The 119669-nt window shown below is 42.0% G+C and overlaps 1 protein-coding gene across 1 annotated transcript; it reads right to left on the bottom strand.

The window, feature by feature from the left end:
- Positions 1-8206: 8206 nt before the first annotated feature.
- On the bottom strand, positions 8207-96499 carry insrb (insulin receptor b). The gene is made up of 24 exons (XM_083970492.1): positions 95662-96499; positions 95071-95525; positions 71753-72301; positions 33372-33580; positions 33111-33244; positions 27041-27180; positions 26644-26788; positions 26330-26544; positions 25616-25742; positions 25135-25385; positions 24087-24254; positions 23766-23964; positions 22027-22165; positions 21477-21630; positions 21077-21225; positions 19862-20018; positions 19426-19522; positions 19091-19158; positions 18690-18919; positions 17993-18103; positions 17707-17869; positions 17430-17559; positions 17098-17232; positions 8207-16635 (listed from the first exon to the last, which is right to left on the bottom strand). The coding sequence occupies exons 2-24, from the start codon at positions 95162-95164 to the stop codon at positions 16281-16283; spliced, it is 4119 nt and encodes a 1372-aa protein (XP_083826618.1). The 5' UTR covers positions 95165-95525; positions 95662-96499; the 3' UTR covers positions 8207-16280.
- Positions 96500-119669: the final 23170 nt, after the last annotated feature.

The following is a 119669-nucleotide window of genomic DNA, read 5'->3' as shown; positions in this document are numbered from 1 at the left end:
TAAGCTGAGTGACCACAAAGCTGTGAAGAGGTTCCTCTGCAGGCTGTTTAAAGTAGGGTGGTGATGGTGCAATGACCTGCGGGGGGAGTAAAGTCAGAGAAGTCCTTAGAGGATGGTTGATGGCAGCGATGTCTGTGTTTAGAGACACCTGTTGGTCAGCTGTCAGGGTTTCGCTCTCTGGGACTGTGGTTACTGTGGACGCAGTAGACTGTGAAGCCAGTATCCCTCCCTCCAAGTCTTTAAAGTATTCAGAGGCTTTGAGCGAGGAGCTGAAGCCCAGCAGGTCCTCCTCGCTGCTGCCCACCTCCACACCGGGGCAGTCGTAGTCACTGACTACTGAACACGCATCCTGCAAGTCAGACAAAGGGAGCCATGGAAAATGGATGATAGATATGGAGAAGAGAGAGGAGAGAGACAAACAAGATAGACACAATTGGAAATTCAAATGATCCAGCACTTGTAATACTAATATAATGACAATAAGCAGGCATTATGCTTACTACGATATGCTGTTTGATAATTACCGCTAAACAGAAAGACCTGATGTTGGCGCTATTTGGAAAATCAGGGGATCAAAGTTATTACACATCATTTTTGTGTCTTAAATGACTTTACTGACTGTCGTGGCAACACCTTGTAGTTGTCAAGGTTTTCAATAAAATTCAAAAGGGTCAACGTCATGGTGGCAAAAGGGCAAAGGTCAATTTATTCACAGGGGAACTTTGAATAATTGCTGTAAATTTAATGGCAATCAATCCCATAGTTTTCAAGCTATTCCACCTATCTGGACATGGGAGGAAAATTAGATAATAAAGATGATCCCACAGCTTCACCTGGTCGTCATTTGTTGCTGTGTCATCAAAGAAGACATCCTCGGTGATAGAGGCAGGTGATAAAGAGGAGGAAGATCCTTGCCCTGTGGGAGCAGGAGGCTGGGCGCTGAGCTGGGCACTGGGAGAGCCACAGGACTGACTACATGGCTTGCACTCAGATGCTGAAAGATAATGGATGTGATGTTTGTGAGTTGAAAATACAATAAATTCAACAGCACCATTAAGAGAAAAGCAGCACTAAGACAGGCTGCTGCAACACCTGCGTTTTCAATTCAAGCGTTTTTTTTTTTTTGTGCATGACGGAAGAAAAAGCCCCTGATCCAGCCTCTCACTGAAAGCTCCTTTACATTTCCACTGCATAAACAGATTCCTTGATTCACATGATGCCACAAACCACCGTCACCACTGGCAACTGCTCAGTGAGCCAGCATTAGTCTCCATGTCGGTTGTGGAGAGCTGGAGATTATTCCTTCGCTGAGTTTTTAGTGGCCTGAGAAGCAGCTTGCTTGCGGTAAAGAACATAATATATATAATAGTATGTACATGCTTTATGAAGGAGCTGTACAGTGTGACAAAGTGTGTGTTGTAGCACATATTTGAGGTGAAAATGTTCATTATCGAAAGATTAGTTTCTGTATGAAAATAGATCTGATAGTGTCTGGTGGTGTCCAGAGGCGTGTGTGTATGTCATGTTCAGTGTTAGAGTTTCAGACACATCATGCCCATCTGAGGAGGGGAGAGGGCCACAGTTAACGACAAGTTACATACAGTAATCCTCATTTCATAAGGGACGCCTCCTGTGAACCTGAGCCTCAGCCTAAGACAGCCTGGCTTCACAGGGGCCTGAATCCTGTTCTCCTTCAACACTTTCACCCTGTTTCTTGTCTGGTGATTGATTTCCTCAACAACAGGTACACTCACTGCAAAACAGCTGCGGCTAATGCTATACAATATTCTACTATGCCATTGCCATTTCAGATAGGAAAGGAGGCATGAATGGAGACTGAAAGCAATGACACACTGCAGGGTGGATGGCCTCTGGGACACATTACTGTAACATGTTAGGATGTGGGGCACGAAATGTTTCTCAGGTCAAATGTATTTTTCACCACAAAATACACAAATATCCGCATTCATTTGGAATTGTGTTTCTGTCCATCTGACATGTTTAAGTCCAGTATTCACACTTCATTTAACTCCAGTTTGGTCTCAAAAATGCTTAAATGTAAATTCTTCCAAATTATTTTTAATATGAGAATTAGTAAGAGATGTTTTAAAAACTGAAAAAAAAGAGTTGCATTGTGTCATTATGGACATGTGTATGATGCTTACATTGCTGCCACTAAACCACCTGCTGTTATCTCACCTATCTGATCAGCAGCATATACAGAGGAGCTGCGTTTTCATGCATGAGAACATTTTGTTTGTTTTGTTTGTTGCCAGGGTATTTAACATGTTGAGCTGAGTTCAGAGCTTATGTGTGAACATGATATGGCAGGTCCAACTATCTTAGAAACTTCCTCTTACTAACTTCAAACCAGTGTAAATAACAACACAACTGGTCAGAGATATTCACCCCATTCTTTGGGTTGTGCAAATTTTATTGTTTTGTACTAATGTAATTTGTTCTCTGTAGCCAAAGATAATAAATAAAGCTTTACTAACTGAATAACACAGACTCTAGCCATCACAACAAGCAAGTTTGAAATAAAATATATATATATTTAAATTCTCAGTCTCAAACTAAATACATTGTATCTGTATTTTTTATTACATTATTCTCAGTGAGAGGTCTCAGGTACTGTTGTGCAGACAGGCCACACTCTGAGTCCTGGACCATGTCCCGCTATAAACCAACAGCATCCACTCCCCTTCTCAGCACGACAGCCAGAGATGCTCTCAAATAAACACAGAGACAGACACACTGTAGATCTATTTTCTATATTACTAAATCACTGGCCGAGGCTGCGGGTAAGGCAGTGTCCCTGCTGGAGGGAGAATTTGTTTGCGTCCAAATCCCACTTGTGTTAAGTGTAAACTTAGACACTCAGTACAGACACTGCAGCGGCTGCTTGATGCTGTCTTGGAGAGCCACTGTAGCCTTTTATGGTTGGCCTCTCATATCTGCTAATACATCACACAGGGATGAAACATAAGTGAGTCTTTCTTTGTGCATGTGTGTACAAGAGAGTGTGTGTCTGCTCAGGTGCGTGTGTATGCATGTGTGTGTGTTTGTGTGTGTGTCATAACTGTTTTTGCACTGTCATGGTCAGCTGTTTTCCCCACAGTCTGGCTCCACATAACAAAGGGTGGTCTGCTGCTAAAATTAATGACTATTATCATGTAAGAAAGCACCAAATGACTCAGACACCTTGTCTAAAACTCTTTAAATGAATTACTCACTATTATGCTTTATATTATAACTCTTATTTTTCATTTACATCGTAAATTCCACCACTGTAATGGCTGTCTACGTTAATATCCAATGGTCTTAAGATAGACGTTGTCATACAATATGTTGAATCAGGGCTATACTGAATGAGTAAATTTTTTATCTGTTACTCTGGTGGCACAGGAATTATTATCAATATTATTATTTGAATACTAAGCTAAATTATTTTGTATTATATTAGAAGTAAAGGAAAACAGCAGTTTGCCACACAGGAAACACAACTTTAAATCCATATTAAAGCAGAAGTAAGCGATCCGGTCGTTTTGGCTAACTTCTTGTCAGCCAATGGAGTTAGCAGCCCCCGCCCTCGTCATGGATCTATTGGTCCTCGTCCCTACGTCACCACATTCACGCGCATCCCTTGGCTGCACACACAGCCCTTTATGCCGTTCTCTCTCCTCATTGAATAAAGGTTGTAGGATACAAGGAAAGTTTTCTCCTCGGCTTACAGCAGAGCAGAGTGACTGACAGACCCGTGTTTCGGACCAAACACTCTATATAAGTGATTGCTGTCAGAAGATATAACTATATTACTATTATATTATTATGACTTATATTAACACAAATATTCCGCTTACTTCTGCTTTAATATTCTCTATTCTAAACAATAAGCACTTATAAAACAGTACATAACAAATGTATTTTGTTTGTGTTTTGTGGGTCATGTGAAAAGGCCAAACTGACCAAATGTGACAAAAAGGAAAGGATGGCATGTGTTTGCTGTGAAGATTACTGTGCATAAGTAATGTTTGCAAAGCTAAGAGACAGTCACAAGAGGAACTTGGGCATCATATGATGAGGTCAGTTGATTATTTACAACATACATGTGGATGATATTACAATGGACACAGATTTAGACAAGGCATGTGTCCACGGCACGCTACGGAAACCACAGATGACAAGATAAAAGTCATTGTGTTATGCATCTAAAATAGATTCATTATTCAGCACTCAATATATCATACTTTATGACAACTTTGGCTCTGCAACAAACAGTGTTTGGATTTAGGTCTCAGTGACCATTCACCGCCTTGGTGTGTGTGTGTGTGTGTGTGTGTGTGTGTGTGTGTGTGTGTGTGTGTGTGTGTGTGTGTGTGTGTGTGTGTGTGTGTGTGTGTGTGTGTGTGTGTGTGTGTGCATGACAGATGCTGTGTGTAGGTGAAAACAGAACACAGAAGCTGTTAGATCTGAGGTTGAGTCGCAGATCAAAACAACTGTCATCTCGCAGATCCTCTTTGATCAGAAATTTGTCTGACTACAGTTTCAAAGCTCCAAGCTACACAGGCACTACGACTGAAGCAAAATGGAGGCTTCCTACTCGGCTTCTTTATGTCTAAAATGTCACATTTCTCTGATGATAACAGCATGGGGACAGAGGGCATGAAATAACTTAAGTTATGTGTGTAATACAGCTGGATATGAGAGAATAATTAACATCTGTTGTGTGTATGAAACTCCACTTGTCAGTGTTTATGTCAGAAAACTGGAAAAATCACATCAACACTACACCAAACCTCATTACTGTAAGTACATTTACTGCAACAGGTTACAACAGCATAACTAGAGACACAAAATGATGCTTATCACATAAAGAATCAGAGGCTTCGAGTGGTGACATTTGTGCATTATCAATCTCATCTCAAACAATGCACCAGGGGTAGAAATGACTCGCTATACCTTGCACCAAACTGCCATGTGAAAGGCTGCAACCATCATCCACCACAAACCTCAAGCAGGTCAAAATGGTAAACAACTATATCACAAACAAAATGAATGAAAGATGATGGGAAGAAAAGCAAAGCAAAGACACCCACATCACGACATCCTAAGGTCACATCCAATCCACGACCTCTGCTGAATGACAGCTCTCCTCCCAGTTAAGTTTTTCCAACAAACCAAAAAAAAACTGGGGAATCTAAAGACATGAGTTCTCTCATACCTCTCTTGAAAGACCATCGCTTCATCCAGAGTTTGGAGAAAGACGGCCAGGAGTTGTTAAGAGGAGAGTCCGCCATAGGAGCAGCGCAGTGGGGAGGCCAGCTGGGAACTGGAGCTCGCACACACTGGAGCTCTGGCACCCAGCGAGGGGAAGGTTTGTGGGGGGAGGGGGGTTGGTAGGGAGGGAGGGGAGTCCAGAAAAGAGAGAGAGGGAGAGAGAGAAAGTCCAAGGCTGGGTTCAGGGAACTGTTGGTTGGGGATTACCTCTCTTTAAGACTCCAGAGGAGTGAGAAAAGAACAGGAGAGTAAAAAAAAAAAAAGGAAAAAAGAAGACAGTTGGAACAGAGAGAAAAAAAGGTGTTAAAAATAGAAAGAGCTTGGTTTCAGACATGCTAACCATTTTCATTTTTTTTCTGATAAATGATGTCTCCAAAACAAATGGTAGAAACTTATTTGCATTTTTACGATGTAAGTTTTATCAGGAAGTGGTGACGACAACACAGAACACATGCAGGTCACTGTCCTGTTATTTTGGAGAAACTCTACTTTTCTTAAATATCTATGGAACTCCAAGTTTATGGTGGAAACAGATCTTCTCTGCAGACATTTTGTAAGCCGAGTGAAATGACAACCAGAAAAGCTTGTGTTAGGAAATGACACAGGGGTGAAAAGTGGAGTAAGAGAATGAGTAATGAGTCAGAAAACACTCAGATTAGTACAGTGCCTTCCAAGAGTAATGTGTCAGTGGCTGCTTCAGAAAATCAGAAGGAAGTATATGCAATGAAAGTTCGAGAAACTTAAATGTTTCTTTTGTCACAGATAGAAGAAGCAACGTAAAGTAGTTTGAGAGTAAAATCCTGCACACACATCTCACCGCTGCAGCTGCTCTGCCTTAGGTAACAACTGTTACAACCACCGTACTTCTTAATTTTGCACAAATGTAATCACAGATGACTGTCAAGTTGAGCTCAGTGCATGTGAAGTGGAAAAGTCTCCCAACTTTCCCAGAGACCGGGGAGTGAGGAGGGAACACGCTGATGCAGGGATGGTAAGTGGAAATGTATCAGACAGAGAAAACCAGTGCAGAAAACACCTCAGACAAAACAAAAGTGTGGATTGAAATGGGCCCTGGTGCAGAGAGAAGTGCCTGAAAGCAACAAAAGTTCATGACATTGCTCAGAAAAACAACAGATATTCAACTTACATTTGATGATAGAGAACAGATGGTGGATTTAAATCCTTTCTGAGCAGCAGAATGAAGCCACAGAGGAGGAGAAAGGGCAGGTTAAAGATCCTTTAAGTGTGGCTATACGCTGTGTGAGAACTTCAGTTTCGTCCTCACTCAAGCACAGAGAGCCAGCAGTCAGCCACAGCCTCTCAACCTCGCTTCCTCTTTTTCTCAGTCTGAGAGGAAGAGGCGCAGCTGATTGGCCAGAACAAGCAGTTTCACACATCACTGCTGCTTGCAAACATGTTATGGCAATTCACACTCTTGACACCAGCACAGCACTGTAGCACAAATGCAACTACAGTAAGGAAGCAAAGTCTCCTGTTGACAATGAGCAACCAGGTTTGTTAGTTGTGACCTCACAGGCCGGAAGAAGAAGAAGAAGAAGAAGAAGAGGAGATGATGATGATGATTCAGGATTGGATGCGAGTTGGTGTGATGTACTGTAGCTGCTGCAGCTGCACGCCCAATGCACAGGCCTGAGAAACAGTGTTACGAATGGTTTCAGAACTACACCCCAACGCAGCAATGTTGACTGCTCACCAACCACCTTCTACTTTGAGGTCTGAGTGTGTGAATGAACACTGAGGTGCACATGTTCAAAATGGCACAGGAAATATAGTTCAGTGAGCGTGAGTAAGAGACATTTCACTGTAGAGGCAGCATGTACTGTAGCCTATCTTCAGTTCTGTGGCGATTCTGCAAAAAAAAGTTGATTAAAAGTTGTATATATAAATATATACAGTTATATATAGAATAGCATGCAAAAGTTTGGGCACCCCTGGTCAAAATGTATAGTGAACAGTTAAGCAAGTGGAAGATTAAATGATCTTCAAAAGGCATCAAGTTAAATATGAAACATTCTTTTGCAATATTTTAAGACATATCAGTGAATTATTTTTGTTATAAGTGAAATAAAGCAGCACCCTGCAAAAGAACAGGAAACCCAGGAGACGTGAGCTCTCAGATAACTTTGACCAAGGTGTCAGACAAGATATTTACAATTTACATGCTGTGATAGTTTCCGAAGGAGGGGCTAGGTACTAACTATATGCAGGGTGCCCAAACCTTTGCTGCGGGTTTGTTTCCTTTTCTGTCATTTTGAAAATGAAAAAGATGAAAATATATATTATACACATACTGTATATAGTTTAAAAAGGGAATGCATCATCTTTAACTTTATGCCTTTTGGAGATCATTTCAATTTCCACTTGCTTAACTGTGCCAAAACTTTTGCATGCCATTGTACATTACATTTGCTTTTCTTTGGTTTGTTTCTTTCCTCCCTTTACATTTGCATCAGATCTGATGTGATAAAAGCAAGCTGACCACTGAAAACAAAACAGAAAATCACTAACCTTCTCTACTACCTGAAGGGAAGTACCTAATATTTGTGATCTTATTATTTTAGTAGGCATACCAAAGAACCAAAAAATACCTTTATACTAAAAGTAAAGCCCCTAAAAATCCGGTAATTTGTGTTCATTTTAGGGCTCTTTTGTCTCCTGAGCTCTGGGAACTGTATCTCAGTCTTATTTCATAGTTAAGAAGCGCGAGTAGACAATATTCTCCAATAATTTTATTCATAATTTTAATATAAACAGTTAATTGTTGAATAATTTACACACAGCAAGATTTTTTATTATCATATCATTGCAACATTTTCTGTACATGTCACTACTTGACTCTCCTTTGAAAACATAGAAAAAATAAATTGTCAAGCGTTCATTTAGTCATGGCACATTTTTGATCCTGTACAATATGTATGTATTTCTGTGTGCGTGTGTGTGTGCGTTTGTGTGTGTATGTGTTCAAATATGTTGATATATGTGATACATAAAGATAATGGCACATTTGGATCCAGTGTGAGGGATGAAGCGATCTTCTGTGGGTTGCGGGGGTTTGAGGGTTTGGACTGTACATACACACATATAGACCTGCTGTCTGCATACGCACCGATGTCTCAACATAATGTATACACAACATATCCCAAAATTAATACATCAGCATATCAGTCGGCAAATAACATGACATAATAAAAGAGGTATCCTGCAAGACTACACACAGCATTCTGGGAAGGGAGGGATGGGGGCACCTATGTGTGCAACCGAGGAGAGGAAAGAGACTCGAAGGACGCAGAGAGGAAGAGGAGCAGCAAGACAAAGAAAGCCATGGTGAAGACTTCAACTGAGGACAACACAAGACACAACTCCACTGATTTTTAAACAACGTACAGCACAGGGAACAAGACAGAGACAGATAGAAGGTATTGGTGTGTAAACTGGAGCAGACCACTGGACCGACAGGTGACTTACGAGTTAAGAAGAGGCTGCTTTTCCTCCGCTTTTTGTCTTCACCCCCACCCCCCCTCTGTCTGTCTGACGGACAGCAGCGTCTCTCTCCCTCATCAATAAAACAAACATGGACACTTCATCATCGCACGACTACTGACACATAGTACTTGGTTCATTTACAGCTGAAGGCGTTTACACTCAGCCTCCTCGAGGGAACAGCCTGATATTTTGGGGAAAAGAAGCCTGCTCACGGTCTGACAGGGATTCAAAGAGTGACGCCACTCTCTGCCCTTTAAACAGAAGAAACAGTTTATCCTAGGTTAGCGTATCTTAACATAATGACTTAAAAAAGCTACCCAAAAATCTCACTGACTAAAGTGTTATGTTCTGTTTCTTTTGTCAAATGACAAAATTTATATTTTTCGTCTACTTCTTTTGTACAGATTTAACAAACAAGATACAGAACTACTGCTTGGTGGATTTTGATTCCACTGGTTTGCCGTTTTGCTAACCTAAATTAAGCTAAGAGGCTGTGAGCTGTGGATTAATGTTCAGCAGAGATGCATGAGAGAGATAGGGACCTAGAAAGCAAAAAGAGTGTATATTTCCCAACGTGTCAAACTCAGGTTTAACAGCTCCAGCTTTACAGTCGAAACTTAAAGATGTATGGTTGTTGAACCATCAGTAAATGTTTCTTTTCTTCTTTTTTTTAGCTTATTCAGGATTTTATCACTCATGTTTCCTCTTCTTTCAAAAGGATGTACAGTGGTCTTTTCCAGTTTTTCACATACACAAAAAAAAAGAAAAAAAAAAAGAACATATACACATTTGCAAACTTAACAAACCTCTCCCGTCAGAAACAATTCCAGACAACATCATCTGTGATCGGTGATGTATTTGTGATACAAGAAAAAGGCTTTATGGGTGACATGTTGCTGTGGCTGGGCGGGGTGGTTCAGATGTCTGACCTCTTGTTGGGCCAACATTCAGAACATGCATTGGATTAAGAGCAGGGTTCACTGCGAAACGTTTCAGGCCACATACTGTTGATGTCTCGTTACACAGGGTTAAGCCCTCAGACTGGAGTTGTGCTGCTCCTGTTTAAAATTCATTGACAGACTTGACTCTGCTGTTGTCTGTCTAGTGGGTTGTGTCATGAACAAAAACAAAAAACAAACAAAAAAAAATCTATATTTTTAAATTTAGAAAAAAAGTTATGTACACATTGATAACAATGTTAAATTCATAATGTACAAGAGTAGTAAAAGTTTACAGTCAGAAAAGGTAATTGTATTTGCCCTCCCTACTTTGGCTAAAAGAAATAGAAATCAACATCTCTAAAATGTAATACTTTTTTCTTTCCTTTAAAACAAAACAATAATACATACAATACTTTGTTCTCACCCTGCGCTGCATTACTAGCACGCTCTGTCCAACCACTTTTTTTTAGGTCAGAATTCAACAAAACAAACTTAAAACTTCCCTAAAATCAAGTGCTTTCGTTTTTCAGGAGCCAAGGTGATCTGCTGCTATTTACAGTTAAGAGCTTATTAATCGGTTCTTTCTTCTTTTTTTTTCTTTCGTTTTTTGAAAATCATGTAACAACTGAATGCATTTCAAATGGAAATCCCCAGTTGTAATGCAAACGACTGTTGCTAGTCATGGGGTTTTTTTTTTGCATGTGCTTTGGGGGCATCACTGTCAAAACAGACTGATGAGAAGCGAAATCAGTAAACATCAAATTATCAAGCTATCCACTGGTATAGACAATTCATTAACCCATGCACAAAGCAAGCTAGAGCTTAGCAGAGTAGAGACAAGTTCAACATTTTCCTTTTCTTTTTTTGGTAAAAATCATCAAGTCATATCATCCCAAATTACAGTATTTTATCACCAGGCAGTTACAAGCTTTTTCACTGCAGTTACAGCTAAAGAAAAAAGAGCGCATAACAACATGATTCATGTGTTTTCATTGATGTTTTGGGAAGTAGGGGAAATCCTCTTTAGTGATTGGTGGAGACACGCCAGTCAGTGGCGGTTCTGCTCAGGGACGGGGGGGTATGGTAGGGGTGGACTGGGTGGGAGGGGTCAGGCGGGCCGTTAGTCTGAGCAAGGCACTATGGGTCGGGGCCCTGTTAGCTTTGCCACCCCTGACCTGCAACGCTCCCATCCAATCGCTAGAGGGCAGCCCAAACCACATCACATCCGACAGAGAGGATTCCTGATTATCTTCAAATGGGGGGAGGGGGGAGGAAATATTTCAAATTTGATTGAAGGGTGTTTGGTTTTTGTTGTTGTTGAGTATTTGTCCTTGGGCTTATCATCTCCATTCTGCTTTTTGTTTTTGTTGTTGTTGTGGTTGTTGCTGCTGCAAGGATGCTGAGAACTTGCGCTTTAGTCAGCGTAGATAAAAGGTAGGTAGGTAGCTCTCCTTCCTCCTCATCCTCTTTATCCTCGGACCACAAAGCATCAGGCCGCCTCCCTGAGACGAAAAGTTACAATCTAGATTTCATGTCTGTTAATAGTTCTTATGGCACACAGGATTGTCCCAGTCCAGCTTTTTTTTTTTTTTTCCTTTGCAGAGGGGGGAGAGGGGGTCCTCCTCTTTAAAACTTTTAATCCAGCCCAGATGTCCGTGTCCTGATCAGCCACAACAGACCCAATCCATGGCATTGACAGAAAATAAAGGTTATCTCTCGATATTCACAGTAGAAAAAATATACATACAAAATAAAACAAATCTGAACAGAGAAACAGACAAATTAATCAACAACGATTTGGAGGACATGTGGGATTTGAACGCTGACTGTTTTGACCACAAAGAGACAGACTGACAGAGTAAGGAAGAAGAAGAAGAAGAGTAGGGCCTTCTGCTGAACAACAGGATTAGTCTAGACGTGATTCTTTTTTTTTTTCTTTAAAAAAAGCATGAGGATCCATGGTTGAGCCCGGTAAGCCTTGGCTGCATGTAGGTGATCACAGATATGCATCGAGTCACAGGACATTTTTTGTTGTCACTCATGCTAATTTCACATCCCCAGAAACCAGTAGAGCCGCTACTCCATACAGTCCAGAGGATTGGTGCACATGGAAAAGGGGAATGCACACAACAAAGCTACATTACTTCTTCCAGCGCCCGGGGGAATGGGGGTGGGGGGGCCTCTTGTGAGTACTTTCATTAACTGTAGTAAGAGTCATAAGGACAGACTGTCCCTAAAGCCAATTTACTATCTGATGTTCCACATTTAATAAGTGCTAGAGGGAATAATACTTGAAAATCATGAGTGTTTGTTCTTTAAAATGCTACACCAACATCTAAAAAACAAACAAACCAGGGCCAAAATATGTCGGGGCTGCGCTCCCGACAATATCCACATCCTGCAGGCGTCTATGAAAACCTTCCCCTGGGCACAAGAAGAAGATGGAAGTGAGGAAAACTAGAAGGCAGAGGGACTCAACACAACACGGGGGAAAGGAATTCATCAGCAGTGTTGGTAATGTATGTTAAAAGTCATAATATTTGAAATGATGGGATACTGAGTGACAGACGGGGTTGATATAGGCTCTTTAGACTGATTCCTCCATATGCACTGAGGTAGACTCTGGCCAAACACAAAGACGACAACAATTACTAACTAACTACCTAACTACCTAACTAACTAACTAGCACTCCTGCCGCTCACCACCAGCTGCTCCTCCTGTACAATAACAAACTAGGCTTTTACATCGCTCCACTCTCAAACACCTTAAAAATGCTCGACTAAAAAGCTAACTGTGTTCTTCTTATACAATGACAATGATCATAATAAAATAAATATCTGGTATTTCAAAGATATGGGCACCATCTTAATTGAAAATTGCATATGCGTGTGAACACCACCACAAGATAAGCAACCTAGGTCAAGGTGGAGACAAGAGCTATGTCCCACTTCCAAACTAAATACTAACTCCATCTTTGTCTGTGAGTATGTAGTGTGTTTGTACTGGAATATTAAGTTCACTCAAAGATGTAAAGCATAAATGCCAGAGGACTTTACTGTTAAGATCAGAAGTGCGGGAAAAGTACATAGTGTGGAACTGACACATGCTAAGGTCCACCATTTTTCTGTCTGTTGTGTCACAACACAACTGACGGGCATCAGATTTCATTTTTATATAAATCTCTCTACTCTGCTTTTATTTTCCAAACTATGTCACAGATTATTTACAAAGTAAAAAAAAGAGCCAAAGATTGTAACTCCTAAGAATAATTTGCTAAAATCTACATCATAACCTCAGGTGCCTCTGACTCTGGCCAATCCGCAGTGTCACCGCTAAAGCACTGGGTGAACTTTAGTGTTCAAACCTTACGCCGGCAACAAGCAACAAGCTGACACGCACAAAGAGATTTTTTTTTAAAAAGAAGAAAAACTAAAAGCCCTAAAAGACCTCTACTTTTTTTTTTCCAGCAAGGAACAAAGCCTCCAAACACAAATGCAGATGAGCTTTGATTTCTATGCCTCCTGCCTCGTCAAAAGAGATACAGAGAGAGCACAGACGCTTGTGTGTGTGTCTGTGTGTGTGTGTGTCTGTGTGTTGTACTAGCCAAAATACAACTAGCCTGGACGTGGCTCTGGGTTTGAGAAGGCACTGGTAAAGTTATGGAGGCAGCTTCTCTGACTCCAATTCTGTGGGTTTTTTTTGTTGTTGGCAGAAAGCTGCCAACACTTTGGCTATACTATAAGTGCTGAATGCTGTTCTGCTAGATTGGCAACCACAATAACCCCCCCCCCCCCCCCCCCCCCCACCCACCCACCCAATAATAACCCAAGTTCATCATCTCTACTAGTCTCCTATCGCCTCTCACATCATGGAGTGACGTGGTTAGAGAATGAGAGTAGAGCGTTTACAGAGGTTCTGCTGTGACCTTTGGGTTCTGAAAAAAGAGTGATCTACGGAGAATAAGGGGTCAGCAACAAGGGCCGATAACCTTTTTCTGTAGCTTTGTGTAAAAGTACAGTTGAAGGGAATGTTTTTGATTCCCAACAGGAGGAACAAGACAGAAGAATGTAACAAATTCCTCTTTGAGTTAATGTTAAGTAAGCCACTGTGTCTCTAGCAGTTGATTATTAAGAAGGAAAAAAAAAATCATCATCATGTGTCACTGATGGGGTTTGGTGATGGTATCAGCTATGCCAGCAGGCGGGCAAAACAGAGGAAGGGGGTGGGGGTTGGGGCGCGAGGGAACGAGCAGTTCCAACTAAATCCTGGAATGTCAGACCTGAGTGAAATAGCTGCTGCACACTGTGTCCTGACTGCCTAACTGCATGTGATAGCAGAGAGAATAATAGGATTAACAATCACTCACACTCCCTCTCTCTCAGACACACTGAAAGATAAGAGAGACAGAGACCCCCCACCCCCCACCCCCTCCTCCTCCTCCTCCTCCTCTCTCTCTGCTACCTGCTGTGGACTCTGAATACACTTGGAACTTTCCATATTTCTCTCCAGCCCTTGACCATAAAACGTGGAAATTTCCACCAGCCTGATTTTGAGCAGCAAGTTCAGCAGCCAATGGGAGGCCTCAGAAAGACTGAGGTGGCGGGGGGGGGGGAGTGAGTGCAGGAGGTGTGTGTGTGTGTGTGTGTGTGTGTGTGTGTGTGTGTGTGTGTGTGTGTGTGTGTGTGTGTGTGTGTGTGTGTGTGTGTGTGTGTGGTGCATAGCAAACCTAACAGAACGACTGTAATGAGTGAATTTGATTTTTTTAAAAAAGGCTTCCATCTTAAACAAAGGTCCTGACCCGTGGCAGATCTCAGGTCAGATAGGAAGGGAACGCCACTGCTCTCCAGTTCAAAGAGTAAAAGTGTTGATTCCTCACCTTGTTCTGACTCAAGCAGCACAGACACAACTAAAAAGCCATCACTGTTATGCCAACATAAGGAAGCACAATCACTAAGCCGGGACAAGCTCTTGACACACTCTCTAACCTCACTGACGGTTAACACTGACGACCAGCACAATCACATGAAAGACATAATAAACCTGTGATAACAAACACGTACAGACTTTGACTCCAGCGTGATCTGACCAGAGAAAGACAGCAGACACGGACACAAACACGCATCAGGTGCACTTGAACCTAGAAAGACCTCATTCCCCTTGTATATAAAGCTTTTTTGGTTATTCCATTGGTTTTCTGTATTTGTTTTGTAAAGTTGCCTCCAAATATTGACAGCTCTCAGTGGGAACAAGGTTTATAAAAAAAAAAAAAAAATACAGTGAGTTGACAATATTTTGGGGCTTTCCCCCCTTTCCCATCCTGACAGGGTGAGAACTTGGGGGAGGAAGGGGCTGGAGGCATAAGACACAGAGAGCACTGATGGTATATTGGTGTGATTTCTGGGGCTATAAAAAATAGGAAAATTGAAAGAAAAAGAAAAACCCAGAAAGAAAAAAACTGGCAAAACAAAATACTAGCAAAGCTTCTGATGACAAATCTTACAAATATGAACTATTTACAAAAACATCAGTATGTCATATAATATATATTTATATATATATATATACTGTATATATAATATTGGTACAGAAATACCAATATAATATATATGTATATATTGATATAGTTCTATACCCACTAAAATATATCAAAGCAGCAGCTATTGGTCAGTCTGAGGAACTCTTTTGTCCAATTCTTAACTGTTTAAATATCCTTCAGCCATATAGTGAGGACACAGAAATAAAACTGAAAGAGAGAGAGAAGAGAAAATAACAGTAAAAGAAAATAAATTAAAACTATTCACCAAACACCTGATGAATCTGTGTGTAGTTTGGAATTCTGCAGAACCAAAATGAAAGACAAAAAAATAAAAATGAAACAAAAAGAAAACATTCCTCTAGGAATAGATGTTTTGTTCTAGGATCAAGTCTTTACAAGTCATCCCACCGTTCCAAACTGATTAAGTCATTGTTCAAATGGAAATTAGTATAAGCACTGATAGACACTTCTCTTTGTTTATAGGCCACATATAAAAAGGCCACTATCTGAGTAAAAAGATTTCACTTGGAGAAAACAACAAAGCACAGAAAAGTGGAAATGCAGATTTGGTGGGGAAGAAAAGGAGGGACGAGTCTTGAGGAGGTTGAGCATAAGCAGCCTTCTTGGTTGTCTAAGGTTTGTTGTGTTCACAGTTTGTTTTTTTCTCTCTCCCGTTTCCATCACGATGAGTCCTGGAAACGTGGACAATAGTGAAAAACAATAGATAGGTAATTTGGTAGTACGTAGATAGTCCGATGTGTTGTGGAGAAAGTTTAAAAAATTGTTACACCATGTTTGCATCCCTTGCTTGCCTATGTTTGGCAGCCATGAGGAAGAAAATAAAAAGTCCTGAGATCTGTGTCTTTTTTTTTTTTGAAGGGCTTCTCCAAGAATAAGAAAATCATTAGAAAATGATGAGAGGAACATGAAGGATACAGAAAAATGGACTGGAAGAGAAAGAAGGATGGGGAAAGGGAGTGGGGGGGGTTAAACAAGTTCATTTAGGAAACAGGAAATGTTAGGAAGGGCTGGATCTGGGCAACGATAAGATTCGTCCGTTTTTCTTGCCACCGTTCATATGTGTGTAGGGCACATGCTCCTCATAGTTCCCCCTGAGGGCCACCGAGGGCCCGCTGTCCCTGCTTAAGCTCTCCTCTCTCTGTGAGTATGAAGACGGGTCCAGAGGGATGCTTTCCATGTTGTCCAGGTCCAGGTCAAACTCCTCTGTCTCAGGGACTTTGTTCTCCTCGCTGTAGAAGAAGGAGACATCCTGGAAAGACGGGTGCAGGTCCTCCCGCAGCATCTCGATGATCTCGTGGAACATCGGCCGCATCTTGGGGTTGTACTGCCAGGCCATCTGCATTAGGTTGTGCCTGGGAAGAAGAGTCAGATATGAAAAAAAAATGTAATAGGAAAAAAATATTTAAACAAGAATGAGAAATAGCCACATAATAGGTAGTGGACCATGTTGAAACAGATGGCAAAGACATTCACAAATGAAGGGTTAGATGAATTAGCTTAATTTCCCTCAGATTAACCAAAACATGAGACAGCATGTACACTTTGATGCACCATAAAGTTGAAACTTCTACCATTCAGCCTCAGACAAAAACAGAGTAGCACTCGGCTATGCAGCTGTAAGTAATAAACAATGACTATTTGACAGGGTAATATATTTTGGAAATGTCAGTTATTTGAAAAACAACCTTTAAAACTTTGGAATGATAAAATTTCCACCTGTCAGTGTGGAGCAATACAGAAAAGATCATAAATCATTATACATTTTTTTCAACTTCCACACACGTAAGGGTAAAAAAGCGCTGGTGTTTACTCACATTCTCTCAGGGCAGTTGTCTGGTCGGTCCAGGTATCCTCCATCCATGACAAACTTTAGAACCTGTTCGTTGGATAAACCCTGGTACGGCTGCTCCGCTAGCGTGCTGATCTCCCACAGCACGACGCCAAATGACCTGCGGTGACACATGCAGCAAATGTGATCACATATATCAAGAATGTAACTGAGATTGCAGAGGCTGCACATGTGAGGGTCTAAGGGCAGAGGATGTTGTTATGATTCCATGTAAAGCCCTTTGAGACAAACTGTAAAAACGGGCTATACAAATAAAATTGCCTTGCCTTGCACAGCAGCAGCTACTGTGTGACTTACCAACAGTCAGAGTGGGCAGTGAAGACTCCGTCCTTCAGAGACTCCGGCGCCATCCACCTGACGGGAAGCAGACCCTTTCCTCCTTTACGGTAGTAGTCGGTCTCATAGATGTCTCGTGTCATACCGAAGTCTGATACAAAGAGAGAGAGCTTGATACACATCGACTTTAAGAGGACAATATAACATCTCCCCGTCGACAATTACACTTTGTGACAACTGATTCGATTCCACTGTAAAACAGAGCAAAACAACAAGGAAAACAAACAAGATACAGTACCTCCAATCTTGACGGTGTAGTCCTCTGCCACCATGCAGTTCCTGGCCGCCAGGTCTCTGTGGACAAACTTCTTGGCGTTGAGGTAGGCCATGCCGTCTGCAATTTCTGCAGCCATCTGGATCATCAACTTCAGTGTGGGTGGAGGACGGCCTGACGGGTTGTTCTACAAAACAAATAAAAAAAATACAGTCTGTCAGTAAAGAGCAGGCTTATCAGAACTGTGTTGTAATGATTACTGCATCATTACTTCACCATAGGTTAGGTGGCCCTATAGAGTGAAACTCACCTCAGAGTCCGGCCTGAGGCTCCGCAGGTAGCTCTTCAGGTCCCCGTGGGTCATCAGCTCCATTACTACTAGAGTGGGCTGAGCTTTGGAAACCACGCCTAACAGACGCACCTACAGGAAAAACATAAGTGTTCGTGTCACACACGCAATACTGAAAAATGTGATGTTTCCAATCACACCAGCTGACTAGAAGGAAACACAAAGAGTTAATGTTAAATTGTCCAAAGAGTTGTGATGAATGGAATTTGGGCTTTTACACACTGTTACTCCCACACTGTTCATCAGAAGAGGAATGTTTTTTTTTAACTTAACCTCATCATCGCTGTTTCATTTCACAACTATGAGTACACAATGTCAATTCTCTCTTAATCAGTGGGAAAATATCTCAATGTGATCTTTCTGGCTGACAGCACCACATATGGCGTGTTAATTGGTGCTTAGCATGTTGTTTAATGAAACAGTAACAGTAGGCACAATTGCTTACCAAGTGTAAACATTTGTTTTGGGAGTCAAACTGTGTGTCAATATGACAGCATCAACACAAGTGAATCATGGTTCTGTGAGTCACACATGTTCATGCTGGTTTTATACTAAATGACAGAAAACTGTAATATGCTGTAATTCACAAGGGTATTGATAGCTGCTCCAGTGTCCCTATTAGTCAGTGATAAGCTGTCAGAGGAAAAGTGTGCCGTACCACATGGTGACAACTGAAGGCCTTCATGACCGAGGCTTCGTTGAGGAACTCGATCCTCTCCCGCAGGCTGGCCGACTCGTTGACCGTCTTGACGGCTACACGCGTGTCCGGGTCTCCTTTGATTATGTCCTTAGCGATTCCCTCGTAGACCATGCCGAAGGAGCCCTGACCCAGCTCTCTGAGCACCGTGATCTTCTCCCGGGGCACCTCCCACTCATCAGGAACATACACTACACAGAAGGGACCATTTCCATTATTACTACATGAACCTGTCACAGATTACCATGAAGCTATTATATATCTCTGTGAATCCAGTTACGATTGCACAGATTTCAAGATATGCAAAGAAAACACATTTTGTGCTTCTTCCGTTAGTAATCTTCTTATGATGCTCTTCTTACCATCGTTAGCACTGATGTACTCGGGGTTTGAGGAGGCGATGAGAGGTCCTGTCGGGCCTTCTGTTTGCCTGTCACACAGCCACAGAATGCATCTTAGATACTGAAAACTGTAATCCAACATTAACTTTTTTCCTGTTTGTTCTGATCCTCTTACTTCCTACATAATATCTCATGTTTATTTGTAGTTACTGGACTAGTGTTCATACAGCTGGCAGAGTTTGTTTTCTTTTAAACAAAACAAGCACCAGTCATTCTCTGATGTCTGTGTGTGATCTGCACAGTTCATATCCAACAGGCTGGATCACTCTGATAACACTGCCAGATAAAGATCTTACCTCTTCTTGAAGACCCAAAAGACTCCACCTCCTACAAACATCAGCAGGATGAAGCAGATGACTGGACCAATCACGATCCAGATTAAACCTGGATCCGCTATAATAAACACAGTAGACAGGAGTCACTTCATGCAGTAAAGAATTATAATGTGTCAGACAATAACAAAAGAGCTGAAATAGACTTTGGTTATTAAACATTTGATCATTTCGCAGTAAATTTTCTACTTTTTGTCAAATTAAATTAGAAATAAAAAAACATCTGGACATATGTTTACAGTTTGGAAGTAAATAGCTTGTCGGACCTTGCAAACTCAGACCAGCGCCAAGTCAATGCCAACAACATAAGCAGTAAATGTAACTTCTAGGTGCATGTGAGTGATTCATGACTGTTATACATGTGAGTTCAGTTACGTCAGAGATAACTGTCCTGTCTTACGGTTGGGCATGAAGAAGTGAGTGGTTTCTGTAAAGGAGCCATTTCCTGCCAGGGAGGTGGCGCGAACCATCACGCTGTAGTTTCCAGGCTGCACAAGCGAAAGCTTAGTGCCACCCGCCTTGATGTAGGCTGGCCGTGACACACAGGCTGTGTGAATCTGGAAGACAAAAAACACATACATCCACTTTACACACTTCATCCAGTTGTAAATAAAATCCTGGTGCATTCTGGGAAGTAAACTACCTTTCCAGTGTGCTTCTGAACTACCTGATATAATTTCTTGTATCATGTCAATTTTATACCAAATGTTCCAAATGTACAGTCTTCGGTTTTGTAAATAGTAGATACTAGATACCAATGAAGGACAATTAGAAAGGCAGTCAGTCAGAGGTCTGCTTGGGATACATATTCAAATTTGCCATGATCATGCATATTTACTCTCATGATATGCCACCACTGGGCTACAAAACTATCAATAAACCTGAGCCTTTGACATGCTGAATACATATTTTTAAAAATAAATCCTGATCGGTTTATTGCCACTGCACTATGTTGGTGTTTGCTGTGTTTTTCAGTGCAACTTAAAGCACTGGAGATGTCGTCTGAGATCAGTCCATCCCTGCCACTGCATTCTAGTCTTCCTTCCTGCCTCTGTCACTATGGTAACAGAGCTGCTACTGGTTCCTAGGGTCAGGCAGTGCAGCAATGAATAGCAATGAGAGATGAATTCACACATTTACAGCAAGTAAACAACAACAACAATAACAACAGGCACACACACTCACACTCACAGACAAGCACTTATGCACACACACACACAGACATAATAATATGCAAACGCACGCAGCAAACGGCATTGGGAGGGAGTTTGTCAACAAATATTTTCCTTTGTGCCTCTCTCCATATCCATCTCATCCATATAAGGAACAGGCAGAATTTGAGTTGATACAGCAAATCCCCTCGTTCCTACCTGCATCTACTCCCAGGAGTCTACCCACATCACTCTATCTCTCACCTTTATATTTTTATACGCATCAGTTCCTTTATTCAGTAAAGTATAAGTATATCAGGATCGTTTTTGCAGGCTCTTTCCCACCCTCACCTCTGCCTCCTTCAGCTAATGAAAGAAGAACCATGATCCCTCCTCCTTCCTCCCCTTTGACTTTTTTTTCTGCATCCTAACACTCTAAAAGCTGCGTGATGTTTGATACTGACCTCCGTGTCTCCAACCTTCTTGTAGAACACCTCGTACAGGATGATGAGACCGTTCGGGGACCGGGGTGCGTTCCATTTGATCAACACGTAGGGGGGCTCAGCTGTCACTATCTCATGTGTCACAGGGCCTGGGATGTCATCTGCTTTCTCTGCAGGCACCAGACATAAAGAAAAAAAAAACATTTCACACATGTACAGTATAGCACTGCGTTTCCATGTTGTTTGAGTGCACATATGGACTGCATATATTTGAGTTTTTTAAATATCTCAGGTCAATCTGATCATTTAACAGCTAATGTTGACTGTACAAATGTGGGATTTGTTGCAGGGCTGATGTATTTCAGGTTATGTTATAAAGCGGGTGAGAGCATAAACTGTCGAGGTTCATATTTGTTCTTACCCTCAGGCATGGTTCGGGCGCTGACATAAGTAGCCATGCTGCAGCGTTTGAGGTCTGTCGGATGGTTGCAGGCCATGATCTCGATCTTATAACTGGTAAAGTGGTGCAGGTTGGAGATGACTGTTGATTCCTTTGAGAACACCTTGAGCTCCACCTGAGCAGAACAGATGAGAAATCTAATTACTCCACCGACATCAATTATTTATTGCTGCAGCCAAAGTCCCTTGCACTGCGAACATGTGAAATTATTTAAGCCCAGTATAAGCAATATTTCATTATCCTGCTGTACCATTCTGAGGCTATACCATGCTGGCATATGCTGTGCAATGCATTGCATTTTCCTGGTAGTGATTTCAGACAAAACTAATATTTTCTATGCTTTTCTTAAAGATACAGTTTGTAAATTAGAGATTGACACATTTCAAACTGACTTCAATTAGCTTATCATGACACAGGAAAAGTCAATCACAAATGATGAGCAAAAACAACTACACAAGAATGATGTACAGGCATTAATTTGTATGATGGACAAAACGTAAGCGTTCAAGACCTTCGATCCCTCTTCATCCTCGTCGTCGTCCTCTGGGCTCGCTGTGGTGGAGCCAAACGGCAGGCTCGGGACCGTGGTGAGGAAGTGAGGGACTTGGGTGGCGTTGGCGACTCCCACCGAACGTCGTCTTCGAGAGGGTCTGGAAAAACAGAGCGCCGGGTAAATCACTTTGCAAACGCTAGGCAAAAATGCAAACTGGAGAAAATATGTTCTTGCCTTGGTTATTTTTTTTGGATTCAAGTATACATGAGTCTCAGAAAAGCTAAGATAAATGATTAGCACAAAAGTCAGAAACATTTCATGTGCTTGACTCAGCAAATAGCAGATGGAGCAGCAGTGTGGAGGAGGCCGGTGAGGACCTCTGCTCACATTAACCTTTACAGTGTGTGGTAAGTTTGACTGCATGACATTTATCCACAAATACCACCTACTGCCTACTGAAGAGAGCTACCAACTCTATCCACTGGGTGGTGCCAACGAGCACAAGTCAACTTGACTCTCAGGGGCTGTCGGTGGAAGTCAACCACATAGGCCATGAAATCAAACCAAATTAAGAGACAGAAATCCTGTAGTGCACCTTTGTGTATGCTCAAGCTGAAACGCTGTTTATGAATGAGAGAACGAGCTTCCTTCAGAAATGACAACCATCAAAGTGTCCTTGAGTCATGCACGAGCTGCTGCAGTGGAGCTTTTCGTTCACTGTGCAGTGCAGTAAAGGACTGAATTAATGTTGAAAAAAAAAAGAAGCCTCTCTCTCATCCCCCCTTTGCGTGACGGAAAAAGACAGCACAGTGGGTATGTACTCTGTTCAGAGGGTTCAAAACACAGCTAAGGTGTGTGTGAGTTTGGGTGTTTGCGTGTGTCCAAAAGACAGTCTGCATGACTGAACCCCTGACTGGCATGAATGATAATGGGCACAGTAATCACTCCCCTAGGGAAGTGAAGGGAGAGACTGTGAGTGTGTGTGTGTGTGTGTCAGGGGAGAGAGTAGGGGCACCGGGGCCCAGACAATCAACACGCCCCCCTCCACTCTAAGCCCCCCCACTGCAGTATCCAGTACAAAAACAAGGGTCTGGACAATACCCCCCCGCCCTCGCACACTCACATACACACACATGGCGAGACAAAGCTGGCACAGACTTGTTTTGAGGCACACATCATGTTGGTTGAGACAAAAGAGGAGTGATACAGTGTGGCTGGACAGAGGCCCTCCAGTGTTTCTGCTGCAGGGCCACAAACAGGAAACAACAACAACAACAACAACTCAAGAAGCTCCTCTTGTTGCCACGGGAACACTGAATGTAACGAACTCCGACTGTACCCAGGCTGTTCAGCCGAGCCCAAATTCATGATAAGTTGTGACCAGAACTGTAGGTGGCATTATTGTGGCAACTGTAACAAGAAAGACACTTAACGGTCTCCTGTACTTATTTGGACTTTCCAGTACATAAATACAGCCTAACTAGAGTAATTACTCACTGGTTATTTCAGCCTCATTTAGTGGTGGTGATTTGGCATCTTTTGACATCTTAAACTTACAGATTCTCTTTATAGAAGTTTTCGGGGAAAACCAAAGTGATTTAAGTCAGATGTGATCTAAGGCAGGGCTGGTCATAGCTACAATAACAAAATGACTGTCAGTAAAAAGTTAAATAAACTGTGTTACTGTTGATCTTAAACATTACTGTCTCTCTATTATCTATTCTATCTATTACAATTCGACAACCGATGATGTATACCTGCTCTCGAAGACTTCATTGTGGAGGTAGTTCTCAAAGGTCTTGCGGTACTCTATTTCCTCCAGCTCCTTCTTCAGCTGGTTGTCCGTCTTAGGGCAGGCGCAGCACCTGCCCCCTGAGGTGGGCTCGTCTGTGTGGTTCCACTTCTGCTCATCCTCACTGTCCAGGTGAGTCGGGGTACGGGACGGCAGCTTCATTCCTGGGTGGGAGAAGCAGGTATTAGGGAAAAACCAGAGAAACAAATGTGAAATGGGCAGCAGTTCGTTTGTTTGCAGATATCCCCCCAGGCGGACTTAAGCAGGGCAACCTGTGGATACCGACCTTGTAGGCAGTAGTCAAACTTGTAGAGGTCACTGTCCTCGGCCTGCTTGCGACAGATGACCCTGTAATGGGTGATGTTGCCATTGGGACTGGTTGGTTGTTTCCACTTTAGGATGATCTGGGAGGAGGAGTTGGAGGAGGAGATGGGGTCCAGAGGCACTGAGGGCTCTGAGAAGGACAGAGGAAGAAGAGTGAGACAAAAGTCAGGGCACCAACATTAACCATGGCTCATTCTTTTTGTGACAACATAAGCAATCATCATCAGACAAGGCTCAATGGGGGTTGAGGAATAAGGTTTACCTCAACTGTTAGAGTTTGTACTTGAATTTTCCAAAATACTGATCTCCAAGTTTAATCACAATGATAACATAATTTTACACTTCACAAAACGGCCTCACACAAAACATGATCCAAACTCGAATAAATGAATGATTTGATCAGTTCATTAGTACTCATCAGTGACTGGAGGTTGCCTATGAAGTAAGGGTTGTTGACTGCCTGGGGCACTAGTGCATGGGGCAATGATTTGCTTGTTTTTTTGTTTGTTTGTTTCCTTATTTGCACATTTACATGCATGCGTGAAGAGGTGACACTGTTCACATTCCTCCCAGGGTTTTTTCTCTGTTCTTATGATTGACAGTTTGTAGCGATAACAAGCCAGGAAACATAGTGATGCTCAGGAAAAAGGTGGGAGGGTAGAAGAATTGCTACCAAGCAAACATAGATGTAAACAATGCAGGCTGAAAATATGGAAAACATGTTGCAAATTATTTATGAAGAAGGAAATGCATTCAGCATGTTTGTTATGCCTCAAAGACACAACACAGTGTGTTTTGGTGAGTGACACTGAATGTAAACAGAGCTGTATTATTTCCAGAGTAAACACCACAGGGTAGCTTTAGGTCAGGGAAGTCAAGTCGAAGCAAAAGTGAGTCTGTATATAATTTCTTTAAAATCCATTTGTAAAGTTATATCTCCATTGAATCCAATATCCAGTACAAAGTCTATAAAACACAGAGATGTTTTTTTTTAATGTGGTAAAACTCACTGGAGGCGTTGGTGCGGACATAGATGATCTCGCTCTTGGCTCCATGAACCTGGTGCTCATCTGATGCAGACAGTTGGGTTTTAACCATGATGGCATACTGAGTCCAGGGCTTCAATGGCCGGATTAAGTGCCCTGGGTCCTCCACTTTTTTACCGTCCGTGGGACGTGACGGAGGATCAACATCAGCGATTGCCCAGCTGTTAGAGCCACACGCGTCCTGGCCATCAAACTCTGTCACGTTCTTATATGGCCTGAAGCAGATGGAAAGAAAGCAGTCAGATGAAACTGCCTGACAGCTCAGAGGCAGAGAGAAATCCTCTAACTTGTGGTATACTTTTCAGAGAGGGTAAGCGAGGCCAGTCAAATCGACCATAGCTGTAGCTCAGTGAGACTAATGACTGTTACTTACTGTATGTGTTATGACATGGTACAAAAGATATCATTTTTAATATATATAATATTATTATTATATAATACTTACGCCTCTTTGTAGAGAACCATAAATCCCAGCAGGTCTCTGAAATCTAAGGGCCAAAAGGGCTCCCACCGCAGCATAATCATATTTGATGTTGTTTTGATTGTAGTGAACTTCAGCAGCTTGGTCTCACCTAAGGGGCAAAACAGACAGTGTTCAAGACATTGCAATCAGGACATGTTTAAACCCAAAGAAAAAAGCAGGATAACTATACAAACTAATCCTACCTGCATTTTTATGATGTATTAATTCATAAAGCACATATACTTCTAAAAAGCTCATTACATACAGTGAAGCTTTTATGATTAAGGTGTTTTTTGTGTCTGCCAATATATAGCCCAATCTGATTTCACTTATGTAATCTGAGAATTAGATATAAAGCCTGAATAAGAGCTACATCAATACTAAAATGAATAATTCTCTAATATGTCTATTATTATGTCTTGAGATCTGTTTCTAAATGTTGTGACATGTTAAATAAAAAGTGCAACAATATAACTGCATTGAGAAATCAGTGGCAGAGCCCAGTTGTAAATAAACAAACCACTGTACATATTCCTGACAACTGAAATGGTCTGCTGCATAAAACATGCAGTTGCACTATTTAAAAAAAAGATACAAAAGGACTTAAATATTAATATTTAAAACAGGAATAATCAGAAATGTAGTAAAACATTTTTTTTTTTTTTTTTTACAAAAACACATAAACAGTTATCTTACAGGAGGCTTGGTCCCCGTTGTTTCGTACAGCAATGTCATTCTTTTGGTTGCGGTCCTTGGTTCCCGTTAACTCCTCCATTTTTCTGATTTCTGACATGCAAAGTTTGGAGTTGTAATGGAAGAATGTACGGCCACGCTCGATGGTTAGATTGTGCTTGGACCAATCCCACAGTTCTCGCAGGTTCTGGTTGTCCAGTGCATAGAAGGCGTAAGTGCTAAGAGAGACAGGTGGAGGACAGATAAAGACATTTAATATGTTGCATATTTGTTTGAACTAAACATCCTTTCAGAGGAGAGAAGAGGAGATGACTTACTCTCCCTCGAGATGCTCGCCCCTGATAGTGCGTAGTTTGCGGAGGAAGGAGAGGGAGACGAGGGCGTACGCTCTGCGAACAGTCAGGTAGCCTGTGATCTCCTCAATCTGGCCCAAACTAGCCTCCAACTCAGCAGCTATGTTATCTGTGGGGGAGAAAGTTGGTCATGTTAACATCCACCGGGTGATGGAAGAAAACGGACAGATGGTCACACGGTAAGACAAATGCACACATATGCATGTACAAGCAGACTGGCAAAAGTGAGTAGAATAATTCCTGACGAAGAGCGGAACAGACACTGACAAACTTCAGCGATGGAGAAAGGAGGAGAAAGACAGTGAGAGAATCAGCGTCTCTGCAGGAGGCCCAGCAGGCGGTCTAGTGTAGTTGTACTTACTCCCTCCTCGAATCTTGATGATCATGTTGCCATGGAGAACGGTGCAGCCTCTCATAGCCTGGGCTGAAGTTACAGAGTCGATTGTCTTATTCCCCACACACAATTTAGGACACAGGCCCGCGCACGGCAAACAGGTCAACCTAGCACACACAGATGTATGAAGAGATTAGGACCTTCAACACAACATCAACATCAGAAAAAGACGTGTGTCACATGAAAAAAAACAAAAAAAACTTTGATGCATCTCTCACATGCAATTACTATTGGTAGAAAACCCTATAGGTACAGTTCAGTTACAGAAACATGGGGATATTATACACAGTTGATCAAAAAATGTGACGACAGTGGTTGATACATTCCAAAGCTGTACGACAACATTCATAAGAGCAAACAACCAATGTCCCAGTAATTTCTAACTAAACGAGCCAAGTGTGACAACGCTTAGACATCGTGGAGAATTTACAGAGTAATTATACATTCGACAGAGAAATATGATCTGCATGCAGATATCAGAGATGGAATGGAGCAGGACCGAGTGGTATGTGGCAGGAATTCTCGGTGACGTACCGCTGAGGCGTGGGCTTGGACCGAGAATGACACGGCATATTCAAACAACAAGGCTGAATCTGTTCAGAGGAATTCAGATGATTGAAATTCTTCTACTCAGTGGAATCTATTCTGACTTTTAAATGCAGGCAGAAACTGACCCAGATATTAAAAGTTCTTGTTTTCACCTTGTTCCTAAATTTCTTTACGATTTAACAGTAGAAAAAAAAAACTGCTTAGAAATGTCAAGTGTAAGGTTTCAAACTGATCATTTAAAGTGCATGACAACCAAACAGATGCCTTGCAATTCAATGAATGAGCTGTGATGTATTCAGAGGTGAATCTGTATAATTCTCTCAATTAATTTGATAAGTCCCATAGCGATTCCATAGGCTTTTAGGAGCAGAATTAGATTACACAATCTCTCATCCACATCTGAGCCTCCTTTATTTTTATTAGCATTGAACGACAGAGGAGAGAGCTTTCTCATCCTTTGCTTCAATTACCTCTGTCACACATGCAACACACACACACACACATGCACACACTTGCACAAATGCACATTCACAGACAACAAAAACAACACGACTGCAACACCAGCTGCAGTTCCCAACAGGCTTTCCTCTGTTTATCTCTCTCTTTTCTCTCTCCCTCTCTCAGCTCTATGAGTTGTGTCCTCTTCCTGCAAACATGTGCTTGTGCATGTGATCACATGCGCACACATACACGGAGCAATGAGGCCTTGATAGTGCTGCCTTTCAGGAAACCCATTCTCAAAAGGCAGGCCTTGTCTAGCGAGCAGCCGGCTACACGGCATACAGAGAAAAGAGAACCGATGCTTCATTCACAAATGAGCACTTTTTTTCTTTTTGAAGCCCTCTTGAAAGAACATAATCCCTCTCTTTAATTCCACTTCCAGCCTTGACATCCCTAACCACAAAGGGCTGCTCTACATATAAACTAAAATGCTTTATTTTGGTTGGTGGGCGACCTTAACGTATAGCTTTGAACACTAACGCTGCTGAATGAAAGGCTTCTCCACCCACCAGCATTTTATTCAGGGTGCTGCTGCTCATGACGTGACAGAGATAACAAAAGTTGGGTAAAAATCATCTTTGTTGAAGAATCGATTTAGAGATCAGGAGAGGGCTGATTGGGAATCTGAAGCAGAGTCTGATCAGAGTTTCAAAACTCAAAGTTAAGGTGACAATGACATCAAACAGCAGCCTTAACAGCCACCTTTTACAAAGCAGCCCCTGTGCCAAAGTAACGACTAACAAAGGATGTTGTTGTTCGTTACAGGGTCCATGCAAGTTCTACAACATGAACTGCCATTTGTAAGCCCACCCTGCTTTAATTCTATGTTTATGCAACTCTTATTAGAATCCCCCTCTCCAGGAAGCACACATACACACACATACACATACAAGTGCACACACTCCCCCCTCCTCGCTTAACAGCCAGGCTGTGCTATAGACACTATTCACCATGGTGACATGCAACACTGACTCCCTGCGGTGCTGTTTTGGTCCTTGTCTGGCTTTTTCTGTCCACCCTGAGAGCGCCAAATGACCCATTACACACCTGGCTTCTCCTAGTTTCCATCTTATCATGCTCTTAATAATTCACATCCATCAGAAGCCAAATCATTGTTTCCCCTCTATGACTTCTGAATGAGTGGAAACACACTGTAATGATCTCACTGAAACAACAGTGAAAAGAAAAAAAACTCTGGGATATTTTGTGTGTGTGTGTGTCTCTCTCTTTCTTTTCTCCCACATGGAAAATCGTATATTCAGCTCCTCAAAAGTAACGCTCTAGTTGCAGTGTAGAAAGAGAGAATGTTTTGGGCCGTTGTACTGAAAAACACAGACACACAGGCAGACAGGCTGGGTCCAACGGCAGCTCTTAAAGGGACAGTGTTTATCTGTCCGGCTGAACTCTGTGACTTGGGCTCCCGGGTCTGCTAGAGCCATCGAGAACAGAGGCCCAGGCCTGGCAGAACTAGACCAAGTGTGTGCACGTGCGCGCACACACACACACACGCACACATACACATCTGTACTACTGTGCTGCTGTCACAGCTTCCAGGAAAAATGAGCAACCTCTTTTCATACAGTAGACGTGAGTGAGGGATGGCCAAATATCAGGAGTGCAGAGCTACCTTTCTGAAGAGACAAGCAGAGATAGAATATGCAGCAACAGCGTGTAGAACTTAACGTTGTAGTGCACATGCTTGGATTATACCTGGGAACATTTTAACCCTTTTAAAAGGGATTTTACCATCAGAAATATTATAGTATTCGTCTGACAGTTCCCATGTCAAAATCACGAGACGCTTTCTGATCTAATATACTAACAGCTTTACATTGTGAATATCCAGACGAATGTTAATTATCAAAAATTTGCATAATACTACAGAAAGACGCCAAAGGGAGGCAGGATTTTAATATACAGCTGATTATATTTGCATCACAGAAACACCATGATGCAAACAGTCTGGGTTTCTGTCTCCGTGGAACATCCCTATTCTTTTTCAATCCCCACTGATGTGCGTGTGTGCGCGCATTTATATGATTTGTGCTGTGCCTGACTATCTGGGCGTGTGTGAGTGTGTTTGGGTGTAGCTTCTGCCTGACTCAGCTACTGTGATGACGCTTGTTCTTGCTACAACCGAACCGTAGCAGCAACGCACACATACACACCCCCCACATACACACACCTAATGTCGCAACAACAGAACTCACAACGCAAAAGAAAAGTCTTGTTCGTCACATAATGTGCAGCACACGATACATCCATGTGAAACACACACATAAACAAACACACGGAGACATAAGGGATGCCATTCTGCCTTATGCCTCAGGGTGTATGACTGAGACTTAAAGCAATGTTCTTTTCAGTCTAAGCACCTGATAATCCCTGCAGGCTGGCAGCATGCAAGGGAAAGTCAATCTCTCTCTTACACTCACACACACGAGACACCAGATACGTTTAGAGAAAGTCATTTTGGGTTGAAATCTCTTTACCGTTTCCGCTGAGTGTACTAACAGTTCTGTACACGTGAGAGTGTGTTATATTTACTTAATAAACACATCTATATATACACATACATACACACCGTATACACCTCTCTCTATCTGAATGTAGTGGACATTTCCCTTCAGCCTGCACCTGGAAAAAGTAACTTGACCATACACTTAACTTGGAACAAGCTAATGTAGTCAGAAATGCGCACTGTGCACATAAACACTCAAATGCATGTACTTACACGCGCATACAAATATATGCACACAAATACACATACGCACACATGCAGGTCTACCAGAAACATACCGACACCATCAATCACCAAGCCACTTGTGGATTTAAGCGACGCAGACAACCTGCTCTTATTAGAACAAACTAAAAGTCTCTATGTGCCCCTTTCACTCCCAAACAACAACAACAACTACAAAAAAAAATCTCTGCTACTAATAAAGACTTCTGCCATAGGTTTAATACACAACAGTTCTTCCTCTGGTGGTATGTGTCTTGGCATATGATAATGTTTTTGTTAAGTATGACTAGCCTGGCAGCTCCTGTCATTGCTGTTTTGTCAGATCGGCCTACCCGCAGACAGACAGACAGACAACGTGAGTAGTTCATCCATCCACGTTTCTACTGGAAAATGTTTTGTCCTCACTGCCCAAGCCGATGTATGTGTTTTGAAAGCATGCAAACAGTAGCGGTTTCAAAACACACACTTGGCCTCAAAACAAAAACATGTCCTCCCTATTTAGCAACAGCTACTGACACTAAATGAGGAAGACAGTGATGTCCCCCCACCCCCACCCCACCCCACCACTACGAGGAAGAATGCTAAATAAGGTCGTGCCCTTGCTTGTTGCACACACAGACAAAGCTGTGAGTAAAACAGGACCAGGTGAGGTCTAGACAGTGTTTTGAGGTTGGTTTTACATTCAAAGTACTTGACTGTCACTGCCTTTTATATTAAAACAAGAGGTATGGTGTACTGCGTGGCACACTTCTCGAACAACCTTAAAAACACAAAGACAAACTTTTAATATGTCCACTGAATCCTCACCATTATTCAACGATTCTTACTTCCAATTTACCGTTAGTTCACACAAAATAATCCCATGCGAACCACTCAACCAGGCTAAGTAAACAGGTCCCAGACTGACTGTAAAGTTGAGGCCAGGTTACTACCGAATAATCCTTTCAATGGGAAAATAATTGGCTGCTGGGTGCACAAAGACCCAGTCACATTATTTCACTCCAGCGCACCCTAGCAGGCCATTTTCAAAATAATCAACACTTGAGTGTGATTAGAAATGTTACATGATGCTGAGGGAAAAAAACGTGTTTTTGTAGGCAATACGAAATTCAGGATAAGTAAATGAAATATATGCGTATAATCTGCAGACTTAAATGCTTAGGAAACGTATTAGCAAGTGCTGTAGAAAAAAAAGTTCTTATGTCAGTTCAGTCCAGCTTTGACTTGATGCAGCTGTGTAATCAGAACGTGTTGGGAGGCTGTGAAAACACCAGGGACTCCTTTACAAAAACTGAGATTAGAGGATGTATTTGCATATGAAATGACGCCGTCTTGTGCCTGTATGGACGATTTGTATGTGGTACATCTGACTTACATGTATCGTACCAATATTAACTGACAGTGCTGCTGGATGTGTGAGTCATAAAACCTATGTTTCAACTGAAATGTTTTCAGTCAGTGCTGAAGTTTTTACAAACATCATATGCGTCATTCTGTGGTCTTTTCTTAATAATTGAGAGAAAATATGATTCATATGGAATTTTAACAATGTAGCTTCTCTCATTGACTAAAAGCATTCACACAATCAACTGTATGAGCTCACTCACCAATTACACTAATAATACGTGGTTGCTGCAATACAGCTGTATACATTCTTCAGTTATTTAATTCTTTCAAAGTATATGGCAATTTAAACATTTGCCGCACCTTATATATTGGTTTTATTTAATAATTAATTCATGAAAGCACCACAAACCACAACTGTCAACGAACACAACAAAGAGAATCAAATTCTTTGGGAAACACGGGCCTGAAAAAAGCTCTTTAACAGCTAAATCAAAATCATCAACATTCATATTCATTCTCTGCAAGGTCACAAATTAATGAATGTTTTTACCAGCTAAACAGCACTGCTTACAGTGGCCAAAGACTTTCTTCGTTCTTGTAATACGTTCTCAGCAACAAAGCTGCTTCTCTGCCAAGGAGAGAGAGAGACTTTCCATAGGGGAAAAATACCTCTGCCTTTCTGTTTGATCAACTTCCAATCCATCATCTCTTGTGTGCAAATGTTATTGAGTGTGTTCAGTGACCACAGTCCACTGGCTCTGCTGAGGTCACAGTGGGATGATTTGTTGTGGGTGACAGTTACATCTCCGATCATATAATGATGGGCCACCATCAATAACACAGCTGTGTTGATGGTGGCATTAAAGGTGTGTGTGTGTGTGTGTCACCCAGACGTACGTAGTGGAGTTTATAGTGGTGTATCCAGAAGGACACTCTGTAATACAGGCCCCGTTATGGATGACATATTCACTGCAGGCCGACTCCCGATCCAGGTTCAATTTCTTCGCCTGCTTACATTGGTTGTGAAGCTCCTGGAAAACAAGAACAAAACACAAAACATGTGTGTAAGTTTACTACAACTTTGAGCTAAATATTATTATATTTTTTATATTAAATTGCTACAGTAGTTTGCCTTAAGAATTCAACTTATTGACCAACCTGGCAGAAGGAGAAGCTGACACAGCGCCAGCCCCTGAAGACGTAGTATCCAGGAGGACATTTCTCTACACAGGTGTTCCCATGTTGGAGGTTTCGGCAGGCCACACAGCTGCTAGCGTTACCTGGCTCCGAACAGCCACCCAGGCACTGGTCATTGCAGCACTGGCCCTGGAGGCTACACGCACCGTGTTTACAGTTGTCCAAGCACACTAAGGGGGAGGAGAAGAGAAGGAAAAAAGGGAAAGAGGTGGTTAATATCAGGTTTGACACATTTTATCTGAGCTGTATTTTATACATTCACGATGTGTTCGTGAGGATTATAACTACTCCTGGCTTAGATGGTATTTTGGAGATGAGTGGCAGAGCAGTTGCAAAAAAATGCACAATTGCCCTGCAGAAGGAAAGGAATATAAAAACAAAACAACAAACACAGCAGCACAGGGGTGCATGTAGGCAGGGATAGTTCTCCCTGTCCCTGCCGCTCCGCCTCAAAACATTAAACCAAGAAGGGGTGGAGAGAGCTAAACCCTGTGGTCAAACTGGCCACCAAGTGGTAGTTTGCTCTGATCTGGGAGCAACGAGGGAACCGCATGCATGTTTGGAGTGCACGTACACACATGGACATGGCTGCATGTACTATAAACAGGTGTTCTCAGCTCTGCCTTGTGGCTCCTTGTTGCCTCTTTAATGTGGTGCGGTTGTTCAAAGAGAAAATGATGATAAGGTCAAACCAAAGTCAGAAATAACAAAACACAGCAAACACAACATAAGTGATTTCCTGTTTGGGTGATGGATTTGCTGGTTATGTATAATACTGAAATATCAACGTTCTTCCATGAGGTTGGATGAAAATCTAATTTGCACAAAGACACAGGATTAAACAAACACTAATTAGACTTCAAGAACACAATCAGAAAAGTGCCAGGTATAATTTGCATGCAAACATGCAGTTGGGCAGCAAATGATTGCCCACCATGAGAGAGCGAGTGACCACAATTTAGACTTGATAGTCTGTCTGCAGCTCCATGGAAACAACCTAAACTGCTAATAGGCTGAACAATATATGTCATTGGCTCGTGTCAGCTTTGATTTGATCTGAGAAACAGCATTTGGTCAAAGTGCCTGAGTGTCAGTTGTGATTGGATTAGCAGTCAAGTTTGACCTGTGCCCTGTAATGATCTAATAAACTAGCTGTTATTGCCTTGTGTGTGAGCCAGCGGAGACTCATTAGATCTCACCTTATACCAGGCACACACTAACTGGCGCAAACAGGATAGAGACCCGCCATTAGTCAGGGTTGGCCAGTATTTACTGTAGCTGTAAGTTAATTTTTAGTCTACTATTATCCACTTAGGCAGTGAAGGAAACAGCAGAACGGCTGCATTGATGCATTTTCAGGTGAAATAATACATATCGGATTTATCACCGACTCACACCTTTAGATTACAGCATAAAGTCTTGATTTTCAATTAGCAAACATGCTAAAAACGCCAAACCAACAATCAGTCTATCAGATGTCAAATCCTTTAATTTACTTTGGAAACCATTAGAGAAAACTGCAAAAATATTTACACCGTATCCAACCTCTGAGAGGATTTCCTGTTCATGACCCTGTGTGTTAATGGCTGTCCCTCACCATGTTTCTCAGTATACTGTAAGCTTTGATATTATGTGCTAGCTGAACCAAGTAGTGTTTGTGCAAGAAGGAACATGTAGGTCAAATAAAAAGCTACAAACATTTCTAAGACTTTTTGTGAGCCTGCTTGAGGTCCTTCATAGGTGAGAGCAGCATCAAGGTAGGAATGGTTGTGCGTTTGAGGGAAGGTCTGCACTGATTACTCTCCATAATCGACAGCTGTGCCCATGAAAATAAGTCAATCAATACTTTAAATTGGCAACTCTTTTCTTTAGCTAATTTATTTGTGGCAGCTAGTCACTATTAACAACTATATAATTAGTTCAGTGGTTTAATGGTTTATTTTGCACAAGAAGAACAAAATAAGACTAGGCACACATCACAAAGATAGATAACATGAAGTGCAGAAGGAGGAAAAAAACTCAATGAGCTTATGTAAAGCCTCCACCCATAGGACAAAGAAAAATATACTAATATAAGCACTTAAAAATGTTAAAGTAATAATTAAGACCAATTGAAGAAGATGGGAAATGTGAATATATAAAATCGAAAAATATCTTTTGGTGTAATTCGTTTTTTTATCATAAATAACATCACTGCTGTCCCTTATCTGAGTTAATCTGAGACATCTGAGTTTTAAAGAAAGCTCTCTAACAGCTAAAAAAAATAGAAGAAACAGTTTAGATCAGTGAATCAAACTGTTGAAAGGTGAAAAATGCAATGGGGGCATACTATGCCAGCCCTCATGGGATGCCACCTCTGTGACGACATCACAAGTTCTCAGTGCCAAGGATACAGGCTAGGACCCTCTCCCCAACCCCTCCTGTATGGGAGGGCTGTCCATTGTGCTGCCTGAGTAAAAGCAAAGAGGACTAATGGGTTTGTAAGAGGGGGAGAGGAGGGGTGTAATAATGAAGTTAAGAGAGAGAACAATGAAAAAAGGGACGGGAGGTCAAAGCCGTGAAGAGGGAGAGTGACTAATGTAGAAAAAACGTCATCTCTGACCTTCTGGAGTAGTTCATGCAGGGGTCGCTCCACTGCATTTTCTTTACTATGAGCTAGTAAACCAACCACTGCACAGTTGTCTCTGACCCACAGAGAAAAATGCATAGCTCTTTCCTAGCCCTCCCCCTCTCCTCTGTCTGCTGTGTGTGTACATGCTGTGACCACAGCATCACATAGCTGAGCAGGGAGGGCTGAGACAGCTCCCCCCGAATCCAGCTCCAGCCCAGGATCCATGCCGGAGTGTCGCTCCAGCCCCAGATCCACCCTCAGCTTCAGCCAATGTGTTTGCTGGCTGGGGGAGGCAGCCATTCAATGGCCTCTTCCATGTTGGGAGGAGAGACGCCCAGGGTTAACCCTGGCCTTGCTGGGGCAGACAGGGGGCAGACGCAGCTAAGGAGCCAACATGAAAGGGAGGATGAATCTGCTGCTGCTGCTGCTGCTGCTGCTGCTGCTGCGGGTGAATTACAACCAGCCTGAGACAGAAGCAAGGCCAAAACACAGAGAGGTGGATCTGGTAAATCAGGCTTACATTAAATCCATTCAAAAACATGGGTATGATCCACTGTTGTTTACATCCCCCTGTTATGATGAATAAATCAATGCACTACCCTGCTATTTTATTTCATCATTCAGTTATTTTTTTAATCCAGTTTCAAGGCATGTCTGCCCCTTTCCTCTCCCCTTTCTATCCGACTGGCAGAACAGTGGATTCAGAGCAGAGTACTACAGTAGAATAACACCACGACCGCAGCAGCATTATTCCCCATTCTGCTCACGCTAGCGCTGGGCTACACAAGCTAGCTGGCTGCTATGCCAAACATGCTCCAGTCAGCTCACTCATTCATTCATCCCCTCCTCCTCCTCCTCCTACTCCACTGTCCTCTTCTCTATCCCTCCTCTCTGCCACAGCCTCACCCTGCCCTGCACCACTATCTAGCTCGCTATCTGCCTGCCTGCCTTTCTAGGCCACTCGGCCCCTCCCACTTTCATTCATACAACGCCTTGTTTTGTTTTCATGCTGGCTGGATGGGGGGTGGGGGGGGGTGGAGGGAAGGAGGCATGGATGGATGGAGGGATGATTTCACTCACGCTTCAACAACAAGAGGAGGAGGCGGTAGCATCCTGGAGAGCATATCTCTCATTAAACTAAACACACATACACACATGTGAAGCTTCGCTGTGTCATTCAATAATTTGCTTGCAGCTTCCCTCTTCAGTCACACACACAGTTCCAGTAAGGCTTTTTAAACGCAAGGCCTGATCAAAGGTGTGCTGTGTTTACCTTTCATTTGGCCGTGGCAGTAAAGCACCCTGGCTGCTCAGTCCCCAGGGAAGGAACATGGTACAAGCTGGGCAGCCAATAGCACGCAGCCACACACGGCAACACTTCCTGCTCTTAACACATAAAACCTCCCCTTTAATTGGCTGTGTTGTCTATAGGCGAAGTGCTCGGAACAATAACAAACACGTTTTTACCCCAGAGCCATTTGCTCAGGAGAACACATGCACGCACACACACTCATAAGCCCTCTTACACACACACAGCTGCTGGATTCACGTTTACTATATTTGGCCACAGTGGGAGTCCTAAGCTTCAAAAGCTTTGCTATAAACGTTTCAAGTGATCTGATGTAAGACATTCGCCCTGAGAGAGTAAAGGGGAGAGAGACGAGGGGGGGAGGGGAAAGAGTGTAAACAACAACACACTGATCGTGGGGAGGGAGAGCGATCCTGTCATCAGAAGTGTCAATATACATGCGAGCGAGAGCGCACACACACTCACAGATATAAGCGCGCACGCCGAGGCAAAGGTCTGTTTGTGTTTGCTACAATGGCCAACAGGAGAGTAGCAGAGGAGGGAGAGTAGAGGTGAACTGAAGCGACAGCGAGGGAGGAAGATGGGAGGAAAACAAGAGGCAGGAGTGACGTAGATGAGGAAAGAGGAATGGTAACATAAGGTTCTGGTGAACTAGCCAGCAGATAGACAGTCGTTTGAGCCCTTTATTCAAATTTAATATCTTTGCAGCATAGATACCTTTTATGAGCACAGGTTATTTAAAAAAAACCCTTTCTTCTATTGAAATCCATATGATTATATATAAAGTTGAACAAAGGAAGCATTATTGTAACTGTATAATGTATGCACATCTTTATTCTCTCTAGTTGCAGGTGTTTGCTCTAGTACATTTAGTCTGTCATTGTGCGGTGCTGCTTTCGTGGCCACACCTCCCTGTTTGGGGGTGTCGCTGGCTGTGAGGAATTCATTTCATGGATGCATCTCGTGTATTCTCTTTGTCAGGTTGAGTTCTGTAAATTTGAGCCACAGGCTTTCACTCAAAGTATAAAAACTGTCACATTCACCACTGTTATTTACGTTGATGATGGCCTTTTGCTGAAATGTGTTCCTTGTTTGCCCCATATTAAGTGAGATGAATCATTCTGTGAACGCCTGTGTGTAGATAGCATCACATCGCAATCTGGCAGCTGCACCCAAAGTTCAAGTGGGGTTAAAGCTAAATGTTTTTCATAGGTTTTGCGTGCTATTCTGAATATGTGCACATTGTCCAGCCTGTTTTTAAAGGATGAAAAGAGAAGTAGACAGTCATACCCTTCCCCTCTGCAACAGCCACTCCCTCCCAGGGTTATTGACACACAGATAAAGAGCAGCCATTATGCAAGCAACTTTCCAAACACAGGAACCTGAGAGGCGTCTATGAGTTTACTCACGTGCACTTGCAAATATCACGATATTTGACTGCTGTTTCAAAACTGCGTGAGGCCATTACAACTAATATGTAAACATGATGATAACAGTAAATAATCAACAGTCAGAAGTAGTACCACCACCACCACCACCACACACCTCCTTTTTCTTTGAGCACTATTTATATAATTTTGCAGAGCTGACACCAAGATAATTATGATAGTGACGCTCTTGAGGTGTTGTGTGGCTTAAATGTGTGCATGGCTCACACACTGAATCCAAAACAGTTGATGTTTGGACAAGTCTGTGCCTGTCCACAAGGTCTAATGTAGACCAGCTACATGCAGCGGGGACCCATCTTAAGATCATTTGCACATGCTCATCAGCCCTTTAAACTAATAGTCATTTAGATAAGACAATAATAGACTATAATGAATGTACAGCCTCAGTGCAAAACTAACAGCATACTGAATCTGACAGTGTTATATAAAACAGTAAGTGACGGTAAGGAAAGAAAAGGCAGAGCGCTCTGACAGGAGAGTTTCCATTGTTTCAAAGTATCTGTGTGTCCTATTGGCTAAATGACCCAGACTATATTGGGTTACTGATGGTTGGAACAGGCTGAAAGAGAACAGGGCTCGTCTCCCTCACACACAAACACACAGTTCATGCAGCGGTCTCTATTTCTCTTCAGTGTTACAAACCTCCTCTACCTGCCTACATCGTGGCTTAAATGCCATGTTTGCAAATGTATATATTTTTTAAAATGACAGACGATTCGTGGGGTTAAACAAGTAGACATGCCGGTATTTATATTAGCTTTCAGTGCCCATTGTTTTTTAGAGGGGGGAAATATTAGGCTGGTGAAGCCAGACACTGTGCGTTTGCATAGATGTTCAGTTTAAAACTAAAACCTTTTTGTATTCGATGCTTTTTGTAGCAACAAGCTCGACTGGATTTGCTGAAAATGGCGTGAACGGTGGGGATTCCCTCGTCTGCGTGTGGAAATATATTACATTTTAACAACACATGGCCCAAACCTACCACCAACTCATCTTGCTGCTTTCCGTTTACTTACAAGTTTACTTCTGTGTCGCCACTTCCAATATAATTCATCGAGATAATCGCAGAGTACAGAGAGGATCTCTTCTTCTCTCCGTCACACATCTGCACACAATCACACCCCTTCCCTATCTGTGCATACCTGCCACAACATGTGTAGCTGTTCACTTACATAAACAGTAGCACTCTGTCAACCTCCCCGTATTAAAGACCAAAGGCCTGTTCGTGTTGGCAAGAAGGCTGTAATACGTTGTCTTTGCTGCCAACAGTCAATAAAATGACTTCAGGGCCAATGTCACAACAAGCTACACCGGTTACCATGCTGTTATGAGCAGAACCTGTTAATAAACCTGCAGAGTCTTCGTATGTGCACGGTGAAATAAGCCTGTACCGTCTTTATCAGCAGTGTCTTGCTTCACACTCACTTAACAGCTTCCAAGTGTAATTACATTCTGCTGCTATTGGCCACTAAACAGCACAATCGGCGCAATTAGAGCTTTCTTGCTTTGCTCAAGGACGATTCATAGAGGAGCACCACTGAGACCTTTGTCATTCATAGTGGCCACATTTTCCAAATTGATGACTGAATGATAGGAACCACTGGTCCTCTCTCTCTCTCTCTCTCTCTCTCTCTCTCTCTCTCTCTCTCTCTCTCTCTCTCTCTCTCTCTCTCTCTCTCTCTCTATATATATATATATATATATATATATATATATATATATATATATAAGGTTAGCTCTTTATCAGCACCTGCTCTCCAAATAAACACTAAGTCAGTCTAAATGTAGGGTCAGCATGAGAGCATCAACTGATAGACGTACATGAGCAAACACTGGCATGTAGACAACAAAATGAATGGGTGAATCTGGCTTAATGAGCATGGTTTTGCTCCCTGCTTTCTGTGTCTGTTCATTGATTTCCTTGTCTGTGTCTTCCTGTGTGCCGGCCAGCCCTGCTGGCCCATCTTGTTACCATGGAGATGAGTCCAGACATAGACTGTCTGCAGTAATTAGCTGTATGCACCCAACAGGCATTTTCTTAGATTCCCCTCTAGTCATCATTTGTGTCTTGTCTTTGTTATTGTAAGGCCACGTTCCTTTCATCCCTCCATCCCTCCATCCCTTTAAGATCTGCACTCTTCTCGCCTCTCCCTGACTGATTCCCCTCTGTTGTCTCCTCTTGACCCTCCTCTGCCCGTTTCCCTTCTTCTGTCCCACCCAGCCCTATAGTCTTTAGCCCCAGGTGACAAATCTGCTCCTCCAGAAAGCCACAGCCACTAGATCTCATTACAGACACTCAGGACGGAGCTACAATCAATACGTCCCACTGATGGCCCTCCTCGCCACTCCCTTATCCTTCTGTCCTCCTACGCATCCATGGTTGGACCCTCTGCACTCTTCCATGGTCATCTCTCTTTCTTAACCTCTCTTCCCTTACATCCCTCTGTTCCCTGCCTTCATCCCTCCTCCTTACCCCCTCTTCTCCCCCCTCTCTCCGTGCCACATCTTTAATTTTGTCACACTGCCACCATTTGCCGCTGGCTGCACTTTTTCTGACATCTAGAGGCGAACATGAAATACAAACACAGAAACAAAGACACGCTAGGACCACAAACACACACTTGCGCAGACACTGCTGCAATCAACACAAACTTTCTCTCTCTCTCTGTGTCTCTCCCCCTCCCTTCTTCACACAGATTCACACACTCCCAAAAGCCAGAAGGAGACAAAAACATTCGTACTTGATACAACTGAGACCAGCAAACAGTTTCTCTCTCATACACATACACACACATGCAGACACACAACACACACACACACACAGGGAGAGGTCCAGCAGGTTTTGCTGACTGGACAGTTTGGTGACAGTGGGAAGGTGATAAAGAGAGGCGGCAAGTGTACATCCATCTAGAGAGTGAGACACCTGCATCACCGGCCTCATGATTTTCCTTCACATCACAACCACTGAGAATCTCACACACACACACACACACACACACACACACACACACACACACACACACACACACACACACACACACACGCAGCATTAGACGCACTAGTCTCTTTATAACTGTCGCAGAGACCCAGTAGCGTGTCTGGGCTGCCGTCAGGTCAGTGATTCATCGAGTCAGTACCACCATGCTTTAAGAGACACGTGCATCAAACAATGACGATCAGGAGAAAATTTAGTGTCAGTTTTACTTGTTCCAGCGTTGTTCCAGGTCGACTCAAATGATGTTTGATGCATTTTGACCGACAGCCACCAGCTCTGTCGCTTCATAATCAAACTCGAGCCAGGAAACACACTTTACCCTGAGACCGGCTCGTGACAATCAACTCTGAATCATCTTCTTGCTCAAACATCCAGACTTCTCCCTCGTACTGACGAGCCCCGACTGCAGCAGTTCCAACATCTATCATGTCACATTGGAAATTAAATGCCTGAATAAATTAAAAGACACCTAACGCTATTCTCTGCGTCTCCACTACGGCATTCCACCTCCATGCACACAAAATACCCACGCTGCCTCCAAGAACTGTAGACAGTGATCTGACATCTTTAACTGGGCACTCTAAGTGCAGTTTTATGGATTGTAGTTGTGCTTAGATAAATACCCTGTTTCATCTGGGTAATTTAATCAGTGGCACTGAGTGGCAGCCCAGTCATGACTAAGGTGTTTTTAGGCCCTCTCTTTCTGCCTCAATGGCCCATTATCTCCTCATATTAGCCACAGAAAGTGAGAAGGAGAGAGAGGCAAAAGGGAGAACTCAAATGGCTCACGCTCGCTCTGTGTCCTCAGCTGACACGGAGAAAATGTTTATCAAAAGGGCTGATTGTCACGGATTCTATCTTTCTCTTTTCTTATTCTGCCTTTCTCTCTTTCCTCTCCTCCTACCACCACCTCTCTTCCTCTTCCCTGCCTTTCTTGTGTTTCGGGGGCTTTGAGTTCAGCTAGCTCATTTGGCTGGACAAAGAATTTGCTGAGGATGCCACGCATCTTGTAACAAGCAACGTTGGAGTAGTCCTGAGGAGATCAGAGCCAGGCACCGATGGGATTAGAAAATACATGACTTGTCAATTAATGAATGAGTTGAATCAGAGAATATTCACAATTTTGATATTTGATATTTATATACTGAATAATTCATCTATTAAAATAGTTTCCATTTTCTAAAAATAGGAACCACTTGCTTTACTTTGTATAATACTTGGCAACTGACATTTTATAGACTAAACAATTCATCAATCAATCCATCGATTAAGTACACATCAGATACAATAAGTCCATAAAAAGAATAATATTTAGCTACAGCGCTTCTTGGAAAATCTTTACTCATAGACAAAATGAAAGGTCAGCCCAAGTTTTTAGAATCTCACTGCGTTACATTTGTATATAAACAAAACTGTCTCAAAGATAAAAGCGAGGCCAACAATACAGACAACACAGGGGCAGATAAAGATGTAGCAACAAGCATACGGGCAAAATGTGAAGACAAACATGCATGTGGAGACAGAAGAAATCTGGTACAGGTAAACACAAACAGTCCCAGAAAGCAAAAAGCAGAGAAACAAGCAGATTACCCCACACAAACAATGGCACAGACACAAGAAAACTTAACCCTATATTCCTTCCTCAACAGTCACTCATAAAACACACAGACACACACACACACACACACACACACACACACACAAGCTCCATGCTCCTGTGCTTCTGCAGGCTGGCCAGCTGCACTGAGCAGTAGGCACAGTGTGGGGGCCAGAGCAGGATGGCTGCAGTGCAGATGCTAGCTGCCCTATTTCATATTCACAGCATAGCACTAAGCAGAGCTACGGTACACAGACAGGCACACACAAATACACATTTGCGCACACGCACACACACACACACACACACACGCACACACAGCAGAGCAACTGATGAAGAAGAGAAGAAGACAATACCGAACTGCACAGATGTCATTTGTGAAGTTTCCGAGCAGACGACGAAGCTCAGAATGTTCTGATTGTTGTTATTATTATGTGACGAACTCAAAAAGCTCACGTTCATTTTATACAGAGAGAAAAACACACGTGTTAAAAAATGTAATCAAATCACAGAAATATCCATTTTGAAGCCTCCATTTTAAGTTTAATTCTGAGTAATTCAGTTAAAAAAAGTGAAGCTTTTCAAAAATCTGACCAGATGTAATTTTGAGTGGCCTCACTGCTCTTTGTATCAGACAAATACGAGCACTCCCATCCCACCCTTCTCCTCTTGCCATTCATATCCCACAATGCCTCAGGAAGGCTATTTATTCTGGGAGGAAGGAGGGAAACTCTCAATCATAACTACAAGAAACAGGCTTGTCACGAGGGGTCACATACACACATTCCCTCATCTTATGTCCAAAACACACCAAAAAATACAGTACACAGGTCACATGTCTCTGACACGTGAGGTTGGAGCATCATTCTTTTGTTCTGAGACAAGGGGCCCTCCCTTCCTGCCCCTTGACCTCTGACCTCAAGGACTGGAGAACAACATCACAGTTTCCAGGTCTGAATCAAACTGTATTAAGGACTTATCATTATCTACTTGAATTCCTTTTATTACATACATGGACATTTGAGGCTCTGGCCATTTTAGGTATAGTTAGTGATAAACTGACTTTCATATTTTCCAAATGATTTCCATGCTACAAGGGTCAGCGTCCTTGTGGAGTTAAAAAAAACAAAACCAAAAAAAAAACCTTCAGTCACTGAAAAAATAGTCCATTGTCTAATACACTGGCATGGGTTTCAAGGGTCCTTGGTCATGAAATGTGCTTGGGTTATAAAATCTGAAACATGGTGATTTTAATGTCTTCGCCCACAAAAACAGAAGTCATGGAACTGCGGTTGTCAATTCACCGTCATCCCTCACAACCTCCCTTCAAGTTGTCGAAGCCTCAGTTTGACCTCACCGAGAGCCATCTTTCCATCAGCAGAGCGAGTGGCCAAGAAAAACAGCTGAGAAGACTGGCCAGGGGTCTCCTGAGTCGGTGCGCAGGGACTGATTATGGAGAGTGTTAGTCATAAGCAAAACAGTGTAAACTCAAGATTCAGGCTCAAATCCGTCGAAGGAATTTGGGGAAAATTGGGAGATGTCTTACGGCTTCTGTTTGCACTACTTTTTGGTCGTTCCGTCTATCTGATCACATGCCACGTTTGTTTCTGTCTTGAACGGGGCCACGGTGGGAAAGCTATGAACTGGGAAGATGCACTGGAAAAAATTACAGAAAAAATGTGATGAAGGGGTAATGTAATGAAAATGTATCAAAAGTGAATTAGCCTTGAAAAAAGAATCTGGTTGAAGATTGTTCTTGAGTTTCTGAGTTTAAATTACATGATGAGGCTTACATAAAGAATAGAGCTATGCCCATTACTAATAAAATTGGTTTGTTTGGTTTTTAGGTAAAAATGTATGTATGTGTATATCTGAGATATATATATCTCCCTGGCAAATTAAGACTATAACTGAAATTAGCTTTTACAGCCATGTTGTGTTATGGAGAGTTCAGGAGCTGCAAAACAAAGCAGCAGCCAGGCCACGTGGATGTTTCCAAGTTAACACTGTTTCAGATCAGACTCTAATAATCCGGACCGATTCAACAGGTGCTGACATGATTCAGTCAATCATCCCAACACCTCGCATCAACAGCTGAAGGTATTTCTGGCAACAAAGCGTGTGATCAGGTAGTCAAAATCCTTGCAAAGTCCACAAATCCCACATGAAACATCATCTCCTTGTCTAGACTATGCAGAAATAGTATTCGTGCTATACAGTTTATAGTCAGATCTCTGCCCTTTTTTTTTTTTTTTTTTGACAACACTGATGTGTCTGCTGACTGATATGTCTGATGACAGCTCACTGTCTGCCTGCCAGTCTATCCCTCAAAAATGCCCCTGTTGTAATGCTAATGCGGCGCGGGCTGCTCTAAAACCTCCCCTAATTAAAATCTTAGTTCCAATAACTGCCAGACTAAAGAGATTTCCCATAAGCACACACTATTAACTGCCGAGCAAGAGAATGAAGAGAGATTAAGTGCATGTGTTGGTGTGCGCGCATGAGCATGCGTTCACCTGCCACTGACAAGCGTTTTATATGGGAGGAAACAGACCAACAACATCATAGAGACGGATTTTACACCCTTGATGTAACAGAATCTATAATAACCCTGGACAGACCATAAACAGATTCCCTCACCACTCTGGTCATACGCTGAGCCCTGACATGCCGACGGTGAGGATGAGGGAGGGAGGAACAGAGGGCAACGGCAATGCAGCATGTGAAAACAGAGTGTGATCTGCAGCTGAATGCAGTGATACAGATGCCCAGGAGAAGTGAGTGGTTGATGGGAGCAGGAGAGGGCGGGGGGCAGACAGAGGGGTGAAGCTCCTGGGGTAAAAAGGAGGGAAGGAGCATGAAAGAAAGAGCAAAAGAGACGCCTCGGCACGTCGGACAAGACTGCGGATGATGCATAAAGGACAGAGGAGCTGCGGAGGGTGCAGGCAGCACGTGGCCCTATGAGGGAAACAATTAGCAAAATAAAACACAGCATGGATTCAACAATCCAGGGTAGAGAGCGCTTCCTTTTTGTCCTCCTATCCCTCACTCACTCACTCACTCACTCTGATCATTTTCGCCTTGACAAACACCCCTCCCCCAGGCTTGTTTTTCTCTCCTGGTACAGGAATTCGCGGGGCGTCTCCTCAAAAACAAGATTAAACGTCGGACACATCATTCACCTTAGAAGAGCCGTTAGAGATCAGAGTTCAATTTCACATTCTGAATATGTATATTTTGCCGCAGAAATTATATTCCTAAATTGGATATTCAAAGTATCCTTTGTCTTAGCTGCTTTGAAAATAATGTGAATAATGTGACGTGCGATTACATGAATAATTGTCTTCACATCTATGTTTACTCAGTGTGTTTGAGGTTTGACATCCTCTTCAGCACATGATTGCACCACACACAGCCAAACTATTTAAGTTAATCTGTGCTTAAACTGTGTTGTAGACAATACATACAAAAGTAACTGAGCTTTGACAAAAACAAAATCAGGCTTGATTATTCCTTCTTTCATGATGAAAGCTGTATATCAGCATTTTGATACCCGACACTAATTTAAAGACAACGCTGTATGAATTGAAAAGACTGAGGATAGGAATTTAAAAAGGATATGACAGTAATTCAGTAGGTTTAACTCAAATGTCGTGCCAAGCTCAGTTTCTCACTTCTCCGTCTTTCGCTGCATGTTTCTGTCTGCGAAACTGCCAAGTGTGAGACTGTGAGTAAGAAGGAGGAGCTGTTCTTTCACTGTAAGCCCCAGAGGAGAAACGAAAAGAGAGCTTCTGCACATGCACAACATTTTTTTTCTTTTTATTTTATCTTGGATTTCACATACAAAGCAAAAGCAACTAAGGCTGTTTACAAACTCTGTCCTGGGAACGTTAAGCACCGAGTGATGGAACCCATAATGAATCTGCATCTGGCACGGCATCCTCTAAAGTTAAATGAAAGGGTTTCCCGGCTATAGAGAGGCTGAGGTGCTGCGCCCACGTGCTTTTTGTGGAGCACCCAAACCCAAATGAACATTAAAAAGGCATCTAGGCATCATATCAGAATTCATTTAGAACAGGGTTCTATACACTGACAAAAAGAAATGATGGCATAGGAGGGTTGATCTCAGAAAGCTTAGCTTGCAACAGGATAAACTGCCAATGAGAAGTCAGTGTTTGGATGAATGTGTGAGTGGTCTGTGACAGCTGGCGCTCATCACCAAGATCATCAAACAGCTTTCTGTATATTTATTTAACTGTGAGGATATACAACAAATCTAGCCTTGAAAAAAGATATTACTATTTAACCTAGCTATTATACATAGGTAGGTATCCAAGTTATTCTAGCCAGAAAATCTAATGAGTTGACATTTAAGATACCTAAACTAAACCAGCATTTGTATTGAATGTGGATTGGTACTGTAGCTCTGTGGTTTTCTGAAGAAGCACTAGTCAAAGTCCATATTCATATTAAAAACTTCTGTTCTGAAATGCAGCTAAGAGCCTTTACTACCATTACCTGACTGACCTACTGTTAGCAGAGATAGGAATGCCCTGATCAAGTTTTTTTTTGCTGCCAATGTGACATCTATGCCGATCAATCAGGGCATCCCTCGTAACAGGATAGCTTTTCTAACTAATAGTTACTTAATATGTAAAAGATAAATTAAAGAATTGATCAGCTGTCCTTCATTGTTGAGTGCTCTTAAAAATCTTAACGTAGAGTAATCCTGTTAAAGATTCAAAATATTGAAATCCTCCCTCTGCAAATTACTCTGAACTCACTCACATGCAAAACAAAACAAAAATCTGCAAAATATATTGCCTCTGAAAAACCAAACATCAGTGTACAAACAATATCCAGGATTTCAGAAACATAAAGCACATCATTTCTTCTGTTGGGACATAACACGCTGCTGCCTGCTTTACTGAGCAGTGACCTTTAACAAAGAGTTTACGCTCAAGGCCTTTCAGTGTCTTTTGGATGTTTAGCAGCTATAATTGACTTGATCCTCTACTCTGGTGTGCACAGTCCAAATTAGGTAATAACATAAAACTGCAAATAAAGACACAGAAAAAAACAGTATCGCTGGAGATTCCGCCTGATAGCAACGAGTTTGGAAGAGCTTGCCTTGGTATTTGATGCATACTTAGACTCATTGCATCTCTGGCAGCAGACGCTACAATGAATGAGACTCTGTGAGCAATCTCAAGCTTTTTTGGCTGCAGCTCAGGCAAAAACATGGACATTTGAGGCAGAAAGTAGAGAGGTGCTGAATCCTGGGTCAGCCCCAGACACATGCCAGGCCCCGGCACTCGGTGTCCTTTAGGGGTCTGCCGGACTGAAAGGCAAACCCCAGCTGAAGGATTTAACTCAGCGGGGCGACTGCTGGAGAAGAAGAAGGATCCAACTACAAAGGACTACCCATTTGGATCGTATGGCCATATGTGTGTATGTGTGTGTATGCATGTATGCACATACATAATACATGTACACGGGGGTATAGGACAAAAGAATAAGGACCACAACACATACATTAAGAAGAGGAAAAGGATGTCTGGGGACTGAAGAGGCCCAGCTTATCCTTGGGGGCGCAGGTGTTGTCAACAGAGGCCACAGCCAGGGGGAGGAGTAGTGGGTGGGTGGGTGGCACACAAAGAGAAGAGCCTTTCACTGAAACAAAGCCGCCAGAGGTAAACAGAGAGAAAGAAAGACTGACACTACCTGTGCCTCATGGCAAACTTTACCTCCACGGCTGCTAATAATAACATAGAGGTAAATAACAAAGAGAGAAAACAGAACTCACTGCAATTTAAATATCTCGCTTTTCTGTCTACTTGTTGCCATGCTGATGAATGAGACTATGTCCAAACTATGTCTAAACCGCAAAGTTGTGGATGTAATTGAAAACTGCCATAGGAACATTGTAAACAACTGACATCACCACAGCCTATTTGCATTTTGCCTAGTGTCAGCCGGTTTCGGGCCTTTATCTCTCAGCTTCTTCCCCACTCTGTGAATGTGGCTCAGCTGGCTACTGTACAACTGTTATTCCAAGAAATGCTTCTGTGAGGAAGAGAAAAAAACAAAACAAATGCTCACGTGTGATGAGTAGGAACCAGATTGTGGAGCGGGTGTCAACACACTTTCACAGTCACACAAGAACAGGTGGCTTCCTATATGTCCTAAGTGTGCTTATTGATAACATTAATCATAATTATCATTTTTATACTTTCTGAAATCACTGAACGGCAAAGAAAAAAGAACAAACTGCTCAACGAGTTTCTGGCTGTGCAGCAAACACACGTTTCTGTGGTCAGCTTCTAAATATGATCCTTGCTTTGACACCACAACACCACTGTGTAACAGATGTGATCATCTGCCACAGAACATTGGATGGGCAGAGGTAAACATCAGTGTGTGTGTGTGTGTCTTTGTAATAAGATTTTAAAAAGTAGAATGAGGACTAAATTAAATCAGTGCAGAAAGGAGAGTCTGGGCGGTCAGAGGAAAGAGCAGTTAACAGGAGACAGTAAACAGGTATTGGTGATTGATGCTATCAGCGGCCACGGTCGGCTCCTGGAATAAGGAAGCGTTCACGGAGAGACCTGTTGACAGTGGTGTGTATAGAGCAAATATTATAATTCACAAAGCGGGGAATCAAACCACTTTCTTTGTGTCTTGCCCATTAGATCAGTTATTTTCATCATGTTTAGTCTTGGACCTGAGGGCATTGCTTTTACTGAGCCTACTTAAATTAATCACCTTTAATGGAACTAAGGTTGTAAATTTTAAGTAGTCTTATTATCTGATTGGCAGCCATGTTAATAATAAATAATGACATTTGTTTATATTTTATATTTATGTGGAAAGAAAAGAAATATACTGTATATATATACACACACTCACACACACACAGAGAGTAGGACCGCTGCCAGCAATCACAGTATACGATCTCACAAACTTGGCCAATAAGCAGCTAGGGGCAATATGGTCATCCAATCAGCTTCCACAGGCGAGGAGCGCCATGCATCACCCCAGCTATTTTTCAGCAGTCGGGGAAAGTGCTATTGGCACATTTATCTCTGTCACTGGTCCACATGAGACGATGAGACTGGAGCATCTGTCTCAATCTACACATGCATGCACTGTCCACAGTATGGACTTATGGAGCTCCAGACAGTTCCTCCTACAGACATACGTCCCGTCGGAGAGAACGGGGAGCCGGGGTTTGTCATCCAAGCTGTTCTCTGCATCTCTGCATCCCTCTCTCTCCATCACTGTTATCCACTCTTTGGGTTGGGTGGGGGCGGTAACACATACGAGAGGCAAAGCCTGCTCACACAAACACACGCACGCAGCCGAGCGCCGCCGACTTTGAACAACATTAAGTGAGCCACTGGGGGCAGGGCTGAGTTGTTCAGAGAAACACTGCTGGATGTTTATGCTTTGATTCAAAAATCCACTCCCACACTCCATTACTGATCCATTCATTCAACATCAGTCCACTGATCCAGTAATATATTCAACTCCATGGTCGTTTTCTCAGCCTGAATGACGGTGTAAAAAACTTTTCTTCTTTTTTTTTTTTTTGATGCGCCTTTCAATGCCAAACACAAACTGCCTTGAAAATTACTGTGGAATTGAATCAACACTTCACTCACATGGTCTCAACAAAAATGATAATGTAACAACTTAGCTTTACACAGGATTTGTTTTGGATTCACTGGAATTTGCTCTGTGTGCATGATAAACTAGAGACCAATAACAAATTAAAGCACCTATATTTTTTGTGATCCTATCCCTCTTTTATTTGTTAATGTTGACCTCCCCTTTCTACTAATGTTAACCCCTCCAGCAAGTGTTGCCCTTCCACTAATAGGGGCCCTGCCCAGTTCCTCCCTTGGTGTTACCACTCCTGCTCTGGGAGGAACTGAGGGATAAACACACACAAACACACTAAATAGGATCCAACTCTTGAGCCTATCGCCATGCACACATGTCTGCACAGGCACTGAGATATTCACCTCTGCTCCCAGACTCCCCTCTACCCACAAGTCCTTGCAGCCAATTAGTTGAGTGGAATTGGCCAGAGGGGCGCCCCTCTCCTTCCATACTCTGCATGGATATGTTGAGCCAGGATGCAGAGAGAGAGATGGTGGGTGATAAGAGGGACACACACACACACACACACACACACACACACACACACACACACACACACACACACACACACCAGCATTGCTCCTGGCAGCTTACATGTTCACGCAAGCAAAGTCATTTGTTATCAGACGTGTCAGAAACCCAACCTGTTTTCTAAGTTTCCCACTCCACCCAAAATCCAATACAATATATAAACAAGTATATAAAAAAAGTAAATCTTACGATAAGAGAAGAATTCAGTTGGGAGTTGTTTTTGTTTTTTTTCTTGTTTCAGAGGTGGCCACCCTGAGTGGAAACAGCAGTTCCAAAATGGTGGTTTGTGGACTGGATCAGTTGGCTTAAAGCCTGCAGAAGGACCGGTGGTGGTGGTGGTGGTGGTGGTGTTGTGCATTCGCCCCTCCCGCGTGATTGATATAAATTACACTGGGTCACATGCTTTGCCGTCCACACACCAGAAATATTGTGGGCCCAAGCTGATCTCATTAACCCAAATTCTGAGTTGTGTAGGTCAGATGTTGGTACAGAACACAGAGGCAAACTAAAAGAGGAAAACCGACAGCACATGACAACAAAATTCCTTGTGAAGAAAAAAAAAAAGAAATCCTCATTCCACTCCGTCAAGATAGGAATCGCATAAGGAGCAGTCAGATGATATATGGTATACACGGTGCACACACAGAAACACAGGTGCACCAAAGGTCATCCAAAGTACCAGCAAAACCTAGTTGGGAGAGTCTTATGTCGTGTGTGTGTGTGTGTGTGTGTGTGTGTGTGTGTGTGTGTGTGTGTGTGTGTGTGTGTGTGTGTGTGTGTGTGTGTGTGTGTGTGTGTGTGTGTGTGTGTGTGTGTGTGTGTGTGTGTGTGTGTGTGTGTGTGTGTCTGGCTGACAAGGCAGCGAACGCAGCACCGGAGCAGAACTTTTTTAAAAGTTGCAACAATGCCATCACAAGGCCCTGGCCACCCGACACTGGAGGGAGGAGGCAGCGGCCGAGGCATGCTAAATATTAGCTGGGCTGGACGTCATTCTGGTGATTCACACACACAAACGCACGAGTCGTAAGGGGCTAGCTCATTAGCTCATAGTCTATATTAAGGACGAGCCACGGGTCCTCGGCAGCAGTGTTCTCTACTAGCAGGCACGAATAAGAGGAGAGGATGATTGGACTTGTGTGCAGCTCCCTCAAAGTTGAAAGACCTGCAGAGTTCCCTCTGAAAACTTCACATTTACATCTACATATTTCATTACATGGCATGATATCTAATCTCTCCCACTCTCCTGCCCTCCACCATGAGATGAGAAGTTAATCTAAAGCTTTGTCTACACATCTACGCAGTGTTTCCTGGTCGTCGTCTCAGACTCTTTCGTTTTAATCACTACTGCATCTCTGTGCATGTCTTAGCTTACTTTACTTTGCCTTTTGTATGCTGGAGAGTTTTAAGCTGACCATCATGTTTGAAAAGATGTAATAACATTTTATTTACTAGTCTGAAGAGAGCCATTGTTTAACTACTGTATATAATCATTGATACATGTCAAGACTGCTATAAAGAAAACAATTAAATGACACAAATCAAATTAGTGAAAAGTTCAGAGTGACGCAAGTTCCTATACCATCAAAATCTATGCAAATGCATTTCTCCCTTTTACACACTTTCTTACATCAGTGAAGAGTGGTGTCAAGTGACACGCCCCCCATTCAAACAGAGACACAAACACACCATCATAATAACACACGCGTCAAGAAGAGTCACAGAAAAAAAAAACTGTGCAGAGGAGAAAACAGGAGAAAGAGTTATAGTCATATGAAGTTATATGTTGCTTCTTCTACAAACAACTAAACACAAAACAAAACAACTAAAATGCCATGCCACACTTGAGCTGTAGACAAACATGTCATGACCAATCACATGGGGAGCAATTCAGACGTGCACCAATCACAGGCTCACACACTGCCAAGGCGGCCATCTTTAGTAACAGGAGCCAGGGCTGACAAGTTTGGTCTATCATTTTGAGGCCCAGAAATTCCTGCATGTCTGCATACCACAGCATGGAAGGGGAAGGAAGAGGGGGGGAGAGAGAGAGAGAGAGGAGAGAGAGAGAGAGAGAGAAAGAGAGAGAGAGAGAGAGAGAGAGAGAGAGAGAGAGAGCGCACAAAGCAAAGGAACAGAGAGGGACACAGAGAGAAAAAAAACAGGAGGAGGGAGGGAGTGCAGAAGGAGGATCTTTCACATAAGGTGGAGCAACAGAAGCAGGGAAGAAAGAGAAATGGGGAGAGAAAAAGAAAGAGACAGGGAAAAAAAACATTTCTTCTCTTTTTCATCAGACTGTTTTCACGGCATCTGACGCCTTTTCCAGGCTTTTCCACTCATGGCTAGACGACTAGACTTCCCATCCGTGTCAGTAAAATTATTAACTGTATCCGTTCCTCATGAGGGCAGCGGGGCCATCAGGCTGCAGTGAGGAGAGGACGAGAGATGGTGGAGTGCAGGGAGGGAATACATACTACAACGATGACTGCAGTCTCGGCCTGTGCTACAGTTTCTCTTCTACTACTGTTAATACAGCCGCTTTACCTGGAGCCGCAGCAGACATTTTTATTGCAGTCTTGTAACTGTGTCACTACTCTGGTATCGGGTGATGCATTTAGGCAATGAGAGAAGAGCAGTTTTATACATCTCTTACAAATATATTTATTATTATCAGGAGGAGAGTGAGAGATGGCATGAGCAGCCAAGTTTACGGGCCTAATGTCTTTACGAAATCACTTTCATACTAACAGGATACTAGAAAACAACTCTTCAGTGTTTCAAGGCTGCAGTGGGACTGAGGAGAAGCATTCAGGTGAAAAAGAGAAGAGAAAAAAAGATTAGTATATTATTAAGTAATTTTTAGTTAAAGTTTTTTTTTTAAGATGATCAAACATGAACTACAGGTTCAGAAAATGCCTCAATTTATGGAAGTGTGACCCGAGATGAAACTCAAAGCTGTTGGTTTCAACATTCACAACCTCATCCTTTGACCTTGTGCCCTGGTCCATTACTTAAACCACCACAGCGCATATCTTCATATCCTGTGTCATATCCTTAAATATAAACACACACAGACTGTTGGCACCATGATTAACCCAACTATTTATCTTACTACTGACATTGCTCTTGTGTGAATATTACCTATGTCATCCATTGTTTTGTATCTGTGTAAACTTTTCTCATCTGATTTCTACCACTAGAATTTCTACAGATTTCTTTTACAGTTCTAGTTCTTGTGTAATGCTACAAGTCTCGACAAAAAAAGCAAGTTAGTGAGGGTGAAGTCAGAGGAATGTATGTTCCTATATAGGGATGTCCCGATCACATTTTTTTGCCCCCGAGTCCGAGTCCGAGTCATTTGATTTTGAGTATCTGCCGATACCGAGTCCCGATCCGATACTTTGGCAATGCAGTAAAGTTTTTAATGTAGATCAACTGTATCATCCCACTATTTTTCTGTTCTTTGTGCTCTACTAGGGATGTAACAATATCACAATCTCACAATAATACACCCCCCCCTTGCGGCCCGTCTTCGCTTTAGACAGATAGGAAAACCCTGACATGTAGATATGTCATATATCCGATTCCTGATCGGGATGTAACGTCCGATTCCGATCGAGTCTGAAACCACGTGATCGGCCCCGATTTCCGATCACGTGATCGGATCGGGACATCCCTATATGTGTACTGATGGCAACAGCAGACAGAACTAGCTTCTGTTTTAAAACATTGTGTGACAGTATTTCTTTACTAGACGCCACATCTTATTTTCTTATCAGATATTTTAATACAACATTTAATGCCACAGCTTGCTCCCAGTTAATTTACATGTTGATAAGGAAAATGCACAAAGAGGAATTCATTTGTTTCCCTGCTGCAGGATAAAAACATCATGAACACACACACCTGTCCATCTTCCACATTGACACTGTCTGTCTTTGTAGACCCTCCTGGAATCTGTGTGTGTGTGTGTGTGTGTGTGTGTGTGTGTGTGTGTGTGTGTGTGTGTGTGTGTGTGTGTGTGTGTGTGTGTGTGTGTGTGTGTGTGTGTGTGTGTGTGTTTCATGTTTGAACATGAGTTCAAGTGCTACCCTGTAGTTATGGCCAGCAAATGGCCCATTGGGTTTCTGACCCCCCTCCTCTACTTGCTCACCCCTGACCCAGGTGGGTCAACCCAGGGTCACATTCTCCCAATAATGCAGCCATGCATCTGTCCACCCCGCCCTCACCCCCAGCCTAGTGTCACAAGTATCGCCTTAAATAGACAAAGGTTCTCAGGGACTGCCCTGCTAAAGCCTGTGCAGGAGTGGTGGTCATCATCAAAGCTCCCTTCTGCATTTGTTCTCCTTTCCCAGACACTTAACACATTCTGGGCAGGGCTGGGTTCCCTGAAGGTTACAGTGTTTTTCTGAGAGAAACCTGTTAAATGGTTCAAGGAAAAGAGCCCGTTGAAAAGGACACGACATTCAGTGAATGAGCTGAGTCTGGACATAACTACGTGGAAAGAGTTGGGTTTGGAAGCAACTTCAAGGATGGGGAGGTCAAGTGAGGATAAACAAGTTCATTTCAGGAAAAGCAAGTTTAGAAACACAAAGCTGATTTCCAGAACGGACTTTTGAGGGCTTCCTTTTGTACACGTGTGCTATTTAAGTAATAACTGCTTTGTTTAGTTTTTTGCTTGGCCAAACCAGTGTGTGTGAGAGAGAGAAATAGAGAGAGATCAAAACAGCAGAAAATAAATGATAAAGCCTGCATAATAATAATTATTTGTAAAATAAGAGGTATCAGACGAGCATGAACTCCACAACCCACACACCATCACAAATACCTTCTCAACCTGTGGGAAACGCTGCGTTCCCAAGAAGGTGATGTAACAATAAAATTCTTGAGCATTTCAAACGTCCAAACATCCCTCACAACTCCTTCAGCCGAGCAGTTGTACCACCTCAAAGTCACCCGTGAAATTCCAAGTATTTGATGGAGCATAAGCAGAGCATATCCCAAATACAGTACATACTGCTAGCTGTGGTTACAGACTATGTTAAGCCCTGAGCACGTGGTTCTGAGATCATGTATGCATGAACATACAAAGAGTTTCCTCTGCTCCACTGAAGCACCATGGGCTGTTCCATTTACACAGAGCTAATGATGTACAGGTTGGAACTGCATCCGCTTAGATTAAGTTACTAGATTACATCTTCTTGGACTTATACTGTATGTAAAAAAAAATGTATTTGCAAAAATCTGAAAAATTACTTGTCAAACCAGTTACCATAAACTAAGGCTTTAAGATTTTAGATCATATGTGTTCTGACATAAGGGCAGTAGCATGCATACAAAGAGTAAGTATTTTTAATTCCACCGTCAGTGTTACAATATTCGACAAAACCCATGTATTACTGTTCAGTTGCTGTGTGTGTGTGCACGTGTGTGTGTCTAGGGTTGATGTCAGAACTGGAAGCAGGCCGTCATCTGATCTGGGCAAACACCTGAAAACAATCCTCTCCCTTCAAGCAGCAGAGGGGTTGTGTTATTTCTCCATCACACACAAACACCTTATGCAATTCTTACGGCTCATCTCTCGTCTAAGCCACCTTGCCTGCAGTCTTAATTTCCCAAATACTGGTACAAGGCCCGGGGGTTTGTGTTTGCGGGGAGGCATGCAAAACGATTAATGAAATAAACATTTGGAGCACTGTCGGAGCTTGGCGTTTTCTGTTGAGGCGTTGCAGCTCTGGAAGTGCTGTGAACTATTCATCCAACTTTTCTTTCCTTTCATTTTCTCTCACATGTAAATAATACCTCCCTGCACGAGCACCAGCTTCCCCCTGGGGCCCGGTTGTACGGCTCGGCAGTAGGAAGTGCTTTGGACAAAGGCAGGAAGTAATGAGGAAATCCTTTCACACAACTCGGGCTCTAACAACCACTCGCCTGCCAACATGCTTTCCTCACCGAGCGAAACACATCAAACTACCGCACATGTACGGAGGGAATCAAACTATTACTGTCACTGTGAAGGAGTATCAGCTTCCCTCCATATGTCCACTTCTCCTTTAAAGATTAAAATAAAAAAAAAAAGTATATGGTGTGCTCAAAAAAAAAATACAAGGAGAGTAAGGAGGCCGAGATAAGGAGATAAGCCTCATGTTCCCCATCCTCTCCACACTACACGCTACTTACATTTCTATTAACAGTCAATCCGCTGTTAGAATAGTGGGCAGCACAGTCAGCGTGCTCCACTTAGCCTTGTGTGTGTACGTTTGTGCTCCACTTGGCTCCGTGTGCGAGTGTGTATTTGCTGTGCTTGTGTCTATCTGAATGTGAACTGTAACACTTGCATATACGCATGTGCACTTTGTGTGTGTGTGTAGAGCAGGATGTGGGAGTGCCAGTCCATTGATGAGCTGGAGGAGAGAGGGAGAGACTTTTCCAGATCCCCCGGGGCGCTGGGCTCGCACTGCCTGCCTGCTACTGCACCCGCTGCATCAACTGAGCACGGACACACACACACACACACACACACACACACACACACACACACACACACACACACACACACACACACACACACACACACACACACACACACACACACACACACACACACATACACACACACATAACTGATGCCATCTTATCAAAGTTAATTTGGATTTGTTAACAAGGATGCGAGCTGCCAGGAAGGAAAACACAAGAGCACGATTACTACCTCCTCTCCCTCTCCATCTGTCTGTTTCCATCCCTCCTTCCTTCTTTACGTCTCTCTCTTTCATTTTTTTGTGTCTCTTCCCCTCACTCCTTGTCCTTTATAAGATATTCATGGTAATTCAAACACTAGTGAGTGAGTGAGTGAGCGTGTGTGTCTGTCTTGATGTAAGGCAAGCCACCACAGAAAAGCTTTGACTATCACAAATGGACAGCATCAAAGACGAGCCTACTGTACCTGCGTAAGAAAAAAAAAAAAGACAAGAACAAATGCACATGGCTCCCTTGTTTCTGTGTGAGAGTGTGTCACTATCACTGTCACGTCAATTTCAATTCACCTTACAGTAACTTCACTGAACTGGAACAGAGGGATAAATTGAAAAACAATTCAGCGACTGTCTAAGTATTCACTTTAGCTTTTTCATGTCAAGCACAGAACAAAGATGTTTTATAATTTGAAAAAAAAAAAATTCAAAAACATTCACACTACTTTCTGTTACACAAACACAACATAATATTATTGTAGTATAGGTTCAGTTAACGGCAAGTTGTAGTATATTCAACTGTAAAACAAGCTCCCATTTCCAGGCAGCTGAGTTAATTCCAGCGAGGGAGAAGACAGCAAAGGATAGCGTTTCTAGCTCAAGTCACCTCTCACTGGCAAAGCATCTGTGTCAAAGTTCAAGTGGCCCCGGGGCCTCCAGACTGCCACTATTTGGTTGCATTGTGCGGCCAGTTTTAGGCACACTGAGACAAATGTGCCTGTGTGGCCTTTAGGCATTTACTGCACGTATCATGACTGTTGATCACCACCAGGAGAGAGAATTAATCTGTGTGAGGGAGTCTGTGCTTGTGTTATCTACACAGGTGATTGGCATGTGGTAGTAGGCATACAGGAAAAACAACAAGCCTTCCCGACCAGATGGAGGCTCATGTGTTGAGAGCGGTGACTCAGAGGTTGTTGCTTCACAGATCAACAACGCATCATATTTAATGAAGCACTTGAATGTGCGCGATACCAAATCTGATTCTACTCTGGTAACATACAATAATATTCCTGAACTCTATTCGCTCTATTTTATGGTCACGGAAAATATTGGCAAGATGTTATCAATTTAGAAACTTTTTTTACAGTAAATAAATGCAGATGCATTTTTAAATTATGACTCAGCAGAGAACAGATATGTCTGTAGCTAAAACTTGTAATTAACTTTACCTCTTAGATCAAATTTTTGCCAGTTAAAGAGTTTTATTTAGTCAACATTCCTGAACAGCTGCTTGTGTTTGGACATAACTCCTGTGACCTTTGGGGTCTTGCTGCTGTGAAATACTGAAAAGAAGTAGTATTGTTGTGATGTAAATATCAAATAGTGTCACATAAGCACTTATTTCACATCACATCAAATGGTATCCATCCAGTCTTACTTAATACTGCCACAAAGATCTGAACGCACAATGAAGTCATGTGTCAGTGATGTATTAGAATAGACTATAAATGTGCAATATTTTTCACATCTATAATTCCCAAACAAGAACAAACATGGTGGGACAACTGAACACTATTTACAGTGTTTAAGTGTAACACCTTGGCGTTCGGTCCGGCTGTCTCTCTGTGTTTATGGTCTTGTGTTGCCTGTGTCACTGAGCGCTAAATGGCTAATTAAGAACAGCAGCTTCAGGAAAACTCTTTCATTTAACTCTCATTAGAAACAACTGCAGAAATGGAACCAAAAAAAAAAAAGATAGAAGAGAAGAGGAGATCAAGAGAGAAAGTGTGTGTGTGTGTGTGTGTATGTGTGTGTGTGTGTGTGTGTGTGTGTGTGTGTGTGTGTGTGTGTGTGTGTGTGTGTGTGTGTGTGTGTGTGTGTGTGTGTGTGTGTGTGTGTGTGTGGAGGCAGTCTGAGCAGAGACACTTTTACACCCCAATTAAGAGGCTGGGCTAGCTAAGTGTTTTTGTTTGGTTGTGGGCGCAGGCCAACAGCACGCTTCATTGAGCGCCTCTATCCTTAATACTGTCATTTTCTTTCTCTCTTTAGCCTCCTCTAGCTTGGCCACTCGCCACTCTGGCAAAAGTGTGTGTGTGGTTTTGGACTGTGTGTCTGTGTGTGTACCTGGGAGCCACACTTGAAAACGCCCTGCCATATTTGTTTTGCTCTGTTTATTTTGCTTTTGCCCAACCCCTTCTCTCCCCCCTCCTGGCCTCCTCATCTGGCCCTCATCTTATCCACACCGACGCTCCACTTTCATTTGATAGCATGAGAAATAAAACACTAATGGAAACAACATCCAAGACAATTTCCATTTGCAAGGCCACCATGATTGAGACGATAAGATGAGCGTTCAGTCCATGAAATGTCCAACGTGTGCTTGGTACACAAGAGGGTAATATTCACTATAGATATCATTCACTATTATAGGCTATTTTTTGTTTTTAGTGTAAAAATTACAATTTGTAGATTTGTGTGGAGGTTGGGTAAAATTATATTTCTTGGCTTAGCTTCCCTCTTTGTGTTTCCGCAGACTGTTTTTCTTTCCTAAACACCCGACTAAAAATGTTCTAAATAAATGTCCTGATACTTTCATGTAGATCTGTTGCCAGGGAATGGCTGCAACAATAGATAGAGAAGATGGCCACTTCATTTGGCTAACTGAGGCTGCTGAAGCTTTATATCAACTTCAGTCCATCTTAAAAACACATTTGGCCAGAGGGGAGTCAGTGCATTAAGAAGTCTCCACTACGGGCAGAGGAACTGACGGCTGTATAGCGACTAATAACTCAATGTATGTCTGGCAGGTGAGAGTGAGCATATGAGTGTTGTTTTGGAAACAGAAGAAAATCTAAAACTATCATTGAATAGCTCTTTCATGAGGGGCAATGTCCCCTGAACTTCTGAGTGTTTAACCTGCTTTCATAGACTGATGTTACAGGTTCATCTCTGGTAAACACTGTTCTCAGACTCACACCCACAAGAAATCCAAACAATTATCAACATTTCATGATGCACACACCATGAAGTTTAAGTTTCACTTCTCCTCACAGTGTCTCTGCTCCTGCACTCGCACTTTATCTACGTTTTTATTCCATTTATTTGTTTTTTTTTTAGAAAAGCTGGGAATCTAGTTGTCTTTTTAAAAAAGAAATGTCCATGTCTGTCCCTACATCAGAAGCCTGTTGACCGAAGCTGGGCGATGTCCAACCTGCAGTCAACTCTGGTCAGGAGCAGGGTCACAAAGTCACGCTGGATGACGCACGTTGACCCATTTATATCGACCAGCATCAAGGGTCCAAACCTGTGTGACTGTAACAGTCGGAAAAGGGGTTCAAATAATGGCAAGAGGCTATTTTCCCTACTGTAGCTTCTGTCGCTGAGAGGTGAAGCTGTGACTCTGTGCATATGTGTATGTGTGCATGCCTGAAAACAATCGCACAAACAACAAAGCACATAGGCGCATGCGGAGTGATCTTTAACCTGAAAAGCCTTCTCTCCTCCTGCCTGTGTGTGTGTGTATGTTTTTGTGTGCATGAGTTGTGCAAGCACAGTGCTGGCTGGTGTCTGTGAGGCTGAACACAGTGTGCCGAGCCTCAGCTACAGATAGAGCCTTATCTAAACAGTAGATCAACTGTTTGTTCCTTTTCTCTCATTCTCTCATCTGTGAATGTTACCCTTACTTCCTTTCTATCCACGCTCCTCTCCTCACCTTTCATTGGAGAATCTCAACATTGTGTGCTTATTTTCCATCTATCAGTGTGCCTGTGCATGCGTCCACTGTCCATCTGTCTCTCATCTGCAGATATAGCTTTGTATCACTGATCGTCTTTACATTTAGCGCTCCTATTGTCCATAGTTTTTGTTTTTTTTAAATAATAATTGGGGTCGGACCAGATTATTGGATCAAAGGCGGATGTAAACTGCCACATTTACCTTGAGTCTGCACTACACAACTTTGATCTCGCCCCCTGCTAATGACAGTAATTACACAAATAAGGTCAATGCATGTCTGGCCTGCGTCCCTTCTCCTCTCCAACGAGGGAAAGCCACATCAACGGTAATCCGCGTTTGTCCCCACCATTGATCGCTTTCTTTTTTAGACTGTAATCCTTCCTCTGGATCCCGAGCCACTTTTTGTATTTGGAGCATCTTGGATGCGTCGTGGGGTTTCCCCTGCCATAGCTTCTTCCAGAGGTACATCCTAAGCGTTGTAGCCTATCACCGTGGTTGTTCCCCTCTTTGGCTCTAACAAACCAATAATTCTTCCCTGACGTAAACTGAGCGACGTAAGCATCGTTATGAGTGTGCCAGTACAGAAGCGTTGCCATAGCAAGATTTACCTGGTGCTGATAAACTTAATTGGAATTTGTGTGAACTCATTTGGCAAAGCTGAAATGTGACAGACGTTCATTTATACATAAAAGTAGCAGTAGCAGCTTTAAAGCCAACTTCATTAGTGGAAAACAAACAAACAACCAACCAGCCACAAATAGACAAAAATTGCTCTCTTACCACATTGACTCCAACCAAGCCAAGCTGATAACCAGGCCAGTGTTTTCTAAATCAAAGCCTATTAGCAAACATTTTTTTTGCCACTTTGCAATGCATCCACACTGATTACACACTGATCTCAGACCAGACAACCTTTCCGTTTCCTCTCAGAAGTGCGTTTCAGCTCAGTTGGATCTGATATTTCTTTTTTTTTTGTAATTTATTTTTTATTGACATTCAGAAACAGACATTCACAGCATATACATCATGTGAACATACTTCTTACATCTGTTGTCTGCCCTAAATGCCGGAATTTATTTTAGTTTATATCCAAGTTATGAGAAGAAAAACTTACAACCATAACAACAATTGAAACAAACAGACAAAAAAAAACTATGTACTGGTAGGGAGTGATCTTTCTCATATATCATAACTATTGGTTTGTGAAAATAAAATCCGGCCTATGTGGCGTGACATATTTGACCCAGTTTTCCCAATATGATGTAAATTTCTCCAATTTGTGATTAACAAAAGCTGTTATCTTTTCCATTTTATAAATGTCCATTGTGATATCCATCCATATATTTATGGTTGGGCTCTCCGGTGATAACCATTTTCTGGTAATACTCTTTTTACAGGCCACCAGCAAAATATTTACTAAATGTTTATCTCTTTTCGGCCATTCCTGAGGTATGTGTCCAAAAAACATAGTCTTACTCTCAAGGGGTATTTCACATTTGAAGATATCCTGTAGAGCGTTGTGTATTTCTCTCCAGTAGTCCCTCAAGACAGAGCAGTCCCAAAAAATATGGTAGTGGTTGGCACTTTGATTTCCACAGTTCCTCCAGCAGACAGGAGAGTTATTATCATAGTGAGACTTCTGGGAGGGTGTAATAAAGTACCTAATTAGGCTCTTCCAGCCGAATTCCCTCCACTTTTGCGAGCTGGTACACCTCCATTGATACCTCCATATTGCCGTCCATTCTTCCTCAGATATATTTATCCCTCCTTCCTTCTCCCATTTTATTTTAATATATGAAGTTGAATGTGATTTCAAATCCAATAGACCCTTATATAGACATGAAACAGTTCTATCAATAGTTTCTGAATTATAGCTTTTTATAAACAATTCAATCAAACGTGTGCTTGTCTTTGTTACATTTTTCATCTTCGCATCAACATAATGCCGTAATTGCAGATATCGATAGAAGTCTTGTTTTTCTAATAAATGTGTCCTTTTAAGCGTTTCGAAACTGACCAATTTTCCATCTTTCATTATACTACATAGGACTGTTATACCCTTAGCTATCCAGTCCTTGAATCTAGAATCCAGTTTATTAGGTGTAAACTCTGACTCGTAAGCACACCATTTAAGAGCTGTAATATTGTTCTCGAGTTTATATTCCTTTATGATAGTTTTCCATGTTTTAAGGGTCCATTTCACCCATGGGTTATCAATGTTATTTATATGGGTTTGTAAATTGTTATCAGCTAAAGTTGCCTGAATGGGAATGGACAACATTTTTTCCTCAAGGTTTTTCCATTGGGCAGTGTATGACGGGTTACACCAGCATATCACTGCTCTCATCTGCGCTGCAAAATAATAATATCTGAAATAAGGCAAGCCCCATCCTCCCTTTTGCTTAGCCAGCTGTAAAGTTTTAAGGCGAACCCTGGGTCTTTTACCTTGCCATATATACCTAGATAACATCTTGTCCCACTCGTTAAATTGATTTTGGTTAATCTCTATTGGCAGGGTTTGAAATAAATATAAAAATCTTGGCAATATATTCATTTTGATAGAGTCAATTCTGGAGCTAAGGCTAAAGAAGGGAATTAAATTCCATCTTGCTATGTCGTCCTTTATTTTTTTATGTATGGGTAGATAATTCTGTTCAAATAATTTTGTAAGATCTTTTGGTAGGTTGATGCCTAGGTATTTAAAAGACTCTGTTTGCCATGCCAGGGGGTAACTACCTTTTATTTCTTCTGGTGGGCTATAATTATATGTAAGTAGCTGGATTTTACCTATATTGATTTTGTACCCTGATAATTGGCCGTACTGTTCAAATGATTGCATCAATTTAGGTAAAGAATATGTTGGGTGTCCAAGGTAGACCAAAATGTCATCCGCATAACAGGCCAATTTATATTCCGTCCCTTTAATAGTGATTCCCTTGATGTCTTTGTTTTGTCTAATGAATTGAGCTAGTGGTTCCAAATATAATGCGAAAAGTAATGGTGACCATGCACAACCCTGTCTGGTGCCCCTTTCTAGGGTAAAACTGTTAGATAAATATCCATTGATTTTAATCCTAGCAGTAGGATTGTTATATAGTGCCTGTATAGTTTTAATAGTTGTATCATGGAAGCCGAATTTATATAATACCCTGTAGAGAAAGTTCCAATTGACGGAATCAAAGGCTTTTTCAGCGTCTACGCTTATCACAATTGCTTTAATTTTATTTTTTTGTATATGGTCCATAATATGTAGTGTCTTTCGTATATTGTCTTGTGTTTGGCGTTGGTGTATGAAACCTGTCTGGTCGTTATGTATCAATGTTGGTAGAAACTCTTCCAATCGTTTGGCCATGATAGACGTAAAAAGTTTATAGTCCACATTAAGAACAGAAATTGGCCTAAAAGATCCACACTCCATTTTATCCTTGCCTTCTTTTGGTATGGCTGAAATTATTGCCTCCTTCCAGCTGGGTGGCATTTGTGCCTTTTTCAAAGCCCAATTCAATGTGGGAAGTAGAACGGGTATTAGTTCTTTTTTAAATTCTTTATACCACTCTGCCGTGTAACCATCAGATCCTGGTGACTTGCTTAATTTAAGCCTACTAATTGCAACTTTTAATTCTTCTTCAGTTATGTCTGCTATCATTGTTTGATTTTGTTCTTCATCTAGAGTGGGTAGGTCTAGGGAATTCAGGAAGCTGTCAATCTGAGTTACAGTCCCACCAGGAACTTCGGAATATAGGGTTTTATAAAATACTTCGAAAGCTTCCTGAATTTCATTTAATTTATTTTTTATCACTTTTGTTCTTGGGTCCCTAATTTTATGAATTGTATTTTCGGCTATCTTTTTTTTCAGTTTCCACGCCAGTATTTTCGTAGATTTAGAGCCACTTTCATAGTGTCTCTGTTTCAGAAACATTAAATTTTTCTTGATTTCTTGTGTGGCTAGATTATTAATTTCATTCCTAATGTTTTTAATTTCTCCTAGTGTATCCTGTGCCGAATCCATTTTATGTTTTCTTTCTAGTTCCTTTAGTTTGTTTTTTAAGTCTTCTAATTTTTTATTCCTATTTTTTTTCTTGAATGAGGATATTGCTATAATTTTCCCTCTTAGAACAGCTTTCAGAGTATCCCATAATATGGGAGGTGAGACCTCTCCAGTATCATTGAACTCTAAGAAGAGACTAATTTCTGATTTAATTTGTGCCTTAAAGGATGGATCATTTAACAGGCTTGAGTTCAATTTCCATGTATTATTTTTTAACCGTAGGTTAAAATCAATGGATAAGTATATTGGTGCATGGTCACTTAGATCTATCGTCCCAATTCCACAAGTATGTATTTTATCTTTATCCTTGCCAAATGTTATAAAATAATCTATCCTTGTATAGAGAGAGTGAGGAGCGGAATAGTGAGTGTAATCCCTCCTGTTAGGGAAAAGGTCTCGCCATATGTCAATTAAACCTACCTCCTCAAGAAGTGTATTTACTTTCTTATATAGGGATTTCATATCGTGAGTTTTCCTACTAGACGAGTCTAATTTGGGCTGTAAATGTATATTTAAATCCCCTCCACAAATCAGAAGGCCTTCTGTTTCTGTTACCATAATATTAGTGATTCTTTGGAAGAAACTAATATCACTCCCTGGGGGGGCATAAACGTTCAAAAGGGTGATTGGATTCCCATCTATCTTTCCTTTTACTAAAATAAATCTGCCCTCTTTATCACCCATTTCGGATACTTTTTCAAAATTTAGTTTGCTTGAAATGAGGATTGCAACTCCTCTCCTATGTCCTGATTTGTATGAAGAAAAGAACAAATTAGTGAAGCCCATTCTCTTTAATTTTACATGCTCCTTATCTGTCAGGTGGGTCTCCTGTAAGTAGACTATATGGGCTTGTTCTGCTCTCACTTTAGATAGGATTTTGCTACGTTTAATTGGGTTTAACAGCCCATTGACATTAAAAGAAATTATTTTTACTTTGTCACTAGCCATACGTATACACTGTGTGTCAACAAAATAAATAAAGTAGGACTTAGTAGATCTACTCCCTGAACAAACAAGAACATTGAACATAGGTAACAGGTAAAGAAATAGAACTGTGATTCCAAGGCTGGGGTCTCTAATAGATGACCCTGGGCTGAGCTAGAAAGAACGTCTAGCTGTGAGGGAAAGCCTCTCCCACCTGTGGGCTGAGGGCCCCCACCATGGCACTTGGAGAAAGGAGGAAAAAGGTCTCTGTTCATTACACAGAAAATGTGTCCTTATGCATCCCTCGCTTATATATATATTCTCACCCAACTGGGGTAAAAGTATATGCAAATATTCTGAGGTGGGCGTAACACCGCATATTTTAAGTTCTGTTTTAGTTTTACCTCACTTCAGTCAGTACTTATGACTCCTCTGAGGAGGGTGTGACCTGTCTTCTGAAACCTCGCAGTCTCTCTCTGATGTTTTTCTCTCGCTCCTCACCTGTCCCTCGCCGGATCGGTCCTCCCGCTGTTTCCCAGGCGGTGCGGGACAGCTGCTCAGCCAGACTCTCCTTCGGTGTAATCACGCTGACTGGTAGCCCTCTGTCCTTCATGTCTGTGGTCGCCTCCTCCGCTGTCTGATACAGACGTGTTTCATCCTCATAAAACACTCGTAGTTTAGCCGGGAACGGAGTGTGGAAGCGGATATTTTTCTGCTTTAACACCCGCTTCGCCTCTGCGTATTCCTTCCTCTTCTGCAGGACTGCTGGAGGGTAATCCTGGTCAAAGTATATTAGCCTCCCGTTCAGGAAAACCTTCTTCTTTTCCCAAGCTCTGCGTAGAATCTCTTCTTTAACCCTATAGCGGAGGAATTTGACTATTATTGATCGCGGTTTGTCTTGCCTGTCTCCGGTGGGTCTTGGTGCCAGCGCCCGGTGCGCCCTCTCGATGTCGAGCTCCGCGGTAGGGTTTATCCCCAGCGTGTCCCGCAGTAGTTTTTCCACAAAGTCCATCATGGACGATCCCTCGGCTCCTTCAGGAACATTATATATCCTTAGATTCTCCCGTCGGGATCTTCCTTCATGGTCGAGTAGCTTGTTTTCTTGCTGGTGCATGACTTTTATCACCTTATTCAGCACCTGCTCCAGGTTTTGAACGCGGTCTTCCACTTTTTCAATTCGCACCTCTGCCTCCGCTATTTTTTGGTTAACGCTGGTAATCTCTGATTTAATATCGTTCAGTTGTTCTTTTGTGTCTTTTCGGAAGTCCCGAATCTCCTCCAAAACTTTTGCCAGACTTGCGGCGGCACTTGAAAGAGCTGGGTTAGCATTAGCTTCGCCATCTTGTCCCTTCGTAGGAGAGCTGTTCTCCGAATTTTCTGCACTTGCAGTTTCTGCGGCGGTGGTTTCTTTGTTTGCACGCGACTTCCCCATTCTTGCCCCTCTTGTCTGTTCAAGTATTATCTGAAGATCTGGTATTTGACGGTCTAAAGGGGCCAAATAACTATTTTCGCGAGGGAGCTGTTACTTTAGGCTGCCATTCAGGATGGTGACGTCACCGGAACCTGGATCTGATATTTCAACACCAGTGGCAAATACTTTTTTTTTTTATACATATGGTCTTTAAAATCATATTTTTCTTTTTCTGTTTTCCATTGGGACACCCACGTGCAGGCTGAGCTGCAGAATTGTCCACATAGAAAAACTGACTTATGATGAAAAGGGGTTGTAGAGTTCTGAGGCTTGTAGAAGATTTGATGCCATGAAAAAAAAAAACAGTGTCTGTATCATGTATGGGGAATTTCTTACGCACGTTCATAAGGCCAACTACTACCACAGATCAACATACACAATCGTGCCGCTATTGTCCAGCGGGAGAGGCAACCACCGACATCCAGTCAGGCAAAGCCACAGTGCCTGGTAGAAGCTTATAAAAGTGAGTGAGTGAACTTGACAAAAATCCACTACTGTGTTGACCTCCACATCTGAGTGGGTATCTGCAAAAAGTTGTAAAAAAAAAAAAAATCCTGTACACACAAGCACACAAAACCCATGAGTACACCAGAGACACAGGCATATAAAGCAGAGGGGGGAAAAAAGCACTGAGGGCAATGAATGTCTGATCTCATACACTCTCCAGGCTGTTTGGATTGCCACCAAGTTACTTAAGAAGCCTGCACATTTAAACATTACATTTCTCAGAGCATGCACACACACACACACACACACACACACACGTGCACAAAGTGGTTTTCCTGCTTGTAAGGAGCATGTGTGAGATCAGGGGAATGCAGACTCTCCCCCCTGGCTCTTACCTAAGTCAACTGGAACCCTGTAAAAAAAAAAAAAAAAAAAAACACACAACAAAAACAACCGCACAGTTTCCACTCACATATAAAATTTAATGCCCCATCTAATGTGTGTATGTGAACATCGAAGTTTCTAAACTGTGGGTATTTATTCACAGAAGCCCGTAGCTGAGGATCCTATGGCTTCCTCACGCCGCCACCACCCAGCACGTGCAGCATGCGTCTCAGTGAGTAGCACCTGAGGCGCAATGACATTTTTCTCTTTCTTGATGTTCATATCTCACATCCTTTCATCTCATCTAGGTTTACCTGAGGAGCCATAACATGCCTTGAATAAACTGCTACCTGTACAATGTCGAGCAAAATAAAGCAGCATCGAACGGAATAATACTCAGGGATAGAGTTGCTGTTTCTGCTGCCACTGTTATTGTTATGCTGATTTTACACTGTTTTCAATATATGTAAATTACTCTATAATCTAGCTCAGCACAGATTTGAGAAATACCCTTTTTTAAAGTCTGAGACTGACTTTGGTTGCCATGAAAAGACAAGTCTGTGGCAATGTGAGACTGTGGCTTTAACTTCCACTTAGGCACACATATATCAAACACACACACACACACACACACACACACTCCTGCCCCCATGGTTGCGGACAACCATTGCATCATGTTCTAGAAATGGCTCCTGCTTTGACACACAGCTCTTGACTAAACTGGTGCCTGTCACATGATGCAGAGCACAGCGTCATACTTGCTCCCCTGGCCTATCCGAAGCCAAGGAGACATGAACGCACATGCAAACATGGTGTTTGACATACTGTACATACTCCTGTTTATCAGTCCACATTCTTTTACTTAACGGTCAGGGCTGTTCAAAAAGGAAAAGTCCAGAGAAAAGTTTGAAAGAAAGTCACATTTAAGAGACTCTCAGAGGCAGATTTAGTACGGTGACAAGTGCAGACTGTGAAAGTGTGTGGACAGTGGGGAAAAAGTGGTGCAACAACAACCTATCAAATGTTCAAATCAAATGCAAATAACAGGCTAAAATTACCCACTTGAGAATTACACATGGAGCCTCAGCTAACATATAATTCATCACAACCAATGACATTTTGTACAGTCACTCCAAAACATGTCCGAGGAGGTGTGCGTCTCAGTCTCAGTCTCAGTGCTGCTGCTGCTTTGGAGCTAATTTCAAAAGAACTTTTAAAATGTAGGGAAGTTTGTGAGTTTATTGAGAGTTGCAATAAAAGCCTTTAAGTCCAAAAGATCACAATTTCCAACACTAGTCTGGGACTCCTGGACAACATGACTATAAGTGTCATAGTTCTTCCCATAAAAAGCTTTAAGTTGTAGTTTTACCCTAACAATTAAAACAAACTCAATACTTTACACCTTATTAAAGTCAAAACACTAAGGCAATGAATGTGTGTGTGTGTGTGTGTGCGTGCGTGTAGAGGCGGAGACAGAGACACAAAGAGAGCCATTTCCTGTATTACTTTCCCGACAGTGAGACCTGGCAGAAAATTGAGGAGCCAACATTATAAAGGCGGGCTGCAACAGTCGATGTTCAAGTATAAACATGGCCGAGGTCTTTCTGCTTTGAACGCTAGTCTTTCTGTGAGACACCAGAGACAAGAGGAGAAAAAAACAACACAAGCTATAATCGCCTTCAAAAAATAATAAGCATTCTCTCTGTGTGTCTTACAATAGAAGCCATTCTCTGTTTTTATGGTAGGAGAGGAAAGACTGACTGACTGGCCAACACGCTGGCAGCTGGCCGTCTGCAGCACCGAGCGAACCCACAGCTCTTTCTTACTCAATCGAGGGAAAATCTGTAAAATCTCTAGCAAACATATGTACTATACTGTTTACCCCCCGTCTGTCAACTTTTCTCACTTTAACCTCGTCCTTTGAGTGCATTTGCTTCCCATAATGCCTACCTTTGGATGTGCAGCTCCCTGACTCAACAATGTAGTTGAGTCATTTCACACATCAAGCAGATACCAAGCATATAATTACAGATTACTTGCCCACAATGCCCCAGTCAATGAATGTCTAAGCAGAGGGTGTGGCGTGTCCACCACCCCCTGGCTGCTGATATTAGGAGCAGCCCTCCACATCATAGAAATCATTACATAAACCATTTGGAATGAAAACATCAGTCGCCTCAATTGATTTCTGGGAAGAAGAGATCTCCAGTGCATATTCTCATTATGCGTCTCAATGGACCACTTTACAACGACCAATGTGATGGATTCTGGAAAGGTGCTATACTATCATGTCTGTATACAACAGCCGGTCAATATGAAGATTATTTTTCACTTGCCCCATCCAAATGTCATTTCCTTTTTTTTTTTTTTATTAATCAGGCTGGTTTAAATGCCTGAAAATGATTGACTGTCTAACTGAAAAAAGGCACTGCATAAAGAAAATAAACCCTGCACTCTTAAAGATACATGGACATCTATGAGCACTTACTTCTCTGACAGTAGCTCTGCGACCAGCATCGTCCCCTGAAGTGTCCGTTGATGGTGTTCTGCGAGCAGATGGTCTGACCTTGGGCTGTGCCGGGACACACATCTCCACACTCCCTGTCGTTCTTATTGGCCACGATGAAGTTGTCCTCCACCGAGTCCAGGATCTTAGCCCAGTCCAGGGTGGCTAGGTAGCAGAGGTCCGGGTTCTTCTCGATCCTCACGGCGCCCCGGGTGATATTCATCAGGTTGTGAAGGCCCACCTCCTTCAGCTGGAGCATCTCGTAAAGCACAAAAGCATAGTTGAAGAAGAGGTTGCTGCCACGGATCACCGTCAGATTGGGGAAGAGTTCGCTGAGAGTCTCGAGGCCGTAGACCCTAAACAACAGTACGTAGTCGGTCACCACTCGCAGCTTCGGATAGGTGAGGCCTCGGAAATCCTCCGTCTTGGTCTTGAACATGAGCAGAATCTTCAGGTGGCCTTCGATGATGGTGCAGTTCTCCAGAGACTGGAGGTTGGTCACATTGTTGCGGATGTCCTTGCTCGGGCAGACTGGAAGGATAAAGAGTGAAAGAAAGAATGTGAGAAGCAAGTATATTGTTGTCATAAGTTGCAGGTTTTTAAAAAATCTTCCAAGATTTTCATTAATGTGCAATACATTTATTATGACACTGTTCTTCATCTCATTCGCTTGCCAATTATTCATGATTAATTCCAACCAGACAGACACACACATATATACATATAGAGAAACAGTCCTTAAAATGAGCTTGACTGTGGTTTGTGGTAATAGGTGCAACAACAAAAGACACATCTTTGATTTGCAACAGTATTAAAACCGGATATGAACATCAACAGGTCCCTCTCTTTCCACACTGCTGCCATGAAACCACTGTTGATTTACATTAAGTAGAGCACAGCCATTCATGAAGCAGTATTACTCAAGTCCCCTCTACAATCTGACTGGCCGCAAGTGCTCTCTCCCTCCCTCCCTCTCCCTCCTCTCCCTCTCACACACACACACACACACAGTCTCTCTCCTCTCATTGGCTCCAGTAGTATTTCTCCAATGAAGATTTTATTGTATGGCACTGTATGATCTGAATGAAGCAGACGTGAAGGGGTTAAACTGAAATGAGGCCCGGAAGCAAAATGCTTATCCATGCTCATTCATACTGCTGCAGACACACACACACACACACACACACACACACACATTTGGACCGGCAAATTCACACACACACATACGCACACACACACACTTCAGAGGGGTGGAGAATCCATGTGGGGACAGTTACTTCAGGAGATGAACGGAGGGAAGCTGCTATCGCTTTCTACAAATAATACGATGCACATTTTAACATTTTTTGCAGCAGTTAGAGGAAAATTAGAAAGTGGGGGTAGGATGACTTATAGTTAAAATTATACAAGACAGGTGTAACAACAACATTTTACTGCTGTTATCAGAGAGCTTAACGAGTCCTTTTTTTTTTAACTGGGCTTACCGTGATACAATGAGGACAGACAGTGACAATACTGCTCACACACGCTGTTGTCAAAACAGTGCAGTAAACATCGCACAGATTCATCACCACAACTATTTCCCCACAAACCGTCCCTTTGCTTTGAATTAAAAACATCAGGAATGATCAAAGCGGCGGGATATTTATTATCAGCCAGGGGAACAAGTCAAGTGTCAGCTCATGTGAGCAGACTTGCTGTTAAAAAGAGAAACATTGACACTGAGATGCGACGGACGATTTTTTTTTAACACAAAGCTGAAACGAAATAACAGAATCATTTGCATAAATGGTGCACACAAAGTCTGGACTACCAATGTTTACAACAACCATTTACATTCAGTCAACAGATCCATTAAAAGAACTGCCAATGGTGAGACATAAAACACTGATTTGTTCACACGACTCGTGCACCGTATCAACCACACTGGCAGGCAGCCATTACTGCCTCAAACAGATGGTTATGGCCAATAACCAACATGCGTGAAGAGTGGATTTAAATGCAATTTGTTGATGGAACGTTACAAACTTATTTCCACTACAAGTAACAAACAGTAAGCTAATTTCCCCCAGTCATTTATTGTATTAAAACGTTGTATTGAAAATGAGATAAGGGTCTCTTGCCAGGCTCGTGAGAAAAAATGAAATACAACACAAACAGCTCTTTCCAAATAACAAGGAAACTGATCATTTTTAGTAGGGCTGGGACGATATGCTTTTCTCCCGATTCGATTCTTCTACAATTTTTGGATGGCGATTCGATTCAAATTGTGATTCTACGATATTGCCGATTCTCTCAATTTTTAGTCTTTAGCATTTTTAACATTTATCTGCACACAAATACTGTAGGAGCCTATAAATTAACATACTCCATTATAAAGTGAACTTAAACCCTTTTCAAAACCTGTACTCTCTGTATGTAAAAAAAGGCTAACAAATGCACATTGCACAATATTTTAAAATAAAAAAAAAAAAAAAGTTTTTCAAAAAAATAAATAAATTGATTTTTGAAAAAAAAAAATCGATTTAAAAATCGTCAGAAAAGACATCGCGATATTTATGTGAATCGATTTTTTCTCCCACCCCTAATTTTTAGTGTCTCACGCATTATGTTAATCAAATTTAGATTTGTATCAATAGAAGCTCTGTTTGTAAAAGGAAGGTCCTTTTGGTGATTATAGTTGTAATCTTTGGGCAAAGGAAATATTGAAAAGGAGCGTGTGCTTGTGCATGCAGGGTAAAACGTGTCCCTTGTTATCACTGAAGCAATCTAATGGTCTCCATCTAGTCTGCTGTTCTCAATCGATGACACAGACACACACCTGCTAATCTCAATATGTGTGTGAGTGTCCTTCGTGCATCTTAATGGTGTGAACCTGTTTGCCACCTTTTGCTATTTTCCCCATTTATTACGCTCAATTTCCCTCCCGCCCGCTATGCACACAATAAAAAAAATAATAATAATAATAATAATAATAAAAAAATCAATCACACTAAAACTTGCATTGTAAAATAGGAAAAGTCAAAACTCTTTGAGTGAACTGCATAGTTTCATTGAGCTGTTGCTGGCCCTGGTCATTTCCCAGGTGTAAGCTACCTATTAACTTCCCATTCTGTTAATGGTTAGCAGGACAAACATGTCAACAGTCCAGGTACAAACTCTGACCAGCAGCACATCAATGGAACAGTTTACATGACTTCTGCATGACAAATAGCTGCGAATAAAGCCCATAATCACTCCACGGTCAAATAAAACCATCTTGTTTACTACAACTGCTTCCTGACAACAGAGGAGTCAGTTACACAGCCTTGTGTTTTGGCAACAGTGCTTTGGATTTTATTCAGCACGTTTATGTCTTCATTAGGAAATGATATAGAAGAAAATAAAACAGTTTTTCACATGTTTTAACAGGGGGGAATGTAAGTCTACAGTACCATCTAAATGTCACTTCAAGTAAGTTGATATGTGTATGTTGATAACGATTATCTTAATTGACATGGTGATGATATTTATACAATACCAGGAATTAGCGAAGTAATTATCTGCACACGAAAGAAAGTTGATCCCATTAATTGTTCAGTTTTATACCATTGCTGAATACTCAATTCTGATAGGCTGCAGGGTGTCCGTTAAAAAGGGTTATTATAGCACACATAGGAAGACGTTCTGGTCAAATTGCCTGATGACGGTTCTAAATATTATTGCGCTAGTTGGTAACCATGGCAACGGAGACTCGGAGCATAACAAGTTTTCTTCAGCACATCATCCTCTGACCACGAGAGTCTGTAACAAACAAGCGGTAAAAAGTGCACTGGCCCTATGAAAAAAATACTGTACCACATAATGTTAAGCCATTATCTCACTTCCCTTCACTGATCAACTATTAGGCTGCGGCAGAGTCGCTGTGGCTCTACGCTGCGGTCACAGCAAGTTTCCTTGTTCTTGCTTGCAGGCGAGAGATAGCCGTTTAAATAGTCCGCTCAGCTTTGGCTTGTGAAAAACTCATGATTTGACTCATGAAAAAAAAAAAAAAACATGGAAGTGTAAATAATTGATTCAATATTTATTTCTTTGGTAAGCGACAATGGTATAAGTGGGAAAATGGCCTTCTAGGTGTCCAATTATCATGATTAACGGACGACGCAGAGACGATTGAAGTCATACATCCTTAAAACTGCATTAAAAAGGCGTAAAAAGGAGCACGCTCTCCATGGCAACATATTAGAACCGGGACACGATGACTTTGGAAGGATGAAGCTCTTCAAGATTCAGAAAGCAAAAGAAAGAGCATCAGAATAGTTACAGTGATGATGTAATCATCACAAACACATGAGAAGCAAGTGATGCAAGACCTGACTTCACCCAAATCCGAGGGCAGTGCCCCCAGATGGACAGAAAACATGTGGAGCAGATGGAGCCATCAACTATCTGGAGATATAAACTTAAGACTTTGTTACCCGCTAAGGTAGCCTGTAAAACATCCAGCAGCGGGAGTTCTGTAATAACATGACAAAATAAATCCACAATATACAACAAATGTAAATCTCAAGCTAATGTGAGAAGATGTGTCACAACAAACTGTGTATCTGACTGTGTTTGTCTGAAAACACTAGTTTGTACAGAAAACATTTAAACGCTGTATTCTAAACCATCCACACTGATCATGTGCCCAAACACTGCTCCTCTTTGCACACTGGCCAGAAACAACTCATAAAAGAAAAGAATAAATGCATTTCAGCTGTTAATCCTCTCATGAGATAAGAGAGTTTAAACAACAACAGCACCTAATTCACACAACCCAGCCAGCTTTTCTTGGCCACACCCTCTTTATTAGACACTTAGTGTAACAGAAATCAAAACACAAAAACAAACTTCTTCCTCCAACTGTATAACAGTTGGTGTTGTTCCCAGTGATTACAGCAACTTCTCTCCGTCCCTCCTGCCTTATCTCCCGGACACATCAAACAGGCCTACGGGCCACCCACTCACTGTCAGTCTGAGGCACTAACCGGATACCTACTGTGCAACATGACAACATGACAAACAACGTTACGCAACACCAGCAGGGCCAGAGTGCATCTCACCTCTGCCCACAATGCTCTTCAGAGGACACAAACATGACCTTTTTACATTAATGAATTCTTCCTAATGCAGGTAAGAAATGTGTTAGTGGAAATGAGGCCTTCCCTCACAGCGGGCTAACAGGCTAGCACATATGTCACATCGAAGCTTTATTGACACAAAGAAACGTTAGTGGGCCATGAGGGGAGGCACTAGACGGTGCTGCTGGGAGCTCTCTCTCTCTCTCTCTCTCTGCAAAATGGAGTCTTGTTTTCGACTGACAGGAACGAGGGAGAGGAGGAAGGAGTGTGGGGGGCAGGGGGGTCACTGGGGGGCAGATGGGGAAGAGGGGAGTAAGGAGTGGAGGGTAGGAAGGGTTGTTATGTAGTCAGCGGCTGGCTGTGAGAGCCACTGTGTCTTTAAAATAATGAGCCATCTCCTCCCTCTCTCTCTCCTCACAGGTTCAGGAGCAGTGGGGGTGGGGGGGGGGGGTGGGCACAGGAGAGGCAAAGAAAGTGAATGGGGAGACAGAGGGAGATTGAACTGCGGGTCGCAGGCAAAAAGAGGGGGAAAACAAGGGGTGAGGAAGAGGGGGAGGGGGAGGGGGGGGGGGGGGGGGGGGTGATGGGAGGGAAGAGAGCGGGTGAAAGTGTAACCTGAACCCAGGCATGAACGCAGTGACGTAAGGGACCTACAGGACAGTTGGTGATCACATGCATGAATGGAGGGCCGCTATGGACCACAGTTACATGACAAGTAACATGCACATGCTCGTGCACACACTCACACACACACACAGCGTATGTAAGTGGTGTCAATAAACAAACTGGACAAACATGGTACACAGGGACGGTGAGACTAAAGCAGGAAACCTAGCAAACAAAAGAGGTATATGAACGGACTAACTCAACAGGTTAGAGTTCCTTATGTGATATAGAAAGAAAAACTGCTAGACATTGTGTGAGTGCAAGGAGGAGGTGGGGGGGGGGGGGTTGTTGGACAATGACCGTGACCCCTCTATAGGTCACCCTCCCACTGAGGACCACCCATAAGCAGACAGCTTGGTGCTCTCACTGGCTGTACAGGAGCTCTTAATTACAATAACAACCCAATCAACCGCTAATGAGCCAGGGTGGGGGGATTCGGGGGGTCTGAGCAGGGCAGAGAATGGAATAACCGAGCACAGACTGGAACGTACTGTACCATACTGTGTGTGGACCTCTATAGGAGAAATGTGGGCCATCCACCCGCCTTCCCTGTCTGTTTGACACTTAATTTGGCAGCAGGAATGAGGAGAGGAGGAGGAGGGAGGTATACATAGGGGGGTATCAGACAAACAGAAACAGCAGAGGAGAAAGCATGGCAATGGAGCGAGGTGAACGAGTTTAGGTCTTCACCAGCGGAATAACAAAATAGGGGTTTCCTTACAAAATTTCAAGGGGTGAATATAAATTTACCGATGCACATACAACTGCATCCTCAGAAGTGTTGTATCTTTTGATGTAAAAACACATTAAAAAAAAGAAGACATTTGTGTGCCGCTTGAATAGTTATGAGGTCCTTTCACACATTCATGCTCGTCTTTTCACACATTCATTCTGTAAAATTAACTGAATTAATAACCTAAACTGTTCCAGTGAAGGCAACAGCTTCTGTTGTTCACACAAGCAATGCTTTTACATTATTGTACACGAGATATGCTTCAGTGTTGTGATGTGAGCATTCATGCCCACGCATCGTACAGCTAAAGGTCCGTACTCCATACAATGGCAAAAAAAAGTGTGGTCAGGAGGATGAGAAAGGATTTAAAGATTCTGGGGTGGAAAAAAACTAGATATACACAGTTTTTAATATACTGTAAGTAATTCACATCATCTTTGATTTTTTAAAACTCAAAAACAATTTCATATGGCACATTTATTTTTCTTTGAAGATTTCTTTCAATTTCGTCACTCATTTAAAAGTCAGAGGCAAAACTTTGCCCCTCGGTCCTCTTTGATGGCCTGTCCACGCGTTGCTCTTTTGCTGTGCAGGCAGAGTATGCATGTGAAACCAGTAACCAAAATGTAATTAAATGAGGCCAAATTATGTTATTTATTAGAGTGACTGATTGTTTGCCTTGATGATTAGTCATGAGAAGTGAATTATGATAGTTTTCATTTTCTATCAAGTAGTAAAATGGTTCTTTAGTTCATAGTGGGACAATTTATTACATTTGCACCCTATTTACACATGATCATGCATACCAAATATAAATAAAATAATCTAGTCTTGAAATAAAACTACCACTGTAAAAAATAAATAAATAAAACAGCCAAACACTGAAACCTGTAACAGCAACGTGCAGTTAAACAATATGGTGCACATGTGAAAACATCTATTGAAAACTGAGCATTTGATGTACATAAAGAGTATAGTGATTCATTATGCGTAATCCACTCTGCTACACTGCTTACGGTGAAACTAAGATGTCAAAAATGACTCTGCTCCAATGTCTCAAGAACGTCCTGTACTTTTAATCCACTTGGCAAATTAACAGAAGGATGAACTCTGAAAAACAGATAAATACTGAACACTGATAGCAAATCTTCCATCAGAAAATCTTCATGCTGTGAACACAGTGTGAAGATGCTACATGGTGGCTTCCATTGAACTACACAGCAAATCAACACTCTGTGGATGGCTACATAAATCATCGTTAATTTGACAAACTTTTTCCTAATTTGCACTACATCTGTGAAATGGCAGTTTTTTTGCGAATTCCTCGTCAGCGCCCTGCCATCGCCTGTCACTGCACCGTCTCTACTGACTTCTCTGCTCTCCGTAATTTCAGCTCAGAAACTGCCGGGACCTCTGGCAATTGAGGTCATACCAATGTAACTGCGATCTCTGTCAGAAACTGCCATCTCCACTATTCAGTGAGCACCCACAGCTGCAGCCCTCCGTTATAGTGTAGCTACAATTTCAGAAAGATTCTTCTCTTATTTTTAGAGTTGTGCTCCCTGCGGAGAATTTAATATGCATCAACTAACAGTAGCTGGCTTGCTGGTCCGGTGCTGGCTGGCAGGAAGAAAGTGGATCACAGTGGCAATTTTAGAAGGTGAGAGTGGAGTCCTCTGTGGCCCGTGGGCCAGCCTGCCTCGGCCTTTTCACTGTAGCAGAGAGAGCGGCCGCACGTTAGCTTAGCGTGAAACCAGACCTGTCTAGCATGAAACCAGGTGGCAGCTAACTCTGGACTGTGAGAAGTTTCCTCTCTCTGTCAGCTTAGGCGCACGTTGCCCCTGATGAGGTGATCTGCTGATTATAGATTTGTCAACAGCTCAGTTGCTGAACAAACCCCAGGAGAGAGAATATGCGGCCGCAGTGCCAAGTGGACTGCCAGTGGAAAAATGTATTTGTTTGTTAATATAGCTGTGGAAAGTCCTGAGAAGTAAAGCCAGCTCCCTGTGCGCCCACTGCCAAGCTGTGGCTTCTACAGTTAAAAAAAAAAAAAATGATGCTGAGAAATTGCACGAGAGGCATTTTGATTAACATGTACCAACTTGTACCTCCAAAACAACGAGAGCTGAGGACCAAAATAACAGTAGGTGAGCCAGAGACAGACAGATAGGGGGGCAGTGTGAGTGATAATAGGCTCTGTGTGCGCCGTAAAATATATATTTTTTGGAATATATTCTGTTAAAAACAAAAAATATGATAAGTTACAGTAGCTAACATGTGTATCGTGACTGACCTGCAGTTCCATATTTGAGGACATCAGATAAAGGTTGAGAGACAGAAGAGGGAGAGAGAGAGGGAGTGTGTGGGTTGGAGCACCTGTTCCTCCATTGCCTCAGCCTCCCATTGAGGAGCATGGCAAAGGGAGCTGGCCTAGCCTATTTATATACAACGCTGGGTCCCGTTACAGCTGTGGCACAGGGCCAGGCTGTGACAGATTGAAGCGGGTAGAAAAGAGCAACATGCAGGCCCTGCGCTGTCAGATGGCTGGCCAAGAGAAGAGAAGAGGCCTAAATCAGATCACACTGGTGACTTTGGCTCGCCTCCTTCTTCGCTACCTTCCGGCGCTGGCATGAGAGAGAGAGGAGGGGAAGGACAGAAGGAGAATGGGAAGGACAGGTACAGACAGAGGGAGACAAAGAGACAGAATGTAAACACAAGAGAAAGAATGAGGAAAAGAAAAAAGAAGTGAGGAGCGGAGGGGGAGGTCTTGGCGAGGTGCCGGGTCACTGTCACTTGTTTTTAAAAACAATGACTCACTCTTTTCTGGTCCCAATGAGCTTTGTTCGACCTTGGGACTCAAGGCTGCGAGGAGGGAGGAGAAGAAAAAGAGGCGTAGAGGCAAAGGAGAGCAAGAGAAAGCAGAATAAACATGGAGCATTAAGTGTGTGGACTGCCCTGTTTGACACCTGCTAGGTGTAACAGGGTGTCTGATGGGAAGTGATCCCTCTATAGATTCCTAGCTTTTCTCTCTCTCGCTCTCTCTCATATATACAGTATATATATGTCACACTGCAGCAGCCCTGCTCTGACATCCTACTCAAAAAACAAATTCAAAATAAGATAGTCTGAGGTTTTTTTCTTACCACCCATTTCCTCATTCCATTTCCAGCATTTTCTCTTTTCTCTTTCTGCCGTCATATGTTTTTACACTACAGCACAGTGCAATTCACACATGGAAATAATTTAAAACGCAGAATACCGACGGAAACTGCATCTGCACATTACTATTACTCAGATGTAGCATGTATTTTCAAACACGCTGATTCACATGTAATCATTCCGCTTTTCCACTTATTTCCATGAGCATTTACAACCTACATGTTTTCTAGCTAGAAAATAAATGGAGAGCTGGATACAAAAACCAAAAAGAAAAAGAAAAAGTTTTAAAAAATCTGAAAAATCCAGACCGTGCCTTACAAAACAGCTAAACCAGGTGGTGCTCCAAACAAATAAAAAGCATGTTTGGGGGGGGGCAGCATTCCTAACATAGCATTTGGAAACAGACAGAGGACTATGAAACAGGAGCAAGGTAATCAACTGCAGGGCAAATAGCACAAGACAGACAGACAACACTCACACAAAAACGCCACACTCACAGAGAGGGAGTAATACAAAAAACATCTGATGTTCCCTTTCATCTTCCCACGTTAGTGAGTGGAGCGCAGCCCTGTGTCTTGGTGTGGTGAGCCTCGGCCTGAGAGGGAGGCAGCCGGGGCTCGGTTCCCCTGCTTGACTTGCAGCCACACGGCAGCAGCTGCAGGGCCCGGCCCCACCAACGCTGTGACCCACAAACCAGAGCTACACATGAGGCTGGACAAGCTACGCCTGCCTGGTGGCTCTGCCAAGTCGGCTTCTTCCATCCCGTATGGCTTTCTCTCTGTTCCTCCAAATCTGCCCGTCTCCACAGTTGAAGAAAGGCTGCAGAGCTACATTTCCAATTCTAACCTGCTGCTTCCTGTAGTGCTGTAGTATAAACATTAGGAATGAAATGGAAAAGACCAGGAAGTATTCAGATAAGAGGGGCTGAGTAAAAAAAAAATGTGATGGGACAGCTGCCCAGGCTGCAACTCGACATGCTAACACTTTCTTTTGACACTCAGTTGTAGTGCTAACCTTCAGCTATAACAGTTTAGGGGTTTAGTAGAGGTATTCCCTCTGTGGAGAATGGACGAGTGAGCTCATCCCAAGCATGGCAAATCCTATTGATTTGACTGGATTGCTGCAAGGCTGCCAACTCCAAGCTGGAGCTGAATCCAAAATTTGATGCAAACGAAGAAAAACACCCAGAGAGGAGGAAATAATTTGATTCTAACTGCCTTGAAATGAGACTCCGATTGTTTGTGTGTGGCTTTATCAGTGCATCTGTAATGTATGTGTGAGCCAGCGACTATAAAGAGGAATCGGGAGACGAGTTAACAAGCAAGAAAGATGGAAATGCAAGCAAGAAATAAAAAAAATAAATAAAAAAACAAGACAGAATTTGAAAAAAACGGAGAGAGCATAGTGGTACAGGAGCAAACACAGAGATTTGACGTTGGGAGAGTTGACAAACCAAGACGGAAAAGAGGGAGAAGCAAAGGGGAGGCTGGAGGAATGGAGAGCAGAGGGGCCAGGTCAGTTTAATGGCCCGTTTGTCTGCGCTGTTAGACCACCAGCTCTCACTGGCTGCTGCAGGAAAACCTTTCACACACACATACACGCACGCACGGAGACGCACATGCCTCTCTGGTTCCTTCTTTCCATATCTCTCCCTCCCTTTACCTTTTCCATTGCTCAGGCCTGTACCCGCAGCTTGAGAACCTCCTTCCATTTACCAAAACACAAATCCATTATGATTTTTTTGTCAACATTTGATGAACTCCCTTCTTTGTCTGTAATGCCACGTTCTTATATGACTTGATATCATTACACGTGAAACTGCAGATTATTTCCGAACATCTTATCAATAAACAAGCAGCATGCACAACTATCCCCCTTCTCCTGCTGTTTGTTTTTCCACAAAAAAAAAAAAAAAAAAAAACCTTTGCAGATTCCCTAAGATTTTCAATAGCTGCCCTCCTCTGTTGGTTTTTCCGTACAGGATATCCAAGAGCATGCTAGGTATGACATGGTTGAAATACTGACGTCACATTAACGTTCAAAAGGGCCCCTCGGCCAACAAATCACTCGCTGTTACCTAGGCCTCTGACAGTCTGGTCCCTGGAGTGGTCTGTGGCTGCGGTGGTATTGTAAAATGACTTCCATTCATTACAGTGTCATTTAACAGCAAGCCATGATTCAATATGGGACCCCCTTTAAACTATAAGTGAATTAGGAATGCATGATGCAGGCACATCAACTAGGTGAAAGCTCCTCATCTCCGTGTCCCTTTCACTCTGTCTTCGCATCAGTCCCTCGCATGTCTTGTCTCAGACTGGAGCTGCTCTGCCACTTAAAGACAATGACTTGCGCTCCACTCTTGTCCTCATGTGCCACCTAATGAGCGGTTAAACACCGTTACAGCGGTAAGGGGCACGTGATGCACACGGCGCACACCTCAACAACTACTCACTGACATTAAACAAACTATGAATGCTTAATTGATACTTACTCTCCTCAAATGTTGTGTTGTTTTCATTTTCAGACTATACACACACACAGGGGGATAGATGTTAATCCAACAACAATCTAAGATATAATTTTATATATATATATATATATATATATATTGTGCCTATTAGTAAACAACCCCACTTTAACTCAATTCCAAAGTACTCATCGGCACCCAACGCCATGCCTCTTCTCTTTGTTCTGTGAGCTGCACCATTGAATATAATTAAATGCCAAGTGACATTAACCTACACATTACGACCTTAAACTAGGGACTTCCCAGTGCCACAATTGCCATGCTCATTTGTGTAGAGATACTGCTGATTGTTATGTTCAGGTTTCAGCCAGCAACAGGATTAACATAAACTTAAAGCTTGTTTGGAGAAAGTTTCTCATTTGCAGATCAACCATAGGACTTTGGTCTTTGCTAATGATTTGCAAAACAGGAAATGCTATGCAGTGATTTTGAAAACCACTGTTAATTTCTGTTTAACTGCTCCGTTTTGGAAAAGATTTTAGGAGGAAATATCCCCCTGCTGTTGTGGAATCTTGTGCAGTAAATGTATTTCCTGCAAATAAATTTAGATTTACCAAAAATTGGGCTAACAGATGTATTCTGGCTTATAAAAAGCTTCATATTAGTGGGGTTGTAATTACATGCATCACTGCCAAATAAATGCCACTGTTCAATAGATACAATTCTCTTTACTACCAAAGTGGAGAAACAAACCAGTTAATAAAACCACCCATAAAAATCATACAATCATATATTTTGTAATTAAAAGATTACATTTACTGCTTGGCCAGTGGTTTTGTGAGGCATGGCCAGATTCTCACCCATCTGGTTTCTTGACTAGTAGGTGAAATGTTGCAGAGGTGGACTTAACAGTACAGCGGCCGGGTGCACAGGGGAAGTGAGAAGGAAGGAGCTTTGTGTACCCTTTCTGTGAAGCGGGTGGTTTCCAATCTCCAGCTCCATCTGTTGTAATGCTGGTGAGGGCACAGCGAAGAGTGTGTGTCTGCACTACATGTTGTAAAAATAAATAAATAAATAAAAAGTAAAAGCACTGGGGTGAGCAATACTGCACGATTGTTGTTAGCCAGTTTCATGCTGGACTTCGCTTGGTGTCTGTGATCAGCGGCGAGTCACTGTATTTATTATGTGTGGCATTATGGATCAATACAAAAAAATTAAGCGTGCTACCATAGTGAGTATTCAACAGAGGACTGCACTTGCATCACTTATTGACAGGCTCAAGATGTTGCTCTGGGGTCGAGGGAGGTAAAATCAGCTACTGCCATTGGCAACAGCAACTCAATAATATGTTACTATGGACTATATTAAGACAAGACAATTATGCCAAAAATGATTATCCTACTTTGTGTTACCACACATACATTAAAAATGCAGTTAAATGTGAGTTAAATGCAGCGAGGCAAGACGTGTATTTAGACATGGGAAGTTGGGGGGAGCACTGTAGCCTGCCAGCACAGCTAGTGCTGTCACCATAGAAACCCATCTCAGGCTAGTTCATCAGGACAAAAACAGAGTCAACCCCCCCCCACAACCACCACCGCCACCGCCACCCTCCCCGACACACACACCATCACTGAACACATTACACATACAAGCATGCGTGCTCATAAAAGGACACACAAACACACACACACACACAGAGAGAGACGCAGTGCAGCAAACACAACATAATCAGAGAGGTCCATGTGACTGGGTGCTGTTGTTCGTGATGTGCAAGTGACCATGTTAAGCATCACTTAGGCCCAGCTGGAGCAAGCAGGCCTAATAAGGGAGGAGAAAACAAAATACAAAGAGGGGGAGAGAGACCGAGAGAGAGGTATCAAATGGATGATGTTCACACCTTTAAGAGGTTTGAAAGAGGAGGCTTTCCCACCCCATACAGAGCGGGATTAGCAAGTGTGTGTATGTGTTTGAGAGAGAGATAGAGAGAGAGACAGGTCCGCAGGCTGTGCGCATCTGCAGTGTGAAAGAAAAACAAATCAGTGGATGAGATTGAACCCTCTTACCCCTGAACGTAAAACCAAACGAAGGGTGGGAGAGAGACAGAGGGAGTGAGGAGAGGGAGGTAGTCGAGGCTGAAAAGGCACGGACACAGGAGTGAAGTTGCTGTGGTAAGAACAGCTTTTACTGCTTCAGTTACTGATCAAATTTCGTTGCGCTTTTTTTTGCTCGATATGCACCAGAAGCAATGGTCTGGGAAGGGATGCATACAGGGTCATCATTTATTGTATGAGTGTGTATGTGTGTGTTTGTGGACATCTGTGTGTGTTTGTGTGGCTGTAATTAACTGCTAGGAGACTCACTGGGCTGTGTGTCAAATGGTCACTTCTCAGTCATATGACAGTCCTCAAAATAAATGTAACCGTACAGGTTCAGTTACACAATCACTCCAGTCTAACAACCATACATGCACAAAATACATACACACACACACACACACACACACACACACACACATATGTATATGTATATATGTGTGTGTTTGTGTATATATACTTTATATATACACATGTAGAAATACACACACACACACACACGTACAAGAGGGTAAAGTTTGCACAAGGCTACGCCGCGTATACAACGTAGTGCGTCTGAGTTTTTATACAATACGTGGGGCACCACAGTTAAGTTACATTTGATTTATTTTTGTCTGAGATTGAACAAAATACTACACTGACTTGTTTGAAAGAGACACAACAAGACACACAACTCCAAGTGAGTAATTACAAAAGGAAAACTGTAAAAATACAAAATCTGTGATTTATACATTTTAGCAGAGAAATTTTGGAAATGTACATACCTTTTTATATGGGTAAATAAATAGCACATCAATCTACTGTATTGTTGTTACACTTTTTAACAACCTCTATTTTATTGTAAACAGGAAGCCGCTCCTATTTCTTGGTAAGACACAAACTTACATACGTGTACAGTGTACACTTTTTGTCAATGAGGTCAGACAACAATAGCTTCAACGGCTTGAAGGGAAACCTTGAAAAGACTGGAGGATGAGAGTCTGACACAAACAGACACATCAACTGTTCACAGTGTGACCTTCAAATTGCGGGACAGTTTTCTAAATTGTAACCGCCCCAGAATAGAGATACCGATTCTGATGATTATTTCCACACAAACAATCTAGCCTTCCTCTCCGTGTTAGTGTGTTAGTTCACACTAACAAAGATCAATCTAAAAACACTACTTAAAATGTCAAAAGATTTCTGTCTACAAAGTTGCTTACATAAAAAGTCCCCTGTCCACTGAAATGCCAAAACAATAAAAAAAAAACACTTATATCTCTTGTAATGAGCAGTCGCCGGACACTTGAGCCAGAATCTTTACGTCATTTCTCCCAAACACAGTTCCACTGTTTCTGTACGATTATTTATCAAGGGTGAACATCGGGCTGTGCGGGAAGTCTTTTTGGACACACAGATAGAGCCCAGATCACATAAAGAAATAAACCAGAATTTAAAAAAAATATTTTCACAATCAACTGAACACAGTCATTTTCAACGGTACAAATTTTGGACAGCATATTCTTGATGGCCAAAAACAGGAGGAGGAACAAAATGAAGACAAAGAAAAAACTGATTTTCCAATTTAGTGACATTAGGACGTGGACGTGGCCTCAGCCACTGTCTGATCCTGGCTGCAAAAAGCCCCCAAAAGATCCCTTTGTTGATCCCTGCATTACAGGCCTGGCTCAACTTGGATTTTACTGTGTGAAGTCACCAACGGTTAAAATAGGGCAGATCCAAACAGCAACAAGGACTATCAAATCAGATTGTTGCAGCATGGCGTAACGGCGCTCTCTGTGTGTTTGTCTGTGCGTGTGTGTGTGTGTATTTGTGTGATCCCCGCACTCAATCCATCCCCTCCCAACTCGACCACATTTCTGTGCAGTGAGCAGAGGTTTACATAAACAGTTACAGTTCTCTATCTAGGAATGGGAGTCAGAGAGGAGGTCATCAGCTAAGCTCTGCATTAAAAGTGCAGCTCTGCCTATCACAGAACTGTAAAGACCAAGACATATATCCCAATCCCTCACTTCATTTACAGCCTGGCATGATAATGTGTCGGAGATGAAGTGCTCCTTTGATCACACTGAGAACTTTTGCAAGAGGACAGATTGTTCTTCAATCACACAACTTGAAATTGCTGTCAAGATCAATGTATCTGCACTTTGTTTGCTTATTTCCTGAGACAAGTGCAACAGCAGCAGCAGCTAGAACAGACATGAAAAAGCCAGGTTCATCACTACGCCGGTATCTTGGGAAAATGTTAACCAACATTAATATTGCCACCAGCATTTAAAAGTTTGGCTGCAAGTTGCTGAGAAGGCAGCCGTTTGTGGGCCATATTTCAGACATCTTGTATTAATTCACTTCTGACCGAAGTCTTCGGCTGCTCTCCAACAGTCCCAACACAGTTCGACTAACCATGGCCTCCAGAAAGCACAATGGACATGACATGCAAGTATTCCTTAGCTTTGCAACTGTCTAAAACACTTTCATTTCTACTTCACTTTCTGTTCATCTGAAACTTGGCTTACTTGTTACTGTAAGTCAATATGTTTAACAGGTACTGTTGTGTTCTACGGATGTGTTGAGATTGTTTACTAAAAACTAAATAAACTAAAAAATAATGGTGTAAGTTTTACAGAACTCTGTCAATACACACAGAGGCTTGAATGCATTCATTTCTCAGATTCTGGATCAATACAGTGACAATAATGTCTTCAGAATATGAGTGAACACAGGCAGTATCGGGCTGGTTGTTGCTCAGTTTCGATGGACAATGAGGCTTCTGGTATGTGTAGCATCTTCAGTTGTATGACAGACTGTAATCCAAGTAAGATGGAACAGGGGCAAATACTAATCTTCCAGCCTTAACCATGCCAACACATAATGTACCTCACTTCTTAAAGGTAGAGAACAAAATACAGACTGACTCATACAAAAGAAATCCGGCTTAATCATCACCTATGGGTGTCTACTCATGTGTGGTGCTGACTGTATACAGAGCCCCCCACCCCCACCTGTATTTTAATGTTTTGGTGTAGTCGGGATGTTTCTGGGCAGGGAGTTGGTGTGTTTTCCCCAGCCAATGACTGGGCCACCAAGATAGAGACTGGACGCCATCAAGAAATGGCGAATACACACTTACCAGTATTTCCTTTTCTTTGCTGCCAAGTGTGTATGCGCTATATCTCCCAGCATCCAGTCACTATCTTGGTGGTAGTAGCAGATATTCAAACAAGAACTTTGAAGGCCGAAGTGGAGAAGGGTTGAATGTGAACCACAGTTGATCATGAGTCAGTCCTGACAACTGCTGTCAGAGGCATGGGGAGTTGAGCCCAGAGGGAGGGGCCCAATTTGAATGTTGTGTTTACAAACTGCAACAAACAAACCATCAGACTCTACCTTTAAATACATTTTAACAATAGGTGTAAAACTCTAAATTGGTTGGAAATGTCAACATGCTCTGGGGGAAGATGCTCTTGTACCTGTCCCCTGCAGTTGGATATATTTGTATATTAGTTCAAAGCCTGTTGAGGACATTGTGATTAACACTTGCCTCTCCTTTCCAAAGGTTGAATTTAAGAAATCCTCTCGGTCTTTTGAACTGATCATAAAATGAATACAATGTAAACTTAGAGCTGAAGTGTCTGCCAAAGGCAGACAAAAGTGAACACACAAGGAAACACGCTACAGGAATGTATTTGCCTGTTCGCTGATCAAACTGTGAATTGTGGAAGTCAAAAGGTCATGTTGTGTTTTTCATCCTCTGCTTGAATTGCATACGCACACAAGTGCAAACAAGACGGAGGAAAATGCTTTTGCAAGTTAGGAGAAGTTGAAAGAGACACTTGGAAAGATAAGATCAGAGGAGGAAACACTTAGGAAAGGCACCCCAACAGTTAATTTCCTTTAGCAGTACATATTGCCTTACTGGCCAACACTCAAATTGCAACATACAGCTGGTGGAGCCTCCGTTCGCAACCCCCATTGTATGCTGTTGAACATGAACTACACAAACATACAATGGCAATCTGCAATCAGCAGTCAGGAAGCATTGTGGAAGTTCAAATTCTGTTTACCATTAAACTATAGTATTGCCGGTTCTAGTAACAAGGCATGGAAGCAGCAGATAAAACAGCCATTATTGAAGCAAACATTCGACAAAAATTAACCCCAATTTAAATGTATATTTAAAAGGGTGACGTGATTTCTAACTCTAAAAATCTATATTATAAATCGATAAGATGCTATGTCTAAACCTTCATGAGCACAGGAGTATTACCTTGATTCTATAAATGTATTAAGTATGATATCATGCATCAGACCCTGACCTATGTCACCCACCTATGTCAACCATCCATCTTTAACACTTTTGTGGCAGGAATACCTCAACTTTCTTGTTACATGGTACAATACTATGCTGATTTCCGATTCCAACACAAGTATTTATTAAAGTCCTAGTAGGACTATTTAAATCTAGTCCAGCAGGTCAAGTAGCCAACTATCAACCACCAAAACTATTAGTCACATTAGTCCATTAATCAATTTAGACCACTGAAAATGAATTGCCAACTAATCAGATAGATTATCAATTCATGTTAAAGTCATTTTAGGTTCCAGCTTCACAAATGTGAGGATTTTTCTTAGCTCATCTTACATTATGGTAAATTCACTATCTTTGGGTTTTGGACTGTGGGCTGGCAAACTGTTGTTAGCCACCATTACCTTGACATTTTTCTTTATTTTGTTGTCACAATTCATTATTGTAAACTCCTTATTGCTGTACAAAAATCCCAGGTGTTTCAAACTGTCTGTCCAGTCCATGGTTTCTCCTCACTTTCAACTGAAATAAAAAATGTTTCATTCGGGGCCACAATTATTGGAAAAGAATAATCTGGATTCTCATTAAATGTTTGTTTCTGTTGTGTGCTTCTATCAAACAATAAATATATCAGGTGCTATATTAAAATCTAATTTTTCAAACTCTGAAATATTGACATTGGTCTTATAACTAGTAGTATTAGCCGGGCCAAAATACTAAGACTAAGTGGTTGAAATGACTTCTCCTGTGTTGTTTGTTCCTGGAGGAAAAAACATGTAACATGTCCTTCCAAGTGTTAAGTAAGGGACTCAGCAGAGGAGCGGTCTCTCTGCTTTACATTGCGACATTCTTTGCCTCCCCCGGTTCATTGTTTTCCTGTTTCAGAACACCGTGTCATGCATTTATGCTCTCTAATTTCATAACAAAACACATCGTGAAATTTGTCCATTTCGTGAAATGGTAGTGTGGAGGGTTAAGGGGCCACTGAGGGGACAGGGGCTAGTGCTAACAGGCAGCCCACTCCTGAGCCTGCTGCCCTAGTACACACTGTTCTCATGCATGGTCAACTCCTCTAGAGACACACATACGGTACATACACAGATACATGGAAAATAGGGCTGGGAGAAAAAATTGATTAATGTAAGAATCACAATTTTTATCTTCTACGATTCTTGATCGATTCATAATTTTCAAAAATCGAAGCCCTCACAGGCTTCCATAGCGTTGCAGTAAGCCAAGACACTAAGACGCTCTTTAACCGATTATTAACCTTAAAGTGATAAGAATAAAATGCTCTATTGAATCTCTGTGACTAGGCTTGTGCCCATCAGCAACACGATCCTCTGTCGTAAATTGAGAGGATGATAGTTGTTTTGTTATAAAACACACGCTGATCGGTGCTCAGATGAAGGTTAGATCTTCATATTTTGAAATACAAAGTGCAGCCAAACACCAGGTTAAACAGAGAAGGGTCTCTCTCTCTCTCTCATTTTTTTTGCCAAACATTTTAAAACACAGCTGAGCAGCCACCTACTGTGGCCAAACACCAGGTTAAAGAGAGAGGGACAGCAGAGCTTCTCTGACAGCTCATCTGTGGAGCTACAGGTGAACTGGCTGGAGAGCGGAGTGTGTCTTTTTTTTTTTTTTTTAGCAGCACCATTACAGCAATTTACATTTATGAGCATGTGCATATGAGAATCGATTCTCATAAGCAATCGTGACCCTGAGAATCTGAATCGAATCGTGAGACACCCAAAGATTCCCAGGAGCTGCGACATGAGATCCTGTAGACAGCACTGGGTGTCTATGGTACATACTTATATGTAAGTGTACACACACACACACACACACACACACACGCACACACGCACACAGGCACCTACATGGTGGGCCACTTCAAACACATTCCACAACATGCACAGCATTGTCAGAAAATGCCACTGTGCACTTCAACGAAGAGAGTCTGACTATCCAAATGGGCTACAGACAAACTCACACACAACTGAAGGGCATCTCCACTATCCTTCGTTTTCTAAATCAACATATTACTCTACCAATTGAGTTGGAATAGCACAGCTATAGCATAACTAAATGTTCCTGAATACAAGGGAGTGCTGTGAGAATTTAATTCAGAGTGTCAGAGTAGGAAGTTCTTGTGGCTTTGATGCAGTCTATATGACAGACCTAGTTAAAGCAGCACATATATACTGTGGAAAGCAGCACATATACATACACACATGCACACTAGCCCCTTCCAACAGAGCTGTGCTTACAAGCCTGAGAGGAACAAGAAGGGGGCAAGGCTACCAGTTGCACAACTTGTTTTTCACGAGTTATACCAAGAGACAGCTCAGCGGTTACTTCAGAAAACTGTTTGCTGATAACTATGACAAACAGCCCAATCAAACTCAACTAACAACAGCCTGTAAAAACGGCCTCAGAACATTCTCCAGAGTGCAGTCAGCAGATCACAGATCACAGCCACAGCAATGGTTTATGTATCACTACCGCTTCCCCTTTCCCATGACTGAGGTGGATATGTCAGGCAGTGAGTGGATTCAGAATGAAGTATTCTAAGTATTTTGGTTGTTGCCCCCCCTCCTCGTCGTAAACATCTCAACAGTGCCAAATATGGTCACTTCCCAGAGAATTGAGTATACGAGGGACCAGAAACAGTCAATGACATGTTCTACACTTGGTGAAAGAAAGAAAGAAAGAAAGAAAGAAAGAAAGAAAGAAAGAAAGAAAGAAAGAAAGAAAGAAAGAAAGAAAGAGGGGGTACCAGGAACAGTGTCTCATGAGACCCCCTTTCAGGGGCCTCTGTTCTGTCTGCATAACCTGTGTAGAGAAGCTAGATTTCCTTTCAATCTGCCACTATTCAGTTGTGCAACTCAAGGTTTGAAGATCTACAATGTCCTCCTAAATTTCCATGATATTTATAGTGTGATTAATGGGATTTTTTTTTTTTTTGCTCTAAAATTAAACTACTCTACCTGTTCACTTGCTCTAGACTTAGTTCATGTACTGAAACACTTTGTGGGCTTGTGCAACACATCATCCAAAACACAAATCTCAAAAGGGCAATTGTAGGCCAAAGGTTAAAGCACTGAAACAAGTGAAATGTAAATGAATTGATTTCACAACAGTTGTGTTGCAGCTTTTCTCTATGTATAGGGAATATTTTTTAAATTGAGACATTTATTCATTCAACCTACAACACTACGTTGGTAAATAACCACATGGTCTTGTACGGAACAAACTATCCACGTTCACACTATTATTCTACTCTACTTTAACCACTTCATCAATATTACAAGGATTAGAAAAAGACGATGGTAAAGATTTGGCTTGAACACAACATTCACTGACAGAAAATTTGTTTATAAATTATCCCTGCAGTCAATGTGCCTCAATAAATAATAATAATGATCAGGTATTTCTTGACGTTTATGAACTTTCTGATGATAGAAAGGGCGTGAAGAATATAAACTACATTACAACACACCCAACAACGATCACATCAATTGCAAATAAATCCCTTATTAGTCAATTAATATAATTATTATGACGAGGTCACTGGGCAGTTTACAGGGGAATCATCATCATCATTATCATCATCTCTCCCTCACTCCGTCTGGCAAAGCATCACGGTCTGTTTAAGTCACACGCTGTTATGCTATTATAATCCCAACCCATAATTCATTGATGAAAACAACACCACAAGGAGCGGGCATCGTGTATCAGATGAATGTGACCATACTTGAGTCCGATCTGGGGCTAAAGACCGATGTAGGCTAATCCACCACCTATAAAGAGACTTCTTAGCGTCGGCGGCTAATTTGTTTACGTTCAGAGCTGCAGCAGAAGCAGCCCCGTGTGCGTGCGTGCGTGCGTGCGTGCGTGTGTGTGTGTGTGTGTGCTATTGTTGTCAGTGTGTGTCTGTCGCCATGAGAGGCCTAGCTGCGCTCACAGGGCCAATCCTGCTACTCCCAGTTTAGACTCGCTGCAGCAGACCACCCTCGTCCAGTTACAGCGACTAATCTGGCCCTGGGGCTGGCGCATCCGACGCAGGCCGCTAAAATATGTACCTTTAAGAGACAGCACCGGGAGGGGGTGTTGTTGTTTTTTTTGTTTGGGCTGGGAGGGGGCGGGGGATTCTACGGAGGAATATCAATTATTAGCGCGCAGCCACGCATACGCAACAACTGAAATGACTAGCGCCTTAATTAGACCCTATGAAACTTCACGCATGCGCCGACATGAAGGTCTCGTGACTTTACTACCACCTTAATAAAATAAAGTCAATAAAAAATTCATAGTATATTTTTTACGCTCCATTACCTCCATAATGTAGCATCGGGGCGTTAAACTGCTTCAATTCATACAAAGTTACTTACATTTATTATTTTAGAATGATGAGTATCTTTGGGTATCTCTGAGTATTTATGAGCACTTCTGGGTAGCTGACTATTTATGAGTATCTCTGAGTATTCCTATTGTGATTAACAGTGTATATTGACCTGCTTGTTATGCTAATGGTTGTCTTTATCATATTTTTCTGGTAGTTTATCCTGGTATAGCTAATGATGACATTTTGAATTTCCACTTTCTATCTATAATGTAATGGGTTATTTACTTAAAGTTAGACAATCTCTAAAGTTGTTCTGTGACTATCTCAGGTGAACAGTGAACTTGAATATAATATGTAACATGAAAAACACAGCTATATTACTTCGAAGGAAGAAATTAGAAGAAATAAAAAACTTACTTTCTCCATTTGTTAGTCCACACTGGCATATAATGCAGGTGCAGATGATAAAAAACACAATTTGTGCTCGCAGCTTTAGCGTCCACAACCTCATTTTGGCTTGAGGATAAGTTGTGCTCTCCTCTTGAAGCTTCTCAAAAAAACTCCAATCTTGAGGCAGAAATGATATTTCAAAAGGCGCTGGAATATCAAAATAATAGTTAAAAAAAAAAATCTTAAAAGTCAAGGTCCATTAAAGACAAGTGATTCAAGGTTGCCCCCCGAGAGGGGGGTGGTGGTAATAAATTAATGAGTATCTTCCCAGCCAAGTCTGTGATGTATGTGAGCCCTGGAAAAAATGCAGACCACTAAATAACGTGATCCTGGGTTCTGGTAACACATGTGCGAGTGAAAATCTTCATTGTCCATAAGTAAAGGCGCCAGTCCACGTTCATCTGTTTAATTTCGGTGCTACCCTGCATCAAGAGAGAAATAATAGTATTATTATTAATATCCCACACGCAGAGGGCTAGTTTGGAGATCCCCGGAGGAGGTCCACTGGCCCCGGGCTCATTTCTCTGTAATGCACTGTTCCAGTGAGGGAAGACCCACTTCAAAAACAAATTGCAAGGAGTATTTCCTTCTGCACAGCGTTAACACACTCCTCCTCTGTTCCAGCCAACATGGGCCCTGAAAGTTGTGGATATCTCCCAACACAGAACCAAGAATGAGAGCTGGCAGGGTGGTTTGCGCTCTCCCTCTCTCTCTCTCTCTCTCTCTTGTTTGAAGTCCACAGGTCTTTAAATGACTCCTTCTCGCTGGTATCTTCTCAGAAGCTCACCCCCTTTTTAAGACAGATGGGAGCACATCCCAGGAAACTCCTCCGAGCAGCTACGTGCAGGAAAAACGTGCAACGATTCAGCTTTCCCTACTACGACCCTCCTCTGAACTCCTTCACCCCCGCTGACCACCACGCCGCAAACGAATGAACACACAGAAAACGAAAAACGGGAGAAAGAAAACAAAGAGGGAAAACTTGGGAGGTGAACGTTACTTCTTTCTCCATCCACGGCAGGGTAAAGAAAAAAATAGGGGGAGAACAAAAACAGCGTCTCTCCGTTTAACCTGCACGCCGCTGCGAAGTGAGAAAAGTCCTCACCACCACGCCGCCCGTGTCTTTTTCTCAGATTAACGTTAGCTGATGGGGAAAACAGCTAACGTTAGCTAGCTAATCCAAAACAAACGAGGTTTCAGTGTCGGCGATAGAGTTAAAAAAAAAAAAAAAAAAATACAAGAAAAAACCACACGCGCGTAAAAGTGATTATCCCGTCTCCTACAGTCAAAAAAGATGAGGTAAACAAACAGGAAAAGAAAGACTTAAAGAAGACGGGTCAAGTGTAAAAACTTGGATTCCCGTTCCGTTTAGCGACTGCTCTCCCTCAGGTTCCCCCTCTCTCCGTTTCTCTCTCCGCCAGCCTCTCCACCAGTAAACAAGTCCTGCCAGTCAGCTCAGCTGGGCCGCATGTGGGCTGCGGCAAAACACGGAGCGGATCGCGGCTCTACACAGACACACAGCGGCCCGGGGCGCGGATCGGACTGTCTGAACCGGCGCTGGTGTCAGAACGCCGGTGCTCTTTGTCAGGGAGGAGGTGAGCACACAGCACCGTATGAAAACTACTGTAGGATAGAGTCACAATAAAATACATTTAAAAAAAAATGTATATGTACATTTTATGAAAACGTTTTTAGTCATTTACGTTTAAACATCACATGTTTAATTATCTAATTCATAATTAGCACACTGATAAAGATACATTTCTGTCCTGTTGTCCATTTCATGAATACAGACTCATAGCTAAACACAGTAGTCCTTCAGTTTAGGCTGCAACTAACAGTTTATTTTCATTATTGATTTTTTTTTTTAAATTATATTCTCAATTAATTGATTAATCATCCAGGCTATAGGAAACCATAGACAGGTGAAAATGTTTACTATGATGATCAAAACAACCAATCTATCAATTAACTATATCAGTGGACCTGCTGGGCATCACTGCTCTCACTAATTTATTGATTTTCTTTTCTGTTTTTAAAGAAGAAGACATCAGTCAGATGTCCAGTTTGCCATATGTCACTTTATACACAAAATCGATTCCGATTTCAGGTTATAATTTGAAGTCTAGCCTTGTTTTGAGTGGCTGCACTTTTGTTGTATGCATAATCTGTTTACTTGTACGTGTGGATTTACTGATAAGATTTGTGCCACATATTTCCGCCCTTATCTACCTTGGCCCTAATATAAAATGATGGCACAGTGGCAGCTCAAGTATGAAGTGTTTTTTTCCATTACAAAATTAGATGAGAGAAGCTGTTAGAAGAAGGAGGTTGAAAAATAAACTTGTCAAGGCTCTCTTGTGGTGACTAAATTACTGCTTAAAAAAAATAATGATCTTGTTAACTCGTCGGCTCTTATTATTAATTAATGATTGTCTTACATTTTTTCCAGATTTTCCTTGTGACATTGTCATAGACCACTGAGAGTTGTGGGCAAAACAAAAGTGGCTGTGTGTCATAGAGCAGTGTAAACATTACACACTGTCTTGGCCCTAGAGCCAGGAAGCAGGAAGAATACCTGTCTGCAATAAGGAAAGTACACATAGTTCCCTCACATTTGCATAGCAAATATCCTCATAATGAAAACAGTCCTATTGCTGGAACCTAACCGCACACAATACCTGGAAGTTTTTCCTGCTAGCACCTAAGGCATGGTTGCACCTGACCACATTTCTTACCTGACCCTGAGACCTACTGACTCAGAATAGAATAGATTAGAATAGAGGAGAACATTTTCTTCTTGTTTATGACACAGCGGTGCAGTTTGTGTGCTTGGATGGGCACACACTGCTGTACTCTGCTGAGAGCTTGTGGAGCAGGCTTATTGTTAATCTGAGGAATGTTGTTACCCAGTGAACAGAGTAAATGAGGTATTAGTGAGATTAAATGTCACAGGTCTGAAGGACTAAGGGTTGTGGAATCTAGTCAAAACAGATCTCTTTGTGGAAGTCACGCTGTCTGACGCCAACGGGAGGCACACACACGGTCTCTCTTCCCTTTCTTCTCCTCTTCCACTCTTATTTTCCTCACACACTTGTCCCACTTCCTCTCAGGTACTGCACCTAACACCAATTTCTTTTGCCCTTTCAGTGGGAGTGGAGGAAGTTGAGTGAATGGCTTTTTATCCCACTAACCTACCTAGAGGGCTGTTATATGTGTGTACACATGCAGCACTTGCGCAGCACTACAACCCCTGCTCATGCACCGTTGTACTACGACTTCATTTCAGTAGGTGGCACTAAAAATAACTCCAGCCAATTCACTCACACCAAATGTCAAATAGGGACAAAGGGATACAATGTTGTGAATAAATAGGATTAAATCTGACCAGAGAGGCAAGCCTGGTGGAGCTTTGCGCTACGTCAAATAAACACAATGTGATTCTGTGAGCATGAACGACGTATTGTGAGGTTGTAGGGATTCTTTGGTGTAAAAATTGCTTTAAATAGTTACTGCTGAAGAATTTTAAATCAAGCGTCTTCTCTCCTCTACAGAGTTCACCTCAGTCACTCTATCCACTGTGAACTTGGATATGTGCCTGATATCATGTAAGTGTTGACACCTCTCTTCTTATCATTAACTCTGGGGCAGAAGTGGGATGTTTCCACTTTCCACCCACCTTTGGGGCAATTATTCAGGATATGCAGATGTTAATGATACAGAGATGGATGTAATTCAACATATTCTGAGGCTCCCAATGGTAAAACAGTGTATAAACACGTGTAAAGCAGTGGCATTACAAAATAACAACCAGGGTCCAATCAGTTTTACTGTCAAAAAAGTGGGGAACTGCCCCTGAGTATTATACTCATAATACTCATATTTTTGATTTGTTACCTTTTTTTGAAACTTCAAATAATGTCTCAAAAGGAAAACTTGGCCAACATCTGTTTTATCTGATAAAGTTCTCATTTATCTCACTTCACATCATAAAAAAACACTCTAGTATAAAAGACTCAAATTCATATTTACAGTTTACATAACAAAAGACTGACATTTGGCGTCCATGTAGTGCCACACAAAATATCATGATAATATAGATTTTTCCCCCTCCCCTTTATTCCACTGACTCTGGTAGGATATCTGTTTACACACTGACGAAGACTAACCGTCGAAACCGGTTTGTGTGAGTTGCCTACCAGTGAGGCATTAAAGATGTTAGAAGGACACCAAGTGTTGCTGGCTTTTTGTTCTTTTTAGGATATCTGTTTATATCAATTCCTAACCTCAAGACCTGGTTTCTGGTTCTGTCCCGTCCCAGTTCAAACAAGCAGTCGTTCAACCTCTCCTTAAAAAACCCAATCTTGACCCCTCTGTTCTCAGTAACTACCGGCCCATTTCCAAGCTCCCTTTTATTTCAAAAGTATTCGAAAAAGTTGTTGCCAATCAGTTAGTCACTGGATTGAACAAACATAGCATTTTTGACAAGTTTCAGTCCGGTTATCGTCAATTTCATTCCACCGAAACAGCTCTTCTCCGGGTCTCAAATGACATCTTGATGGCCTCTGACTCCAACAGATGCACAATCCTGGTTCTGCTAGATCTGAGTGCAGCATTTGATACAGTGGATCATGGCATCCTTGTGGACAGGCTGAGAGACTGGGTAGGAATATCAGGGACTGCCCTAAATCGGTTTAGGTCCTATCTGTCTGACAGAGCGTTCTCTGTGGTAGCTGGCCCGCATAAGTCAGGGTCGGTCCCTTTTTCTTGCAGCGTTCCCCAGGGTTCAGTATTGGGGCCCATCTTATTTTCTTTATATATGCTTCCTCTTAGGGAGATCATTTCTCAATTTGATGGCATCTCATACCATATGTATGCAGATGACCTTCAGTTATATGTTTCCTTTGACCCTGACAGGACAGAATTAATAACTTCTCTGCAGGACTACTTGACAGCGATGAAGGACTGGATGGCCAGTAGCTATTTGCAATTAAATGATGCAAAAACTGAGGTTTTGATTATTGGCCCCGAAGGCTTGGCCTCTAAAGCTGTCACTTGCTTATAGGGGCCCTTTCTGCTAATGTGCGCACCAGCTCTAGAAACCTTGGTGTTATTTTTGACCAGTCCATGATCTTTGATGAACATATAAAAACTATAACCCAGTCTTGCTTTTTCCACCTTAGAAATATTTCAAAACTCAGGTCAATTGTGTCATACTCAGAACTGGAAATGATCATTCATGCTTTCATCTCCTCACGCTTAGATTACTGTAACTCTCTCTTCACCTGCCTCAATAAAGCCTCACTAGACCACCTTCAATTAATTCAAAACGCTGCCGCCCGACTTCTGTCCAGATCCCACAGATTTTCTCATATCACTCCCGTCTTAGCAACCCTGCACTGGCTCCTGGTAAATTTCAGAATCCAATACAAAATCCTCACCCTTACATACAGAGCCCTCAACAGTCAAGCCCCCCCATACTTAGCTGATCTCCTCTCTGTTTACCACCCTGTGAGGTCACTGCGATCTGCTGGAAGCCTGCTACTCCAGGTTCCACACAGCCGACTAAAAACCAGAGGTGATAGAGCTTTTCAGTCAATTGCTCCAAAATGGTGGAACTCTCTCCCTTTTGAGTTAAGAGCCGCTTCTTCTGCCAACACTTTTAAAAAACAGTTAAAGACGTATTTGTTCAGGCAGGCATTTCAATGAGCCTGGGGGTATTGTATTGGGATATTGTATTGTGATGCTGTACGTCTCTTCAATTATGCTGCTGCTTTGTTGTTATTTATTTTGTAAAAGTGGTATGATGTTTGTATTTTCTATGTATCTGTGAAGCACTTTGTGAGTCTTCTCTGTGAGAAGTGCTATATAAATAAAATTTTACTTACTTACTTATCTATAGCAGATTCTGATTATGCTGCTCAAGGCTTGACCTCCACATTATATCCTGATCAGGCTTCAGCATCATCAACCAATACAGCAACAGATAACAGCTCTTTGGAGAGCTGCAGAATTCAGTTGACATTCAAAACACACTTACAAACAGATGAATTACACATGCACATATTTGCATTTTTCTCCCCATGCCTCACAACGCAAACATTTGCAACATTAACTCCTGCTACATATTACACTTGTTTCTCTCTCTTTCACACCCAGATGCAGAAGGCAAAACAAACTCCCGTTCGTTTTCTCTGCAGTCGTCTTCGCTGCTCCCCATAAATGGAGGGATTAATATGTTTGAATGGAGAGAGTGTCTTTCTTTTGTTGGTGTGGAAGGCTCAGTAATTAGCTGCCTGGGGAGCCAGGAAGCAGGAGCCTCCATTCAGCCTCTACGCGCCCGTGTATGTGCTGTATGCATGAGGGCATCTGTGTGTATGTGTGAGATAGACTATGTCCACCAAGGAGAGGGTCATGAGCTTAAACAGACAAAGCGGTCCTGGATTATCCTCTTCAAACGGCTCCCTGTGTTAGTGATTTACACTTTTAGCACTTGCTGTTCCTGCACTTCAGGCCCTGTAGCCTGCAGCTGAGACAAACAGCAGGCTGTCTCTCACTGTCTCTGAATCACACAAGCGCAGCACAATCCCATGTATCGCCATTTAAGCGAGACATTATTCTCATGGCTCATGCAGAGGCGCTGCACGTCACTCATCCTACATGACAAAACATCTGCACGGATGTGATGCAGGGGATGGGAGTTTACAAAAATGGATGTTCACTATCTGTAGCAAAAGGAAGTTCTATATTTGGGTACATCTGCAGAAAATCAATGAATTTCATCTATCTTTCATGATAAACTGAGGCTCAGATGTATCCTATAGGCAAAACACTTTACTGGGTCATTATACTCATTCCGTGGCAGTTCTGTGATGTGGAACTGAGCTGCAATATGGTGGGTGGGTGCATATCACAAACATTGTCATTTTGTAGCTTTTTTTGTAGTTATTATTTTAATCTATATATATAAAAAAAACACAACATCATCATCACCATCATCTTCATATTGCTTGCATAAATAGCTATCACACATTAAGTAATAATTGATGAATGCCGCAAAGATGTCCACTGGTACCGGTACTGGTTCAGTTTTATTGTATTTGGTAACACTTTACAACAAGGTACACAAAAAGGGTAACTAATGATTAAGTAATAGTTAGTTCCTCAGTAATTTGATTAGGAGTTACTGAAGAACTCGCCATTAACTAATATTGAGTTCCTCATTCATTCCAAATTTGTTTCATAGTAAATAACTATATATTTTGTGCACCTCAAACAACTTTACTGTGAACCACAGTGTGATCAGTATACAGTACTTTACACACAGCCCCATGATACATTCATTTAGCCTACCAAACATGTGACAAACTATCATATTTATTTCGAAGGCAACATGGATGGTCATATTAATGTGTATGTGGTCTGAAATTAATGAATAAAATCTTCTCAAGAATCCTGCTGTCTGTGATTTCTTTAAGGAACTAGGCTACTAATGTAAAGATGAAGATGAAGAAATGAAAAACCACTCATTATGTGTCACTTTAGGTCATAAAGGTTAACTAGCCTACTGGACAGGTTATTGAGTAGCTAATGATTCTATACTGATGAAGTAACGAGTTCACTAATCATCAAGTTGTGATTAACTTTCTATGAAATTTGATCATGAGTGAATGAAGAACTGATCATTAATAGTTCCTCATTAGTTCCTCAGTAGCCTAACTACTCCACTGGAATTTGATCAGGGGTTCCTGAAGAACTGACCATTAACTAATAGTTAATTAATCATTAGTTCCTCAGTTACTACTCTAATTTTGTGTATCTCAGTTCCCTAACTAACTACTCATTAGTTCCTCAGTAATTAGGCTACTCCTCTGAAATTTGATCAGGGGTTCCTGAAGAACTGACCATTAACTAATAGTTAATTAATCAGTAGTTCCTCAGTAACTACTGTAATTTTGTGTACCTCAATTCCTCACTAACTACTCATTAGTTCCTCATTAGTTCTTCATTAGTTCCTCATTAACTACTCTAATTTTGTGTACCTTCTTGTAAAGTGTTACCTTGTATTTTTATGTTTTTTTCTTTAACATCATTTTGTTATTCTTCCTGCATGCAAAGCAAAAACTATAGTACTAAGTATTTAGTGCTGCAGGCTGCAGCACTGCATTCAATGACAGTTTATCCGCCACCTAATGCCAGCCCTCAAATGCAATTTGTTTCTTTATTTATTCTTTTTCATCATAGTAGTTTTGTCTCAGTACACTTCATAGTTACAATTTATTTTTGGTGCTTTATACATCTGGATCATTTATGAGCTCTTGTTTTTAGCAATGCTAGTAGCATGGTTTAAAGCATTGTCAACAGGAGGAGAGGTCCACAACTATGGCCCAAACTAAGAGAGCTCAGTCATGGTTCCCAGAGGATGAATCGTATTGACTTTGGATTGCCATGAAATTCTTCCCAGTCTTATGGTGATTCCCTAAATTTATATCCAGCTCCACTGCCAGGTCGAATTTGACCAACACTTTGGTTTATGACTGCAAAGCTAAATACAGTCCTATTAGCTTCAGTATTGTGCTTTTTTACCAAATGCAAAAACTAAGCATGGAGAATATGGTGAATATTATGCTTGCTAAACATCAGCTTGTCAGCAGTGTGTTGTGAGCAGCATTGAGCTCAGAGCACAGCTGTACTGAAGTATAGCCTCACAGAGCTGCTTGGATCATTGTTGGTGTTGCTTAAACTCACTTATCTGTAGTTGTATGTATCTGTTTGTGCACTTCTGCTGCTGCTGTCACACTATGTGCATATTTTGTTTACTGTGTTTACTTAGCATACTGGGCAATGAAATTCCTAATAGGGGAAAAAAAGTGCTGTCTAATGTTGTGAGTCATTTGATTTGTGAATGGAATCAAGTTGAATGGATCGAACTGATCCCTGATGATCCAGGGGAAGTGGGGGGAACAGCTCACCTATCTGTCTGTGGAACAGTTTACCTGAAATAGGATCAGTGAGGAAGATGAGGAGATCTGCTGACTATGGCAGTAGATGTCAGACTAAGCCATTGCCTAAGACTAAGCCAAGAACACTGCGGCCGGCTCAACACTGCGATTATGTGCCCTATGATGCGTTCAGTGATCCGATAAATCTCACTCTCAGACCACACAATTCATGTTGATAATCCATGTTGATAACAGCTGCCTTTCAGGTCATCAGATTGATCCACGGAGCTCCAGTATGTCTGACCTCTCCGTCTGATCAACCGCTAATGAAACTGTAACCAAGGCTATGCTGTGCCATCTATAGAGCAGCTTGGTATGCATATAGGGGATTTATAATAAATTTATTTTGTAAACGTGCTTTTTCAAGTGCTCAAAGACGCTTGATTTATGAATCACAGACTACATATACTGTTACGTAATCAATCAGCCTGTCAGATGACGAGTCTCTCACTGTACACAGCTAACTGCTCCTTGACTGTCAGTGTCAGATTCACGCACAAGTCATGCATGCATGTTTCAACATATTTCAAGGACACTGCATTTCTTATTCACCATTTACGCTCCCCATGGCTTTAGGTTCAGTGATTTATTACCATGTTAAGAAGAGATTAAAAGTTCCACTGAAAGTTTTTTTCATATACAGTACATGTAACCCAGGAGTATGTTTTATTATACTAGGGAGAGAGAAATTGAATCTTCTACCACTGTGATCAAGTGAAATATTTCCATTTTCTTTAACTTTATTATTCACATTTTAGACATTTCAGAAGCAAATATTATATTTTGAACCCCCTTATCTTCACTTAACAGCACAGTAACTTGTTACTAAGAATAAAACAGATGATCATTTTACAAACTATCCAAGCTAAGTGTTATTTAAACTAACTACAACAAACAAATCTACATGCCTACAAGCACAAGAGATTGTGTGTGTGTGTGTGTGTGTGTGTGTGTGTGTGTGTGTGTGTGTGTGTGTGTGTGTGTGTGTGTGTGTGTGTGTGTGTGTGTGTGTGTGTGTGTGTGTGTGTAGGAAACTTCTCGACAGACTTTAAAACATAACTAGAAAATTTCCTCTGGGGAAATTTTGAAAGGCCCACGGGGCTACTGCCGGTTTTGCCATCTCTGTCAACATGGGAATCAAACCCACAATCTTAAGGTCAAGACAGAGCTGATCAGACAGACACATGATCATCTTTCTATAAGCACTGATATGGAGGAGCATTAGGTTACGTGTGTGTGTGTGTGTGTGTGTGTGTGTGTGTGTGTGTGTGTGTGTGTGTGTGTGTGTGTGTGTGTGTGTGTGTGTGTGTGTGTGTGTGTGTGTGTGTGTGTGTGTGTGCGTGTGTGTGTAATCACATGAAGTTACCCGTGTGTGTTAGAGTGTGGGAGAGGAGTGCGCGCTTCCGCGTGCATTTGTATGTTACCTGTGTGTTTTGATGTGTGTGTGTGTCTGTAACTGTAATCACATGAAGCTGGTTCTAGAGTGTGTGTGTGTGTGTGTGTGTGTGTGTGTGTGTGACTGACTTGACACATGTTATGAGCTGCATCCTGTGTCAGTCTGATTTAGCTGTGTCTGTGTTTATAAACATTTAAACGAGCGCCAGGTGGATTGTTTATGAAGTTAACGAGCTCTGGCCTGAGAATCACAGAGGTTACCACGGCGATAGGGGCCCCCCAGGCTGAGACAGACAGAAACGTGGAGAAAAAGAGTGATTTTCTGCCTCTGCACTGGTCTTGCAAAAGGCTTACGGTGACAAAAACGGTAACTCCTATCAGAACAAAACACAGATCAACGATGCTCTAAGGACTTCCTGAAAATTTTGGTACGATTTGGTGTTTCTACAGTAAATATTTTGGAGACGCTGGCAGTTTTAAAACATCAGGCCGTTCTGCTTCTCTCAGAAAATATTTGTATTGGAGTCAATGAGGAGCAGAGACAGACGTGGCCGCACTCAGAGGCTTATTCTGTAAATTCTGTAAGTCTCTCTGATATTTTGAGCACATGATGAGAGAGATAACAAGTTTGTCTTACAAATTCTGAAAAAATAATGTGTGTAGAGTGTAAATTGTGGCCGGGCCGAGTGTGGAAAGAGAAAAAATCTGGAGTTTTTCTGGCATCTCTCCCACTCTAACCAATGATGTCACGCACTCTGACACGAACATTCCATGCATTCAATACACACCCATTATAATCTCATAATTTCTCCAAAATATGGTCATTGATCAGGGATTGATCAAAAACTATATGACCTCGTGGAGTAATACGACAATACACAAGACTTGTGTCCACTGTTTAAAGTTTAAATGAAGTCTCTAGGTGAAAGTATGCCTGAGCAGTAGACGTTTGTTAAACTCCAATGATTGGTCTTTTTCGCTCTTTTTTTTCCGCCCGTCCCATTGACTTCAATGCAAAATTTTGCGCAGTTTTTCGGGACCAGTGCCCGTGGCCCTAATCATGTATGTTTTTCAGTGAACGTGACAAGAGTCACGTTAAAATACGTAACCTTGTTCCGAACATCCACCATCCGTTTTGTTCTATATGTCACGCTGACTAAGTGAATTCTTCAGTCACTCTGCTGATAAAGGAAGACAGTTTATTTTCTTTAACAGAACTGTTTCCTCTCTGAGACAGCTCTATCTCTGCCACAATGTCCTGAACTGTACAGCACCCCTTCAGTTAACCCAGCCGCCGCCCCTGTTACGCTCCTGCTCCATTATGTGTGTTGTGTGCGTTCACCCCTGGCCTGTGTGCAAGACACTTAACCCTGGTCCATCCCAGGGAGCCGTGTTTTCCCACACATGGGCCACAACATACTTATCTATAAACAGATTAGACTGTCAAGGTCACTTCTGCTGGCCACTCCTCTCTTTCCGTGTACGAGCTCTCATCACCTGCTCTTTTCCTTCACACTTTAAAGACTGAACCCACTTCTATGTTTTCATCTTACTTTCTTTCCCCCTTTTCTCCATCCTCCCCCCATTTTTGTTTCCTTCTCTTTTATGTTTTTCTCCCTTCTTTTGCTCCTGACCCTGCCCCCCCCCCCCCCCCCCCCCCCCCTTTCTGTTCCTTTTCTCACACTGATGGGTGGTTCAGGAGGCCATGAGGCCATGTGCAGGGCTAAAGGATTAGTTTCATCATTGATAAGGAACTCGGGTGGAGTGTTGCATGGCAAGATTGAACCTGAATGCCCTTCCTGAGAGGATGTGTCAGTGACAGCTTTATCCACGTATTGTCAGAGTGACGACCAGAGCAACACATCCAGAGTGAGAGGCCCCAGTGAACACATAGGACAGTCAAGGTCAGGTCAATGTCACAGGTCCCCGAGCAGCGAAGGCTCGGGGGGAAAAGGTGTGTTGTCTTCAGGAAGACTGTGTGAGCTGCACAACAGCAAAGTCCAAGTCCCGTGCTTCCCCTCACACTGGGAATATGGGGACACTGTTGTTTAGTTGCTTCCTTTTGCACGTAAATGTGCACACGTGCATGGACACATGCCATGAACCATGGGTCCCACTGGAGAAAAAGTTACATAGTGCTGTGGCGTAATGGTTTTCTTCCTGCTTGTCCAGTTGAGTGAGATGCTGCTCACGACAGCAGTAAATCTGAATGAGGTGAGTGAGCATGTGATCAGTTCGTTAGCAAGAGGATAGGGGATAATATTTTCGAAACTGTGGTGAGAAACTACATATAAACCCCAAATTCTTAATAATTCTCATAAAGAAAATGAGTTATTTTGTATAATTATTGTCTCTAGAAAATTGAACAAGAAGGACTGGTAGTTTATAATGATAGTTGTTTTAATTCTCATCTGCTGTAATAAAGCATCTTACTGTTTAGGTTTTTGTCTGAAGGCTCATATTCAACATTTTGTTTTTGCCAATCATCAGCTTTGCTTCTTGAGAAAAAAATGTTACAAAAAAAAATCACATACAAAATTACAGGTTTGCTTGTTATTTTTTAAGGTTTTAAGCTTTTGAGCACCTTCACAATCACAATCAGTTTTAGTAAAATATAAGATAATTTGAGCGGTTGATTTATAAGAGTGACGATTTTCTGTGGGGTGACATTTGGTAGCCTCTTTTCTTCGGGTTATTAACGTGTCTGAATTTCTCTGTATATTGTCTCATTACAGTTGTGTCATTGTGTAAAATGTGTAATTTACCGTTTGTTAATGTTGTGAACCCTTTTTTCCTTAACTGCATGTGAAATCAGCAACCGAGCAAACTTATGAGTGCAGATCAGAGTGAAATTCCCAGGATTCCAGGGACAGGGGGACCTGACAGTGACCCTCTGTGTCCTCCATGAATGGATGTGCACTCCATGGATTTAGATATCCAGCAAAGCACACACTGTATCCAAATGATTCAATGAGTGATGAGAAAAGTGTTTGTTTTTCCCAAAATAACATTTTTATCTGCTGTGAATTTTGTATGTCAAGACTTTCCTGCCATGAACCAGCCTCTGTTTGCAGAAATTAGCTGGCCTATAATTTCAAAGAGGTTACATTTCTCATGGCATGAACTTACATATTTGCGTAGAAGTGTGGGTTGTTGTCGGATGCACATTAAATGTTGCCAGATATGCAAATTAAATTTCTATTTCCTTCCCCCTGCTCCGTCTTATCAACTGCTTCAGATTATATCATTCACGATTTCTGCCTGCTTTTCAAGCAGTAACTGGAGTGTCATGTGGAGATGGTTCCTGGTAACATTTACTCTCCTGTTTACAAGTTGTAAACATTTAATGGACACATATTTGGCATAAACTGTGCCACCAGCAATTTTAATAGCTTATCTAATTTTCTTGACCCCTGAGCTGAGCATTTCTTGCTCAGCTCAGGGGTCGTTTTGGAAATATGTGGATTAAAAATTTAAAAATACAGCAGGAATGTATATGATCTCAACAACAAATAAATAGGAAATATGATGGGAAACAAAAGTATTTACAGAAAAAGCAGCAGAGGCTTTTGAAGGTCAAAGTGCAGACAGAACTTATTTTCTATTTGGCACAGCAATCGACCAAGAGTCAGTTAGAGAAAGGGGAAACACTTAATTACTTCCTGTGAGGGAGGCATGGTTGTGGGATAAATGCAGCAGCATTGTATTAGTGTTTACAGAGGAAACAGCCCCGGCCACACACCACCCATCGTGGACGTTGCAAACACCACATCCAAGGTGAGAACTACTTCTTCTGAGAGACAGATTGCAGCATTCATGACACCATCAATTACAGGGGAGCCAGAGACTAACTGCTACTCTTGATAGCAACCTGGCCCAATGTCTGCAAAACTGCTTCCCCCCAGTGAATCATCTCTTCCTCAAAACAAAATTAGACCTAACATGGCTGCCAAACAAACTGCCACAGTCATTGATTAGTTTCCTCTTCCGTCTGCCTTTTACTATTGTTATTGACCCGGTGGAATGAAGTCTGAGTACTGGCTCCAAGCTCCTGTCAGTTGTTTGACAGAGAGGTTCGAGTGTGTGTTTGTATGTATGTATGTGTGTGTGTGTGTGTGTGTGTGTGTGTGTGTGTGTGTGTGTGTGTGTGTGTGTGTGTGTGTGTGTGTGTGTGTGTGTGTGTGCGTGCGCGTGTGGCCTCTTCTGTTTCATCCTGCAGGAGCAGGAGTAAGAAACCAGACATCAACGCTTTAACTATTCACCCTTCCAAAGTCCTATTTACAGCCACAGCCCTGGGGCGTGCTACTTCAACATCCTGAGACTCAGGCCTGACTGACCATAGCGCTGCTCCATGACCCCCGGGGGCCACTGCTCAGCACACTGAGAATGGGAGGGACCGGGGTGGCTGTGTTGTGTCTTGAAACTTCCCAGAATGACGGTAATAAATACAGTGTTTGTTTATGTTCTCACAAGGAGAGGGACAGGGAAGTTGGGGATCAGGGAAGTACGATGTGTGTAAAAGTTCAGCAAGAGTTCTGGGAGTCAACAAACAAGCTGTGGCTTTGGACTTACGCAAGACTGAATTATTGAAATCTCAAGCCATTTACTTGACAGAGTGCAAGTGTGTGTGTGTGTGTGTGTGTGTGTGTGTGTGTGTGTGTGTGTGTGTGTGTGTGATGATATTGCATGCCTGAAAGAGGCCGGCTCTGTGAGAGTACAGTGTGTCTAATCACTATAAATAACCTCAGTTTGAAAACATGGGAGAGAAAAAAAGAAAAAAAGACACAAATAAGGACATAAATATTCAGCGTGTGAGCAAAAATAACGAGTCCCATCAAGCACGCAGGCTAAGATTAGATAGGTGATGATCAGGAACATGTGGTAAATGCATCAGTGACACATGTCCCCATGCTCATTAAATGTTTGCTCAGTTTCAAGTTTTTGTTGGTGTTGCTCAGAAGTTTACATACACTTGTCAGGGACCTTTGTGTCGTAGTAGTTTGGGGATTTCAGTTATTTCTGTAATGTTTTTCTTTCCTCTAGCAGAATGATTAGGAAATATACCTAAGCAAATATGTTTGGTTTCACAAGTCTTCTTAAAAAAAGCATAATGAGATCTGATTGGTACATAAAGCAAGTATGTGCAGGGGGTATAGAAAGATCTAACATTTTGTTCAACTTCATAAGTAACATATCTGGGCCTAAAAGGGGCTTGTTTGGCTGCACACATTAGAAGAAGCCACAGACATGAGTCAGGGATGACAGTTTAGGCTTCAGCTCCAAAAATAATCAGTGCAAATTACTGTAATGTTTTTAAGCGTAAAATACTGGACACAGTCATTTCTTTGCCAAGGCCTTGAAAAAATAAGTCAAACATTCCCATTGTCTGTTTATTGTTTCCTCCCCTCTTTCCCTTTATCTTAATCCCCACCCCCCACCATCCTCATGTAAAGCGCCTTGGGTATTTTAAAAGGCGCTATACAAGTTATAATAATAATAATAATAATTATTATTATTATTATTATTATTATTATAAATCAAGATTGTTGTAATCCCTCAATCACCATAGAAAACAAATCTATCATGGTTTGGAGTCTGTCCTTAGTCAAGAGGACAGTGGATGTACGGTATGTCACGTTATCAGTATGTTTAAGGAATGTATACTCTGTAGCTCTGTTCAATGAATCTTGTGTTTTCTCTCCTGTTCAACCACGTCACGTGGGTTTTCTGTGTTTTGAGCTATCTGGTTGATAGAAGTTGTTGTTGTTCGAGCATCTCTGAACTCTGATAAAAAGTTCAACCACTGTTCTGTCACTAAAAAACAAAAAGCTACATTTGAGTTAACAGAGGCACAGCTATTGTTGATATCCTGAACTGTCTTGCACAGAAAGATTTTATCCCAAAGATCTTGGCACTACTAAATAAAGAAAGACGTTTCAACTGCAGGTCAAGGCTTCTCACAACCTTATCCCTGGTCCTGTGGTGTTTTATTCAGCTGTAACATTTCTAATAGATAACATTGGGGAAGGAGAGGGTACAGGTAAATAACAGATGTGTTAAGCTGACAAGGTAGGGAATTAAATATCTTCAGCAACATTAGTCAGAGAGACAATTACAGAGAGGACACTGCATCTTCACCACCTCACTTAAACCTCACCTGCTACTGACATATCGAGCTAAAAAGCAAATTTGATATATATTTGTACAAAAATGTGACACTTTCATTTTAGGCATTTTAACGCATATTCAGCAGAGACAGAACATGAGAGGAGAGGGGGTGGGAGGAAACAACGGTTGCTAGGCAGATTTTAACAGCTGACACCTGCGGTTTTCAGTTTGTCAAATCTTTTGTCAAAGTATAACTGATTATCAAATGCTGCAAAATCATATTTAAGTGAGTATTATGAGTAAAATATGCAGTAGTCTACTTAAAGCAGAAGTAAGCTGAATGTTTGTGTTAATATAAGTCTTAAATAGTTATATCTTCCGACGGCAATCACTTTATATAGAGTGTTTGGTCCGAAACACGGGTCTGTCAGTCACTCTGCTCTGCTGTAAGCCGAGGAGAAAACTTTCCTTGTATCCTACAATCTTTATCCAATGAGGAGAGAGAACGGCATAAAGGGGCGGTCCTCTCTGTGTAGCCAAGGGATGCGCATGAATGTGGTGACGTAGGGACGAGGGCGGGGACTGCTAACTCAAGAAGTTACTGACAAGAAGTTAGCCAAAACGACTGGATCGCTTACTTCTGCTTTAAAGTATAAAATAATATGTATTGTTATAGATTACTAATACCAACTCATGAATGTGTTCAGAACTTATTTTAATAACATAATTACAGCTAGTTTCAGATCATATTTTACAAACACATTATATGTTTAAATGTAAATTCTGTAGGAACTAAAGCTGAAATATAACAGAAACTGGAAGTAGACCTAGTCAGTCATTATTTGACTAAATGTAGTTAGTTCACTTCACCTTTTGATGTGTTGTAAGGCTATTGCATGAATCTATTTATAAATCTCACTCATTCTGTTATATTTCAGTGGTTTCCAATAATACAACTGCTCCTTGAAGCAGAAGCATGGTCTGTTTCCATTGTGCTGTGGATACAGTACAGTACAACATTTGGTCAAACCTTCAGCAGGATTCACAGTGTAAGAGCTTGACAACATCTGCAGAGCATCCAGTAAATCAAACATCCTCACCCAGCAGCAGTAGTAAGGTCATTCATTCATTTATGAATGGTTTTGTACTGCACAAAAAAAACAGCCATGTGAACCCAGGGTTTTAGTTGATAACGCAAAAACATCCTCTCCATATTTCCAACTCACCAAATTTTGTCATTCTTGTTTCCAGTGGCAGTGGCCCTCCTTTTTTATTTCTTTTTTTTTTAATCTGTGAAGATGCTCGCAGTTTTAACCATGATCTTTTCCCGCCTTTCCCTCTGAGACGTGCAGTCATTTAAACAAGGCAGGAGAAACACAGAAAGAAAAGAATCAATAGCACAGTACAAAGAGCCGGCTTTGGTCTGACAACCAAACAAGCAGCATCAGTATTGATCTGGAATATCTTGAAATATGACGAACTGGAGAGGATATCACTGTCGAAAAAGTGTTATACTGCACACACATACAAAGTGATAAAGAAAACTGGAAATTAGCCACAGAATAATCTCTCTCCATCTAAATACACATATGTACTGTATACTATCTATGTATGTGCTGTGCTGCAGAGTCCTATAAAACTGAGTATACTGAGAATGGAGGAACCTCTGAATTGCTTTTCTCAGAAGACTGCACTAAGTAACATGTTACCAAGAACCTTGAAGAATTTTTTTTGCCAAAATGTCGCAGTTTTGTATTTGCAATTAATCACGGGCCATCTGGTTGGCCTTGACATAGCAACTCAGAGGACTAAACATGTGATGAATGACGTTGAAGCTATCCTTGAGAGAAACCTTGGTCTTCAACATCCTCACAAATAACAGCTCATCCAAGGATTCAGACTTTTTTTTTTTTTCATGCCAAGAATTTGATTATTTTCATGCCAAACTCAAAACCTGTTTCACTTGTTTTTGTAAAACTTTTGTATCAGTTCTGGTATTTTGTTCATTTGAATTTTTTATAAAAACACGGATCTCCAGATGGAGACGAAAACTAGGGAGAGAGAGAGAGCCTGGTAGATGAAAGCAAAAACAGAAAGATATCACACACACTCATTCCCAACACACACACACACACACACACACACACACACACACACACACACACACACACACACACACACACACACACACACACACACACACACACACACACACACACACACACACACCCCTAATCTGCTGCCCTGAGGAGCCTCCCTTGTTCCAGGAGGGACCCTCCACCTGCTGTGGCAGCTTGGGGCCTCCTGGGGGAAAACTGTAGAGGGGCCCAGGGAGAGGTGCGCCTGGTTCCTACGTATCACTTTTTGTCAAACAGCACGTTATTCCTGGGATGCAGCCCCCACCCCCCCACCTCACTCACCCACCTTCAAGATACATCCCTATCTCGGCTCCAGCCTCAGGCAGAGCCCAGAGCCTCCTCTGCTGGGCCCTGCTTCTGCTTCACACTGTCTGTGGCACATTCATGTCCTTGACAATTTTTTTTTCTCTTAACCCTCAAGGCCACCTCCTCCTCCTCCTCCTCCATTCCTCCTCCTCCTCCTCCTCCTCTTCCCCCCTGTAAGCCGCCATTCCCAGCCCAAGGCTCAGTCTACTCTGAGAAAAACAAGTGCCGTACCCGAGCCACCTGCGACTTCACCTCAGCCCTGATTCCAGGTTTTAACACTCATTTAGAGGAATAGTTCAACATTTTGACAGAGCTATGTAATATTCACTTCCTCCTTGATTTGATGAGATGAGATGTTTGAAACCCGTCTCACATCTGGTCCATGAAGCTACAGCAGCTGAGTACGTACATTAACACCTGGACTGTGCATCTACAGTAAGTGCTTGGCTTGCACACCTAGTATCCCATATTCATACCACAATATTTATCCGACATGTCGTGACTTTTCACTTTTTTGGACATTACAAACATATAGGAAAGATGGGACAAAACCATTTAGGAAAAAAACAGCATCTCAAACCTCATGTTACAAGTTTGAGATGTCCATGAGTTGTTAGCGGCTCTAATGTTTACTTCCAGCATGATAATACAATGAGATCTCAGAGTGGTTTCATGAACATGCCAAGGACTGCCAGCTCCGTCTGTAGGTATCATGTCTTCATGCCAACATCTCTTAAACTCATACTCAGTAATTAACACATTTATCTTGTTTGTTCCTTTGATGAAATGTCGCCATTTGAGGCTGTGTTATGTACAGAAATATTCCTGCAGCAGGATACCTTCTTGGCGCCGGTTACTTCTCAAGCAGTCTTGGCTGGTAATTTTTTTTTTTGGCACCTAACACCTGTTAAAATTGTTGTTTTACACACTGCACAAATTAAACAAACAAGATAAAACATGTTAATTTGAGATTTGTGACGGTGCTAGCTGTTGTTTTAAGCTAAGCTAAGCAAAGCGAAGTGGCAACTGGTTACTGTCATGGCCTCTTGTATTCATCAATGCTCAGGTCAATGCGGTTGTGGTTGTTTTGCGCGTGTTGCATGCCTGATGTGTGTGTCTTTCCTCTCCTGTGTGGGTTTTCGCAATCAGTGTGTGTGTGTGTGTGTGTGCTTTGAATTGCAGAGTGATTGATAGTGTGTTTAAAGTAGCAGACTAGCCCTTTTTTGTTTGTGAACATTTTTCTCCTGTTTTCTGTTAGGACTTAGGGTAGATCCCTGTCTTTTGTTTGACTAGGCAAGATCAGGGTGGTATTAGCTTTCCTCTTTGTTGTTTTGGGCGCATATTCTCATTTCCGAGACAATAAAATGCTACTTTGAGAATAGAATCTAAACCAGGATGTGGCCATCTTCTTGGGGATGGGAGGAACGAGGGGGCTCAAAATCATGTTAGGTGTCAGTTTCCCCTAGACTTGGGACGTAACAGTACGCATCTACTGTAAAGACATGAGGATGGATTTTCATCTAACAATTAGCAGGGAAGCTAATAAGTATGTTTCATGTCTATTCCATTATTGTTTAATGGCTAAATAAGCAGCAGACACTCTCGTCTCGAGCAACATGGCCTGTTATAGGACGAGAATCAGCCGCGGTCTCGGGCCCTGCCTGCTGTGAAATCCTGAATTACTAAAAGGTGAAGGAGCAAAGAAGCAAGAAATTAAGCCTCTCAGCAGCAGCTCTACCTGGGCTCTATACATCAAAGCGTGAGCAGAAACCAGCAGGTTCCTTCCACTGGGGACTCTTTCAGCACTGTGCCGCCTGACAAATAGGCTGGAAGGTTCAGTGCATTAACCCACATGTTGACACTTGGCTGGGAACACGGAGTGATAGAGGGGCAATAGGGGGCTGCAGGGAATGACATGTGGCTCAGGTCTGTGTGACGCAACAAACACACATGCATGCACAGGAGGAAACACACAGGCATGTACAGACACACACCCAACACATAGCTAAGGATGTGCTGTTATGTCTGCTCGGTTTATCTGTGATGTATAGGCCGCTTTTTGTGGATGGTACGAGTACTCAAATTAACCTGGATCCTCAACTTTCACACAGACAGTGAGAGTGGAGGAAATGGTCCTCCTGTGTGCTTCAGCTACTTCAACCCACCAGTTAGAGAGCTGCCACAACACAGGTGTGCGTGTGTGTGTGTGAGAGAGAGAGAGAAAGAGAGAGAGAGAGAGAGAGAGCGAGCTTGGAGAGGAGCCCTCATTAGGTTGTTAAGACTAAGGAAGAGCTACAGACACAACACAACCACACAGACAGACATAGATACAAAAACAGAAACACACACACCACACACATACACACAGCGAGGCAGGGTCATGTTGAGGGAAACTGTAACGGCAAAATGAAAACAGAGAAACCTCCACAACACCTGTGTAGATGGGAGAGATTAGCAGATTGGGATCAACAGCAGCGCAGCTCCCGAAAACACTCAAGTCTGCAAATAATGCAGTATGCAATAGTGGCCTTTGAGGTAAACTAGTCAGTGAATAAAGTTTAACTGGGCTACATTGGCTGGGGTTATTGGTAGCCTTCTACAGCCCTCTCTCTACAAATAATATACTGATGCATGAGTTTTTGTCAGGTAGAGAACAATAAAAACCTGGACTTGTTGCCATTGTTGCCCCTGGTGTTTCAGTATGGACAGGATTTTAACATGCAGCTGGAAACTAATAGCCAACAACTGGAAAATTAAACCATAAACACAAATAATCAGTGGAAACTTTCATGTTTTTTAATATAAAATGTGTAAATTTTGAGGAAATTGGTGAGTGTGATATTTAGCTCCTTGTTTACTTTATAATATTTGTCATGCATTAACAGCTAATTTAAATTCTGACAGAAATAAATAAGACTGCAACTGAGACGGAAAAAAAGTTGCAATCACTTCTCTACTCCATGAATTGGAGTATGCATGTGTAAGATAGTGACTGACTTTATAAGTGCACACTTTTACGCTCCCATTAGATCATTAACATTACAGCACATTCAAAACTTTGGCAGGGAGGGGGAAAAAAAGAAAAAGGCAAAAACACACTCTTTACCCTTTTGCTCCCTCAAGGAAGTCGATGGAAAAAAGAAAAGAAAAAAGAGAATGAAAGAAAAATCTCCTTCATCTCTGTAGGCAACCCAAATCCTCACTGTAGCTGCAGCCAAGAACTAAATTAAAAAGACTGAAGAGTCGGGGTGTTTAACAGGCGCAACGCTGCGCTGAGAGGGGATGGAAGTTCTCTCATGCTTAACAATTTGTTCCTCTGTTCTCTGCTGTTTAGAGGGATCAAACCAATTAAAAGCATACTACAGCACACACACATTTACACCATCTCAAATATCAGTGGCACAGCATCCGATTAATAATCTTTGTTTTTAAACTTTTGCTCCCTAAATAATGGCTCTTTAATGAAATTATCATGGTTGCAACAAAGAGTGAATCTTAAAGGTCTGACACCAGTAAAAGATACTGCAGGATGTTTTCCTGGAAAAACACTCACACGTTGTATTATCTCACTGAAACTGGTTACTTCCATATTCAGGCAGAACCAGCCACAAAACATGGAGTGAAGGCGGAAAATGCTTTGGTTTGGATTGAAATGGGGTGGAAAAGTACAAAAAATATATTTTATTAAGAGTATGAAATGTCTGGATGTGTATTTATATGCATATATATATATACTGTATATTAATTTCAATGAATGAATGAATGAATGTTGTGACCTCTACTTAGCGAGCAGAATACACAAAATGACTATGACTGCATTAGTAATAAAAGAAGGTAATAGCAAAAGAAGTAATTAGATGACTGGATGTCCTGTCACAGTGTCGTATATGTAATATCAGATTATCATACTGATGTATTACTACATGAGAACTATGTTAATGCTGTAGGTGTTGATGAAGCTATTTTAACCAATAACCTTGCATCACATTTTGTAAACTCATCATATGAAATGATTGCAAGTGTGATTATTATCTGACAAATAAACATGAAGAAGCAGATGTATGAACAACTTCCTCAATATAAGACGTTCCATTAAGAAATGGCAGCAAATTGATTAAGCTAATTTTAGAAAACACAACTTTGCACTCAAAACTATTTTGGGATGGTCCTGTGGGAAAAAGACTTCAGGAAGGAACCCATTCAGGTTTAGTGGGTCAGAGGTTAAAAGTGTCACTAATGAGCCTCACAGAGAGTTTTTCTTTTTCTGAATATAGGAACTTGTAGTTAACACATCCCAGACTCTGGGTTGTATGTGGGAAACTAAAACACAAATGGGTAACAGTCCCTCTCTTTTAATGGGATAATACAACCATAATGAACATGAAAAACCAAACCGCTGATGAAGTCATGTACTGCAGTTTGAGTTCAAAAGCAGAGCTGCAGCCTCAGAGAGCAGAGCACGCAGCCAGAGCATTAGCAAAGACCTGAGAATGGAGGCGCAAACAGCTGTGATTAAACTGAGGGATGATGATCCTCCGCAGTGACACAACCTCATTTGGTCTCCTGGTGGCCTGCATACCTTGGCTTCCAGCAGGCAAAATACCCCCCAGGGATCCTAAAATACACGGCGGGCCGGGCCTCGGCTGAGCCAGGCAGGGTAGGAAGAGGGGAGAGATAGAGAGGGAAAGACGGCCAGGGGCAGAGAGCGCTGCAAGCCTGGGCAAGCCAGTCAGCTCCACGGGCCTCAGATGACAGTCACACAGACAACACAGGAGGAATGTTAACCTGCAAGAGACTTCCTCATTGGCTTAGCCTGCATTAAAATACATACGATCTTCAAGCTCTGATACCGTACCTTTTTAGGCTAAATGACAAAAGTTGACAAATGCACACATTACCCAGAGTCACATATGGTTGTCATGTGCTTTTTTTGTGGCCAGCTGCCTTTATTTAGCTGTACTTCAATCCTCAGATCTCTTCTAAATGAGTAGTGGGGTTAATTTAGGATTCAAGGCTTGATCAGGCCATCAGGGTCATGGAGGTCATTACGTGCTCATAAAGTAAGACCGTGACTGACACACAGTGGCCATGTGGAGTCACTGCAACAGTTATTTCTGCACACAGAGAGGCTTTGATTTTGGTATTTCAGTTTATGGAGAAAGGTTATTAACAACTCCCACAGCACACATACAGCACTCAGCGTTATTACTCTGTCAAGGAAAGGGAATTATCTTTCACTGCGGCTCTGAACAATATGGGTTACAGTCAAGTAACAAGAACAAAATCTTACTTCCAACACCAGCAGCCTCCACATACAATACCAACAACAACAACAGACGATCATTACCCGACATACACATATGGAATCAGCCTCCAAAACACACAGACTCTTGAACTGCGAACAGGACTGAGGATATTAGAAATGTGCAGAGTGATGGAAAAACAGCTCAAAGTTCTCGATGACGAATGTTTCCAAAACTTGTGACAGCAGATGAAAATGTTGAAAGCATCAGGCTTTAGAAACCTCTATTGTAATTTGTATTATTTCATTATCGGCAAAACACGTGAGAACAATTCACTTTAACCCCCCTTCATTTAATGTTATGCATTATAACAT

This window comes from Trachurus trachurus (genome assembly GCF_905171665.1).
Source record: "Trachurus trachurus genome assembly, chromosome: 4".
NCBI lineage: Eukaryota > Metazoa > Chordata > Actinopteri > Carangiformes > Carangidae > Trachurus > Trachurus trachurus.
Note: the sequence above shows the minus strand (reverse complement) of the source record. Positions and strands in the feature narration are given on the sequence as shown.

Bases quoted from the DNA above. Each gene is read 5' to 3' on its own strand.
- insrb (XM_083970492.1), bottom strand. From the start codon at position 95,164: ATGAGGTTGTGGACGCTAAAGCTGCGAGCACAAATTGTGTTTTTTATC. The intron at 72,302-95,070 runs GTAAGTTTTTTA...TTATCCTTCCAG, and splicing joins TGGACTAACAAATGGAGAAA to TCTGCCCGAGCAAGGACATC. The intron at 20,019-21,076 runs GTCAGTATCAAA...TTTGTCTTCCAG, and splicing joins AGAAGGTTGGAGACACGGAG to ATTCACACAGCCTGTGTGTC.